At 38.5% G+C, this 144,179-nt stretch overlaps 4 protein-coding genes across 4 annotated transcripts in view; all 4 read right to left on the reverse strand.

The window, feature by feature from the left end:
* Positions 1–8,485: 8,485 nt before the first annotated feature.
* LOC135219740 (uncharacterized) lies at positions 8,486–10,120 on the reverse strand. The gene has a single exon (XM_064256762.1). It carries the CDS (start codon positions 10,118–10,120, stop codon positions 8,486–8,488), a length of 1,635 nt encoding a protein of 544 aa, XP_064112832.1.
* A 7,746-nt stretch (positions 10,121–17,866) lies between these two features.
* Positions 17,867–77,124, reverse strand: LOC135219744 (mucin-5AC-like). Its single transcript, XM_064256777.1, has 42 exons — positions 76,693–77,124; positions 76,327–76,382; positions 75,951–76,080; positions 75,514–75,645; positions 74,329–74,432; positions 70,906–71,041; positions 70,005–70,418; positions 69,647–69,702; positions 69,263–69,392; positions 68,826–68,957; positions 67,738–67,841; positions 67,131–67,266; positions 66,321–66,713; positions 65,874–65,929; positions 65,452–65,581; positions 62,751–62,882; positions 62,488–62,591; positions 61,916–62,051; positions 61,006–61,395; positions 60,125–60,180; positions 59,729–59,858; positions 56,726–56,829; positions 56,138–56,273; positions 55,070–55,540; positions 54,363–54,418; positions 53,991–54,120; positions 53,547–53,678; positions 53,281–53,384; positions 52,704–52,836; positions 43,639–44,109; positions 42,937–42,992; positions 34,942–35,071; positions 34,229–34,332; positions 33,634–33,769; positions 24,397–24,864; positions 23,559–23,614; positions 23,161–23,290; positions 22,721–22,852; positions 22,455–22,558; positions 21,864–21,999; positions 20,825–21,397; positions 17,867–20,256 (listed from the first exon to the last, which is right to left on the reverse strand). The coding sequence occupies exons 1-42, from the start codon at positions 77,122–77,124 to the stop codon at positions 20,164–20,166; spliced, it is 7,344 nt and encodes a 2,447-aa protein (XP_064112847.1). The 3' UTR covers positions 17,867–20,163.
* A 15,559-nt stretch (positions 77,125–92,683) lies between these two features.
* On the reverse strand, positions 92,684–114,947 carry LOC135219749 (uncharacterized). Its single transcript, XM_064256790.1, has 14 exons — positions 114,909–114,947; positions 112,455–113,036; positions 111,503–111,558; positions 111,187–111,310; positions 110,710–110,841; positions 110,401–110,519; positions 108,329–108,452; positions 107,218–107,254; positions 97,899–98,077; positions 95,397–95,452; positions 95,002–95,131; positions 94,570–94,701; positions 94,125–94,228; positions 92,684–92,696 (listed from the first exon to the last, which is right to left on the reverse strand). The coding sequence occupies exons 1-14, from the start codon at positions 114,945–114,947 to the stop codon at positions 92,684–92,686; spliced, it is 1,827 nt and encodes a 608-aa protein (XP_064112860.1).
* A 2,269-nt stretch (positions 114,948–117,216) lies between these two features.
* LOC135219754 (mucin-2-like) overlaps positions 117,217–144,179 on the reverse strand; it is a 31,882-nt gene continuing 4,919 nt past the window's right edge. The window contains exons 4-19 of the mRNA XM_064256804.1: positions 137,011–137,141; positions 135,244–135,312; positions 134,849–135,010; positions 133,373–134,125; positions 131,783–131,838; positions 129,157–129,283; positions 128,345–128,476; positions 127,994–128,109; positions 126,059–126,182; positions 123,951–124,742; positions 122,497–122,552; positions 121,525–121,651; positions 121,079–121,210; positions 120,564–120,688; positions 119,797–119,920; positions 117,217–117,261 (exon numbers count right to left, since the gene is read on the reverse strand). Coding sequence (XP_064112874.1) covers positions 117,217–117,261; positions 119,797–119,920; positions 120,564–120,688; positions 121,079–121,210; positions 121,525–121,651; positions 122,497–122,552; positions 123,951–124,742; positions 126,059–126,182; positions 127,994–128,109; positions 128,345–128,476; positions 129,157–129,283; positions 131,783–131,838; positions 133,373–134,125; positions 134,849–135,010; positions 135,244–135,312; positions 137,011–137,141 — 3,071 coding nt within the window. The remainder of the gene's footprint in view (positions 117,262–119,796; positions 119,921–120,563; positions 120,689–121,078; positions 121,211–121,524; positions 121,652–122,496; positions 122,553–123,950; positions 124,743–126,058; positions 126,183–127,993; positions 128,110–128,344; positions 128,477–129,156; positions 129,284–131,782; positions 131,839–133,372; positions 134,126–134,848; positions 135,011–135,243; positions 135,313–137,010; positions 137,142–144,179) is intronic.

Here is a 144,179-nt window from a genome sequence, read left to right on the forward strand (position 1 = left end):
TGGTGTGAGAAGATGATGGGTGACTAGTAGTTAGAGCAATAGTAGGCAGTATTGTTGAATTTATATTAGCACTGACAGTTGGGATTATTGGAAAGCTGGTGGTCTTTGATGTCAGTACACTAGACATGTTCAATGTAGATGAAGTTGTTGTTGAATTGGTAGTTGGTGAGAGTAAAGGAACTGTGCTAGTAGTTGCAGAAGTTTGTGGAACAGCAGTAGAGTTTAAAGTAGGTGGAACACTGGAGGAGGTAGACAGTGCAGGTTCATTAGTAGCTGAATTATGGACAAGTGGAGATACTGAATTTGAAGTTATCATTCTGCTTTGTGATGCTGCTGGAAGTGTGTTGGTTACTGAAACTGAGGATGCACTGATAATATTTGATTCAACTGATGCATTTGTAATACTTGATGTGGTCGAAACATTGGTAGGAATATTCATAGTTGACAGACTGAGAGTACCTGATGTGCTGGGCATATTAACATCTGTTAAGGTTGGTGGTACAGTGGTAGTTTTGATTACATTAATAGTTGTAGATGACTCTGGCACTACAGTGGTAGTAGGTACTACGGAAGCGTTTGAAATTACAGGAGCAATGGTAGAAGTTGATGGGGCTTGTGAAACTGTTGTCATAACTGAATTTGTGTTGAAATTCCTAGATGTGAAGGTTTCAGGTACATGGATAGGTGGTATGATTCCTTCACTTGTTATAATCTGTTGATGTGTAGTGGCTGGAGATATAGGAATAACAGAAGATACTGATATGGCAGTGACAGTGGAACTGCTGAGTTTTGTTGGATCTTCTTTAGGGAATAAAGTCACTGATAAACTTGTTAGTGAAGAAATGGTTGGTACAGAAGTAGAAGTTGAGGACTGGGTCATGGAACTTACAGGTGATGGAACAGTGTTGGTGGTGGTGTTTGAAACAGATGGTTGATTAGTGGTTGGAACAAAAGCCTGCGTGGTTGTTGAATTGATATTTGTAACACTGGAAGTTGGCATTTTTGGAAAACTGTTGTTCTGTGATGTTTGCACTTTGGAAGTATTTAATGCAGATGAAGTTAATGGCACACTGAAAGTTATGGTGGGTAAAGAAACTGGACTTGACAATGACACTGCCTCAGTAAGTACAGAAGTCAGTGGGACAGCTGTAGAGTTTGAAGTAGATGGAACACTGGTAGAAGTAGATGCTGAAGGTTCTGTTTTGGTTGAAAGAAGGACAGATGCAGATCCTAAATCTTTGGTTACAGTGCTGTTTACTGAATTTACTGGGAGTGTGCTGGTTACTGAAGCTGAGGATACATTTGTAGTACCTGATGTAATTTTTACATTCGTCATACTTGATGTACTGGAAGTATTGTTAGTAATCAATGTAGCTGAAAGAGTGGGAGTTACTGAAGCTTTGGGAATATTAGTAGTTGTTAGGTTTACTGATGCAGTGATTGCTTTGGTCACATTCCTAGTTGTAGTAGTCATAGATACAGGAGTAGTGCTTGAAATTAGTGGAGTGATGGTAAAGGTTGGTTTAGCTTTTGAAAGTGTAGTTGTGATGTTGCTGTTTGATACAGCTGGAGCAGTGGTGGTCAGTAAACCTGTGGATAAAGTGGCAGAAATTAATACATTTGAAACAGTGGAAGTGATTGGACTGGTGCTGATATTACTAGTTAAAGTTTCAGGAGGAGATGTAGGTGGTGTGATTCCTTCTCTGGTTAAAGTCTGTGGAAGAATAGTTGGAGATGTAGGAACAGTAGAAGATAAATTTATTGTAGGGACAGTGGAGATGCTCAGTGTTGTTAGAATCTTTGTAAAGGTTGAAGCCATAGCCACACCAGGTGCTGGAGAGGCTGCAGGAATAAGCTTAGAAGTTGAATGTTGGGTGGTGGAAAGTTCACTGAATGGAACAGTGATGTTTGCTAAGATAGCAGCAGACTGTGAATAAGTGGTTGGAGCAAGAGCAGGCAGGGTTGTTGAATTTATATTTGTAACTGGCAGTTGTGGAATACTGTTGGTCAGTGATGTTTGTATACTGGAATTATTTAATGTATATGAAGTCAGTGGGGTAGAGGAAGCTGTGACAGGTTTCAGAACTATGCTAGACATTGATACTTCATCTGTAGTTGAAGAAAGTAGTGGAACAGCAATAGTATTTGAAATAGATGGAACAGTGGCTGCAGGTTCATTTTTGCCTGAAGTAGGAGCAAGTGGAAATGCAGAATCTGGAGTTACAATGGTGCTTGCTGATGCTGGTGGTAGTGTCCTGGTAGTTGAGACTGAGGATACTTTGGAAGTGCTCAATGGAACTGATTCATATGTTAAACTTGATATAGTTGAAACATTAGTAGGAATAAATATAGTTGAATGCATGAGTATAGCTGATGTGCTGCTGGGTATATTAGTAGCTGTTAAGGTTGATGGTGCAATGGTAGTTTTGATCACATTAATGTCTGCAGATGACTTTGATGTTTTAGTGGTTGGAGGTAGTGTGGAAGTACTTGAAAATATTGGAGCAATGGTATGACTTAGCAAGGTTTTTGAAACAGTAGTAAAATTGCTGGTTTTTGATAATGGTGAAGTAGTGGTGGTCAATGAAACTGTAGGTAGAGTGACAGTGGGTAATGTGGTTGAAATTGTGGCAGCGACTGTACTTGAGTTTACATTAGGAGATGTGAAGGTTAAACTCAAAAGATGTGTTGTGGTTGGAGATGAGGGAATAGATGCTTTTATTTCTGATGAGGTGGTTAGTATAGAAGTTGAGGATTGGGTGTTGGAAAGTACAGTTGATGGAACAGCATTGGTAGCAGTGGGAAAAGCTGATGGATATCTAGTGGTTGTAGGAAGAGCAGACATGGTTGTTGAATTTATTCTTGTTGCACTGACAGTTGGCATTATTGGAAAAGTGTTGGTTTCTAATTTCTGTACACGGGAAGTAGTTGATGAAGATGATGTTATTGGTACACTGGTAGTTGGTAAGGGTGAATGAACTGTGCTAGATATTGATATTTGATCAGTAGTTATATAAGTCAGGGGGATAGCAGTAGGGTTTAACGCTGATGGAGCAATGGCAGAGGTAGATGCTGAAGACACTTTAGTGTTTGAATTAAGGACAAATGGTGATACTGAAGTTATTGGAATAGCAGCAGAGTTTGAAGTAGATGGAACACTGGCAGAAGTAGACCCTGCAGGTTCATAAGTGGTTGATGTAAAGACAGATGGGGATACTGAATATGAGGATATAAATGTGTTTGCTGTTGCTGCTGGAAGTGTGCTGGTAACAGAGGTTGAGGATAAACCAGTAGTAATCAATGTATTAGAAAGACTGGGAGTAGATGAAGTGCTGGGTATAGTAGCAGCTGTTAAGGTTGCTGGTGCAATGGTAGTTTCGATTACATTAGTAGTTGTATTTGGCTCTGGAGCTCTAATGGTTGTAGGTGCTATGTAAGTGCTTGAAATTACTGAAGCAATGGTAGAAGTTGACTGGTCTTTGGAAACTGTTGTTGAAATGCTCTTATTTGATAATGTTGGAGCACTGGTGGTCAATGAACCTGTAGGTTCAGTGATAGAGAATAATGTACTATTTGAAACTGAGGAAGTAACTGAACTGGTGTTATTATTACTATATGTTAATGCTGCAAGTACAGGGCTATGTGGCAAGATTCCTTTACTAGTTAAAATTGGGATAAGTGTTGTGGTTGGAAATGAAGGAAAAGATACACTGGTTTCTGAAGTGGTGGTTGGTATAGAAGCTGTGGCTTGGGTTGTAGAATGTACAGCTGATGGGACAGCGATGAATGTGGTTGTAGAAACTGGTGGCAAACTAGTGGTTGGAGGAAGATTAGGCATGGTTGTTGTATTAAGAATTGTAGCACTGACAGTTGGCATTATTGGAAAACTGTTGGTCTCTAATTTCTGTACAGGGGAAGTATTTAATGTAGATGAAGTTATTGGTACACTGGTAGTTGTTAAGGGTACAGGACCTGTGTTCGACACTAATACTGAATCAGTTGTCATAGAATGCAAGGGAATTGCTGCAGAGTTGGAGGGTGATAGAACACTGGCAGAGATAGATGATGAAGGATCTTCAGTAGTTAAATTAAGGACAAGTGGGGATGCAGAATCTGTGGTTATACTACTGATTGCTGATGATGCTGGAATTGTGCTGGTTGCAGAGTTTGTGGATACATTGGCAGTACTTAATGTATATGATACATTTGTAATGGTTAATATAGGTGAAACATCGGTATTAATTAATGTATTTGAAAGATTAGGGGCAGCTGAAATTCTGGATATATTAGGAGCTGTTAAGGTTGCTGGTGTAGTGTCAATTTTTATCACGTTAGTAATCGTAAATGGCTCTAGGGCTGTAGTGGCTGCATTTACTGTGGAAGTGTTTGAAATTACTGGAGAAATAGAAGTTAGCAGGGATTTTGAAACACTACTTAAGATGGAGCTGTTTGATAATGCTGGAACAGTGGTGGTCAATGAAATGGTAGGGTTAAGGTCATTAATTACTGTATTTGAAACAGAGGAACTAACAAAACTGGCATTTACATTAGTAGATATTAAAGTTTCAGGAAAATGGGTAGGTGATATGATTCCTCCATCAGCTATAGTCTGTGAAAGTTTAGTGGATGGATATGAAGGAAGAGAAGGTGCAGATATTTTAGGGACAAGTGAACTGCTCAATGTTGTTGGAACCTTTTCAAGGCTTGTTACTGAAGGGGTGGAGGGTATAGGTGTAGAAGTTGAGTATTTAGTCATGGAATTTATTATTCCTGGAACAGTGCTTGTAGAAGCAGATTTTTTACTAGTAGTTGGCGGAAGAGCTGGTATGGTGGATGAATTTATATGTCTATCACTAACATCTGACATAACTGGAAAACCGTTGCTTTGTGTTGTTTGTACATGGGAAGTATTAAATGTAGATGAGGTTACTGTTACACTGGAAGATGTTAGGGTTAAAGGAACTGGTCTATGCACTGATACTGTCTCAGTAATTACAGAAGTCAGTGGAACAGCAGTCGAATTTGAAGCTGATGGAACATTGGCAAAGGTAGATGCTGAAGGTCCACTTGCAGCTGAAGTAAGGACTGTTGGAGATGCTAAATCTGTAGTTATAATGCTGCTTCCTGAAGTTGGAAGTGTGTTGATTACTGAGTGTGAGGATACATTTGTAGTACTTATTGTGACTGAAACATTTGTAATACTTGAAATTGGAGCAATTGTAAAGGTTGATGTGGCTTTTGAAACTGCAGTTACGATGCTACCGTTTGATAATGCTGGAGCAGTAGTGGTCAATAAACCTGTGGGTAAAGTGACAGTCATTAATGCATTTGAAAAAGAGTAATTGACTGAACTGGAGTTTACATTACATGCAATAGTCATTACAGTTTCATGAACAGGGTTATGTGGTGTGATTCCTTCACTGGTTAGTCTGTGAGGGTACACTTCCAGTGCTATTACTTGACATTATTGGAAGAGTGGTAATGGTTGTTGCATGTAAACTGGCAACTGAGGTAGCAGCAAGTGAGAGTGTTTAAGTTGTGTTTAGCACAGAAACATTTATAACTATTAGAACAGGAGGTATTTTAGCAGATGATGCTTGACCAGCAGTAGTGGTTTGAGTAATGGTAGGAGTTGCTTTTAAGATATTTAAAAAAGAATGATCATTGATCATATAAGAATAGTTGCGGTACAAAGGTTGCAGGTGAAGTAAACACTAGTAGTAGTGTTGACATTGTGATAATAGTTGACATTGTGATAATATAGGCAAATGTTGAGGCTGCAGGGTATGTAGGGGTCATTAATGGAGTTGCAATTAATGTAGTAGTTGGAGGTGCTGTGGCTGTAGGAAGCATGTTTGTTGGGAAAGTTGGAACTGTAAGTGGAGCAATTTTGTTTTTTGAAAGTTTGATGGTTGACTCAGAAGTTGTGAAATCACATGTGGTTTCACATCCATGTTTTTAAGAGAATTGTGTGTATGTAGCCCTGCGTATATTGGTGATTAAACAGATGTAATTTGAAATAAAGACAAGACATTAGAATATACTGATTTGTTATTGGACAAAGGATTAATAGTGCAAAAAGGACTTTACAGCAATGTAAAAGATAGAAAACCTGATTGTATTGTACTACCATAGAGTGATAATTTCAAAGATTATATTCCCATGTAAAATGTAAATATGAATAATGTATAGATTTTAAAGAAGGTAGTGGCTTAACAGCAAAATTCTGCCCACATCTACATCCAAAAACAAAATACGTAGTAAATGGAGTGCTAATCTGTTTACTGCTCCTTTTCTCTAATCAACGTGTCAATATTTTTCCGGTCGTTTGTGCTATCACCCTAGCATATAGTACTACTGTGCGTATACTGTTAATGTCTGTCATGATGTAATATCTCAGTCCTTGTGAAAATGTCAGAGAAAAGTACATATGAAACCAGTTGGGATTTATAAAATATACGCACATCTACCTCCAACTATGAAAGCACATATGTGGGGTACCAGTTTAATCAGAAGACTTGAGGCTGATTAGGTGCAGGACTAACCAACCACCCTTTCCTTGAAGAAATATGATTTGACTCGCATGCAAAGGTAATGTGCAAAACATACAAAATTAATCTGAGCAGAACACCAAACCTACTTTCAGAAATATTGAAAAAATCATGAATCAGAAACTATATACATTTATCAGTTGGAAAAAATAACTAGGTTTACTTTAAAAGGAAAGACATCTTGGACAAAATCTACAATGGTCAACTTAAATTGGAAGATGGCATACCAAGGGCCGGATTTTTTTTTGTACAGAATGAGGAATCTCAACATGATGAGATTTTGTATGTTTCACCATATGAGCAAATACATGTACTTCTTCTAAAACATGAAATGGACACCAAATAGTACTCCTAACAGTAAAAAAATTAATAATTTTTAAAATATCAGGATGGCTACATCCAAAATAATAGTTAATATAATTTTTTAACTGTAATGGAAAAATAATGAAATCAATAAGTAATAATTAGTAATTAATATTAATATTCTATAAAAATGAGGATTACTTCTACATGCAAACTGAAAATTCTGAAACATATTTCTCTAGAATACAAACAGTAATAATGCCAGTAAACCAAACAGTTACTAAAGTATAATATTTTTCATTATATATGTACTTAAGGTCTCAACCTAGTTACATCTTGAAAAACGTTCGATCATCTACTGCTACACATAATAAACAAATATTTCTATAAATCTGTATACAATTACCTCTTGATAGGCTGGTGTTTGCAGATGTTGCTGCAACCTGCATGGTTTTAGAAGCTACTGATGAATAAGTGGTTGAAATGTCAGGTACAACGGTATATGTAGAAGTTGTCGGTACATTTGTGGTTGAAGAATTTCCTGGGACAGCGGTGGTTGAAAAAGCCGTTGGTACAATGATGGTTGATGAAATTGCTGATACAGTGGCTGTTCCTGGTACAGTGATGGTTGCAGGTGTTGCTGATACACTGGTGGTTGAAAAAGTTGCTGGTACAGCAGTTGTAGCCGAAGATTTTGGAACAGAACTTGCTGTTAAAGTTGTGAATGTAGAAGATGCTGGGACAATTGTACTTATTGGCAATGCAGTAGTTGAAATTGACAGTGCACTAGTGGTTAAAGACGGTGCAGCTAAAGGAGTGGTTGTAAAAGTTCCAGGTACAGTTATAAATGGAGAAGATTTAGGTACAGTATTTGCTGAAGAAGTTGTTGGTACAATTGTAGTTGTAGAAACTGAAGGTATAACTGTGGTTTTCGAAGTGTTTGGAATTGTGGTAGCTACTGAAGTAGATGATGTTTCAGAAGCAGTTGTAGATGCAGAAGTTACTGGAAGAGTATTGGTTGCAGATGTGGTTGAAGAAGCTTCTGATACAGTATTGGTTGCATAAGTTGTATAATTTGCTGGTGCAACTGTGGTTGTATAGTTTTCTGGTGCAGCTGTGGTTGCATAGTTTTCTGGCACAGCTGTGGATGTATAATTTGCTGGTGCAACTGTGGTTGTATAGTTTTCTGGTGCAGCTGTGGTTGTTAATTTGTAGTGCTAAGCTGTAAACGGTTGTATAGTTTCTGGCGCAGCTGTGGTTGTATAGTTTTCTGGCGCAGCGTGTTGGTTGTATAAGTGCTGGTGCAACTGTGGTTGTTGTAGTAGCTGGCTTTCTGGTTGCACAGTTGTGGTTGTTGATAGTTTCTGGCGCAGCTTGTGGTGTATAGTTTTCTGGTTTTTTGTGGCGCAGCTGTGGTTGTATAATTGCTGGTGCAACTGTAGTTGTAGTAGTTTTCTGGTCCACAGTTGTGGGTTGTATTAGTTTTTTCTGGCGCAGCGTGTGTATAATTTGTTGGTGGCAACTGTGTTGAGAGTTTTCTGGTGCAGCTGTGGTTGTATAGTTTTCTGGTGCAGCTGTGGTTGTATAACTTGCTGGTGCAACTGTGGTTGTAGAGTTTTGGTGCAGTGTGGTTAGTAAGTTTTCTGGGGTTCGCAGCTTTGGTTGTATAAACTTGCTTTTGGTGCATCGGGTGTTGTAGAGTTTTCTGTGCAGCGTGGTTGGTTATAGTTTTCTGGTGCAAAGCTTTGTGGTGTATAAACTTGGCTGGTGCAACTGTGGTTGTAAAGTTTCTGGCACAGTTGGTTGGTTGTATAGTTTTCTGGGGCAGCTGTGGTTGTATCATTGGCTGGGTGTAACTGTAAAGCTTGTATAGGTTTGTGGCCAACAGTCGTGGTTGTATCGTTTCTGGTACAGCTGTGGTTGTAAAGTTTTCTGGCCAAGCGTGGTTGTATAGTTTTCTGGTGCAGCTCGGGTTTATAAACTGGCTTGGGCAACTGTAGTGTAGAGTTTTTCTGGTGCAGCTGTGGTTGTATAAGTTTCTTGGTGCAGCTGGTTTGGTGTAAAAGTTTACTGGCACAGTGGGTTGGTTGTATAGTTTTGCTGGTGCAGCTTTTGGGTTGTATAAATGCTGGTGCAACTGTGGTTGTAGAGTTTTCTGGGGCAGCTTGGTTGTATAAGTTTCTGGTGAGCCGTGGGGCGTGTAAATAACTTGCTGGTGCAACTGTGGTTGTATAGTTTTCTGGCACAGCTGTGGTTGTATAATTTGCTGGTGCAACTGTGGTTGTATAGTTTTCTGGTGCAGCTGTGGTTGTAAAGTTTTCTAGCGCAGCTTTGGTGGTATAGTTTTCTGGCACAACTGTGGTTGTATAGTTTTCTGGCACAGCTGTGGTTGTAAAGTTTTCTGGTGCAGCTGTGGTTGTATAATTTGCTGGTGCAGCTGTGGTTGTATAGTTTTCTGGCACAGTTGTGGTTGTATAGTTTTTTGGTGCAGCTGTGGTTGTATAATTAGCAGATGCAACTGTGGTTGTATAATTTGTTGTAGCAATTGTGGATGAAGGAGTTGCTAACACAACAGTGGCTGATGTTGTTGCTTGAACAGTGGTGGTTAAACTTGTTGCTGCTAAAGTAGTGGCTACTGAATTTGTTGGTTCAATTGTAGTTGTAGATGTTCCAGATACAGTTGTTGGCCTAGCAGTGGTTGAATAAGTTGCGAGTGGAGAAGTGGTCAAAGGAGCTGCTGGTACAGTAATGGTTGTAAAAGTTGCTGATAAATTTGAAGTTGAAATCATGGAAGTTCCAGCAGTAGTTGTGGTAAATGCTGTTGCAGTGGTGTTCAAAAATGTTGGTAAAGTGGTGATTGTAGAAGTTTCTGGGACAGTAGTGGTTGAAGAAGTTGGTACAGTTGTGGCTGAAGTAGTTGATGACAGTATGGTTGTTGAAGTTGCAGTGACATTGGTTGTTGTAGAAGTTACTGGTATAGTTGTGGTTGTACTGGCTGTTTGTACATTAGTGATTGAAGAAGTAATTGGTAAGGTGGTGGTTGTGAAAGTTGTGGGTGAAGAATCTGTTAGGTTATTAGATGCTGACGTTAGAGTACTAATAGAAGAAAAAGGCAAACTATGAGTTGTAGAAGTAGAGCTTGCAGATATGGTGGGTGAGGTTGATGATGTTACTGATGATTCACTAGACGATCCTGCTGATGCTGTTGTTTTAATTTGTCCTTCTGATTCATCTTCAATCTGAATGGGTTTTGTAAACAATACCATTTTATACACAAGTTGAATATCAAAACGAGAGGCAAACATACAACAAAATCCTAGTATATTTCATTATAAACATGGAATATTAAGGGAATCTTTTTTATAATAAAATACAAATGTACATAGTATAACAATGCAATACGTAAAGGTTAATATGATTTTCTGAATGTTTCAATAAAGCCTTTGTCAGAAAAATCACAACAAACAGCTTTAATTATACATCAAATATCCATCCAGTCATAAACCATTACTAATATAGTGTTTAATTTTTAAGCATTTTTTAAGAGATGCATGTAAAGTTAATGAAATTTCAAGTAATGTACAATGCTGGAAAGTTTGAGATCCTGCGAAGACATGAAGATCCTAAAGTCTCACAATTCCTCAAGGTAATTAAAAAGTTTCAACACTTCAAATGGAAAAAAGGCGCCGAGTCCCAAACAGTGTTTGCACATTGGACAGCCAGTATATTTCATTAGTAAGTGTTAAGATCCAGTTACACTCTTTTTAGGCAAAAATTGACAACATAAAATTTCATAGAGCCTCATGATTACAAATGCTGGAAGTCTTTAAATCCCACCAAGAAACCAATAAAAGCTGACAATCTAGTATGTGATGGCCACCAAAAAGCCTCGTAACTGTTGAGAGAACCAAAATTAGCTGGATGTCTTCAGCCCTATCTGTCAAAAAGTAAGATGAGTTACTAACTATGGAGTTCCTCATTACAGAATCTAAGTGATACTAATTCTATCATATTCCCCCCATTTTCAAAAGTGTTATATTGAACATACAAATTATGCTGTGGCAAGATAAAAGAGGTTTGATGGACCCTGTAGCTATAAAGTACCAAATGTTAATTTTTTTTATTTACATTGGAATAAGGAAGCCCAGGCACCTTTCACAACTGCAATAGATGTTTCAAACTTTGACAATACATTGTAGCTCCAGAATCCTCAATATCTATGAGACCTGTTCTTCAGATAGGAAACCAGACCTAGGAAAACAATTTACTACATAGATTTACCTACAAGCCAATGCTGAATTGGGAACCAGTTTCAAATTAATCTGTGGCTTAACCATTGGACAAGAGGCTGAATGAGAATCTACATTGTGTCACGTCTTTGTTGGCACTGGGCACACTCAAGAACTGCTCAAGCATAACCATGGGCTGCATCTTGCTCTTTAAAACAAAAGCTGAAGGTTACACATGGTCTTCATAGCTACCTCTACCGAAAAACAAAGATGGTACTCGTGGGTATACTGCCTACCTTACTCCTTTCTTTGTTCAGAGGTAATAATAACCCTTCAAGTACATCAAGTCCTCTAAAAGGTGTTGGAATTTCACCAGATTCGTGCTGCATCTCAGCACACCACCAACAGTATCTGATCTTTAAGTAATCTGAGATACAAACTTTTATAGGTACTAGGTTTAGTCATAAACACACTGCAAGGCATCTTTTAAAAGCTCATGAGGGCCAGAAAGCAAAGTTTCAGATATTGATATGCAGAAAAGGCAAAGCATACAACTAGAACCATCATGGAAATAGTGAAGTTCACAGTACATCTCAGAAAGTACAAACTCATCTTTACCCACAAGTTAACATGGTTTGATGAAAACTTGTTAACCGGGAAACAAACACTTTTAGCATAAAAAAGTATGTAAGATTCCTTGCTGTCAGACAGTAAATTTGGAAGACCTTGACAATGGTTTTGGGAAAACTTCAGCTTGCTTCTACCATAAACAAAATATTATACTTCCAAAAAGATTCTGACTTGAGATAAACAATTTTCAACGGACAAAGCTAAGAGATAACCTAGGTTTTTGGCTAAAGGAAGATCCACTGATGGGGTCTGCTCCTTAGTATGACTCAAAGTCTAATAATTTACGGACAAGTCTACTGCCATACTTTGGGGCAGTTACATATACAGTTTCTTGTAAATGATGGCATAAAGGAACAGATTTTCATACCATTATTCTTCAGTCCATACTAAGATGGTCCAACAACTTCCTGTTTTGCAAGACATTTTTTTCACTGTCAGTCCATCAGCCTCAAACAAAATCCTCTTTCACCCTCTTTTAATGTACATAATGTCTCCAAGTCTTTAGAAGAGTAATGGTAAAATCATTTAAGGCTGGTCTAGTTCAAAGAAAACTAGCAGGTGGCATGCACAATACCAGTCACAGTTCCAATGCTCTGGGTAGCCTATGGACAGGTTTACCAGGCTGACAGTTAAGGGTGATTCTTTTTTTTAGTTTATGACACACATTAGAAAGGAAATATTATCTAAAGAATGCTTACCCCTTTGAGGCTGGCTGACTGCACCAAAATTGCCTACCTAATGGACCCTTTTTAATATAAAGGAAAAATCAATAGAATGAGCAACTATTTTGTGCATGCCTCAATATTTAACATGTTTTACAGTTAATAAATGAAACTGATTAATCACTTGAACTGAAAGATATAAGATTATATTAGTAATTTCATAAACTGGAAACTTACACAATCGCTTCCTTTCAAATCTTCAACAAGAGTGAAGTTCACATATTTCCTTTCGTATGGATGGACACTTGATAACATCGTAATATGCTCTGTGAAGGATGTAACACTACTCTCAAGATTCATTTCAGGTTGGCTGGAAAAAGCAGACAAGATAAAAAGTTTTAATAACTGAATTATACCTTAGGACTGGCATTTACTTCTGGTCAAAGAAAATCTTTACTGTTCCTTTTGGAAAGTAAAAAGGTTTAGTACTCACTTAAAAATTTAAAAGAAATAAGAAAACCACACAAAGCTTCTCATTCAATAACTTACTTCAGTATATTACAACGATAAAATAATTATGTTCGTCTTCCTTGCTAACACTAATCTGGACAATCGACAGATGAACGAATCTAATGATGTTTGATGACAACATGATAATGGCTGAAAAGTATCATAGTTGACTGAAAGCCAAGAAGTACCAGAGGCCTGACAACTCTATCAGCTGATAAAAGGTGATGAAGTTTCAAGACAAAAGACAACAATTCAAACAAAACAAAAATAACGAAAGTGCTTTCATCACCGATAAGCAGTTAACATACAATAATGTTTAGAAATTACATTAAGCATCATGTGTTGATGAAATGAAAAAGGCAAGCAAGATGGCAGGCAGGTGAAAATAATAATGAAAAGTGTAGCATCTGTTATTTTACTATGCAAATGGTAAATGAAAGACATTTTGTTGATAACTGGGTAATTCTTCAATAATGTTTCCCTTGTAACCCTTGCATTCTAATGCAGATGCAATGGAAAATATAAAGAAGTCAATATTTCCAGAAATGCTTCAGAAATTTTGATGTACTGTAATTTTTAGTATGTATTGTAAAGTGAACATTTGCAAATGGAATAATTCAGTAAGGCCAGTAAGTTTGCACAGCAAAGACGCAAAGACTTGGGTACAGGTCAAGGTTTAAGGACGTTGTTACATAGCTGCCAATCAGCAACTCAAAATATCAGCAAAGATCCTCACATCATCTTTGTAAAACAGCTGAAGTAAGTCAGTGCTGGGAACCACACAAATATCATAGTTTTCTCAAACTACTACAGCAAATAGTCTCACACGTACAATGATCAAGATATGAAGACAGCTTTCAGCATCATTTCAAAACAGTATTAGCAATAACAGCTTAAATCTAAATTTTGTAGACTATAAAATACTAAAATGGGTTTTAAAAAATCTTGATTAAATAGTTCGCAACACTAAAGAATGAAATATAGGCAAAATAACAAAAAGCTAAACATATTAAAGAGAAAACTTACAGTTCAGTGAACTTCTGTAGAACACTGGGCCAAGTAGAAGTAGTACTGTTAACCTCTTCCCCATTTTGAAATCCTTCACATATCTCGATGGTGTCTTGGATGATCTTTCAGATGTAAAAAATAGAAGTCACTGCCCCAAATAACTAAGGTGTTCAACGAAAAAAAGCCAGTTGTGGTGGTTGACTGAAACTAATATTTTCCTGTCAACTATAATCTGTTGCACAAAAAACTACTTGCTGCTCTTTTTACAACTGATCACTATATTTTTAATCATATTACGCAAACTGACTCTGAACTTTGACTGATTCAATGTTTTATCAAGGTATGTAGACATAATGATAAGTGGTTGACTAGCCTTTTTATTATTTATTTACTGATACTATGAGAGAGAGAGAGAGAGAGAGAGAGAGAGAGAGAGAGAGAGAGAGAGTGACCGAGAGAGATGAAGAGAGACTAGAGAGAGAGAGAGAGAGAGAGAGAGAATGCATGGAACTCCTAACAGGAGTGTAAAAGAGAGAAAGTGTGTTATGGTAGCTCCAATCATAGCAGCATTTCACTTTCTAATGGCTGTTCCCAACGATCAGTTACTAATGAAAAGTTCTCACATCTATTATCGACCAAAGATCCGGCTCCTTTTCATAACTATCATCAGTTCAGTCTTCCTATTTGACTTTTCAAAGCAATGACTGTGTTACAGAAAGCCTAATCCTTTAATTCCCCTATTATTTTCACCTATTTTTATGTTAGCTGGCACTTCATCATTCAAGGACTTATCTTTTCTTTGGTCTTTACTTAAATTCTCGTGTCTAAGTTGTGAACATTTAAAAAAAATTTGGGGTACATATAATAATAATACATTTCAGCTTTGTAAGTAGAAGATTTTTTTAGAACTTTTATAAGGCATGTTCCCAGTGGTTTTCATCTGACATCATTCTTATAAACAAGGATGCCCAACTCTTGGAAAGAATAATACAATTTCTACAAGTGTAGATCACAACCTAATGAGATACTTAACTTTATGCTTTTAACACCTCATTGTGAATATTTATTTTTTACTTTATATAGCAAAAACAAAGATAGTACAGCTTCACTGTCAAAAATCGAAGTTCATACCTGTATGATAGGGCTCCCTGGTGTAGCAGGATAAGTTTTCATAAGAATTAAAATATCTTTTGCCCCACTTTCTGACATCAAGAAAGGAAATATCAAAAATAAGCTGTTTCCAATGTGGACATCTGTGGGGTACCTCTGTAATAAAAATCAATTCGTTAACTGCAATAAGGGTATGTATATCAATGTTACATATGAAGATGGTATGACTAGAGAACATTCCATGTATATTGTGTAAACAGTTCAGAAATAGGAATCAACCATTTTTAATTCAAACTTGGGTAAGTATGCATCACAATAACATTAAAAAGTATTTAAGTATTACCTTTTCACCAACAGCCTTCAGTCCTCCCTTGCTATCAGTGTAGTACCACATAGTTTCACCATTTTCTACAGTTGAATCATTTTGGGAAACTAATGCTTCTATTAATGTGAAACCATGCTCACTCTCTTGCAGCCTTTAAACAGTAAAATGAACAACTTATTTCTTGCAGATTCTAATTGAAAATATAAGTAACTGATAAATCATACAACTCTCAATGTTAAGCGCCATGTGTCATGTAATACAAAATAATAAACTTTATTTTTAAAATGTTCTTAAGTCTAAGGTTCAGATAGAGACTGACCAAAAGGCATCTCAAAATAAACCCATAAAATACAAAGAAAGTTTGAAACATTTTGACTTTTGAAGAGCTACTGACAAATATTAAGGGAATACATAATCATAATGATTCTAGCTTACCTCATCAAAACCTTCCTTAAGTTATCTTCATGGAAAGTATTGTCAATGATAATTTCCTTTGAAAAGAAGATTAACAAAATATTACAAAATGCCATGAATGTTAGATCTTGCAATCACATTTTCTAAAGCCTTCTTTAACTATCTTTGTTCATCAGCTGTGAAATCACATGTTGTTCACTGGCTTTTTGGGATCCATAACAACCAATGCATCTCATAAAGTTAATGAAAATCCTGAAGCAACTATTCATGAAGGCAACAATAAGTTAATCAAATATGATAAATAAAAAACTAACATATTACATGAGCACAGCTGCATCATATCAACATAATTAGGCTAGTGCTGTTCAAATACTAACTGGTGCAATATAAAATATAATGCAAGGCACTGGGTCATGAAATGTAATTTGTTAGAGTTGTAGAGTGAAGAGCATGAATACCTGAGTTTCACTGATGTTCTGATGATCACAGTCAATAACCAACTCTTCTGCAACCTGAACAACAGAAGACTGATTCCCGTTACTTAGCGGTGGAATGGATGGCATAAATGAAGTTGGAAGGGTAGTTAAGAGAGATGAAGCAGTAACAGTGGTAGGTGGTGAAATGGGAACAGTGGTTGAAGATGACAGGGGAACAATAGTTGTTGTACTCAGGCTAGAAGTAGTCGTAGGGACAGAAATGGAAGGAACTGTGGTAGATGCTGATGTGGAGGGGACATTAGGAATGGTAGATGATGTTATAGAGGTGGTATCAACAGAAGATGCAGTGATATTAGTAGTAGATGTGGATGATGTAGGGGCTATAATACTAGTGGCTGAAGCAGATGGCACCACTGATGTGGAAAATGATGAAGGTGCAGATGTGCTAGATGAAGATGCAGTTGACGATGATGGTGTGATCTGTGGTTCATCATCTGTTTCATTTGGCTGAAAATATAAATAAAGATGTTTATTAAAAACTTTGGGTAATGACAGCACCAAAATATGTGATGATAATTACAAACGCATGACTAATACTATATTTAATATATATATATGTTATATATATATATATATATATATATTATATATATATACTATATATATATACATATATATAATATATATATATAGATATATATATATATAATATATATATATATATATATATATATATAAATACAGTGGTACCTCGAGATACGAAAGGCTCAACTTAAGGAAAACTTGAGATACGAAAGCCAATACGAAAAATTTAATGGCTCTACATACGAAAATTTTTCAAGATACGAAAGGTTTCTGAAAGTCTGAGATTCGCCCGGATAACAATTTTGAAAATTGCGCCGCGCGCCGCCATCTTAGTACTAGTAGACTCGCCACCATCCTCCTGCTCTCCCATTGGTTCCTGATGCTAGTCACAGCCATGAAATCCTTCTCTTCTATTGGCCAGCGTCCTTCCCATCATGCATCTACTATGTACACGTAGTGGCGTGGCTCGGCCACTCGGTACCAGCATTGTTATAGTACGCACGCGGTATTCGTTTTCGGGATCGTCAATGTGTACGTATTAAAAAAAAAAAGTGACCAAGATCTCTCACATGGGATAAGTGATCAAGGTCTCTCTCATAGGATAACTGGAAACTTTGCAAGGTTGGTAGAATCTCCACTCCCTGCTGAACAGAGGGTGTAGACCAATCATTTACAACATACATACCAGTAGTACGTATAATCAAGGCACTTCAGTTTATGTTGAAGGTCAGCAGCCGAACATTCAATACCCAAATCAGTTGTAGAGAGAGCATTTGGTTGAACAGGGTTTTGATGGACACCAGGGCTAACAGAGTCATGAGGTGCAAAAAAAGAACCAAGTGATAAAAAACAGAAAGTTGAAATTCTGTAAAAAAAAAAAAAAAAAAAAAAAAAAAAAAAAAAAAAAAAAAAACCTACGTAAAGTAAAAAAAAAAGTTAAAATCACAAAAAAAGAAGAAAAAAAAAAAACGGCAGGAATTAAAGCCGCTTTTCATAAAGTGCAATCATTTGTAGAAGACACCCCCCGAAAAGGCTCACACAGGAACATTGTGAAAAGTAGGCAGAAGCAATCTTCCTTGGATAGTTACGTAATATGTAGTACGTACGTATATTTTTTAAAGTGTACGTACGTACATATGTACAAAAGAAAAAAAAAAACGGCAGAAATTAAAGCCACTTTTCATAAAGTGCAATCATTTGTAGAAGACACCCCCCAAAAAGGCTCACACAGGAACATTGTGAAAAGTAGGCAGAAGCAATCTGCCTACTTTTTACGTACGTACAGTATATTTCTTGTTACCATGTACACTAATATACACTTTATTTACAGGATATATTTTGCATTTTTTTTTATTAATATAGGTATTGAATGGTCCAAATTGTTTTAGTATTTCATTGTTTATAGGTCAATTTAGCTTTATAATGAAATTTACTGGGGTGTTTTTGGAGGGCTTGGAACGGATTAGCCATTTTACATGTAAAATGTGGTCCAAGATACGAAAACCTCATGATACGAAGGGCCCCTCGGAATGGATTAATTTCGTAACTCGAGGTACTACTGTATGTATATATATATATATATATATATATATATATATATATATATATATATATATATATATACGTATATATATATATATATATATATATATATATATATATATATATATATATATATATATATGTTATTTCGATTAATCATTTTGGAAACTAGTTTTTATATTAAGTCGGTATTTAATGAACATATTACAGCATCTATACCTAAAAAAAAAAATTCTTTTACTCACACAATCTATGTCTTCTTCAATATCCTTAATGGAAGTAATGTTTACATATTTTCGTTCAAATGGCTGAACACCGGATAACATTTGAATGTGCTCAGTCAATGAGGATGTACTTGTGTTCAAATCTAAATCATTAACACTGAAAGGACACAATCAACAGCACACAATCAACATTAAAATAATTTTCCAGGATTATTATAAATAAAATGAGTTACTTTGCATTTCACTTTTTAGTTTTAATCTAAGAATTCTAAATCATAAAACTAAGATACAGGCATTTATAGCTAATAAAGCTTCACACTGCATTTTACCATAAAACTTAAAAATACTAAAGAGCAACTGGTAGAGATATGATTTTTAAAAAAAATTTAATTTGACCATATGAACTATGAAGTATAAATATCATAAAATGTTAGCTCCAGGAGAAAGATATGATATAAAAGTCACAACTTGCATGTCTCAAGTGTTTTCCAAATGTTGTAAAATTTATTTTCTTCAACTACATGCAACATTTCTTTGGTGTAAATCTTATATAAATAAACCTACCTTTCATTAAATTTCTGCATTATCTTGGGCAATGAGTAATTAGTGGAGCAATCTGCACTTCCATCGTGGCATCCTTCACTAAGTACAACTGTGTCCAGCATGATCTTTAAAAGCGAGTAAAATGGACATATCAGTGTTTAAAGATTAAATTGTCAAAAGAAGCTTAGTTCAAAAAAATAAAGAAACAAAAAAAAAAATTCTTATGGTAATACCAAGAATCATTCCATAACATATTTGAGGAAAACTGATTAAATAATAAAAATTTCTACCTGAATGATTGGGTTGCTGGGTTTTGCAGGATATGTGATAAGGAAAATGATCATATCTTCGTCTCCATTTTGGGATGCTGATGGAAGCACAACCATTAAACTTAACCCAATGTGGATGTCATGGCTATAGCTCTGAAATGATAAGTGCCCCCAATAAAATCATTAGATGTGAAGACTGACAACTTCTAAAATGATTATAAAATACAAGAACTGGATAGTACAACTTTATAACTTATGTTGTAACAGCAAAACTATTATGATATTTAATAAAACAGATTCCTATATAACTTTTCAATATTTTTATATCAAATACATACCAGAATAACCTCAAAATTTTTCAGCTCCAACTAAGGCTTCACGAAGGCAATTAGAAAATCATATGTACTTTATTATTTTCACAATAAACTGTCAATTTTTTACAGAATCTAAAAATCATTACCTTATTGGGGGCTACTTCCAATGTGCCAGAATTACTTGTATAGTACCAAAATGAATCATTATTCAGTGAAGAAATATTTTGGGTAATTATAGTTTCTGCCACAGAAAATCCATTCTCACTCTCTTGTAACCTGTTCAGTAAAAAATAAAAATAATCAACAAAAGTATGATGCATTAAATAAGTATCTACATATAACAAGTTGTTCAAAATGTAAATTTGCGAGGACAATGCGTTTGAAACTTTAGGTCAACAAACATAATACAACAATAAGTTTCTAAAACATTAACATCAATTACAAAAGGAAAGTTAAGTTTTTCTAGGCCTCAAAATGAAAGGTAAGTTTTTGTAGGCCTAATTAATTTTACAATGAAAGAACCAGAATCTTAGATCTACTTAACCTTTTAAGAACCCTGCTGAGATCATCCTCATGAAATGTATTCTCAAGAACAACTTCCTGCAAAAGAAATGAGAAAGCCAATCAGAATATTTTCATTGAATACTCAGAGGGAATAGAAAACAGACTGCATTAGAGTAGCTATATAAACTATCAAAATAGTAAGTCAATATAACCTAAGGAATCTCTTACGTGTCATTCAGGAACTAAAAATTATGGTAAAGATATATCTCAAATATTCAGATAATTTGTTGCTGATCATAAGGGATGCTTGTAACTTCTAATCTTATCACACTCAAAAGATGCCTGATTATGTATGTTCCTCTCTTTGCTGCCATTCTCTTAACTTAGTAACTGGCTATTTTTCTGTTGAATTAGCATGGACCATCTGTTAGGATGTATTAAAATTCTGCATTATAATCAGCAGTAGTGTATAATGGTCATGATAAAGCTTTCTGTAATAAATAAAATTAATCATTATAAAACCATTTAGCTGTGCTTATTGAGAGGCATGTTAGTCCATAATCAGTGAAAAAAGGAGCATATATAGTACACCGTTTATTGATGTTTCACACTGTCTCTACAATAAAAATTTTACTTGACATATTTGAGTATTATTTAAACTTACCTGTGTCTTATTCATACTTTCCTCATCACAGTCAGCATCAACTTGCTCGTGAATTTGCACAATAACATCGACATGTTCATCGAGGAGTGGAACGACAGTGGTCGTTGTTGTTTGTGCTTCAGTGGTTGTTGTTGCTACTGAGGATGTAGTGCTTTGTGAGGCTATTGTGGCAACTGCAGTTGTTGAGGTTGTAGGGACTGTAGTTGTTGAGGTTGCTGTGGGAACAGTAGGTGATGAGGTTGTTGTGGAGATAGTGGTTGATGAGGATGTTTTGGGGACAGTAAATGTGGATGTTGTGGAACCTGTAGTTGTTGAGGTTGCTGTGGGAACAGTAGGTGATGAGGTTGTTGTGGAGATAGTGGTTGATGAGGATGTTTTGGGGACAGTAAATGTGGATGTTGTGGAACCTGTAGTTGTTGAGGTTGTTGGGACAGAGATTGATGATGTTGGCCTTATGGAGGTAGTTGTAGATGTCACAGGCACAGCAGAGGTTGTTGAGGAAGTTGATGATTCACTAGTGCTTGGCAAATATGTTGTTGAAGTTGTTGATGTTTCTTCAGTCGTGTCTGGAGGCTGTATTAAAAAATGTATTAGAAATAAAAGTCTTGTCTGTAGTAATTACATAAACTAATACACAGTTCAATATAACTGATCATATCTATACACACAAAATAATCTAGTTTCATATAAACAAAGACAGAAAATAGTCATAGAAAAATGAAAACATTTAGAGAAAATTTCTCAAATGTCAAAATCTGTATATATAACATAATTAATCTCTTCTTTTGCTACTGTCAAATCATTTATGTTTTTACAACACATTTTTCTTGTTACACAAGAAATCTTTTGATAAAATACCATTTATAAAATCTGGACCTTCACATGAATCAGTTAACCAGACTATGATTATGTAACATTAGTATATATATGTATATTATTTTGATTAATATTATTGGAGACTAGCTTTTATAATTTCGTCTTTATTTAATGAACATATTAATGCATCTACATCTAAAAAAGTATAATTTCTTTTACTCACACAATCTATTTCTTCTTCAATATCCCTAATGGAAGTAATGTTTACATATTTTCTTTCAAATGGCTGAACACTTGATAACATTTGAATGTGCTCAGTCAATGAAGATGTACTTGTGTTCAAATCTAAATCAGGAACACTGAAAGGAAAAATTGTAAAACTTAAATAGTGAAATTATTGCACAATTATATTATATAATAACACATTACACATCAGCACACAATCAACATTAACACAATTTTCAAGGATTCTTATGAGTAAAATGAGTTACTATGCATATAACTTTTCAGTTTTACTTGAAATATTCTCTAGCATAAAAATACGATACAGGCACCTATAACTAATAAAGCTTCACAATGCATTTTACCATAAAACTTGAAAATACTAAAGAACAACTGATAGAGTAATGCTTTTTTCAAAATTTAATTTGACCATATAAACTATGTATACATATCATAAAATGTTAGCTACTGGAGAAAGATATGATATAAAAGTCACAACATGTTGTCAAGTATTTTCTAAATTTTGTAAAATTTATTTTCTTCAACTACTTGCAACATTTCTTTGGTGTAAATCTTATATAAATAAACCTACCTTTCATTGAATTTCTGCAATATCTTGGGCAATGAGTAATTAGTGGAGCAATCTGCACTTCCATTGTGGCATCCTTCACTAAGTACAACTGTGTCTAGCATGATCTTCAAAAGCGAGTAAAATGGACATATCAGTGTTAAAAGATCAAGTTGTCAAAAGAAGCTTAGTTCAAAAAAATAAAGAAACAAAATGAATTCTTAGGGTAATACCAAGAATCATTCCATAACATATTTGAGGAAAACTGATTAAATAATAAAAATTTCTACCTGAATGATTGGGTTGCTGGGTTTTGCAGGATATGTGAGAAGGAAAATGATCATATCTTCGTCCCCATTTTGGGATACTGATGGAAGCACAACCATTAAACTTAACCCAATGTGGATGTCATGGCTATAGCTCTGAAATGATAAGTGCCCCCAATAAAATCATTAGATGTGAAGACTGACAACTTCCAAAATTACTATAAAATAAGAGAACTGGATAGTACAACTTTATAACTTATGTTGTAACAGCAAAACTATTAGGATATTTAATAAAACAGATTCCTATATAACTTATCAATATTTTTATATCAAATACATACCAGAATAACCTCAAAAATTTTTCAGCTCCAACAAAGGCTTCACGAAGGCAAATAGAAAATTATATGTACTTTATTATTTTCATAATAAACTGTCAATTTTTTACAGAATCTAAAAATCATTACCTTATTGGGGGCTACTTCCAATGTGCCAGAATAACTTGTAAAGTACCAAAATGAATCATTATTCAGTGAAGAAATATTTTGGGTAATTATAGTTTCTGCCACAGAAAATCCATTCTCACTCTCTTGTAACCTGTTCAGTAAAATTTAAAAATAATCAACAAAACTATGATGCATTAAATAAGTATCTAAATATAACAAGTTATTCAAAATGTAAATTTGTGAGGACAATGCGTTTGAAACTTTAGGTCAACAAACATAATACAACAATAAGTTTCTAAAACATTAACATCAATTACAAAAGGAAAGTTAAGTTTTTGTAGGCCTCAAAATGAAAGGTAAGTTTTTGTAGTCCTAATTAATTTTACAATGAAAGAACCAGAATCTTAGATCTACTTAACCTTTTAAGAACCCTGCTGAGATCATCCTCATGAAATGTATTCTCAAGAACAACTTCCTGTAAAAGAAATGAGAAAGCCAATCAGAATATTTTCATTGAATACTCAGAGGGAATAGAAAACAGACTGGATTAGAGTAGCTATATAAACTATCAAAATAGTAAGTCAATACAACCTAAGGAAGCTCTTACGTGTCATTCAGGATCTAAAAATTATGGTAAAGATATATCTCAAATATTCTGATAATTTGTTGCTGATCATATGGGATGCTTGTAACTTCTAATCTTATCACACTCAAAAGATGCCTGATTATGTATGTTCCTCTCTTTGCTGACATTCTCTTAACTTTGTAACTGGCTATTTTTCTGTTGAATTAGCATGGACCATCTGTTAGGATGTATTAAAATTCTGCATTATGATCAGTAGTAGTGTATAATGGTCATGTTAAAGCTTTCTGTAATAAATAAGGGATTTTGACGAAGGAAAAATCTATTTCTGGGTGATTGGCTCGTGTCGCCCTGTGAAATAATCCTTAAGTTCATTATTTCTTGGTAAATAACCTAATAATTACCAGAGAAAAAATAAAATCAAGAAAATGTCAGTAAAACTGACTCGCTCACTCTATAAAAGAAGTGTTGGTATGGTAACAGGGGCGAGTGAGATCACTACCACGAACCATTTGCCATTTAGACATTCCACCTCAAAATCCCCACCTGAGAGAGCCGAGTCCATAATCAGTGAGAAAAGGAGCATATACATATAGTACACTGTTTATTGATGTTTCACACTGTCTCTACAATAAAAATTTTACTCGACATATTTAAGTATTATTTAAACTTACCTGTGTCTTATTCATACTTTCCTCATCACAGTCAGCATCAACTTGCTCGTGAATTTGCACAATAACATCAACATGTTCATCAAGGAGTGGAACAACAGTGGTCGTTGTTGTTTGTGCTTCAGTGGTTGTTGTTGCTACTGAGGATGTAGTGCTTTGTGAGGGTATTGTGGCAACTGCAGTTGTTGAGGTTGTAGGGACTGTAGTTGTTGAGGTTGCTGTGGGAACAGTAGTTGATGAGGTTGTTGTGGAGATAGTGGTTGATGAGGATGTTTTGGGGACAGTAGATGAGGATGTTGTGGAACCTGTAGTTGTTGAGGTTGTTGGGACAGAGATTGATGATGTTGGCCTTATGGAGGTAGTTGTAGATGTCACAGGCACAGCAGAGGTTGTTGAGGAAGATGATGATTCACTAGTGCTTGGCAAATATGTTGTTGAAGTTGTTGATGTTTCTTCAGTCGTGTCTGGAGGCTGTATTAAAAAATGTATTAGAAATAAAAGTCTTGTCTGTAGTAATTACATAAACTAATACACAGTTCAATATAACTGATCATATCTATACATACAAAATAATCTAGTTTCATATAAACAAAGACAGAAAATAGTCATAGAAAAATGAAAACATTTAGAGAAAATTTCTCAAATGTCAAAATCTGTATATATAACATAATTAATCTCTTCATTTGCTACTGTCAAATCATTTATGTTTTCACAACACATTTTTCTTGTTACACAAGAAATCTTTTGATGAAATACCATTTATAAAATCTGGACCTTCACATGAATCAGTTAACCAGACTATGATTATGTAACATTAGTATTTCTGGGCTCAGTTCGTGTCGTTTCATGAAATAATCCTTAAGTTCATTATTTCTAGGTAAATGATACTAACATTATACCAGAGAAAAAATAAAATCAGGAGGATGTCAGAATAACTGACTCGCTCACCCTAAATAAAAGAGTGTCGGTATGTAGCTGGGGCGAGTGAGACCACTACCACGAACCTCTTGTCATTTAGAATTCTCCTTCATCAAAATCCCCCTCATGAGAGAGCTGATACACAGTCGGAGTCAGCAACTACTACTACTACGCATGTACCACGCCGACTGCAACGCCTCTGGTGGCCATCCTTTTTCGTTAGCGAACTTGGAGAACACGTGATTTTGAATCCTGTATTTTGTGCTCTTTCCTCTGGATTTTTATGCACCATGGAAGTAGCAGCTATCGCCACAGCTAAGTTAAGTACCCTGAAAGGTTTAAATCAAGTTTTTTGTCAGCCAGGAACTATTTTTACCGTTTTTTAGGTCCGATAATAGTCACCTGGTCTGGCGCATGGCGACCTAGCCGGCTCGCCTCATGTTCGGTTAGATTCCTCGGTTTTTTACCTTTATTGTGGGTTCTATCACGTGATACACAAGTTCCCGATATATATATATATATATATATATATATATATATATTATATATATATATATAGGTATATATATATTTTACATCGTTTTATTCGGAAATCCTTTGCCTATTCCTTAGATTAGTGTTCATGCATGCATGTCTCTTTGTCTAGGTGTTTAGGCTTATGAGTGATTCTTTTTATGTCTTCTAGTCCAGCATCCTGGCTATTGCCCTCCATCTTACGTGTCGGCTAAGGCTAGCTTTTGGGCAGTCGCCCTGTTTTTCTTCGGGAAACTAGCCTACTTCTCCTGGACATCCTCTTTCTCTCTCACTCGTGATTTCCCTCTCTCTCTTTTTACGATGTAAGATGTAATTTTATTTAGGGGTTTGCATGTTAGGGCGATCAGCTAGCCTAGGCGTTTTTGTTGCATTATCACCTTTTGGTCCACCTGCGATCAGTTAGTTGCATTATCGCCTTTTGGTCCTTTCGAGCTCACGTGGTCGCTCGACCTAGGCAGTTTTGTTGCATTCTCACCAGCTGGTCCACATGCGATCGCGTTGAGCCACTGGTCACCCTAGTCCCAGTCCCCTTCCCCTCCTCCCTTACGGAGGGGGGGTCTGTCCTTGCTTGCTTACGGTCGCTATAGCAACCATCCGAGCTCCACTCCCCCCTCCCCCCTGTTAGGGGGGTCACGGGAGTTTTGGGACAGCAGGGAGTACTGCTGGATCGCACATGTTCTCTTTGAGCTTCAGAGGGGCTCAGGTGTGATCAGGGAGGGGTTGGCCACCCCCTCTGTTTGCATCAGTTCTTCTCCGGCATTCTTATGCTATGATTCCTCTTCCCCCCCCCTCCTTACTTCTAGTTATAAATCCCTTCGTCTGCTGATGGAGCGCCTGCTTGTTATCCGGGCGCCCTGGCGGTTGACGGTGGGGTAGCTGGCTCCACCAGCTATAGTAAGGGAAGAGGTATTGGTCGATCTTACATGCTTTCCCCGTTATGTACTATGTCCCTTTGTCTGCTGACGGAGCGCCCGCTTGCTATCCGAGTGCTCTGGCGGTTGGCGTAAAGGTTCTTACAGCGGAGCTACATGCTCCAACCTATTTAATTTAATTTATTTAGTTTTAAATTATGGGTAATCCTCTCTCGTTCTCCGGCGTGGTGTACTACTCTTTGAAACTCATTGATGGGTGTATAAAAGTATCTGGTTTACCTACTCCTCTCCGGTGTACTCCGGGGTATTCAACCAGTTACCAGGTCCCATGGACCTTCTTCCACTCGGATTACAGGGGGGAATTATGCCCAAAAATTTTACTACTCCGGCATGCAACGGAGCATTATAAGTGGTCCTGTTAGTGTATAACGTTGATACTTATGTATCTATCCACTTACAGGCTACCAACTGTCAGGAGGCCGGATGTAATGCCGTCCTCCAGGACCCCTGCGGACACGAGGTCTGCAGGTCTCATGCTCCCTGCACTGTCCGCCACAACGAGCTGATCGTCTGGCACCACGAATCCTGCTCCATCTGCTATGAGCTGGTGGAACAGTTTTCGGACGGAGTAAGTATATACCGGCGTAGCGTTTTCCTCTTACTGGTATATACTTTCACATAAATTTGGAGTATAGTGTTATATGGTTATACGCGTCAAATGTTAATGATTCGTCCTCGGGGATTCGTTGTAAGGATTACAATGACCCTCTCTTACAGGCTGCCGCCGTAAACGATGCCGCGTCGACTACCCTCAGAGCCTGGGTAGGTGGCTTCGGTAAGAACGCGCCGAAGGGGCAGCCTTATATCTTAGACAAGAAGATGGCTGTCCAAATCTTCCCAGGCGGCAAGTCGACTGGGTATGTGCACCCCACCGCGGCAGCTCCGATGATCGCCACCATCCAGCAACAGGTGGAGCAGGCCCTGATGGAAGGCGGAGGCCAGGATATCTCAGCGGACGTCGCGACTCTAGACCTCAACGTAGAGCCAATGGCGGTAGGTGGGAGTGAACTATTGGTTGAGGTAGGATTGTTGGGCGCCCAAGGGGTTCCCTTGGACGCTTCTGGATCTTCTTCTCCTGTCCCTTCATCTTCATCTTTCCAAGGCTTCACGGGATCAGAGATCCCTGCTAGGACGCCTACTGCCTCAGTAGTCCCCAAAGTCAAGGGACAAAGAGAGCATAAGACCCTGCAGAGAACGTCGTCTAAGAAGACGTCGTCTTCTTCATCTTCCCATAAGTCCACGGTTCACCATCCCGGGGCAGAGAAGGCGAAGACCTCTTCTTCGCACTCAAAAGGGTCAAGAGGTAAATCCTCTAAGGAGAAGGCCCGCGCTCCCGCCGAGCCAGTACCTTCTCCCTCTGCTGGAGCTCCTCCGGTGACCCCTGTCGGGGCCAGTCCTGTTGGTCCCTTCGACCCTGTTGCTTTTACGGCAGGGGTCATGCAGCAGGTAGGAGACATGGTCGGATCTATGATGAACACAAGATTCGACCAAATGTTTTCGCAGATCTCTACCACTTTGACTCAGTCCGGCCAGTCGATTCAGAATATTTCTGATCGTCTGGTGGACCAGGAGAATCGGTTGGCAGGGCTGAGCCAAGCACCTTAAGCCATTCTCCCTATAGCAGGCGCCGGAGTTGCTCGTTGCCTGACTATAACACCCTTCCCACCTTCTCTATGAGCAATCCTTGGAGGGTAGCAGCCTTTGCTCCCTTCAAGGATGGCATGATCTCCATCCCGGACTATGGAACTTGTCGTATCGAGGACTTCGAGTTCCATCCCACCGGCCTACAACCTCCTTTTATGGGGTACGCTAGGCTAATGGAGGCAGCCTTGAATAGAGAAGACAAGAACCCTAAGGAGACTGTTTTGTACAGTCGGAATCAGGCTCAAAGGGAATGGGTACGTTGCCTGGAGGATTGGGACTGTACTAACACCAAACTCCAGGCATTTCAAAGTCCTTTTACGATCTTTGCTACGGAGGAGGAGGCACCACTCCCCTTCACAATTAAGATAGCAGAGATCACAATACAAGCTGCTATGAAGGATGAACCCCTTCCTCAGCTTAAGGAATCAGACCCAACGTCCCCTCTCTTTCCAGCTTTTGGGGAACTCTGGGAAGACCTGCCAGCTACTTTCACGGTAGGAAAACTCAAACCGGACTGTGCCATGGATCAGTTTGGTGAGAGACTCCCTAGGCTACCGGATAACCTTATCCAAGCCGAATTCGAGGCGAGGACAAGGTTAGGCAGGACTCTGAATTCGCTAGTGATGACAGAGGTTGCTGCACAGACTTACGGTACGGAGCCTCTATTTAAGCTCCTAGCAAAGTCACAAACACAAACGGTACAGTTGGACCTGTACGCGTTTGTGGTAGCCAGAAGAAATTGTAGGAAACATGTCCTGCAAGAAGCTACAATTCGGCATGAGCCGAACAAGCTGCTTTCCTCCACCATCTGGGGGGCTGACCTCTTCCCAGAATCAGCTGTGAACGAGGTACAGCATGAAGCAACTAGACTTAACCAAAGTCTAAGAGCTCGCTGGGGTCTTTCCAGCAAGAGGAAACCAGAGAATCCTCCTGCTAGCACTAAGAAGTTAAAGAAGACCAAGAGGTTCCAGCCATATCAAAAGCAGCAGCAGCAACACTTTGTACAAGCAGTTCCAGTCTCTCAGCCCGCACAACCGGCAACTGCAAAAGGGCAAAACCAGCCCATCCTCCTGTTGGCTCCACAAAACCAACCCTCGACCTCCTATGCGGTTTCCCCGGCTTTCAACCCTCTTTTTGAAAGTCAAGCCTTCCAAACCATTAACAGGTTTGCAAGGGGAAGCAGAGCTAGGGGTTCCTTTCGTCAGAGGGGTGGCGGAAGGGCAACCAACAGGGGGAAGCACTTCCGTGGAGGGCGCGGAGCACGCCCTGCACAACAGCAGTGAGAACCCTCAGGTAGGAGGGAGGCTGTTCCTCTTCCGTCACAGGTGGGGGTTCAGCAATTGGGCACAGAGCATTGTGTCCAAAGGGCTGGGATGGAGTTGGTTCAAAGGTCCCCCTCCATCCAAATCATTCCTTCAACTACCAACAAAGGAATTGACAGATTATGCGCAAGAGCTCCTTCAGAAAGGGGTAGTGTCAAGAGTCAAGCATTTAAAGTTTCAAGGACGCTTATTCAGCGTGCCAAAGAAAGGCTCATCAAAAAGAAGAATAATCTTAGACTTGTCCCGGCTAAACTTATTAATTCGTTGCGACAAGTTCAAAATGCTGACCATCTCGCAGGTGCGGACCTTACTTCCCCGTGGGGCCGTCACCACCTCTATCGATCTTACAGACGCATACTATCATATCCCAATAGCGAGAGACTTCCGGCCATACCTAGGCTTCAAGTTGGGAGACCAGGCATTCTCTTTCAAAGTGATGCCCTTTGGGCTGAACGTAGCCCCCAGGGTATTCACGAAAATAGCGGAAGTAGTAGTCCAACAACTGAGATCACAAGGGATAATGGTAGTAGAGTACCTCGACGATTGGCTGATTTGGGCAACAACTGTCGAGGAATGCCTCAGAGCCACAAACAAAGTAATCCAGTTTCTGGAACATCTGGGGTTCCAAATAAACAGGACGAAGTCCAGACTCACTCCGGAGTCTCGTTTTCAATGGCTCGGCATTCAATGGGACTTGACCTCCCACACTCTGTCAATTCCGTCGGTCAAAAGGAAGGAAATAGCCAAGTCAGTAAGGCAATTCCTCAAATGCAAACGAACGTCAAGGAGAAACCAGGAAAGGATCCTAGGTTCACTCCAGTTTGCATCAGTAACAGACGTTCTTTTGAAAGCAAAACTGAAGGACATAAATTGAGTTTGGCGCTCAAGAGCAAATGTCAAATCTCGAGACAAGTTGTCAGTAATCCCGCAGATTCTTCGCAATCATCTCCGGCCATGGGCGGAGACAAGGAACCTGTCCAAATCAGTTCCTCTCCAGTTTCCCACTCCGGCGCTGGTTATTCACACAGACGCCTCTCTAAGTGGGTGGGGAGGATATTCCCAATTCAAGAAGGTTCAAGGAACTTGGTCATCTCAGTTCCGCTGGCTTCACATAAATGTACTGGAAGCCATGGCAGTATTCCTCACTCTGAAGAGGCTTCTACCAGCAAAGAACTCTCATATAAAGCTGGTTTTGGAGAGCGCAGTAGTAGTACACTGCATCAACAGGGGAGGATCCAAGTCAAAGCATGTGAACCATGTCATGATAGCCATTTTCTCTCTAGCAACCAAGTACAAATGGCATCTATCCTCCACCCATCTAGCGGGAGTAAGGGACGTGATAGCGGACGCCCTGTCTCGGTCAGTTCCTCTAGAATCAGAGTGGTCCCTGGACAAGAGCTCATTCCAGTGGATACGCTGGAGCGTTCCAGTGGATACGCTGGAGCGTTCCAGGTCTCCAAGTAGATCTCTTCGCATCTCAAGCGAACCACAAGCTCCCTTGCTATGTGGCCCCCAACCTGGACCCTCTGGCCTATGCCACAGACGCCATGTCCATAGATTGGAATCAGTGGAAGAAGATATACATCTTTCCTCCAGTGAATCTTCTATTGAAAGTCCTGAACAAACTCAGGACATTCAAGGGACAAGTAGCTCTAGTAGCCCCGGACTGGCCCAAGAGCAACTGGTATCCTCTGCTTCTGGAATTGGGTCTCCGACCTCGACGGATACCCAATCCCAAATTATCTCAGTCAGTACAAATGAGGACTGTGTTCGCTTCCTCGGGAATTCTCCAAACCCTAGCTTTATGGATTTCATGAAGTTTGCAGCTAAGAGAGATGCTAATATTGATCCTCAAAATATTCTTTTCTTAGAATCAGATAAGAGAGAATCAACTTTGAGGCAGTATGATGCTGCTGTTAAGAAGTTAGCAACTTTCCTGAAGGAAACGAACACCAGAACCATGACAGTCAACCTGGCTATATCCTTTTTCAGATCTTTATTCGAAAAAGGATTAGCAGCATTAATATTACAACTAATAAGTCAGCTTTAAAGAAAATCTTTCAGTTTGGTTTTAAAATAGACTTAACAGACTCCTACTTTACATCTATTCCCAAAGCCTGTGCGAGGCTTAGACCTTCTGAAAGACCTACTTCAGTTTCATGGTTCTTGAATGACGTTCTCAAGCTGGCTTCAGACACTGACAACGTTTCTTGTACATATATAATGCTACTGAGGAAAACTCTATTCTTACTAAGTTTGGCCTCAGGAGCCAGAATATCAGAACTGTCGGCGCTTTCCAGAGATGTTGGACATGTAGAATTCCTCCCCTCAGGAGAAGTTTTACTATCTCCAGATCGTGGTTTTCTGGCAAAGAATGAGGATCCTTTGATGAGGTGGGCCCCTTGGAAGGTCATCCCTCTTCCACAAGACACTTCTCTCTGTCCGGTGATGACCTTACGAGCCTTCATGTCCAGGACATCCTCTACATCCTCAGGCCCCTTTTCATGAGGGAAAAAGGTGGTACTATTTCAATAAAGGGAATTAGGCAACAAATTCTCTACTTTATTAAACAAGCAAATCCTGAATCATTCCCCAAAGCCCATGACATCAGGGCAGTAGCCACCTCCATTAATTATTTCCAGCATATGAACTTTGATGACTTAAAGAAGTATACAGGCTGGAAATCGCCGACAGTTTTTAAGCGTCATTACTTAAAGTCCTTGGAATCTTTAAAATTTCCGGCAGTGGCAGCGGGAAACATAGTTTCCCCTGACACTGTTCAGTAGTTGTAGTTGAAGATCCAGATCTCCTTTCTACCTGCCTCAACTAATAATGCACCTAACCTACCGTTATGCTCTTTGGGTCCTTCAGCCTTAGCTGCTTAGGAGGATACTTATAGTGGTGTGTCCCTTATTTTTTTGCTAGGGGCACCCACAACTATATTGTATATATTAACTGTAACCATCCTTGTTACTCCCCTTATTTTTATGCTAGGGAAGAACACCAATATTTTTGAGACACTTAACATAGTTTTCATTCACTTTTATGTAACTTTCAGTGAGTGTTCTTCTTGATGCATTAAATTTTGAACCTCACTTGTATTATATAAGTTATCATAAGTTAAAGTGTAGTTTTAAGGTTAACTGTATATATTTATTTCATTAGTTCAAGTTAACTTTACTTTATGATAACTTGTAAGTCTCAATCAAATTATATTTACTCCTTTTTACTTTCTTTGTTTTATTGAGACCTTTCTCTCTTTTATTTTCCCAATCTTGAGCTAATTCTCTGGTACTATTTCACGAAGCGACATGAACTGAGCCCAGAAAAGGGATTTTGACGAAGGAAAAATCTATTTCTGGGCAAGGGTTCGTGTCGCCCAGTGAAATCCCCCCCTGTTCCCCGCCCTGCAGCCCAAGATTGGCATCTAACGACAAGGATGGCCACCAGAGGTGTTGCAGTCGGCGTGGTACATGCGTAGTAGTAGTAGTTGCTGACTCCGACTGTGTATCAGCTCTCTCAGGAGGGGGATTTTGATGAAGGAGAATTCTAAATGACAAGAGGTTCGTGGTAGTGGTCTCACTCGCCCCAGCTACATACCGACACTCTTTTATTTAGGGTGAGCGAGTCAGTTATTCTGACATCCTCCTGATTTTATTTTTTCTCTGGTATAATGTTAGTATCATTTACCTAGAAATAATGAACTTAAGGATTATTTCACTGGGCGACACGAACCGTTGCCCAGAAATAGATTTTTCCTTCGTCAAAATCCCTTATATGTATATTATTTTGAATAATATTATTGGAAACTAGCTTTTTATAATTTCGTCTTTATTTAATGAACATATTAATGCATCTACATCTAAAAAAGTATAATTTCTTTTACTCACACAATCTATTTCTTCTTCAATATCCTTAATAGAAGTAATGTTTACATATTTTCTTTCAAATGGTTGAACACTTGATAACATTTGAATGTGCTCAGTCAATGAAGATGTACTTGTGTTCAAATCTAAATCATTAACACTGAAAGGAAAAATTGTAAAACATAAATAGTGAAATTATTGCACAATTATATTATATAATAATACATTACACATCAGCACACAATCAACATTAACACAATTTTCAAGAATTCTTATGAGTAAAATGAGTTACTTTGCATGTAACTTTTCAGTTTTACTTGAAAGATTCTCTAGCGTAAAAATATGATACAGGCACCTATAACTAATAAAGCTTCACAATGCATTTTACCATAAAACGTAAAAATACTAAAGAACAAATGATAGAGTAATGCTTTTTTCAAAATTTAATTTGACCATATAAACTATGTAGGTATACATATCATAAAATGTTAGCTCCTGGAGAAAGATATGATATAAAAGTCACAACATGTTGTCAAGTATTTTCTAAATTTTGTAAAATTTATTTTCTTCAACTACTTGCAACATTTCTTTGGTGTAAATCTTATATAAATAAACCTACCTTTCATTGAATTTCTGCAATATCTTGGGCAATGAGTAATTAGTGGAGCAATCTGCACTTCCATTGTGGCATCCTTCACTAAGTACAACTGTGTCTAGCATGATCTTTAAAAGTGAGTAAAATGGACATATCAGTGTTAAAAGATCAAGTTGTCAAAAGAAGCTAAGTTCAAAAAATAAAGAAACAAAAAATGAATTCTTAGGGTAATACCAATGAATCATTCCATAACATATTTGAGGAAAACTGATTAAATAATCAAAATTCCTACCTGAATAATTGCGTTGCTGGGTTTTGCAGGATATGTGTGAGAAGAAAAATGATCATATCTTCTTCCCCATTTTGTGTTGCTGATGGAAGTACAACCATTAAACTTAACCCAATGTGGATGTCATGGCTATAGCTCTGAAAAGATAAGTACCCCCAATAAAATCATTAGATGTGAAGACTGACAACTTCTAAAATGATTATAAAATACAAGAACTAGATAGTACAACTTTATAACTAATGCAAGTAACAGTAAAACTATTATGATATTTAATAAAACAGATTCCTAAAAAATTTATCAATGTTTTTATATTAAATACTGGAATAACCTCAAAAAAAATTTTTTTTAGCTCCAATTAAGGCTTTACAAAGACAATTAGAAAACTATATGTATAATATTATTTGCATAATCAACTGCCAGTTTTTTTAGAGAATCTAAAAAACATTACCTTATTGGGGGCTACTTCCAATGTGCCAGAATTACTTGTATAGTACCAAAATGAATCATTATTCTTTGGAGAAATATTTTGGGTAATTATAGTTTCTGCCACAGAAAATCCATTCTCACTCTTTTGTAACCTGTTCAATAAAAAATAAAAGTAATTAACAAAAATATGCTGCATTAAATAAGTATGTACAAATAACAAGTTGTTCAAAATGTAAATTTGTGATGACAATGCATTTGAAACTTTAGGTTAACAAACATAATTCAACAATACAGGCAGTCCCCAAGTTATGACGGGGGTTCCGTTCTTGAGATGCGTTGTAAGCCAAAAATCGTCGTAAGCAGGAACATTGTCAAAAATCCTAAGAAAACCTTACTTTTAATACTTTAGGTGCATTCAAAACTATGTAAACTTCATTCTTATTGCATTTTTCATAAAAAAAACCCTTTAAATATTGATTATTTTGCATTTATGGTATCATATTTCATCTGCCAGAGCAGCGTTTGTAGGCGTCGTAACTCTGGAACATGCGTCGTAACCCTGGAACATGCATCGTGACCCTGGAAATAATTTCTGATGAATATAATTGAAAAGCGTTGTAACCTCAGAACGTCATAAGCCGAGACCGTCATAACCTGGGGACTGCCTGTATAACAATTTGTCGAAAATTCTATTTTTCCTAACTATACAAACCTGAGGTCCTTTAACAATAGGAAGGTACTTAGCGGCAGCTGAACCGGTCGTAAGCTTCGAACAAGGGGGTTCGGTAGTTAACTACTTGTCCGGCAGTTAGCGGTATGCTCGACTGTGAGGCGAGGAGTCACTTTGCTTGAGGCCCAGGAAACGCAGATTGAGTGGTGGCATGAGGTGGGACTATATGTAAAGGACCACAGGTTTGTATAGTTAGGAAAAATACAATTTTCAACAAATTGTTATTTGTTCCGATACGGAATACAAACCTTCGGTCCTTTAACAATAGGAAGACTCACTTATTGGTGGGTGGAATCTGAGTCTTATGATCAGACTGGTGTTCGTCCTACCTTGGATTCCCTCCCTGGTCGTAAGAGCAGAGGGGGGGATCCTACCCTCTGCCCAGCTGATCGGGGTGTGCACCGCAGGATCAGTGGTCAGACTTCTGAACCAAATTATAAGAGGGAGGCAAGCGTACCTCTTATAGATAGCAAAAAGCAAAAACTAGTTCCTACTTCAAGAGCCAAGGTAAAGTTATGGGTTTGTCTCTTGTTGGCTTCCACTCGCCCCCTTGTTGGGGAGTGGTGGATAAACACTTCTTCCCCTACTGAAAGGGATAGAAAGGGGCTTGGTTGTGTAGCTTACCTGCATCGACCTCCTGTTCAGCGTAGTGACGACAGCGGCCCTCTGCCCACAGGTAGAGGAGAAGAATGAAGGATGAAGAGAAGCCAGTCACACTCTCTTTCACTCGTCCATTCATACAGTCACACAAGGATGCGATGCTGTTCTGTCTGCTCGGGTGCTTGGTAGACTACACAACTTGTTGAGCAGCCACCACGGGTCCCAAGGAAAAAGTGTCCAAGGACCTGTGGGTGATATCCCGAAGGTAGAATGAAGTGAAGTTGGTCTGGTTGGCCCAAACCCCTGCCTTCAGAACCTGTGCCAGGGAGAAGTTCTTGCGGAATGCAAAGGTTGGACCAATACCTCTGACTTCGTGGGCTCTCGGACGAAGGGTACGGATGTTGTCACTGCCAGCTGTCTCGTACGCCCTCCTGATCACCTCACGCAGCCAGAAAGAAAGAGAGTTCTTGGAAACTTCCTTCTTGGTAACCCCGGTGCTAACGAAGAGTTGTCGACACTCAGGCCTGAGTTGCTGAGTTCTCTTCAGATAGCACCATAGCGCTCTCACTGGACAAAGCAGCATCTCATCCACATCATTATCGGTGAAATCCTTCGGGAGGGGATCGTGAATGACTCGAACCGGTCGTCAGGGACTGAAGGATTCTGAGTCTTCGCTACGAAGTCTGGGACGAAATCGAGCGTCACAGATCCCCATCCCCTCGTATGTTTTACATCGAAAGAAAGACCATGAAGTTCCCCTACTCTCTTCGCCGATGCCAGGGCCAGCAAGAAGAGGGTCTTGAGGGTGAGATCCCTGTCTGACGACTCTCGGAGTGGCTCGAAGGGTCTGCGAGTCAAACTCCTAAGGACGAGAGTCACATCCCATCCCAGGGGCCTGAGTTCCCTGGGTGGGCAAGACCTCTCGAAACTCTTCATCAGGAGGGAGATCTCAAAAGAAGAGGAGATATCCTCACCTTGCAGTTTAAGGACTAAGGCCAGGGCTGCTCTGTAGCCCTTAACTGCAGAGACGGAGAGGAGCTTCTCTCGGCGAAGGAAGATGAGGAAATCCGCTACCTGCTGAAGAGAGGCTCTGAGAGGAGAGAGACCCTGTCCACGACACCAACCACAGACGACGGACCACTTCCCCTGGTAGACAGCTGCAGAGGACTGTCTGAGATATCTGGCCATCTCTGTCGCTGAGCTGTGAGAAAAGCCTCTCGCTCGCAAGAGATGGTGGATAGAAGCCAGGCATGAATACACAGGGACTCGACAGACTGGTGGTACCGTTCTACGTGTGGCTGGCACAGGAGGTTGTGCCAGGGGGGAATTTCTCTTGGCGCTTCGGCAAGCAGAGCCAGCAGGTCCGGATACCAAACGGCTTGGGGTCCTTTGGGTGCCAGGATCATCCGAAGGTTCGCAGTGATCAGCGCCCTGCTGATCACTTTGGGAATCAGACAGAACAGGGGAAAGGCGTAGAAAAAGAGGTTGTCCCATGGATGCTGAAGAGCGTCCTCTGTGGCTGCCCATGGGTCCAGCACAATCGAGTAGAAAACCTGGAGTTTTCTGTTGTGCTGGGTGGCGAACAGATCCGTGACTGGGCACCCCCACAGGTTGAAGAGCCTTTCCGCCACATCTGGATGAAGGGACCATTCGGTTCCTATCACCTGATCCCGACGACTGAGCTTGTTGGCTACCACATCCCTCTTGCCTGGAATGTAGCGAGCCAACAACTCTATTGAGTGTGTCACGGCCCACTCTTGCACCTGCAACGTCAACTGGTGCAGCGGGAGGGACACTAGGCCCCCTGCTTGTTGACGTATGCCACTACTGTGGTGGTGTTGTCGCACATCAGCACCACTGAGTGTCCCACCAGACGGTCCCGGAACTCTTGGAGAGCGAGGAACGCTGCCTTGAGCTCCAGGACGTTGATGTGAAGGTGCTTGTCGCAATGGTCCCACACACCTGCAGTCAGTAACTCCTCTAGGTGTGCGCCCCATCCCTCGGTCGATGTGTCTGAGAAGAGCAGAATCTCCAGGGGGGGGAGTGCAAAGAGGCACTCCTCTTACGAGGTTCCCGTCGTCCAGCCACCAGGCTAGGTCCTGCCTCACCTCCTCCGTGAGGGACATGGGGAAGAAGGGAGGGTCCCTTGCCTGTGACCAACACTCCTTTAGTCTCCACTGAAGAGACCGCAGGTGAAGACGCCCATGAGGGACTAGCTTCTCGACAGACGACAGGTGGCCGATCACGACTTGCCACTGCTGAGCTGGTTGCTCCTGTAGAGACAGGAACTGTCTTACTGCCTCCCTGAACCTGCTGATCCGCAAATCTGCTGGGAAAACTCGCCCTGCTGCCGTGTCGATCAGCATGCCCAGGTACTTCATCCTCTGCTAGGGTTCGAGCTCTGACTTCTCGTAATTCACAACGATTCCCAGATTGCGGCAGAATTCGAGGAGTCGATCTCTGTCCTGCAGCAACTGCGAGCGAGAGCTCACCAGGACTAACCAATCGTCGAGATACCTCAAGAGACGTATCCCTACCGAGTGGGCCCAAGCTGACACCAGTGTGAACACTCGCGTGAACACCTGTGGGGCTGTTGAGAGACCGAAACAAAGTGCCCTGAATTGGTACACCGTCCCGTCGAGGATGAAGCGGAGGTACTTCCTGGAGGATTGATGGACTAGTATCTGGAAATATGTGTCCTTCAAATCCACAGAAAGCATGAAGTCGTTCTCCCTGATGGAATCGAGCACCGAACGTGCTGTTTCCATCGTGAACCGAGTCTGGCGAACGAATCGGTTCAAGGGAGAGAGATCTATCACCGGGCAACAGCCCCCCCGAAGACTTCTCCACAAGGAAGAGGCGGCTGTAGAAGCTCGTTTGCTCAGCATGGCTTCTACTTCCTGCTGAAGCATCACATCCTTGGTTGAGCCAAGAACGTAGGTTTGCAGATGGACCGGGTTGGAGGTGAGGGGTGGCCGAGACTTGAAGGGTAGTAGATACCCCTCTCGAAGGACGTTTACTATCCAGGTCTCCGCACTGTAGCACTGCCATGTTGCCCAATGGCTCGCCAGGCAACCCCCACTTCCGGCAGCAGGTGAGGGGGAACGCCGTCTCTAGCGTTTCCCACCTCTCTTCGACTTCTTCTTCCCCGCCCCCCTTCGTGAGAAGGAGGGCTGGGAGGAGGGCTGGTGATGGTTGCTCCTTGAAGAAGTTGAAGGCAGAGTCTTTCCTTTGGGCTTCGACGATGCGACCATCTTGGCCGCAGAGGAATCGCTAACCAAACTCTAAGGCTTGGCCGCAGTAGCTTGAGGCTGACGCCTTCGAGACTGCCTGGTGTACTAAACGGTCACTGTCGTCAGTGCGCCGTCTTTCCACTGCAGCGTCCACCATCTCTCCTGGGAAGAGAGAGGAGGAACTCTGCACCGGTCCATTGCAAAGACCCAGAGCCACCTCACGCCCGGCCGCACTCTTCACTCGGGTAAGAACAGTGTCTCTACGCCGGAGAACCAGGTTGGCCATCTGGTGGGCCAGGTAGGCGATAGCCCTACCCCCAGATTGGCAGTCTCACGAAAGCCGGGTCCCTTTGAGGAGTGATGTTCCCTAAGGAGGCCACGGTTTTCGACACTGTGAGGGACCACAGGTCGAGCCATGAGACTGCTTGGATTGCTGTCATTGCGGTAGACTCCAAGGCAAGTGCCACCTGCTGCAAGAACCGACAGGAGCTGCGGCAGAGACACCCCCGGAGTTAGCCTGGCTAGCTCCGGGTTAACCTGTTTGGGCGGCAGAGGGTTCTCTGAAGGCACATAAAAGCGCCTCTGTTGCGGTAGAGGTGGAGGAAGGAGCTTAGCAGACCTACCGGACCGAAGCGAACACTTCTGTCCGGAGACGAGAGCGTCTACTTGGCCTAGTACGCTGTTAGCCAAGGCTGATTGCGGCAGACCCACTGCCGTCCTGGGTTCCTTCTTAGGTCTGCAGAATGCCTCCAAGCCCGATGTGGGTTCGATAGGTGGGAACGGCGATCCTTCTCCGAGGTCGTTGTGCTGACGAATCAGCGCAATTACCTCCGCGAACGACCTCTGGCTCTCGGGAGTGACTGCATCCTGTGGAGACGGACTATCAAGCCCTTCCAACAAGAATGCCTCCCGAGACCCTCCTCCTTCCATGGGAGGAACCACGACAGACCCCTCCTGGTCTCCTCCTACCACTTGCGTATACGATCTGGTTGGTCCGAGGACCGTGCCAGGTTCGTAGGGCATCGTGGCAGGATCGTGAGGGGCGCTCCCCTCGTGGTCGCTCCTGATCGCCTCGCTCTCCCCGGTAAAGCCTGAGGAAGTTGAAGGGATCGAATAGGCAGACCTGACACTCCCCCCGCACACACCGGCTCTGTAGGCCTGATCGAGCAGCTCTCCTGGGGAGAGTGGCTGGACCGAGAACAGCGGCAACGGTCCCGAGTGTCAGAAGAGCTGCTGCTGGTCCCCCTCTCTGCCCGGTCCCGGTAGGAGCAGCGGTCAGGGGACCTGCAGAGTCCGCTGTCGTGGTGGGAGTGAGGCCTATTCTCATGGCGTGTCACGCGGCTTGGACCAGCTGAGGCTGGTTCAGGTGGCCGAGGGGACCACTTCCTTGCCTCAGCCCACGAGCGGTCTGGGACTGTCGCGTCAACCCTGGGTACCAGTGCGCCGCCACGAGAGCGATCACTGGTCTGATGAGGGTCACCTGAGCGACCCCAGGCAGTCTTCCGCCCCGTGCCTGGATCCTGGCGCCAAGAGAACTCGGATGCCTGGGTCTTGGCTGTCCGATCACCCGCAGGTGACCGAACACTTGGTGACTCGCGAACGAGAGTCCAAGACGGTACCTGGCGCTGAGACAGAACCTCTGGCGATAGGTGAGGAGGTGCCGGTGTTAGCCGACACTCCTCGGGTCCCCGTCATCTTCTTCCTTGCGGAAGGAGAGACGGGCCCCATTCCCGAAGGAACAGGAGGACCGACGGAAGTCCCAACCGTCCTACCGGAGTGGGACGGGCCCTTAGAAGTCTTGGCACGAGACTTCTTAGGGGAGGAGGAGGCAGCCTTCTTCTTCGGCTTTGGGGCCTTAGAAGTTGAAGGGGAAGCAGTGGCAGGCGATGACGACGAAGAAGACGATGAAGACGAAAACGACACCTTCCTCCTCTTCCTCTTCCTCTTCGTCAGCTTCCTCAGCACCACTGTCAGGTCTTCCATCCAGGACAGAGCAGGGGCAGTTGCCGAAGCAACAGGGCCCGACTGCACTTGTCCGGAAGGAGCTGGGGTGGGAGCAGCAACACCACAGGCAGGAACGACGGTGGCAGGAACTGGTACCAGGGCTGGAGTGGCAACAAAGTCAGGAGCAGGAGGCGGGGCAGGAACCGGCAGCATCCTCTGGACAGGAGGCAGGTCTAGCGGAGTGCTCTTGCGACACCGGAAGTCCGGGGCTGCAGCAGGAGCGATGAATCCAGGTGGCAGCGTAGCAGTAGGCAAGGAAACCTCTGGCAGTGGAGCCTGCACAGCGGCTGTTGGGGTCACCGTGGCTACGTGCTGCGTGTATACCAGGTGAGGCGGAGCTGTAGCCTGGCATGGACACCGTCGTGGTAGTCATGGTGGTTGGCCCGTGCGTTACCGGCATGGCCCCTCTCGCCAGATGACTCAGCAGCCCCTGGACCGTCGGTGTCCCTTGTAGCCCCAGCGAGTACCAGGCCCTACCGAGATCGTCGCTCGTGGTCAGCAAGTCTGAGGAAAGAAAAGTCGGGTAGATTAGTGGGGGGGTCACCCCTCGCCCGGTGGGGGGGACAGTTCCCAGCCCGAGCGAACGGAGGACCCCGAGTACAACTGGATGTCGGGGTATCTCGTCCCCTCCTCTACACTTGACTGATCGAGGGAGGAGAGGGAGCGAGAAACCTCCCCTGAAAGGGAAGGAGCCATACGAGGGAGCTGAGATGGAGGGAGAAAGGAGGAAGACATGTCAGTAATCAAGGGCGTAGCCGGAGTCCTCCTCCGACTCCTTAGCCGGCATCCGCAGCTTCCTCCTCCCCCAATAGCGCTCCCACTGTGCCTCCAACCAAAAAATACATGTATCACATCTCGGTGCGAGAGCATTCACGCCTTCTACACCGAGTGCAAAAATCATGAGGATCAACCTCCACAGAAGAGCGGAAAGCCCCACACTTACGGCCCCCAATACCCGGGCATAATCTACAGTTGATGGGGGGGCGAGGGGGTTTCTCCGGCTCTTGTTGTACTATTTCCATTACAAATGAAAACAAAAGCAGACACGTACTTACTTTTATACTTGTAAATACACACAAGTAAAAGAAAAAGCGAAAAAGTCTTCACGCAGTGAAGCAAACCAAGCATACGACAGAAGCGGGCAGAGAGACGAAGAGCAGCACGTCCATCCACTAGCGCGGCCGAAAGCAAAGTGACTCCTTGCCTCGCAGTCGAGCGTACTGCTAACTGCCGGACAAGTAGTTAACTACCGAACCCCCTTGTTCGAAGCTTACGACCGGTTCAGCTGCCGCTAAGTACCTTCCTATTGTTAAAGGACCGAAGGTTTGTATTCCGTATCGGAACAACAAATGTTTCTGAAACATTAACATTAATGAAAAATGGAAATGTAAGTTTTTGTAAGCCTAATTAATTTTACAATGAAAGAGCCAGAATCTTAGATCTACTTAACCTTTTGAGAACCCTGCTGAGATCATCCTCATGGAATGTATTCTCAAGAACAACTTCCTGCAAATGAAATGAGAAAACCAATCAGAAAATTTTAATTAAAAACTCAAGAGGGAATAGAAAACAGACTGGATTAGAGTGCGTAAATGTACTGTCAAAATAGTATGTGAATACAACCTAGGGAAGCTCTTACATTTCATTAGGGAATTGAAAATTGTGGTACATAAATATATAGCTCAAATATCCATGAATTTGTTGCTGATCATAATGGATGCTTGTAACTTCTATTCTTAAGGCTCTCAAAAGATGCCTGCCAATGTATGCTTCTATTGGGAAAGTTAGTCATAGGACACAGATACACATGTTTAGTATCTTGTCTTTCAAATGTTTTTTTTGTTTTTTCTTTTACTGACATTCTCCTAACTTAGTAACTGGCTATTTTTCTGATGAATTAGCATGGACCATCTGTTAGGATGTATTCAAATTCTGGATTATAATTAGTAGTAGTGTATAATGTTCCTGATAAAACTTTCAGTAAAAAATAAAAATAATAATTATAAAACCATTTAGCTATGCTTATTGAGGGACAATAGTCCATAATCAGTGAAAAAAGGAACATATCATACACTGTTATTGTGACTGATGTTTCACACTGTTTCTACAATAAAAATTTTACTTGACTCATTTGAGTATTATTTATGCTTACCTGTGTCTTATTCATGCTTTTCTCATCACAGTCAGCATCAACTTGCTCGTGAATTTGTACAATAACATCAACGTGTTCATCGAAGAGTGGAACAACGGTGGTTGTTGTTGGTGCTTGTGCTTTGGTGGTTGTTGTTGCTGCTGAGGATGTAGAGCTTTCTGAGGGTACTGTGGTGCCTGCAGTTGTTGAGGATGTAGGAACTGTGGTTGTTGAGGTTGTTGTGGGGACTGTAGTTGTTGAGGTTGTTGTGGAGATAGTGGTTGATGAGGATGTTTTGGGGACAGTAGATGTGGATGTTGTGGAACCTGTAGTTGTTGAGGTTGTTGGGACAGAGGTTGATGATGTTGGTATTATGGAGGTAGTTGTAGATGACACAGGCACAGCAGAGGTTGTTGAGGAAGATGATGATTCACTAGTGCTTGGCAAATATGTTGTTGAAGTTGTTGATGTTTCTTCAGTCGTGTCTGGAGGCTGTATTAAAAAATGTATTAGAAATAAAAGTCTTGTCTGTAGTAATTACATAAAATAATACACAGTTCAATATAACTGATCATATCTATATTTCCAAAATAATCTGGTTTCATATGAACATAGACACAAAACAGTGTCATAGAAAAAATTAAAACAGAGAAAATTTCTCAAATGTCGAAATCTGTATATATAACATAGTTAATATCTTCTTTTGCTACTGTCCAATTATTTATGTTTTTACAACACATTTTTCTTGTTACACATGAAATCTTTTGATAAAATACCATTTCTGGGCTCAGCCTGTGTCGCTCCGTGAAATATTTCCTTTAGTGTTCATTTCTAAGGTAAAATATTGCTATAATTACCAGAGAAAAACTAAAATAGTAATACCAGAGTACAACTGGCTCCCTCACCTTTAATAAAGGTGTCGGTATGGTATCTGGGGTGAGTGGAAACCACTACCAGAGGTCCCTTGCCATTTAGACTCTCCCTTCCTCAATATCCCTCGTCTACAGAGGAGCCGATCCAAGGCCCTGCTACCCGCTACTACTACAACTAGCGCCTTTGTTTTCATTCCTTTCCTTTCGATAGCATCGTTCACACCACACGCGTTCTTTCCTTGTGCTGTGTTTTCCGTCTGGATTTATTCACTTTTGTTCATCATCATGGATCGTCAAGCTTCTGCATCCAAGTTAAGTACTGCGTTTAATGTTTGAGATAATTTTGAGACGGTTTTTGGCATATTAAGCCAAGTTATCTTAGGTTATATGTGAGAGCGGTAGCACGTGCATTGCCGTTCCCACGCCGCCTTCTCTTGGCTCGCCAGCCGCGTGATGATTCCCTGCTTTCTTGCACCAATTGGTCTCCCATACTAAATGGTCTCGATTGCACTTGAGCAGTACCCTATTTAAATTTATTTTAAGATGCATTTGCCATTGATGTGTTTATTTTATTAGTCCGTTCACGGGGGATATCCTACTTCCGAACTGCATGCTTTTGGTCGTGGCGTACGCTTTCCTTTCTTGCATGGAAGTTGTCATATCACCCTTGTTTACCAGTAAGATAGCATCTTTAGACTCGATTGCTTTTAGAAAGGACCCTAGTTCCTTTGTAGCCCATTCCGTCCTTGAGCCACCCTGGCCGTTTGCTCCTCGATCATTCGTTACGTCATCTAGGCTAAGACGCTCTGAGTTTCTAGGCTAGCATTTCCATCGTTGGATTTCGCTTAACCTAGTTTCTCAAGGACCATTCCTTTCTCTCTCGCTCCATATTTATTTCGCTCCCATCCCCCGTGTTAGGACAGGATATTTATGTTATGTGTTACTTTCTTGTAGCCGGCACCTAGTTGGCCTATAGGCCTTCTTGGATTGACTGGCCTCTCACACCGCATGACTGTTCACCCGGCTGAGAGTGTTTCCAGTCGATCGCGTACGAGCCACCCTGCTACCGACCCCTCTCAGTTCCCCCCAACACCCCCTCGCTCACTCACTTCGGTGGAGTGACGACTCGCTCACGCTACCTCAGATAGCCATCTGAGTCATCCATGGGGGAGAAGGGGGTTCACTGGGGGGTACACTCGGTGAGCAGGCCTGCCGTACTCTGCGCGCTGCTAGTGGTGTAGAGGGGGAACCCTGCTCGACCGAGCCATTGTTGGCCACCAGGCGTGGGGGAGTGGGACACACCCCGACCCACTAGGTAGTGTATCCCTCTCACTATCTATGAAGCCCACCCTTCCCCACCTTGCTCCGGCGGCCTCAGGGCTCTGGCGCAAGCCGGACCTGACCTCGAGATAGCTATGCTTCTTTGGATATGTGAAGGCTCCGGCCTGTCTATGGGATTACATTTTGCATGCATGGTTTATTACACATAATATAACATCCGCATTCTGTTGTAAGTGTTTATCTTACTATATCCAGTTATTTACCCGGCGGAGTCTCCAACTCCGCCAGGTATTTAACCATCCCACCCTGTTACGTCCCGCTCTTCACCCTGTATCTGATTTTGGGTTATATCCCTCACTCTGGCACATGGAGGACAGCTTGAATCCACTTAATCGGTCAGATTTTGTAACCCCAGCCTTGCCGGAGCTGCAGTGGAGTCACTCTTAGTTCCCATTATCTGCCTAGGATGTGCTTATGAGTATACATGGGGCGCCGGAGCTAGTAGTAACAGGGTGATATGTTATCGTCCTTGATATATGCTGATGCCGGAGTTACACCGGCAGCATTAGTATACCGCACACAACCACGGACCTGCTCCGGAAGGTTGTTGATTATACTCATGTATCATTTGACTTACAGGTTACCTGTTGTCTGGAGGAGGGGTGTAACGCCGTTCTCCAGGAACCCTGTGGGCACGTGGTCAGCCGGGCACATGCCGGCTGTGCAGTTCGCATGGAGGATTACGTGGTCTGGCACCACGAGAACTGCATTATCTGCTATGCTTTGGTTAACGAAGCCACCTCCGAGGTATGTAACACTCCGGTCTCTTCATAATGATGCAATGAGAATCAATATACTGTAATATACACTATGATACTAGGTTAAGTCTATCTCTAGTGTTAAGTATTAATAATAACCCTTCTTACAGGGAGCGCAGGCAGTCTGAGAAGCTGCCTTATCCACCCTGAAGGCATGGGTTGGCGGTTTTGGACGGAACTCCGCCAAGGGTCAACCCTACATCCTGTCCCAGGACATGGCCACCCTTATCTTTCCAGGGGTGAAGAAGGGATCCGTGGTGGACCCTGAAGTGGCCGCTCCTCTGATCGCCAGGATTCAGGAAGCAGTCGCACTCCCGACGGAGGAAGACATCGCAGAGGAAGTCGTGGGGAACGTGGCAACCCTCGACTTGGACCGCAAGCCCATGGCTATCGACGACATGGGCAATGGTAAGGGTGGTAGCGAGGCAGGTTTGGTAGGGGCTCAAGGGTTGTCCTTGATTCCATCTTTGGCTTCTTCTCCTTCCACTTCTACTTCCTTCCAGAGGTTCGCCGATAGACTTCAGTCGGTCAAACCGAAGTCTTCATCGGCAGTCCCTAAAGTTAAAAGCAAAACGGACTTCAAGTCTAAGCAAAAGTCCCTGCCGAAGAGGTCAGGAACCAAGCTTGTCACTATGCCACCGGCTCATAACCCCGGGGCTGTCAAGCCAAAGGTCACTCCCCCACCAAAGGGGTCAAGGACCAAGGTTCCTAAGAGAAGGCTCAGCCTTCCTCCTTTGACCCTGATGCATTCTCGGATAGCATCATGCAGCGGATGGGCAACATGGTTGGGGACTTGGTCCAGTCCAAGTTCCAAGAAATGTTTGCCCAGCTGTCAAACACACTGGAAGTATTGGGACAAACTATCCAATCCTTGTCGGAGAGGATAGTAGCCCAGGAAAACATGATGTCTGGTCTCCGAGACAGTATGGCAGCAGGACAGGCACAGTCTGGCCAAGCAACTCATGCATTGCTGATGCCGGACTCGTCAATCTCCCTCCATTTAAACCAAACAACCCATGGAGGGTAGCAGCACACGCTCCGTTCGCAGAGGGTATGCTGACTATTGAGGGTTGTGGAACTCAAAGGCTAGAGGACTTCAAGTTCTATCCTGAGGAACTCCAGCCCCCTTTCATTGGCTATGTCCGTCTTAACGGATGCCGCCATGAGCAGGGAGGATAAAGTCCCGAAGGAAACAGTAATCCTCCCCCGGGACCAAGCCCAACAAGTTTGGCGCCGAAACCTAGATGAATGGGAATGCGTAAACACAAAAGTCACTGCATTCAACAGCCCGTTTACAATCTTCACTGTAAACGAGGACACCCCGTTGCCATTCATCTCCAAAGTGACAGAGTCCAGGCAGTCCTGAAAGACGAGCCTATGCCTCAGCTCCGGGAGACGGATCCGACTTCCCTTCTGCTCCCCGGATCAGCTGAGTACTACTCGAATGCTCCTGCCACCTTCTCAGTGGGCAAACTCAAGCTGGACTGCAGTAACACGCTGTTCAGCGAGAGGTTGCCTAGACTATCAGAAGCCCTGATTCAAGCTGAATATGACACTAGGATGAGGCTCAGCAGGTCCCTCAGTTCGCTGACTATGACTGAGAGGCGTCTCTTATCTACAGACAAGAGACGCTATTTAAAATCATGGCTAAGTCACTACTGCATACAATGCAATGTGACTTGTATGATTTCATGGTAGCTCGGCGTAACTGTCGGAAGCATGTTCTGGCGGAAGCCACTATCCGCCATGAACCGAACAAGCTGATCACCTCATCCATATGAGGCACGGACCTCTTCCCCGCCTCCGCTGTGAACGAGGATCTGTTCAAAGCATCTAGGGTTAACCAGAGCCTGAAGATTCAATGGGGACTCGTGTCCAAACGCAAACCCGAGTCCACTGGATCGAATCCCAAATCAAAGAAGAGACCTAGGAAGTTCCAGCCCTTCCAGGCTCCCCAACAGACTTTGATGCAGGCGGTTCCGGTACCTCAAGTACCACAACCGTCGACATCCAAAGCACAGCCGCAACAGCAGTTTGTGCTTTTAACCCAGCCGGCACAATCTCAGGCTTTGACCTCCTTTGCAGTTTCTCCAGCCTATAATGTGACCTAAGAATCACGGTCATTTCAGGCATTCAATAGGTTCGCTAGAGGCAACCGAGCTAGGGGTCCCTCCCGTCAGCGGGGCACCAGAAGAGCCACCAACCAGGGCAAAGGTTTCCGGGGAGCACGAGGTGGCCGCCCATCAGCAAATCAGTGAGACTCCCCAGGTAGGAGGGAGGCTGTACCTCTACCGACATCGGTGGGGGTTCAGCAACTGGGCACAGAGCATTGTGACCAAAGGTCTGGGGTGGAGTTGGCTTCAAGGTCCTCCTCCATCCAACACCTTTTACCTAAAACCGACAGCGGAATTGGTAGAGTATACCCAAGAACTTCTTCAAAAGAGGGTAGTATCAAGAGTCAGAAACTTAAAGTTTCAAGGGCGCTTGTTCAGCGTGCCAAAGAAAGACTCAAACAAATTAAGAATAATTCTAGATTTGTCCCATCTGAACTCATTCATTCATTGCGACAAGTTTCGAATGCTGACCGTTTCACAGGTGTGGACCTTACTTCCCCTTGGGGCCGTCACCACCTCTATAGATCTTACAGATTCCTACTATCATTTCCCAATAGCAAGACACTTCCGCCCATTCCTAGGCTTCAAACTAGGAAAGAAGGCTTACTCCTTCAGAGTAATGCCATTCGGGTTCAACATAGCGCCCAGAATATTCACAAAGTTGGCGGAAACAGTAGTCCAGGAGTTGAGAACTCAGGGAATAATGTTAGTAGCCTATCTGGACGATTGGCTCGTATGGGCCACAAGTATCAAGGAATGTCACAAGGCGACAGTCAAGGTAATTCAGTTTCTGGAACATTTAGGGTTCCAGATAAAGAGAACCAAGTCCCAGCTAACGCCGGAGTCAGGTTTCCAGTGGCTAGGAATCCAATGGGACTTAAACTCTCATACTCTATCAATTCCGCCATTAAAGAGAAGAGAAATAGCCAAGGCCACAAGGAAATTTCTCAAAAACAAACAGAAGTCCCGGAGGAACCAGGAAAGAATCCTAGGTTCACTCCAATTTGCATCAGTGACGGACGTTCTATTGAAAGCCAAACTAAAGGATATAAACCGGGTTTGGCGCTCGAAAGCAAACCGAAGATCCCAGGACAAGATGGCTCCCATTCCGGCGATCTTACGCAAGAGGCTCCGCCCTTGGACGGAAATCAAGAATCTGTCAAAGACAATACCCTTGCAATTTCCTCCACCGGCCCTAGTGGTCCACACAGACGCCTCACTAAACGGCTCGGGCGGTTACTCACAATACAAAAAGGTACAGGGAACCTGGTCTCTAACATTCCGCCAGCTACATATCAATGTACTGGAAGCTATGGCAGTGTTTCTTACCCTGATAAGGCTACGACCAGCCAAGAAGTCTCATATCAAGTTGGTATTGGACAGTGCGGTAGTAGTCCACTCCATAAACAGGGGTGGCTCCAAATCGAGCCACGTGAACCATGTCATGATAGCCATATTTGCCTTGGTAGACAAGAACAAATGGCACCTGTCAGCCACTCACCTAGCAGGAGTGAGGAACGTGGTGGTGGACACCCTATCACGATCCGTCCCGCTAGAATCGGAGTGGACATTGGACAAGGAGTCATTCAGATGGATCTGTCAACAGGTACCAGGGCTTCAGGTGGATCTCTTTGCCACAGAGTCAAACCACAGACTTCCTTGTTATGTGGCTCCCAACCTGGACCCTCTGGCTTACGCCACGGACGCTATGGCTATAGATTGGAATGTATGGAAGAGAATTTACCTCTTTCCTCCATGAATCTACTCCTGAAAGTCCTGAACAAGCTCAGGACGTTCAAGGGTCACATTGCACTAGTAGCCCCCAATTGTCCCAAGAGCAATTGGTTCCCTCTACTATTGGAATTAGGACTCTGGCCTCAACGGATTCCCAATCCCAAACTGACGCAGTTGGTTCAAACGCGGACTGTGTCCGCTTCCTCAGGAATTCAGAAAGCCCTAACTTTATGGACTTCACAAAGTTTGCATCTCAGAAAGATGCCAACATCGATCCTCAGAACATCTGGTTCTTAGAATCTGACAAACGGGAATCGACTTTGCGTCAATATGACTCAGTAGTGAAGAAACTAGCTATATTTTTAAAGGACTCAAATGCACAAACCATGTCCACGAATCTGGCCATAACCTTTTTCAGAACCTTGTTCGAAAAAGGTTTAGCAGCTAGTGCAATTACTACTACCAAATCAGCACTTAAGAAGATCTTCCAATTTGGTTTCAATATAGATCTAACAGATTCGTACTTTTCATCCATTCCAAGAGCTTGTGCAAGACTTAGATCAACTGAGAGACCCAGGACGGTCTCATGGTTTTTAAAAGATGTCCTTAAATTGGCTTCTGACACTAATAATGACTCATGTAATTATATAACCCTCTTAAGGAAAACATTATTCCTAATAAGTTTAGCCTCAGGTGCCAGAATTTCTGAACTCTCGGCCCTATCTAGGGAATCAGATCATATCGAATTTCTCCCTACAGGAGAACTACTACTCTCACCAGATCGTCAATTTCTAGCTAAAAATGAGGACCTACAAGATAGATGGGCTCCATGGAAGATTGTCCCACTTCCCCAGGACTCATCTCTATGCCCAGTTAATTCCCTAAGAGCATATTTAAGCAGGACTGCCCTGATATCTTCAGGCCCCTTGTTCATTAGGGAAAAAGGTGGCACTATTTCCCTAAAAGGGATTAGACAACAAATTTTGTATTTTATAAAACAAGCTAACCCGGAATCTTTTCCAAGGGCACATGATGTTAAGGCAGTAGCCACCTCCATTAATTATTTTCAACATATGAATTTTGATGATCTTAAGAAGTACACAGGCTGGAAATCTCCGACAGTATTTAAGCACCACTACTTGAAATCTTTAGAGGGCCTTAAATTCCCAGCAGTGGCAGGCGGAAACACAGTTTCCCCTGACACTGCATAATCAGTAATAAGTAGTTATATAGCCTATGTCTCTCTTACATCTCTCTCTCGCCTACCTGCCTCGCTAGCATTTTTGCCGTAACTCGGTCGTTACCGGGTTCATACTTTACCTTGGATGGCACTTTCTGCATATATTGATGATTTGTACTGTATATAGTTGTATCTGGGTCTATTTTCCCTATGTGGTAATTTTGTTAACTGGTGTGTGTTATTTGAACCATTAAGGGTTTTCTAACCCGTCTGTGTAGATAAGTTAGTTTTAAGTATCACTGAAACTTTCAATTGCTTGTGTTTTATTGTTTATTGTAATAATTAATTACCTACATTACAGTATTTAACTCTAATCGAGTTTTAATTTACCTGTAATTATTGATTATCTACACTTTTCTTCCAAGCTGGTGGGGCCAATTCTCTGGCACTATTTCACGGAGCGACACAGGCTGAGCCCAGAAAAGGGATTTTGACGAAGGAAAAATCTATTTCTGCAAGGACCTGTGTTGCCCAGTGAAATCCCACCCCTCTTTTTCTTCCACACCCTATTTGGCCCAGCTTGGGTACTATTTACAGGAATGAAAACAAAGGCGCTAGTTGAAGTAGTAGCGGGTAGCGGGGCCTTGGATCGGCTCCTCTGTAGACGAGGGATATCGAGGAAGGGAGTCTAAATGGCAAGGGACCTCTGGTAGTGGTTTCCACTCGCCCCAAATACCATATCGACACCTTTATGAAAGGTGAGCGAGCCAGTTGTACTCTGGCATTACTATTTTAGTTTTTCTCTGGTAATTTTAGCAATATTTTACCTTAGAAATGAACACTAAAGGAAGCATTTCACTGGGCGACACAGGTCCTTGCCCAGAAATAGATTTTTCCTTCGTCAAAATCCCTTTTATAAAATCTGGACCTTCACATAAATTAGTTAACCAGACTATGATTTTGTAACACTAGTATATATGTATGTCATTTTGATCAATAATTTTGGAAACTAGTTTTTATAATTGTCTTTATTTAATGAACATATTACTGCATCTACACCTAAGAAAAAACAATTTCTTTTACTCACACAATCTATTTCTTCTCCAATATCCTTAATGGAAGTAATGTTTACATATTTTCTTTCAAATGGCTGAACACTTGATAACATTTGAATGTGCTGGGTCAATGATGTACTTGTGTTCAAATCTAAATCATTAACACTGAAAGGAAAAATTGTAAAACTTAAATAGTGAAATTATTGTGCAATTATATTATATAATAATACATTACACATCAGCACACAATCAACATTAACACAATTTTCAAGGATTATTATGAGTAAAATGAGTTACTTTGCATATAACTTTTCAGTTTACTTAAAAGATTCTCTAGCGTAAAAATATGATACAGGCACTTATATATAATAAAGCTTCACAATGCATTTTATCATAAAACTTAAAAATACTAAAGGCAACTGGTAGAGCAATGATTATTTCAAAATTTAATTTGACCATATGAACTATGTATACATATAAAATGTTAGCTCATGGAGAAAGATATGATACAAAAGTCACAACATTTCAATTATTCTCTAAATTTTGTAAAATTTATTTCTTCAACTACTTGCAACATTTCTTTGGTGTAAATCTTATATAAAAACCCACCTTTCATTGAATTTCTGCATTATCTTGGGCAATGAGTAATTAGTGGAGCAATCTGCACTTCCATTGTGGAAACCTTCACTAAGTACAACTGTGTCTAGCATGATCTTTAAAAGCGAGTAAAATGGACATGTCAGTGTTAAAAGATCAAGTTGTCAAAAGAAGCTTAGTTAAAAAAATAAAGAAACAAAATGAATTCTTAGGGTAATACCAATGAATCATTCCATAACATATTTGAGGAAAACTGATTAAATAATCAAAATTCCTACCTGAATAATTGGGTTGCTGGGTTTTGCAGGATATGTGAGAAGAAAAACTATCATATCTTCTTCCCCATTTTGGGATGCTGATGGAAGCACAACCATTAAACTTAATCCAATGTGGATGTCATGGCTATAGCTCTGAAAAGATAAGTAACCCCAATAAAATCATTAGATGTGAAGACTGATAACTTCTAAAATGATTATAAAATACAAGAACTAGATAGTACAACTTTATAACTAATGGAAGTAACAGTAAAACTATTATGATATTTAATAAAACAGATTCCTAAATAACTTATCAATGTTTTTATATCAAATACTGGAATAACCTCAAACTTTTTTTTTTTAGCTCCAACTAAGGCTTCACAAAGACAACTAGAAAACTATATATGTACTTTATTATTTGCATAATAAACTGTCAGTTTTTTTAAAGAATCTAAAAAACATTACCTTATTGGGGGCTACTTCCAATGTGCCAGAATTACTTGTATAGTACCAAAATGAATCATTATGCAGTGACGAAATATTTTGGGTAATTATAGATTCTGCCACAGAAAATCCATTCTCACTCTCTTGTAACCTGTTTAGTAGAAAATAAAAGTAATTAACAAAAATATGCTGCATTAAATAAGTACATACATATAACAAGTTATTCAAAATGTATATTTGGTATGACAAAGCTTTTGAAACTTTAGGTCAACAAACATAATTCAACCATCAAAAGTTTCTGAAACATTAACATTAATTAAAAATGGAAATGTAAGATTTTGCAAGCCTAATTAATTTTACAATGAAAGTGCCAGAAGCTTAGATCTACTCAACCTTTCGAGAACCCTGCTAAGATCATCCTCATGGAATGTATTCTCCAGAACAACTTCCTGCAAATGAAATGAGAAAACCAATCAGAAAATGGTCATTAAATACTCAAGAGGGAATAGAACACAAACTGAATTAGAGTGCGTAAATGTATGTACTGTCAAAATAGTACGTGAATACAACCTAAGGAAGCTCTTACATTTCATTTGGGAATTGAAAATTATGGTACGTAAATATATAGCTCAAATATCCAGGAATATGTTGCTGATCATAATGGATACTTGTAACTTCTATTCTTAATACACTTAAAAGATGCCTACCAATGTATGCTTTTATTGGGAAAGTTAGTCGTAAAACAAGGATACATATATTTAGTATCTTGTCTTTCAAATGTTTCATTTGTTTTCCGTTTTACTGACATTCTCCTAACTTAGTAACTGGCTATTTTTCTGATGAATTAGCATGGACCATCTGTTAGGATGTATTCAAATTCTGGATCATAATTAGTAGTAGTATATAATGGTCCTGATAAAACTTTCTGTAAAAAATAAAAATAATAATTGTAAAACCATTTAGCTATGCATATTGAGGGAAGTTAGTGCATAATCAGTGATAAAAGGAACATATCGTACATTGTTATTATTATTCATGTTTCACACTGTTTCTACAATAAAAATTTCACTTGACTTTATTAGAGTATTATTTACGCTTACCTGTGTCTTATTCATGCTTTCCTCATCACAGTCAGCATCAACTTGCTCATGAATTTGCACAATAACATCAATGTGTTCATCGAGGAGTGGAACAACGGTGGTTGTTGTTGGTGCTTGTGCTTTGGTGGTTGTTGTTGCTGCTAAGGATGTAGTGTTTTCTGAGGGTACTGTGGTACCTGCAGTTGTTGAGGATGTAGGAACTGTGGTTGTTGAGGTTGTTGTGAGGACTGTAGTTGTTGAGGTTGTTGTGGAGATAGTGGTTGATGAGGATGTTTTGGGGACAGTAGATGTGGATGTTGTGGGACCTGTAGTTGTTGAGGTTGTAAGGACAGAGGTTGATGATGTTGGTATTATGGAGGTAGTTGTAGATGTCACAGGCACAGCAGAGGTTGTTGAGGAAGATGATGATTCACTAGTGCTTGGCAAATATGTTGTTGAAGTTGTTGATGTTTCTTCAGTCGTGTCTGGAGGCTGTATTAAAAAATGTATTAGAGATAAAATTCTTGTCTTTAGTAATTACATAAAATAATACACAGTTCAATATAACTGACTATATCTATATTTACAAAATAATCTAGTTTCATATGAACACAGATACAAAACAGTGTCGTATAAAAAATGAAAACACTTAAGAGAAAATTTCTCATATGTTAAAATCTATATATATATATATATATATTATATATATATATATATATTATTATATATATATATAATAGTGTTTTTTTTTTTATAATATATATATATAAAATAATATATATAGATATATATATATAATATAACATATATATATTTATAATTAATTAATCTCTTATTTTGCTACTGTCCAATTATTTATGTTTTTACAACACATTTTTCTTGTTACACAAGAAATCTTTTGATAAAATACCATTTATAAAATCTGGACCTTCACATGAATCAGTTAACCAGACTATGATTATGTAACATTAGTATATATGTATATTATTTTGATTAATAATATTGGAAACTAGCTTTTACGTATATGTCTTTATTCAATGAATATATTACTGCATCTACATCTAAAAATGTAGAATTTCTTTTACTCACACAATCTATTTCTTCTTCAATATCCTTAATGGAAGTAATGTTTACATATTTTCTTTCAAATGGCTGAACACTTGATAACATTTCAATGTGCTCAGTCAATGAAGATGTACTTGTGTTCAAATCTAAATCAGGAACACTGAAAGGAAAAATTGTAAAACTTAAAGAGTCAAATACCTGCATAATTACATTGTGCATTAATACACTACACATCAGCACGATGAACATTAAAACAATTTTCAAGTACTATTATTAGTAAAATGAGTTACCTTGCTTATATATTTACAGTTTTACTTTAAGGATTCTCAAGCATAAAATAAGATACAGGCATCTCAAGCTAATAAGCTTCACAATGCATTTTACCATAAAACTTAAAAATACTAAAGAGCAACTGGGAGAGCAATGATTATTTCAAAATTTAATTTGACCATATGAACTACATATACCATAAAATGTTAACTCCTGGAGAAAGATATGATATAAAAGTCACAACTTACATATCTCAAATATTTTCAGAATTTTATAAATTCAGTTTTTTACACTACATGCTTGCAACATTCCTTTGGTGTAAATCTGATATAGGAGACTTACCTTTCATTGAATTTTTGCATCATCTTGGGCCATGCATAATTAGTGGAGCAGTCAGCACTTCCATTGTGGCATCCTTCACTAAGTACAACTGTGTCTAGCATGATCTTTAAAAGCGAGTAAAATGGACATATCAGTGTTTAAAGATTAAGTTGTCAAAAGAAGCTTAGTTCAAAAAAATAAAGAAACAAAAAGAATTCTTATGGTAATACCAAGAATCATTCCATAACATATTTGAGGAAAACTGATTAAATAATAAAAATTTCTACCTGAATGATTGGGTAGCTGGGTTTTGCAGGATATGTGAGAAGGAAAATGATCATATCTTCGTCCCCATTTTGGGATACTGATGGAAGCACAACCATTAAACTTAACCCAATGTGGATGTCATGGCTATAGCTCTGAAATGATAAGAGCCCCCAATAAAATCATTAGATGTGAAGTCTGACAACTTCTAAAATGAGTAAAAATTAAAAGAACTAGATAGTACAACTTTATAAGTAATGCAAGTAACAGTAAAACTACATATTATGATATTTAATAAAACAGATTCCTATATAACTTATCAGTGTTTTTATATCAAATACTAGAATAACCTCAAAAATTTGTCAGTTCCAACTAAGGCTCAACGTTTTACGTTACGTCATCCTTGCGCAATACTATTGGCCATTACATAATCTGACTTAAGACGATGGCAGAGAAGCGGCCGTCCTCTCCTGGCTCCCAGCAAGGGGAACCGCCCCTCCTCGACGATCAGGGCTTCCAGAAAGTCCAGAAGAAACGAAAAAAAGCCCTAAATAGTGTCATTGACCTTCCTAACCCTTCGACGCCTCCAGCACCTACCATGACGACTCAGGCACTCCCTAGATTCAAAGCAACAGCCCAAGAACACCAGACATCGTATGCGGCCGTCCTAGCACTTGAAAAAAAATACCCTAATGCACAACTCCAAGCCCGACCGAATCTGAAAGGGGAATTTATTATTACCCCGAAGGACAAACAGTCGGCAGACCTCCTGAAGAACGATCCTTTATGCCTCCTTTTGGACCCAGCTGAGAAGACATCGAAAGCAATGATTTGCAAAGTCCCTAAATATGTGACTATTGAACGGATTCTTGAAGTACCAGGCGCATTGACTGCTTCACGTTGCAAAGTGAAAAACAGAGATGGAACTGAAGAAGAAACCCAAAAAGTCGAAGCTACGTTTAGAGGCAAAATTCCAGACTTCATCAGCCTTGGGATCCTTGGAAACTATAAGACCGAAGCCTTTATCCCCGAACCTCTCAGGTGTTTCAAGTGCCAGAGGTTTGGGCATCACAGGAGGGAGTGCACGGCCCAGCATGTCTGTGGAATCTGCAGCCAGAAGCATGAGACCGACGTTTCCCTCAACAAATTCAAAGCAAAAGGCCACACCGTTGCCCGATGCCCAAATTGCCATCAGTCTCATCATGCATGGTTCAAGGGGTGCCCTGTCAGACTGGAAAAAATCTGGAGGTTGAAGGGCATTTCCCCACCGCCAGCAAGACCTCGAGAACGACAACCATCGCCCTCAAGACGACCACCATTTGAACCTCGTATTGATCCACGAACTAATCGACCACCTCCACCACAAGCTCTTCAACCTTCCCCTGCAGAACACCCCAAACCTCGTCACTATATCCCAAACCCCTCATCCTTTCCTTCCCTCCAACCTCCAATTCCCAAACCCCTTCCAACACCCCCGACCCCTAAGGTTATTCCCTCAACCCCTCAGTCAATTCCCCCAACCCCTCAGGTTACCCCCCCAGCCTTCGCATCGCCGACGACGTCGACTCCTGCTCGTGTTGAAGCAGGAACTCAGACGGAAGAAGAAGCTACGATCGAAGAAATGGAAATCCAGACACCTGCTGTAGCTCCCATTTTGCACAAGGAAATGGGAACACAAACGGAGGAGTTCCCAGTTAAAAAAGACATGGATGTCCAGACCGGCAAAGCAAAACTCAAATCAGTCGCCTCTGGAAGTGAATTCCGCTTCGTAGGAGAACAAGGGATAAACAAGCTCCTGATGACCTATGACGAATTCAATGCCTTCGTTCATCGAGCTCTATCCGACAAGCATTACACTTTTAACGACCGACTGTTTACAGAGATCTTCCAGGAAGCCCTCAACTTAGAGATCTCCCTCCCAGATGATTTCCTCCAATCTGAATTTCGATTCAGAACTCCTCAAAGGCAATTACCAATTCTGCAATAGAACGATCATCAACTGTTCTCTGAGCTCGTCCACGTTCTGTTGGACCTAGAGATCAGTTCCAGATGACCTCCTTCGTGAAAAGTGCTGTTTATAGCATTAACTGCGTTTTCTTTTACTAAACAATCCTCCTTTCCCCTCCGTTTTTCGGCCGCCTAACGTCTAACGACCGAATATTTCAACTGTCACTCTAACTACCGCTTAAGCTGTTGTTTACTTTTGTTTTGCTTTCTCTAAAACTTATAATATTTCGTTTTTCTCTCGCCGAATCTCTATTACTAACGATCGGCGTTTTTTATTCTATTGTCGTTAAGTGAAATATGGTACTTGAACTCCATAGATTAATGTGCTTTTTTTTCCGTTTTTCTACGACTATAAATTTTTCGTTTTCCTTACTGGCTATCTCTGACTCGCCAGGACTCGCTACTATCGATCTTTATCTCCTACTAATGGGTACCTTAGGGTTTAAAGGGGTTTGTAACCTTGCCTGTTCACCTTTCCTTTCCTTTTTCAAATCATACCATCTCACTTGCATAACCCATAGAATCATAAATAAAGGCTCACCTCATATCCTTAAAAATCACCTTTCCACATCCAAAAAATTCAAATGACCTACGGGCTGCTCTATGAGCAAGAGCTCGTGCTGGCATAAAGCCAGCTTAATCTTCAACAACAACAACAACTAAGGCTTCACAAAGACAGTTAAAAAACTAATGTACTTTATTATATGCATAATGAACTGTCAGTTTTTTCTTACAGAATCTAAAAAACATTACCTTATTGGGGACTACTTCCAATGAGCCAGAATAACTTGTATAGTACCAAAATGAATCATTATTAAGTGAAGAAATATTTTGGGTAATTATAGTTTCTGCCACAGAAAATCCATTCTCACTCTCTTGTAACCTGTTCAGTAAAAAATAAAAATAATCAACGAAACTATACAGCATTAAATAAGTATCTACATACAACAAGTTATTCAAAATGTAAATTTGTGATGACAAAGCATTTGAAACTTTAGGTCAACAAACATAATACAACCAGAAGTTTCTAAAACATTAACATCAATTACAAAAGAAAAGGTGTTTTTGTAGACCTAAAAACGAAAGGTAAGTTTTTGTAGGCCTAATTAATTTTACAATGAAAGAGACAGAATCTTAGATCTACTTAACCTTTTAAGAACCCTGCTGAGATCATCCTCATGAAATGTATTCTCAAGAACAACTTCCTGTAAAAGAAATGAGAAAGCCAATCAGAATATTTTCATTGAATACTCAGAGGGAATAGAAAACAGGCTGGATTAGAGTACCTATATAAACTATCAAAATAGTACGTGAATACAGTGGACCCCCTGTATTCACGTTCCCCGGATTTGCGGACTCACATTCGCGGATATCTCTCGGGAACATTCCCGGCATTATTCGTGGAAATTTGCCTATTCACGGTATTTTTCTATGAGAAATATCCACAAATTCCAGTTTTTTTTTATCAATTTCATCATAAAATGCACTTTTTGTGATAAAAATATTAAAAAAACCCAGTATAAGAATTTTTAGGGAGTTTTTCTTGAGTTTCAACTAACAAAATAGGAGGTTTTAAGCATTTTTATAGGGGTTCAAACTATTCGCGGGTTCTAACTATTCCTGGGGGTCTGGTACGCATCCTCCGCAAATACAGGGAGACCACTGTACACCCTAGTGAAGCTCTGAAGTAATCATTCAGGTACTAAATAATATGGTAAATATATATCTCAAATATTTGGATATTTATTGCTGATCATAACGGAGGCTTGTAACTTCTATTTTTAACACACTCAGAATGCCTGCCAATGTATGCTTCTCTATTTACTTGGTAACTGGCTATTTTTCTGTTGAATTAGCAGGGACCATCTGTTAGGTTGTATTCAAATTCTGCATTAATGTAATCAGTAGTAGTGTATAATGGTCCTGATAAAACTTTCTGTAATAAATAAAAATGATCATTGTAAAACCACTTAGCTGTGCTTATTGAGGGATGTTAGTTCATAATCAGTGAAAAAAAGAGTTACGCTTACCTGAGTCTTATTCATGCTTTCCTCATCACAGTCAGCATCAACTTGCTCATGAATTTGCACAATAACATCCACGTGTTCATCGAGGAATGGAACATCGGTGGTAGTTGTTGGTGTTTGTGTTTCCGTGGTTGTTGCAGCTGAGGATGTAGTGCTTTCTGAGGGTACTGTGGTACCTGCAGTTGTTGAGGATGTAGGGACTGTGGTTGTTGAGATTGTTGTGGGGATGGTAGTTGTTGAGGTTGTTGGGACAGAGGTTGATGATGTTGGTATTATGGAGGTAGTTTTAGATGTCACAGGCACAGCAGAGGTTGTTGAGGAAGATGATGATTCACTAGTGCTTGGCAAATATGTTGTTGAAGTTGTTGATGTTTCTTCAGTCGTGTCTGGAGGCTGTATTAAAAAATGTATTAGAAATAAAATTCTTGTCTGTAGTAATTACATAAAATAATATGCATACTAATTCTATATAACTGATCATATCTATAGTTATGAAATAATCTAGTTTCTATGAACACAGACACAAATCAATGTCTTGGAAGAAATGAAAGCATTTCGAAAAAATGTCTCAACTGCTGAAATCCTTATATGTAACATAATTAATCTCTTCATTTATGTTTGTACAACACATTTTTCTTGTTACAAATGAAATCTTTTGATAAAATACTATCATTATAAAATCTGGACCTTCACATGAACCAGTTAATCAGACTATGATTATGTAATACTAGTATATACTAGTATACACACACACACACATATATTATATATATATATATATATATATATATATATATATATATATATATATATATAATATATATATATATATATATATTATATTTAAGTCTGTATTTAATAAACATATTACTGGATCTACACCTAACAAAATACTACTATTTCTTTTACTCACACAATCTATTTCTTCTTCAACATCCTTAATGGAAGTAATGTTTACATATTTTCGTTCAAATGGCTGAACACTTGATAACATTTGAATGTGCTCAGTCAATGAAGATGTACTTGTGTTTAAATCTAAATCAAGAACACTGAAAGGACAAAATGTTAAATTTCAACAGTGTAATTATTACACAATTACATTATATATTAATTTACTACACATCAGCACACAATCAACATTAAAACAATTTTCTAGGATTATTACGAGTAAAATGAGTTACTTTTCAGTTTTACTTTAAGGATTCTCAAGCATAAAATAAGATACAGGCATCTCAAGCTAATAAGCTTCACAATGCATTTTACCATAAAACTTAAAAATACTAAAGAGCAACTGGGAGAGCAACAATTAATATTTGAAAATTTAATTTGACCATATGAACTATATCATAAAATGTTAGCTCCTGGAGAAAGTTATAAAAATTAAAAATTTCATAAGTATTTTCTAAATTTTATAACATTTGTTTTCTTCATCTATTTGTAACATTTCCTTGGTGTAAATCTGATATTAAAATATTAAAAACTTACGTTTCATTGAATCTCTGCATTATCCTGGGCCATGAGTAATTAGTGGAACAATTGGCACTTTCATTGTGGCATCCTTCGCTAAATATAAGTGTGTCTAGCATAACCTTTAACAATAAATAAAATGGCCATATCAGTCTTAAAAGTTCAATAGGTTCTTTAAAAAATTATGGTTCAAAATAACTAAAAGAATTCTTATGGCAATCCAACTAAACATTCTATGAAAATCGTGGAGGTAAAACTGATTAAACAATCAAAAATTCTACCTGAATAATTGGGTTGCTGGGTTTTGGAGGATATGTGAGAAGTAAAATGATCATATCTCCTTCCCCATTTTGGGACACGGATGGAAGCACAACCATTAAACTTAATCCCATGTGGATGTCAGGGCTATAGCTCTGAAATGATAAGCACAAACAAAAATAATGAGAAGTAAAATTTTTAATATCCCATTAAAAAGATAATGAAATACAAGAACTAAGTACAACAATAACTAAAACAAACAGAAGTACAAAACTTATAGGTAACAAAACAGAGGTTGAGATTCCTATTTAGGTGTTCAGTGTTTTTTATGTAAAAAAAAATTGTTTTGCTCCAGGCATCATGTACCTAAAGAATCTTTTCAGATCACCTACGGGCCGAACAAGGGAAAGGCCCGTGCCAACAAGAAGTGTTGGCTTAATACAACAACAACAACAACAACTCCAGGTAAGTCTTCTCGAATACATTAACTACATGACCCCATATACATATATATATATACAGTGGACCCTCCCTATTCACGTTCTCAGCATTAGCAGACTTGCATATATGTGGATTTCTCTATGGAACATATCTATCCATTATTCGCTGGAAATTCGCATATTCGCAGTATTTTTCTATGGGAAAATCCACAAACTACTGTATTTTCATATCAATTTCATGATTACATGCATTTTTAGTGGGGATTTCTTGAGTCTGAACTAAGAAAATAGGCAGTTTTAAGCATTTGTGGATTAGAGCTTTTTGTGGGGGGTCTGGAATGCATCCCCCATGAATACGGGGGTTCACTGTTATATATAAATATAAATATAAATATATGAATATATATCTATATATATATATATATTTCTTACCCATATATATATATATATATTACTATTATATTATACTATATGCAGTATATATATATATATATATAGTACTATCTATATATATTAATATATATATAATATTATATATTACATATATACTATATATATATATATATATATATAATATATACTATATATATATATATATATGATATATATATATATATATATATATATAATATATATATATATTATATATATATATATACAGTGGTACCTCGAGATACGAAAGGCTCAACTTACGAAAAACTCGATATAGAAAAGCAAATAAGAAGATTTTTGTGGGTCTACATACGAAAATTGTTCAAGATACAAAAGGTTGTTGCTGTAAAGTCCAAGATTCGCCCAGACCACCGATAACAATTTTAAAACTAGCGCCGCCAACTGAGTAGACTCGCCACCATCCTCCCGCTCTCCCATTGGTTCCTGATGCTAGTCACCGCCATAAGATCTTGCTCTCCTATTGGTCAGCATCTCTCCCATGATCTCATCATGCATTGTACGTAGCACCGTTCTTCTTCAGCCATTGCTTCTCACCAGCGTTATCGTACGCACGCGGAATTCGTTCGTTCACATATATGATTTTGTTTGTTAACGTAAATTTGTGTTAGTGATTTCGTTGTACTACTTTATCGTGTTGTGTGAGAACTTAATTAGAATACTACATAACTTAGTTACGTACAGTATAGTCATGGGTTCCAAGAAAGTTGCTGAAGTTCACGGAAAGAAGAGAATGCTTTCTATGCAGACAAAAATGGAGATGATAGAAAAGTATGAAGCTGGCATGTGGTTGAGTGTGATCGCTAAGGAATACGGCTGAAATCCATCGACGATAGGCACCCTCCTTAAGCAAAAGGAAGCCATCAAAGCAGCTACGCCTTCCAAGGGCGTGACTATTTTGTCCAACAAGAGGAGCCATGTGCATGATGAAATGGAGAGGGTGCTTCTTCTATGGATTGAGGACAAAGAAATCGCTGGCGATACGATAACCGAGACGGCAATCTGCCAGAAGACCAGCGCTATTTTCGGCGATTTGATTGCCCAAGCCGAAGACGATGGAGGAGAGGGGACATCGACGGCAACCCCAGAGTTCAAGGCTTCTCATGGGTGGTTCGAAAAATTCCATAAACGGACTGGCATCCATTTGGTGGTGAAGAAATCGAAATTTTGTAAAATATGTAAAATATAAAAAAGTAACAAAAAATGTAAAAATAAAAAAAGACAACTTTTTTATTTTTTTTATTTAAGTTTTTTGTAAAGTTAAGTGTTACAGTTTTGGTAATGTGTTTCGTAAAGTTTAGTTTATGTTTTCCTGACATTTTATTATGCGTTTTGTAAAGTTAAGTGTACGTATCTGCCGTTTGTCCTCCTCCTCTGCCGCCACTTCGGAGATAGCCTCACTCGAAAGGTAAGCTTCCACATTTTACTACATACATACGTATGTACGTACAGTATTTCTTGTATACCATGTACACTAATAAACTTTATTTACAGGTACTATGTAGTACATATTAGCAGTATGTATTAAGTTAGGTACTGAATGGTCCAAATTGTTGTAGTACGTATTTCATTGTTTGTAGGTCAATTTAGCTTTATGGTATTATGAAATTTACTGGGGTGTTTTTGGAGGGCTTGGAACAGATTAGCCATTTTACATGGAAAATGCGGTTCAAGATACGAAAAACTCATGATACGAAGGCCGCCTCCGAACGGATTAATTTCGTATCTCGAGGTACCACTGTATATATATATATATATATATATATATATATATATATATATAATATATCTATATAACAAATTTTATCTGTAACTACAAAGATAAAAACATTACCTTATTGGGGGTTACTTCAAATGTGCCAGTACTACTTGTATAGTACCAAAATGAATCATTATTCAAGGCAGAAATATTTTGTGTAATTATACTTTCAGCTACAGCAAATCCATTCTCACTCTCATGTAACCTGTCAATAACAAATATACATTGTTTTCTACATACAGCTGCATTAAATAACTATATATATATATATATATATATATATATATATATATATATATATATATATATATATTGATATTTGCAGTAATTTATTCAAAATGTAAATTAAAAATTACTTGAAATTTTAGGTGAACAAACATAATTCAACAATAATATGGTTCTGAATCACAAACATTACTTATAAAAGGCAAGCTAAGTTATAAACTTAATATTTGAAATTCATAACAAAAAATACCAGAATCTTAGATCTACTCTACCTTTTTAAAACTCTGCTGAAATCCTCCTCATGCAAAGTACTGTCAAGAACAACCTCCTTTAAAAGAAATAAGAAAAAGTCAGAACAGTTGAATTAAATATACAAAGGCAATAAAAAAAAGACTGCAATAGAGTGTATAGGTATTTTTTCTATGACGTCACAGCAGACGAGCACCTGATAAGCCGCCACCGAGGGCAAGCATTGTAAACAAAGGAAATATAATTCTGGATTGAAAACTACCATATCTATATTATTGAAATATGTAAACACAACTTCAAAAGACCTTTAACATTTCATTCAGGAACTGAAAATTATGGTACATCTATACAGAAGTTAAAATATTCAGCTACCAGTTGTTGAAGATAACAGAAGCCTCTCACTTCTATTCTTCAACAGCTCAAAAGATAGCATTATTGATGCATACCATTTGAAATTTGCTCAAGCTTACCTGTGTCTTATTGATGTTTTCATCATCACAGTCATCACCAACTTGCTCGTGAATCTGCACAATAACATCAACATCAACATCTTCATCAAGGAATGGAACAATGTTGGCAGTTGTTGATGTTTGTGTTTCAGTAGATGTTGTTGCTGCAGATGTTGTACCTTCTGTTGATGTAGTGGGGACAATAGTTGATGTGGATGTTGTAAGGACAGTAGCTGATGAGGATGTTGTGGGAACAGTAGATGTGGATGTTGTGGGACCAGTAGTTGTTGAGGTTGTAGGGACAGAGGTTGATGATGATGGAGTTACAGAGGTAGTTGTAGATATTGAGGAAGATGATGACTCACTTGTGCTTGGTAAATACGTTGTTGATGTTGCCGATGTTTCCTCTGGAGGCTGTATTAAAGATTTCACTGGTAATAAAAGCTCTGCAGTATTAATATACAAAACACGATATTCAACGTAATCGAGCATATCAATATGAAATAAAATACTAATTTGTTTTGATACAAACACGTAATCTAAAAACATATGTAGTATAAACGAAAACATAGTAAAGAATATTATTTTATAATACAGTAAAAAGTATAACATTAAATTTATTAATAATTATGTAGCATACCTTTCCCAGTTACATAAATAAAATCTTTTGATAAAATATTATTATAACATTTTAACCTTCAAAGAAAAAAGCCAATGATGCTAGGATTATGTAATAATTTTGGGGATGGTTTAAAATCTAGCCTGCATTTAATAAACATAAAATTGTTTCATTATCTAATAAAAAATTAAAATTAAAATTTCTTTACTCACGCAATCTATTTTTTCTTCAATATCTTCGACATTAGTTATGTTAACATATTTTCGTTTGAATGGCTGAACACCTGATAACATTTGAATGTGTTCAGTTAATGAAGATGTACTTGTTTTCATATCTAAATCTGGAACACTGCAAGGAAAAATGATAAAACTTGCACAGTGAAAATATTGTACATATATTTATTATATAATGTGTTATGTAACTGCTGGCAAATTAAAAGTAAAACTGTGTGTAAGGTTTATTATGTATATAATATTATATATATATATATATATATATAGATATATATATTATATAATAAATATATATATATAATATATATAAAATGAGATTACTTTGAATAATAACTCTTCTAAAGCTTCTCAAACATAAATTAGCACGACTCAGACATCTAAATCTAACAACTGGGAGACCAACACTTCTTTCAATATTTAATTAGACCGCATGAAATATTTAATGGAAGTGTTAATCCTAAAAAAAGACAAATTACAAAATTTACCTCATACACATCTCAAGATCTTCGTATAAGTTTGTAATATTTATTCTCTTCCACTGTTTATGACATTCTTATGGGTAAATTCTGATATTAAAAAAACTTACCTTTCATTGACTCTCTGGATTATCTCAGGCCAAGAGTAGTTACCGAAACAGTCTACACTTCCATCATGGCATCCCTCATTAAGTACGATTGTATCTAGCATAATCTTTTAAAAAGAAAGAAATATAAAATATCAGATTAGGCATATTAAGCATGGTTTTAATAGAAACTAAAAGAAGTCTTATGGCAATTCCAATAAAAAATTCATAAAATACTGGAGGTAAAGCAGCCATAGCTTTCAAACATGGAAAGTAAGGCATTTGTGTGCTGCCAAGCATCTGTGCGTTATGATTAAGTGTTGACTTGTAAATGCATGTTCAAATGAATTCTTTAAAAAATATATTCATTAAATGATAATGTTGACAAAATATCTGACTTCACGTTCTTCAGTATAAACCTAATTAATGTCATAAAAATAAAGAGATACAGCATAATTTTTGGCTGCCCCTGCCAAACCTCAGTCTCCCTGACAGTGAGTGTTTAAAGGGTCAGCTTGATCAAAAATGATAACAGTGATCACATCAAGCAGCCAGTGTCACTGGACAATATGGATAGTCAAAGCAGAGACAGATCTCCCCACTGTCAAGATCTTCACTCTCAGGCCAAATAACTAATAACAGTAAATTTTTTCTCCTAAATGCTGAATGGTTTATTTAACCTGTAGAGGAGCTGAAGCAATGCAGTTACATAAACAATAAATAACTGCTAAAATGGGATATGGGCAATGGTCGAATAGCTTAAAAAGCTATTCCTGTAAAACTGCCCACACAAATTTCAAGAGTACAAGAGTATTAATGCCTTAAACAAATTATGGAATTAATATAAGAACCACCATTATTACATCCAAAAAGCACAGCAAAATAAGAAAGAATCGGCAATAACAATCAAAATGTAGTCAATGCTGTTTTTTTAGAAATTAAAATACAGGGTACAGTAAATGACAGATCTTGGGCAATGCTATAAAAGAGGGATTACCCTGAAGGGTGAGACGTAAAACGATAGATAGATTTGGCAGTGTTGTATTCTTTTTGTGGCCACACCTTAGCAATCCTAGAATGTTTGACAGGTTATAAAGACTCAAAATTTCTACCTGAATAATTGGGTTGCTGGGTTTTGGAGGATATGTGAAGAGTAAAATCATCATATCTTCTTCACCATTTTGGGATGCTGTTGGAAGCACAACCATCAGACTTAATCCAACGTGGATATCCGGACTATAACTCTGAAATGATATGCCAGAAAAAAAATCATTAGAAGTTCAGTTTAAAACTTTCTTGTAAGAACACAAAATACTAGAGAAATATACAATATTTGTAACTATAACATATAAAAGCTCTATCTTATTATATATTCAATAGATTTAGTTCATAATAGACTTCCCAGTGTGTTTTATATCAAATACTGGAATGGTAACATCAAACATCATTCAGCTCCTCATAAGGTTTCATCAATACATTGTATACTGCGACACTATGTAACTAACATACAAAATTTTCTGTTATTTCAGAAAACTTAAGAAACAATTACCTTATTGGGGGTTACTTCAAATGTGCCAGAACTACTTGTATAGTACCAAAGTGAATCATCAGTCAAGGCAGAAATATTTTGGGTAATTATTGTTTCTGCCACAGCAAATCCATTCTCACTCTCTTGTAACCTGTTTAGTAACAAATGTAATTATCTTAACCATCTACTGCAATAAATAACTACAGATAAATACAATAAGTTGTTCAAAATGTAAATTTGTAATAGTAATGCATTTGAGATTTTAGGTCAACAAACATAATTCAACTTTAATATGTTTCTGAAACATGAACATCAATTATTGTATAACAGGAAAGCTAAGGTATCATAAGCTTCACTAACTTCAATTTTACAACAAAAGTACCAGAAACTTAAGAGCTACTCCACCTATTTAAAACACTGCTGAGCTCATCCTCATGGAAAGTATTGTCAAGAACAACCTCCTAGGAAAGAAATTAAAAACAACAGTCAGAATATTTGAATTGAATATAGTAAAAGGAAATAAGCAAAACGCATAAGAGTATATATATTATCAAAATACGTTAAAAAAAACTTGAAAGACCTTTAACATTTCATTCAGGAACTGAAAGTTATGATAAGTGTTTATCTACATTTCCTAAAGGACTTTGGTTCATTTGGGCACTAAAATGAAAATATATCCTCTTTTAAGTAGTGGTTCAAATTGCCTCTGATAAAAATGGTATTCAATAATAAGTATATGAATATAGATATTAGTTAAGTTTACCTGAGTCTTATTCATGTTTTCATCAGCACAGTCCTCATCAACTTGCTCGTGAATCTGTACAATAACATCAACATCAACACCTTCATCAAGGAATGGAACAATGCTGGTAGTTGTTGGTGTCTGTGTTTCAGTAGATGTTGCTGAGGATGTAGTGCTTTCTGTTGATGTAGTGGGGATAGTAGTTGATGTCGATGTTGTGGGGATAATAGTTGATGAGGATGATGTGGGGACAGTAGATGTAGATGTGGTGGGACCTGTAGTTGTTGAGGTTGCAGGGACAGAGGTTGATGATGTTGGTATTACAGAGGTAGCTGTAGATGTCACTGGCACAGTAGAGGTTGTTGAGGAAGATGATGATGACTCACTTGTGCTTGACAAATACGTTGTTGATGTTGTCGATGTTTCTTCTGGAGGCTGTATTAAGAACGTTATAGTAATAAAAAATTTCAAGTATTAATAGTGTATAAAAGACTAAAGATAGTTTAACATATTCGATCATATCAACATAAAATAAAGTAATCTATTTTATATAAATACAAAGACTAAAAAATCTGTAGTATAGGTGAAAACATTGTAAAGTATATTATTTTCTAAGAAAGTAAAAACATATTAAAATTAATACCTATTTATAATCATACAGCATACTTTTCCCAATTAGATAAAACTTTTTGATAAAATATTATTATAAAATTTGGACCTTCAAAAAAGTTAGCCAATCAAGTTAGGATTATTTAACACTTGGGATTAAGCTTGTATAAAACTATTCACGTACATATATGTATTACATATATTCTAAATTATAATTTTGAGAACTGGTTTAAAAATTAACCAGAAGTTAATGAACATAAAATTCTTTCATTATCTAAAAAAAAAAAATTAAAATTACAACTTCAGTACTTACGCAATCTATTATTTCTTCAATATCCGTAACGTCAGTTATGTTTACATATTTTCGTTCAAATGGCTGAACACCGGATAACATTTGAATGTGCTCAGTTAATGAAGATGTACTTGTGTTCAGATCTAAATCAGGAACACTGAAAGGAAAAATGATAAAACTTGAACAGTGAATTATTGAATATTTATTCTATAATATATTAGACAGTATCTGATTGCAAATTAATATTAAAACTGTGAAAGGCTTATTATATATAAAATGAGCTTATTTTGTATAATAACTGTTCTAAAGCTTCTCAAACATAAATTATGTACTGCAACTCAGACATCTAAAGCTAGTAAAACTTCACATTTCAGTTAATTTAAGAGATAACTTCAAAATACTAAGGAACAACTGGGAGACCAACACTTCTTTCATTATGTAATTAAACCGCACAAAATATTTAATGGAAGTGTTATTTCTAAAGAAAGACAAATTACAAAATTTACCTCTTACATAGCTCAAGATCTTCGTATAATTTTGTAATACAGTGGTACCTCGAGATACGAAAGGCTAAACTTACGAAAAACTCGAGATACGAAAGCTAATACAAACATTTTTATGGCTCTACATACGAAAATTGCTCAATATACGAAAGGTCGTTGCTGTAAAGTCCGAGATTCGCCTTGACCACCGATAGCAATTTTGAAACTCGCACGCCGCCAACTGAGTAGACTCGCCACCATCCTCCTGCTCTCCCATTGGTTCCTGATGCTAGTCACCGCTATGAGATCCTTCTCTCCTATTGGTCAGCATCCTTTCCATCATGTATCTACTACGTAGCAGTGTGCCTCCACCACTTGTCCCAGCATCATTATCGTACGCACACGGTATTCGTTCGTTCTAACGATTTCGTTTATTAACGTAAATTCCTTAGTGTTTTCGTTGCAGTATACGTACTTTATTGTGTTGTGTGAGAACTTTACTCTTCTTGTACGTAAATTACGTACAGTATATGGGTCCCAAGAAAGTTGAAATTCACGGAAAGAAGAGGATGCTCTCGTTGGAGACTAAGATGGAGATTATCAAGAAGTATGAAGCTGGTATGCGATTGAGTGTGATCGCCAAGGAATACAGCTGAAATCCGTCGACAATAGGCACCATCCTTAAGCAGAAGGATGTCATCAAAGCAGCTACACCTTCCAAGGGCGTCACTATTTTGTCCAGCAAGAGGAGCCACGTGCATGACGAGATGGAAAGGCTTCTTCTAGTCTGGATAAAAGACAAAGAAATCGCCGGCGACACGATAACGGAGATGGCAATCTCCCACAAGGCCAGCGCTATTTTCGGCAATTTGATTGCCCAGGCCAAAGACGACGGAGGAGAAGGGACATCATCGCCAACCCCAGAGTTCAAGGCTTCGCATAGGTGGTTCGAGAAATTCCGCAAACGGACTGGCATCCATTCGGTGGTGCGGCATGGGAAGGCTGCCAGCTCGGACACGAAAGCGGCCGAAGCCTTTAAAAAGACGTTTGACAAGATGATTACCAAGGAAGGCTACAGTTCTCAGCAAGTCTTCAACTGTGATGAGACTGGCCTTTTTTGGAAAAAAATGTCTCGTCGGACGTAGATCACGGAGGAAGAGAAGAAGCTACCCAAGCATAAGCCTATGAAAGACAGGCTTGCGCTCGCACTTTGTTCAAACACCAGTGGGGATTTCAAGGTAAAACCCCTACTGGTCTATCATTCCGAGACTCCTCGAGCCTTCAAGGCCCACAAAGGGCTTAAGGAGAAGCTTCCAGTGATGTGGAGGGCTAATGCAAAAGCCTGGGTAACGAAGCTTTTGTTCACGGAGTGGGTAAATCTGTGTTTCGGCCCGACAGTGAAGAAATTCTTGGAAGAGAAGCGCCTCCCTCTGAAATGTCTGCTGGTGTTGGACAATGCCCCTGCCCACCCTCCTGGCCTCGAGGAAGATATCCTAGCGGAGTATTCCTTCATCAAGGTTCTTCATCTTCCGCCTAACACCACCCCTCTCCTCCAGCCCATGGACCAGCAAGTGATATCGAACTTTAAGAAGCTGTATACGAAACATCTTTTCAAGAGATGTTTCGACATCACCGATACCACACACAAACCTCACCTTGCGTGAATTTTGGAAGGAGCATTTCGATGTTGTGATATGCATCCGACTCATCGATCAAGCTTGGCAGGAGGTTTTGAGGCAAACCTTGAATTCTTCGTGGAGGAAACTCTGGCCTGATGCCGTATCCGCCCAAGACTTTGAGGGATTCGATGTGGGCGAAGCTGGTGCTGCAGATTCAGAAACAGTTGACGATCCTGAAACTGTTTTGCAACCAGATCTTGACGAGATCGTTGCACTCGGCAAGTCCATGGGGCTGGTTGTCGACGAGGACGACATCAACGACCTTCTCGAGGAGCACCAAGAGGAGCTTACAACGGATGACCTGAAGGAGTTGGAGGCCATGCAACATAACGTCATTCAAGAGGAGTTCTCTAGCAGCGGCGAGGAGGAGGAGGACGACCCTATGACAACGGCAGAAATTAAGGATGTTCTAGCTGCTTTTCATAAAGTGCAATCGTTTGTTGAAAAAAGACACCCCGAAAAGGCTTACACAGGTCGTATGCTTGCGCAGTTCGATGAGGCTTGCCTGAGTCGTTTCAGGAACATTGTGAAAAGTAGGCAGAAGCAATCTTCCTTGGATAGTTATTTTTTAAAGAGGCTTTTAGTATTAGCAGGAGTAAGCAAAAAGGAAGAACCAAGTGATACTAAAAAACAGAAAGTTGAAAGTGCTGATGAAGTTGAAAAAAAAAAAAAAAAAAAAAAAAAAAAAAAGTACGTTAAGTATAAAAAGTAAAAAAAAAAATGTAAAAATAAAAATTTTTTTTTTTTTTAAATTTTAGTTTATTGTAAAGTTGTGTTATAGTTTTGTTAATGTGTTTCGTAAAGTTTAGTTTATGTATGTTTTCCTTACATTTTTTTATGTGTTATGTAAAGTTAAGTGTACGTACGTACGTACGTATCTGCCGTTTGTCCTCCTCCTCTGTCGCCACTTTTGGAGACAGCCTCACTCGAAAGGTAAGCTTCCACATTTTACTACATACGTACAGTATTTCTTGTATAGTACCATGTACACTAATACACTTTATTTACAGGTAATTAGCAGTACGTATTAAGTTAGGTATTGAATGGTCCAAATGGTGTTAGTATTTCATTGTTTATAGGTCAATTTAGCTTTATTATGAAATTTACTGGGGTGTTTTTGGAGGGCTTGGAACGGATTAGCCATTTTACATGTAAAATGCGGTCCAAGATACGAAGGGCGCCTCGGAATGGATTAATTTTGTATCTCGAGGTACCACTATGTATATATTCTCTTCCACTGTTTATGACATTCTTATGGGGAAATTCTGATATTAAAAACTTACCTTTCATTGACTCTCTGGATTATCTCAGGCCATGAGTAGTTACCGAAACAGTCTACACTTCCATCGTGGCATCCTTCATTAAGTACAATTGTATCTAGCATAATCTTTTAAAAAGAAAGAAAATGGACATACTATCAATGTTGTTAAATAGATTAGGCATATTAAGCATACTTTTAACAGGAACTAAAAGAAGTGCTATGGCAATACCAATAGAAAAACCATAAAATACTGTAGGTAAAACAGCTCGTAGGTTTCAAGCTCTTCAAGTAAGGCATTTGTGTGTTGTCGAACATCTGCGTTATGATTAAAAGTTATGAACTGTACTAAACGTCTGCTCAAATGAATTCTTTAAAAAATATATTCATTAAATGATAATGTTGAAAACATACCTAACTTTAGATTTTTCAGTATAAACCTAATCAATGTTATAAAAATAAAGAGATATGGCATAATTTTTTGGCTACCCCTGCTAAACCTCAGCTTTGCTGATACATGGTCAGTGAGGGTGTTTAAAATGTCAGCTTGATTCAAAATAATAACAGTGGTCACCTCAAGCAGCCAGTGTCACTGGACAATATGGATAGTCAAAGAAGAAGCAGATCTCCCCACTTCCAAGAACTTTACTCTCAGGTCAAACAAACTGTTTATAACTTATTAAAACTCTTCATTTCGGAGAAACAACAATGGTGAATATTCATAACTATAATATATTATATTGTTTTTTCTCCTAAATGCCGAATGGTTTATCTAACCAGAAAAGGTACTAAAAAATGTAATTAAATAAACAATAAATACGTAACTGCTAAAGAGGGATTTGGTCAATGATCAAATCACTTGAAAATCTCTTCCTGCCAAAATATCCACACAAATTTCAAGAGTACAATAGTATTAATACATTAAACAAATTATCGTATTGATATAAGAACCTTGATTATTATATCCAAAAAGAACAACAAAAATAGAAATCAGTAAGAAAAATCAAAATGTACTCAATGATGTTTCTTTAGAAAACAAAATCCACAGGACAGTATGTAAATGACATATCTTGGCTAAAGCCAGATAAGGACTACCTTCAACAGCTGAGATTTAAAAGAATAAATAGATTTGGCCGTGTTGTATTATTTTGTGGCCACACCCTATCAATACTCGAGTCTTTGAAAGACTTTAAAGACTCGAAATTTCTACCTGAATGATCGGATTGCTGGGTTTTGGAGGATATGTGAAGAGTAAAATCATCATATCTTCTTCACCATTTTGGGATGCTGATGGAAGCACAACCATTAAACTTAATCCAACGTGGATATCCGGATTATAACTCTGAAATGATATGCCAGGAAAAAAGTCAAGTTTGAAACTTTTTTTTTATAAGATTATAAAATACTAGAGCAGGATACAATATTTGTAACTATAGCATATAAATGCACATATCTTATTATATATTTAAGAGATCGAGGTTCCTAATAGACGTTCCAGTGTGTTTTATATCAATACTGGAATGGTAACTTCAAACAATATTTAGTTCTTCATAAGGTTTCATGAAGACATCGTATACAGTGACACTACATATAATACTTAAATAATAAATTTTCTCAGTTATTTCTTAAAAATTAATAAAACATTACCTTATTGGGGGTTACTTCAAATGTGCCAGAACTACTTGTATAGTACCAAAAAGAATCATCAGTCAAGGCAGAAATATTTTGGGTAATTATTGTTTCTGCCACAGCAAATCCATTCTCACTCTCTTGTAACCTGTTCAGTAACAAATATAATTATCTTAACCATCTACTGCAATAAATAACTACTATTAATAAATACAATAAGTTGTACAAAAGTATATTTGTAATAGTAATGCACTTGAGATTTTAGGTCTACAAACATAATTCAACATTATGTTTCTGAACATGAACATCAGGTATAACAAGAAAGCTAAAGTATCATAAGCTTAATCAACTTCAATTTTACAACAAAATACCAGAAACTTAAGAGCTACTCCACCTATTTAAAACACTGCTGAGGTCATCCTCATGAAAAGTATTGTCAAGAACAACTTCCTATGAAAGAAATTAAAAATACCAGTCAGAATATTTGAATTAAATATAGTACAAAGGAAATAAACAAAATGCATAAAAGTATATATGTTATCAAAATATGTTAACAAAACTTGAAAGACCTTTAACATTTCATTCAGGAACTGAAAGTTATGATAAGTGTTTATCCGCATTTCCTAAAGGACTTTGGTTCATTTGTACACGGGCACTAAAATGAAAATATATCCTCTTTTAAGTAGTGGTTCAAACTGCCTCTCTGATAAAAATGGTATTCAATAATAAGTATATGAATATAGATATTAGTTAAGTTTACCTGAGTCTTATTCATGTTTTCATCAGCACAGTCCTCATCAACTTGCTCGTGAATCTGTACAATAATATCTACATCAACACCTTCATCAAGGAATGGAACAATGCTGGCAGTTGTTGGTGTCTGTGTTTCAGTAGATGTTGCTGAGGATGTAGTGATTTCTGTTGATGTAGTGGGGATAGTAGTTGATGTCGATGTTGTGGGGATAATAGTTGATGAGGATGATGTGGGGACAGTAGATGTAGATGTGGTGGGACCTGTAGTTGTTGAGGTTGTAGGGACAGAGGTTGATGATGTTGGTATTACAGAGGTAGCTGTAGATGTCACTGGCACAGTAGAGGTTGTTGAGGAAGATGATGATGACTCACTTGTGCTTGACAAATACGTTGTCGATGTTGTCGATGTTTCTTCTGGAGGCTGTGTTGAGAACTTCATTAGTAATAAATCTTTCAATTATTACTATATGAAACACTCATGATAGTTTAACATAATCGAGCATATTAACATAAAATAAAGTAATTTGTTTTGATATGAATACAAAATAGAAAAAAATCTGTAGTATAAACAAAAACATTGTAAAAAATATTATTTTCTAATATAGTAAAATAGTTAAAAATTAATATTTATTTTCTGGGTCGACCTATGTTCGCCGGTGAAAAGGATCCTGCTATCCACTTTTCTAGTATAAATAGATTCTAAATATACCAGAGAAAAAAGCTAGCAAAGGTATGCAGAGGTTACTACCATCGCGCGAGCACCCAAAGGGCGTCAGGTATAAGGTTCAGGGCGTATGAAAGCCACTATTCACAGGTTTCCTGCCATTTAGTTTTCCCTCTCAGAAAACCCCCATATGGGGTGAGCCAAGTCAACGGTCACACCTACATCGCCCCGTACTACTACTGTTAATACCCGACTCGAGCGACATCTTCAATCCTGTTTAGAAACCTTTTCATAAGTGACGCGTTTTTTCCTACTTGCTTTATTTACCGCTTGGTGTGATTTTTGCAATGGCCTCCTCCGAGATGTCTCCTACACCGAAGTTGAGTACCCCAGTTTATGTTTTTCCATATACAGGCGGTCCCCGGGTTACGACGGGTCCGGCTTACGACGTTCCGAGGTTACGACGCTTTTTCTTAAATATTCATTGAAAAATCTGCCCTGGGTTACGACGCTTGTTCCGAGGTTACAACGCTGACGCTTCCGACGCTCCGAGTTTACGACACTTTTAAAAAAACACATACTATGATAAGATAAGAATCCTTTATAGTTTAGCACAGTTTCTCTCTCTCTCTCTCTCTCTTTGTATTTTCCAACAAAAATAATCACTATAATTCTCTCTTCTCTCTCTCTCTCTCTCTCTCTCTATATATATATATAGTATATATATATACTACAAAGATGTATGTTTTTTAGTATGATAAATAAATGATTTACTATTTTCAAATATTGATATTAATTTATACAGCAATAATATCAATTCATTAATGAAAATACCATAGTGAATTAGTAAGATTTTAGCTTATATTTAAAAAATTATGGAAGAATGAAGGAAATCCCAGTCTTCTTGAAGTAACTTCCAGTAACCTTTTTCGAGATCCAGGTACTAAAACTGTCAGCTATATATCAAGTTCTGTGACAGCCAAGAGGGGGAAGAGCTGGGGGAGAGCTGCAGTGTTGCAATCACGTAGTCTGAACCTTCCCCCCCCCCCCCTCTATCATCTCTCTCTCTCCTCTCCTCTCTCCTCCTCGTCTCTCTCTCTCTCTCTCTTCTTTCCTCTCTCTCTCCTCTCTCTCATTTACTGAGACTCGAGATTTTTTATGTACTTGTACTATTTGTTTTTAATACTTTCAAATAATAATAATAATAATAATAATAATAATAATAATAATAATAATAATAATAATAATAATAATAACTGTAATTACAAAATTCATATGTGATAGTATTTTAAAGAAATACAATACGTACTAATCTATCCATGTCACTTTTAATTAAGGTTAACTCTCTCTCTCTCTCTCTCTCTCTCTCTCTCTCTCTCTCTCTCTTTTGCCACACAAGTAATAATGAGTCATACATAGTGGTAACTCCCTCCCTCTCTTTCGCTGGAAGCGTTATAAACAGAGAGAGATAAACTCTCTCTCTCTCTCTCTCTCTTTACCGAGATGAAAGAATTTTTATGGTACAAGTATGTAAAATGTTTATTGATAATTTCAGTTATTTAATAATAATAATAATAATAATAATAATAATAATAATAATAATAATAATAATAATAATAAAACTGTAATTACAAAATTCATAATGGTCGTATTTTAGAGATGAAAATGACCTTTCTATTTCACTGGTAAGGATAATTCCTCTTTCTTACTGAGATGAGAGAATTTTTATGGTAGATGCACGTGTTTATTATATTTTTCAAATAATAATAATAATAATAATAATAATAATATAATAATAGAAGTAGTAATAATACGATAACTAATTTCAAAAGAAAATTCTTCCCTTTGTCTTTTTCTGTATCAATTTCCCCACCTCAACTTGAGTGACACTCAAGCTTAACAATGCCATACAATGGTCAACGAATTTTAATGGTTTTATGTAATCTCTCTCTCTCTCTGCTCTCCTCTCTCTCTCTCTCTCTCTCTCTCTCTCTTCTTACTGAGATGAGATCATTTTCATGGACGTGTATGTAATAAGTTTATCATTAATATTTTCCAATAATAATACTATAAGTACAAAATTCATATCTGAGTATTTTAAATACAATAATCATTCCATTTCTCTCTTTTAAATACTGTAAGGACAACTCTCTCTCTCTCTCCACAAGATACTTGTCATACATTTGGTGTTTCTATATCTTCCTTTTATCTCTCTCGCTCTCAGCAAAAGAACTGATAGACAGACAAACATAATTGCACAGTCCTCTCTTTCTCTCTTCTCTGGAGAAATATATGTATTTATGGGATGGGGAAAAAGTTGCCTACAGACGTTCATTTCAATCTATTGAAACCTAAGGAGTTATTTCTCTCTCTCTCTCTCGTCCTCGCCTCTCTTCTCTTCCTCTCATCCTTCTCTCTCTCTCTCTCTTGTATTTTAATGATAATATACAGTAATTTGTGAATACACAGTGTTGCACATGAAAAAAAGTAAATTAGTGATAATTTTAGAGATACAGCCCTAAGAAAAATTGCAAATTAGTAGTGAAATTTTCCCTGTGGACATGTTTTCAAGAACATCGTTCCAGCTTACGACGATTTTCGGGTTACGACGCGTCTTAAGAACGGAACCCCGTCGTAACCCGGGGACCGCCTGTATTATGAAGTTGCGGGACCTTTTATGGCCCACGGTCCCATAGAAAGTATTGTGGGAACGCGGCGTCACCCCGCCATCTTGGGTACTGCGAGCGGGAACGCGTGGGTTTGGGTACTAATGTTTTGTTTAAATACATAAATTCCAACTATCATGGCATTAAAAGTACCCAATTCCCGTGTTTCCTATTATATATACATTACACTGTAGAATATGTCACAAGGATAACGTTCACGCTCATGTCTCATTCGGGAGTTACTATGGCCCCTAAGCTAAGACGTAAATCAGAGAAAGAGCTGTTGGCTCTTTCTTCCCTTCTTTAACTAGTGGGTGTGCGTGGGATCTTGACATGTTCTTATAGTGTTAGCATTATTACCATCATTACATAGCCGCAGGCCGTGTTGCCTTGCAAAGTGTGAGAGAGAGAGAGTTTTGCTTTTATGGTAGTAATATTGTTATTATAATTATATAAACGTAGTCTGTGGGACTTGACGAGGGAGAGAGAGAGCTGGTAGCTCCTTTTCTCCCCCTCTCTCTCCCTTTTCCTTTTGGTCCCCTCTCCCTCTCTCTCTCTCTCTCTGATGAAAGTTTTTCATAATTGCATATACTAGTATTTTACGTGAATAGAGCTTGTAAATACACTAGTGGTTAATTCACAAAGAGGTTGAAGAGTTGCCACCAAAACAGTATAGTCCAGATATTTTAATTAGAAAGGCTAACTGTACATAACCGTCACTCCCATATGATTTCCGAAATGTAGTAAAGCTCCTTAATTCAAGGATCTATCCTCCTGACCACTCTGAAACGAATAAATTCGGTTTTTGTAGGTTTAGTTGAGGTCTTGGTTCTGATATTGAGCTTAGAGAGAAAGTTATTCTGGGAGACCGTGTCCCTAACGATCTCAGTCAATCAGTCAATCCCGTACCAGTTACTTCACTTTTGCAACTCTCCTATATTGCCTCATTATTACTATATGTTTGTTAGTCCATTGTGTAAAATGTATCCCTGTACCATAAAAGGTCTGGTTAACATTAGTCTTGGCCTAGCCTCCTTCGGTAGGCTATTCCTCTGGTCGAGATCCTACCACGATGAACCATGGACCCAGTCACTACCACCCTATAGTGGTTGCCTAGGTCTCTGATAGGTGACCACCCTAACCGATGTTTATACCAACGACGGGCCATAGGCCAGGTTGTATTACCACTCTTAAAAGTGGTAGCCTACACATCGACTATTGGGTGGCCACTCTAATCGGTGGCGATACCAACCATGACGGGCCATGGTTCCATTCACTCTACTACCACTACTGGGGTAGCCTACACGACCAGTTGGGTGGCCACCTATGATCGGGCAGGTAGCCAGACATACATGTCCGACCACCACCAACACCCCCTACCCCACCCCCCCTCCCCCCCCCCCCAAATCCACTTATAGGCTCGGCTCAGCCGATCCATTATAACTCGTGGTACTAGTTCTCTTCCTAAGAGACGGCCGCTTGAGTTACACATAAGTGCGGGGGGGGGGGGGAGGGGGGGGGGGGAGGACAGGGACGGAGGGGGAGGAACAGGGGTGCCGAGTAAGGTGTGAGAGGTGGACAAAGAGGCAGGTAGAAGTGTACTGATTTTTATTACAGTCAAGGAAAAAAAAAATATAAATATACAGCATGCGGACGGAAATGTGGTCACCGACCCGCGAGAGAGTAAAAGTGGGTCGGCGAGACCCGATTTGTGTTTCTTGAGAGACATAAAATACAAAATATAAAAGTACACAATATGTGGTTATACAAGCTTTATACACTAACGGAAAGCCCGCTGAATGCTCTCTCAGGGGGAAGTAAGAACAACGCGAATGATGAATTATATACAGAGAAAATTATGAATAAGCGTTGTCCTTACAAATACTCCCCCCCTAAGACAATAATTAGGTATGATTGTTGGCTGACTTCTTTGTACTTCGGTAGTCACTCGCGGAAGCGAGCTGGACGGCGGAGGCGCCCTCGGGTGCGTGATATTAGTTGCTGTGGTAGATCCTCGGGGGTTTCCGGGGACGGGATGCCTCCCCTGAGGTGATCCTCGGGGGGTTTCGACCCGTCTTTTCGAGGGCGGCCGCGGGCTACGGCTAGGAGGTTTGGCGATCGAAGGAGTCGCTTTTTTCCGAGGAAGATTGAGGCGCCCTGTGGAATCCGCGTCTGCGAGGTCCTCGTCCATGATGAAGGCTGGTTTTCAGCGATCGATTGTGACCCAGTCCTCGCGACCGTTGATGGATAAGAGATATGCCTTGTCAGTGCGTCGTAGGACGCGGAAGGGACCGCGGTAGGGTCTCGTTAGAGGCGGGCGGCGGGCGTCGTCCCTGACGAAGACGTGCTTGCACGATGATAGGGCCTTCGGGAGGAAACGTTTGGTTCTGTCGGAGAAGGTTTTGACGCAGGGCGTGAACTTCCCGGCGGATTCCCGAAGCCTGGTGGCGATGGAGACGTCAGCGTCGTCGGCATTGGTCGGGAAGAACTCGCCAGGGACTGTTAATGGCTCCCCGTATACCTTCTCCGCGGGTGATGCCTCGCCGTTTGCCCGCGGGGCAGTCCTGAGACCGAGGAGGACCCACGGTAGTTGGCTCTTCCAATTTTCGTCGGTGCAGCGCGCCATCAGGGAAGCCTTGATCGAACGGTGGACTCTCTCCACCATGCCGTTAGCTGCTGGGTTGTAGGCGGTGGTGGCATGTAGCGACGTTCCCATTAGGCGGGCCAGGGCAGTCCACAACTCCGACAGGAAAACTGGTCCGCGGTCTGTCGTGATTTCGTCTGGCACTCCGAATCGACTGATCCAGCTGGCGAGGAGTGCTTCGGCACATGCTTTCGTGGTCGCCTCCGACATCGGCGTTGCCTCGGGCCATCTGGTGGAGCGATCGATTACCGTCAGGAGGTACCTGGTGCCTTCCGACGGGGGCAGGGGGCCAACGACGTCTATGTGGATGTGGCCGAATCTTCGTTTCGCTGCCGGAAATTTCCCCACGCCTGATTCCGTGTGCCGACTGATTTTGCTAGTTTGGCAAGGCACGCAGGTCCTGGCCCACTCGAGGGAGTCCTTCCGAATTCCATGCCAGACGAAACTTCTCCGTCAGGAGGCGCACCGTCGTCCGGCCCGAGGGGTGCGATAGTCCGTGTATGACGTCGAACACGGCTTTCTTCGGGAGGCTGGGATCAGCGGGCGCGGGCGGCCCCGTGCTGATGTCGCAGAGGAGCGTCATGCTGCGGGTCCGAAGGGCACGTCTTCCCACTTGAGGGCGGTGATAGCAGTGCGGTATGCGGCAGTCTCCGGGTCGGCAGCCTGTTCCCGGGCGAGGTCTTCGTAGTCGACCCCGAGACGCACGGCGTTGATTTCTATCCTCGATAGGGCGTCTGCCACGGGGTTTCTTCTTCGAACCAGGCACGTACTGGATGGTGCAACCGAACTCTGCGATGGCTGCTAGGTGCCTCTGTTGTCTCGCTGACCAAGCGTCGCCCGCCTTGGTGAGGCGTGTACCAAAGGGAGGTGGTCCGTCCTGATCGTAAAGGGGGAGCCCTCGAGGAGGTAGCGGAAATGTCGCACTGCTTGGTACACTGCCAGGAGTTCGCGGTCGAACGTGCTGTACCTCGTCTCGGCGGCTGATAGTTTTTTGCTGTAGAAGGCGGCGAGTGGGCTGGGGCCTCGCCCTGGACCATCTGCTCGAGGACAGCCCCGCAGGCGACGTTGCTGGCGTCGGTGGTGAGGCGTAAAGGTGCGGCAGGGTCTTGGTGGCATAATGTCGCCGCTCTGGCGAGGGCCCTTTTCGTCTCGTTGAAAGCCTTCTCTTGTTCGGCCTCCCACGTTAGGGCCTTTGGTTTCCCTTTCAGGACCTGTGTTAGAGGAGACATGGTGCGGGCGGCGGCGGGGATGAATCGGCGGTAGTAATTGACCATTCCGATGAACTCCTGCAGGGACTTGACCGTGGTTGGTGTTGGGAACTTCTGCACCACGCCTACCTTCGAGGCCATGGGGCGCACGCCCGTCGCGGAGATCTCGTGTCCGAGGAAGTCCACCTTCTCGGCGCCGAAGGTGCATTTGTCGAAACGGACGACCAGCCGTTTTCCTGCAGGCGCTTCAGGACCGCTCGGACGTGATGTAGGTGCTCCTCCAAGGACCTGGAAAAAATCAAGATATCGTCGACGTAGCAGACGCAGAAGGGCAGGTCCCCAGGATGCTGTCCATCAGGCGCTGGAAGGTGCCCTTGCATTCCTCAGGCCGAAGGTTGAGTAATGGAAAACGAAGGAGCCAAAAGGCGTGATGATGGCAGTCTTGGGGACATCCTCGGGGTGCACTGGAACCTGGAAATAGGATTTTAATAAGAGGTCCATTTTTGTGAAGACCTTCGCCCCATGAAGGGCCCCTGTCAAATCCTGCATGTTTGGCAAGGGTATTGGTCGGGGATTGTAGCGAGGTTGAGTCTTCTGTAGTCTCCGCAGGGCCTCCAGGTGCCGTCAGGTTTCTGTATCATGTGCAGGGGGTGACGCCCAAGGGCTCGATGCTTTCTTGCAGATGCCCATTCGTTCCATCTCCGAGAACGCCTGCTTCGCCTCCTGGAGGCGGCCTGAGGGAGTCGTCGGAACTTCGAGTGTGTCGGGGGGCCTGTGGTGGTTATGTGGTGGAATATCCCGTGCTTGGGCGGAGTCCCTGCCGCCTGACGAAGTTCCGGCTTGAAGACTTCGGGGAACTCCTGCAGGAGGTTGCCGTATTTGTGGGGGGCGATGGTACAAATTGTAGGGGCGCCCGGGCCTGCTGCCAGTGGAAGGGAAAGGCATGTCCCCGTGTCGAGGAGGCGTTTGCGGCCCACGTCCACCAGGAGGCCGTTCTGCGCCAGGAAGTCTGCCCCCAGTAGCGGGATCCTGACGTCCGCGATTGTGAATTCCCAGACGTAGTTTCGCCCCAAGATGGATATCTCGAGGGGCTTCGTGCCGTAGAACGGATGGGGTCCCGTTTGTGGCGACGAGGGAGGTTGTTTTGTCGGGCTCGCGGCTACGGTCTTTTCCTGACGGCGGGAATATCGAGTGCATTGCCCCCGTATCCACCAACATCCTCCGGCCGGAGATCGCGTCGCGGACGTAGAACCCTACGGTGTGTGGTTCCGACGCGGCCGTTGCCACGGGCGGCCTTGGTTTTGTTTGCCGTCGCCGTTTTTTGACTGTTGGAAGGTGCAAGGGCTTTCGCACCTCCTGGCGAATCTCCCGAACCTCCGGTGGAAGCGGCACCAGGAGTTTTCACCTCGCTGCGTGTGGGAGGACTTCCCTTGGGATACGGCGCCGATCTCTTGCGTTGGGTCGTCGTCGTCTTCTTCCTTCTCTGCGGCCAGGCACACAGAGGATCGGGGGGGGGGGGGGGGGCGGGCGAGCTTCGCGGGCATTGTTCGACAACGTCAGCTTCTTGCCTTCTCTAGTAGTTCGTCGTCCTCTAGGGTGTACGCGCTCGGTCAGCTGCTTTCGGACGTCCGGCTCGAGTTGCCGCAGGAATATTTCGCGGCTCAGGCTGATCTCTACCTTTTTTCCGTCGGGGCCTATTTCGGGCAGACGGACGAGGCCCATCACAGTGTCCAGGCATCTTGGGTGTCGGCGCCGCGCATGGGGTTCGCGACTAGGTCGAGGGCGCGGGCGTGGGGGGGGCCCTTTCACAAAGCGATGGGCACGGAATAGGCTGTCAAGAGCCTTTCTTTTATCTCGTCGAGCGTGACAAGTCCGATTCGTGCTCGACCGGTCAGCCAGTTAGATATTCGGTCGAACACCTCTGTCGGGAGAGCCGCTGCGACGAGGTCAGCCTGCAGCACTTTGTTGTGAGCCCCGCGCGATCCGGAATTGCCCTTCGGCTCGGAAGAACCAGGAAGACGGGTCAGCCGTTGTGAAGGGGGGCAATTTGACAGCTTGAGCGGCCGCTGTGTCAGAGTCCGTCGCTGGGGCGGGGGAGGCCCGGGTTTCCCGCGAGGTTTCCCGCGAGGTACTGTTTGCGCCCATTGTCCTCTCTCACCAAAAAAACACGGTTCGACAGAGTCGTGAATGGCGGGCCAAACCGTTTGAGGAAACGCCTGAACACACCTTGGGCAGGTATGCCGTATTTAGTCCGTTAGAGGCGTTGGTTATTTCCACGGTAGGAGCTTTCAGAGATCTATACTGAGGCGCCGTATGAGTCCGTTAAAGATCTCTGAAGGTGAGCGGCGGTAGTGAGTCCCTTAATGGCTGAGCCAAAACCGCTTGGGTCACCGTCCAAACCGGGAGGTCACCAGTTGTGAGAGGTGGACAAAGAGGCAGGTAGAAGTGTACTGATTTTTATTACAGTCAAGGGAAATATAAATATACAGCATGCGTGGACGGAAAATGTGGTCACCGACCCGCGAGAGAGTAAAAGTGGGTCGGCGAGACCCGATTTGTGTTTCTTGAGAGACATAAAATACAAAATATAAAAGTACACAATATGTGGTTATACAAGCTTTATACACTAACGGAAAGCCCGCTGAATGCTCTCTCAGGGGGAAGTAAGAACAAACGCGAATGATGAATTATATACAGAGAAAATTATGAATAAGCGTTGTCCTTACAAAGGAATACTTAGTCCTGTGCTAGACTGCCGGAGCTCAGCCAATGGTGTACATACCTCCGGCGGCTCGTATTTACTTACACACTCCGTGGTCTCCCCTTACGTCCCCGTTAACAGTGGAATAGCGGTAGGCGGCTTGTCCCCAACCCCTCCCGCCCCCTTTTTAAACGGAGACTAGCATCGTCAGACATGGAAATTCCTTCTCCTGACTCGCCATCTTCGGCGGTTCCACGGCTAACGGCTAGGACAACAGCCAACGAGACCTTAGTGTAGCCAAGGTTGGGAAAGTTGTACAGGTATTAACTCCGAACCCTTGGCTACCGACAGAGAGTGACACCCTCACATCCGCCGCCAGATTGCCCGATAAACCTACGGTTGATCGGTTTCCGTTCTCGGGGTCTTAGTAGGCACTTACACTTATATGTAGCCCTTCGGTCCAGCCGGGACTACAGAGTTGAGGTCCGTCCTCCTCATAGTCAGGCGGATATCGGAAGGTAAGTATCTGCGCCTGCCTAGAACCCACGAACGCGACCTACTACGGACAAGAAACTGTTAGACAAATTATTCAGTGAATTGCATGCCTATTGTTGTGGATTATGCATGCTCTTATCATTAAGACTGTGCATGCACTGGAATAATTATTAATGGGTATTTGTGAACTTACCTAGTTTTAAGTTCCATTTCCTCCTTAGGGGATGTTGCTCATTAATAATCTCCCTTACAGAAGGTGCGTTGCCTGGCACAGGGGTGCTCCGCCTCCCTCAGTGAACCCGTGGGACACGAAGTGTGCCGGTCCCACGCCAACTGCTCCATCTCCTTCATAGCGGAGGAGGGGGAGTTACCCTACATGGTCTGGCACCCAGAAGCCTGCACCATTTGCTATGACATGGTGCTGATTCTCGTCAATGATCAGGTAAGCACTAAACAACCCCCCCCCCCTTTTTTTCTAAAGTTTCAAGAGAAAAATTGTATTATACCATGCAACTTATACATTTAAAAATAAGTTGTCTATGGCAGGAGTGTTAATTTCCCTTCCTTCCCGCAGACGGACGATGTCAGCCACCAGAGGGCCAAGACAGACCTGAGACACTGGGTCTCCGGGTATGGAAGGAACGCTCTGTCAGGACGCCCCTACATCCTGGATGCCAGCCTGGGGACCCTTCTCTTCAAAGGTTTGCCGTCGGCTTCAGTCAAGCCTAGTCTGGTGGCCCCGATCATCAATGCCATCCGTGCGGCGACGGGAACCCTTTCGGATGATCAAGAGCTGGTGGGGGATGTGGCTGCCATCAGCATCCACACTGAACCCATGGTCCTGGGAGAGCAGGTAAGTGGTGAGGTAAGTGAGGCAGGTAGCCCCTCACTCCCACTCCTTCCTCTACCTCTTCCTTACTAAGTCCACCCCTACTACTTGGGATAGTTCTAGGTCAGTCCGTCCCAAGGAAAAAACAGTTAAACCAAAATCCCTACCCAAGGGATCAAAGCCGACCTCGCCAGCGGCGTCAGAGTTATCTCCGGCCCCTAGGCCGTCGACCCTTTTGATAAGTCGCCAGCTGCCAAGGATTCTCTCCCTTCAAAGGGATCGAGATCTAAGTCCGCGAAATCCAAGGCAGCGGAGTCCGGCGTTAACCATGACCTGCTCGCTAACCTTCTGTTGTCGAAGGTTAGGGAAGCAGTCGATGAGAGATTCGAGTCCTTGCGGCGCTCCTCCGGACCTGAGATCTCCGGCCAGTCAGTGTCTGACATTGTGGCCGAACAAATAAAACCCATAAAGGAGATGATGTCGGGTTTCCTCCACTCCGGATCTCCGGCGCTGGCTATAGGAGTACCAGATGCCTCAAAACTTCCACCCTTTCATAAGAGCAACTCATGGCGGTTTGCCATGCACGCCCCATATGTGGATGGCAAACTGACCATTGAAGGGTGCGGCACCCGACCACTGGAGGACTTCGAGTTTTACCCATAAGGTCTCCAGTTTCCCTTCATGGGATTTGCCAGACTAGCCGAGCACGCGCTAGTCAGAGTAGACAAAGTTCCTAAGGAGACGGTGATCTATCCGAAGGAACAAGCCCAAGCTGTCTGGGCTCGTACTATGGCCGATTGGGAGTGCGTTAACACCAGGTTGATGCCTCACAAAGGCTCGTACACCATGTTTGTGATGCCGGACCAAGTCCCGTCACCCTGCACCAACAAAGTGACGGAGTTGACTCTCCAAGCCATCAGAGAAGAAAAGCCTCTCCCAGTCTTAAAGGAGACAGAGGCTACTTCCCTCCTCCTTCCTGCCAGCAGGGATTTTTGGCAAGATGCTCCGGCCACTTTCACCGTTGGCAAGTTGGATCCAGACTGTGCCTCAACACTGTTCTCTGACAGGCTCCCCAAGCTTCCGGAGAACATGATAAAGTCCGAATTTGAGGCCAGGTCTAGACTGGCTAGATCTATCAACTCCGTTACCTCAATGGAGCTGGTAGCTTCTACATACAAGGACGAGCAAATCTTCCAGGTTTTGACAAAAAGTCTGTTACAGACTTATCAGTCGGACCTGTTTGATTTTGGCGCTGCAAGAAGGGCTTGCAGAAAGTACGTTTTAGCAGAGGCTACTATTAGGCATGAGCCTAATAGGTTAATCAAATCATTGATCTGGGGAGATAAACTGTTCCCTCAAGAAGTGAATAATGTCTTGAGGGAAGCATCCAGAGCTAACCAAAGCCTCCGAGTCCATTGCATTTGACGCAACCGGACAGCAAGCCAGGGCAAAGAAGAGGCAAAGGAAGTTCATGCCCTATAAACCCGCTTGCCCTCAGCCAATGGTCCAGGCAGTCCCATTTGCTCAAATGGCAAAGCCTTCGACATCAAAGGCCCAGCCACAGCAACAATTTATGCTGCTTCAGGCTCCACAAAGCCAACAGCCCTCGACCTCAACGGCCATAATGACCTCCCCCACCTTCAACCCCGTCTACGAAGCCAGTGGTTCTTTTCGCGGCTACAACAGGCATGCTGGTAGCAGTAGAGCCAGAGGCCACTCCCGGCTACGAAGCGGTTCAAGGGGCAGAGGGTTCCGAGGAGGCAGGGGATACAAACCTGCAACCAACCAGTGAAAGACAGCAGGTAGGAGGGAGGCTATACTTTTTTTGAGACCATTGGACCTTCAGTCCTTGGGCACGCAGCATAATCTCCAAGGGCCTGGGATGCAAATGGAGGAAAGGTCCTCTGCCACTGCCAGTAAACTTCTTCCAGATCCCAACAACGGACCTGGAAGAATACACCAAAGATCTCCTACAAAAGAAGGCCATAAAGAGAGTAAGGAGCTTAAAGTTTCAGGGACGTCTGTTCACTGTCCCAAAGAAGCACTCGCCAAAAGAAGAGTCATTCTGGACTTGTCCAAACTCAATTCATACATTCTTTGCGACAAGTTCTGCATGCTGACAGTCTTGCAGGTGCGGACCTTACTTCCCCGTGGGGCCGTCATCATCTCTATAGATCTTACAGACGCTTACTATCATGTTCCGATAGAAGGAACTTCTCTCCATACCTAGGCTTCAGACTAGGCAACAGGGCTTATTCATTCAGTCATGCCATTCGGGCTCAACATTGCGCCCAGAATATTTACCAAGCTAGGAGAGACAGTAGTCCAAGAACTAGGAACCGGAGGAGTAATGTTAGTAGCCTACCTAGACGACTGGCTCATTTGGGCAGCCACCGTCGAGGAATGCCGCAGGTCAATGGCCAAAGTAATAGGACTCTTGGAGTTTCTAGGCTTTCAAATAAACAAAGAGAAATCTCGGCTGAAACCAGCTTCCCACTTTCAATGGTTGGGAATCCAATGGGACCTGGAGAAACACAAGCTATCCCTTCCATCCAAGAAGGTCAAGGAGATAGCTGTGGCTACAAAACGTTTTCTCATGAACAAAAAGGCCTCTCGCCGTACCCAAGAGAGGATCCTTGGTTTGCTACAATTTGCGTCGGTAACAGACATCCTACTAAAAGCCAGATTGAAAGATATCAATCGTGTCTGGAGGAAGAGAGCCAACAACAATCTCAGAGACAAACTCTCAGTGATTCCACCCATACTAGCAAAGAGACTTCGCCCATGGTCGAAACACAAGAATCTAGCCAGGTCAGTGCCATTGCACTTTCCTCCCCCATCTCTGACGATTCACACAGTCGCGTCACTGAGTGGTTGGGGGGGATACTCTTAGCACAAGAGGTTCAAGGGATATGGTCGAATACGTTCCGCCAGTTCCATATCAAAATGTTGGAAGCCATGGCAGTTTTCCTAACCCTAAAGAAACTAACTCCGGCCAGGAACAGCCATGTGAGGATAGTCTTAGACAGCCTAGTGGTGGTCCATTACATAAACAGAGGAGGCTCCAGGGCAAGCAAGCTGAATCACGTGCTCATCGCAATATTTGCTTTAGCAGCGAAGAAACATTGGCACCTGTCAGCAACTCATCTGGCAGGAGTCAGGAATGTGATCGCGGACGCTCTTTCCAGGACTGCTCCACTAGAATCAGAATGGTCCCTGAACAAGAATTCATTCCTATGGATTTGCAATCAAATTCCAGGCTTGCAAGTAGACTTATTCGCAACAGAATCCAACCACAAGCTACCATGCTACGTGGCTCCCAATCTGGACTCTCTAGCCAACGCCACAGATGCGATGGCCATAAATTGGAACAACTGGCAGAAGATTTACGTGTTCCCTCTGGTGAATCTTCTGATGAAGGTGTTGCACAAACTACGTTCCTTCACAGGACAAGTAGCTCTAGTGGCTCCCAACTGGCCCAAAAGCAACTGGTTTCCGCTCCTCCTAGAGCTGAAGCTCCAACCCAGACGGATCCCTCGCCCGGAACTGACGCAAGTTGTACAAACTCGAACTGTGTCAGCTTCCTCAAGAATTCTACAAACCCTAACTTTATGGACTTCATGAACTTTGCGGCCCAAGAAGATGCGAGTATTGATCCATGTAACATCATGTTCATAGAATCAGACAAAAGAGATTCAACACTTAGACAATATGATTCAGCTGTTAAAAAGTTAGCTGAATTTCTAAAGCATTCAGATACTCATAAAATGACCCCAAATCTGGCAATCTCGTTCTTCAGAACTCTATTTGAGAAGGACCTAGCTGCCAGTACTATTACAACAATAAAATCAGCCTTGAAGAAGATCTTTCAAGTTGGTTTCAATATAAATTTGTCAGACACATATTTTTCTTCCATTCCAAGAGCATGTGCACGCCTGAGACCAACTGCTCGCCCACAAAAGGTCACTTGGTTCTTAAATGATGTACTTAAATTGGCGTCAGATACCATTAATGAATCATGCTCATATATAACTCTTCTAAGGAAAACTTTATTCCTAACGGCTATGGCCTCGGGTGCCAGAATATCTGAACTTTCGGCTCTCTCACGTAACCCAGATCACATAGATTTCCTCCCATCAGGGGAAGTGCTACTATCCCCAGACCAGAGCTTCCTGGCAAAAAATGAGGACCCTCAAAGTAGGTGGTCTCCTTGGAAAATCATTCCCCTGACACAGGACACATCTCTATGCCCTGTCACTACTCTTAAGTCCTTTTTAGCCAGGACCTCCACAAGGTCGTCAGGTCCTCTCTTTATTAGAGAACATGGTGGCACAATCTCTATCAAAGGTATTAGACAGCAAATACTTTACTTTATAAAACATGCCAACCTGGATTCATTCCCACATGTTCATGACATCTGGGCGGTGGCTACATCAATTAACTATTTCCAAAATATTGCTGAAGGGAGCATAGTCTCCCCCGAATAACATTTCCAAACCTTCTTCTGCCCCACCTTCCCCCCCCCCCCCCCCTCTCCTTTCTACCTTGCCTCACTCGTACTCTCCACGATACCTCTCTCCTCGGTGTTGGAGGACTTGGGCGTCATCCTGCCACCTATTCTTGTACATAAATTATTTGTTCCGGATAGGCTTTTATAGACTGATTTGTACATACCCTGAATTTGTATCAAATTCCTTACATGACACCTTATTATTTTGTATTACCTTTAAGTATAATTAATTCTAAGTCATAGGTTAAGTCTTAGGATAATTAGTAATAATAAGTTTAAGCTTAACTATTGTTACTAAAATATTTTTGCAGTGAGTAAACTTATATTTAAATGAATCTCAGTTTTCATTACTGATCTGAAGTTTACTTATTATTCAGTAGGCTTGGATAGTATTCTCTGGTAAATTTTCACCGGCGAACACAGGTCGACCCAGAAAAGGGATTTTGAAGAAGGAAAAATCTATTTCTGAGGAGAAACCTGTGTCGCCCGGTGAACCCGACCCCCCTGGTAGTCTTCCCTTCCCTACACCTATCCAAGCCATAAAAGATATCTAAAACATCAAGGATTGCAGATGTCGCTCGAGTCGGGTATTAACAGTAGTAGTACGGGGGCGAAGTAGGTGTGACCATTGACTCGGCTCACCCCATATGGGGGTTTTTTGAGAGGGAAAACTCTAAATGGCAGGAGACCTGTGAATAGTGGCTTTCATACGCCCTGAACTTTATACCCGACGCCCTTTGGGTGCACGCGCGAGGGTAGTAACCTCTGCATACCAATGCTAGCTTTTTTCTCTGGTATATTTAGAAACTATTTATACTAGAAAAGTGGATAGCAGGATCCTTTTCACCGGGCGACACAGGTCTCTCCCCAGAAATAGATTTTTCCTTCGTCAAAATCCCTTAATTATCCATACTGCATACTTTCCCCGGTAGATAAAGCCTTTTGATAAAATATTATGATAAAATTTAAACCTTCAAAAAAATTTGTCAATCAAGCTAGGATTATTAACACTTAAAATATATGTATTACATATATTTCAAATTATAATTTTGGGAATTGGTTTACTAATTAGCCTGCATTTAATGACATAAACAAAAATCTTTCACTATCTAAAAAAAATAAAAGTACAACTTCATTACTCACGCAATCTATTATTTCTTCAATATCCTTAACGTCAGTTATGTTTATATATTTCCGTTCAAATGGCTGAACACCGGATAACATTTGAATGTGTTCAGTTAATGAAGATGCACTTGTGTTCATATCTAAATCAGGAACACTGAAAGGAAAAATGATAAAACTTGAACAGTGAAATTATTGTATGTATATTTATTATATAATGTATTGATATCTGCTGGCAAATTAAGATTAAAACTGTGTGTAAGGCTTATTATATATAAAATGAGCTTAATTTGTATAATAACTGTTCTAAAGTTTCTCACACATAAATTAGTATGAATCAGGCATCTAAATCTAGTAAAAACTTCACTTCTCTGTTAATTTCTGAAAAACTTGAAAATACTAAGTACTACTGGTAGACCTATACTTCTTTCAATATTCATAGACCACATGAAATATTTAGGGAAGTGCTATTCCCAAAGAAAGACAATACAAAATTTACCTTATACATATCTCAACATTTTTCTAGAATTTTGTAATATATATTCTCTTCCATTATTCATGACAATCTTTTGAGTAAATTCTATTATAAAAAAATCTTACCTTTCATTGACTCTCTGGATTATCTCAGGCCATGAGTAGTTACCGAAACAGTCTACACTTCCATTGTGGCATCCTTCATTAATTACAACTGTATCTTGCATAATCTTTTAAAAACCAAGAAAATGGACATATCAATTTTGTTAAACAGACTAAGCATGGTTTTAATAGAAACTAAACAAATTCTTACGGCAAAACCAATGGCAAATCCATAAAATACTGGAGGTAAAACAGATCATAGCTTTCAAGCACTCTAAGAGCACTAGGATGAGGCAAGTAAGGCATCTGTGCATTGCTGAACATCTCTGTGTTATGATCAAAAGTTCTGACTTGTAAACGCCTACTCAAGTGAATTCTTTAAATAGATTTGGCAGTACCTACTGTATTCTTTTCCTGGCGCCACAACAATCCTAGATTTTAAAAGGCTATAAAGAATTAAAATTTCTACCTGAATGATCGGGTTGCTGGGTTTTGGAGGATATATGAAGAGTAAAATCATCATATCTTCTTCACCATTTTGGGATGCTGATGGAAGCACAACCATTAAACTTAATCCCATGTGGATATCCGGACTATAACTCTGAAATGATATGCCAGAAAAAATCATGAGAAGTGAAGTTTGAAACTTCTATAAAAAGATTGTAAAATATTAAAACACGATACAATATTTAGAACTACAGAACATATAAAAGCACAAATCTTATGATATTTAATAGATCAAGGTTTCTAATAGAATTTCCAGTGTTTTTTTTTTTACATCAAATACTGAAATGGTAAATTCAAACATTATTCAGCTCCTCATGAAGACATTGTATACTGACACTATAACAATTAAATACTAAATTTTCTCAGTTATTTCACAAAATTAAGAAAACATTACCTTATTGGGGGCTACTTCAAATGTACCAGAACTACTTGTATAATACCAAAATGAATCATCATTCAAGGCAGAAATATTTTGGGTAATTATAGTTTCAGCCACAGCAAATCCATTCTCACTCTCTTGTAACCTGTTCATTAACAAATATGAATTATCTTCAATATACTACAGCTGAACTGCAATAAATAACTACTGATACATATAATAAGATATTCAAAATGTGAAATTGTAATAGTACTGTATTGCATATGAGGTTTTAGGTAAAACAATTTAACATTAATATGTTTCTGAAACATAAACATCAATTAATTTATTACAGGATAGCTAAGTTATTATAGGCTTTATCAATCTCAATATTACAATGAAAGTGCATCAGAATCTCAGATCTACTCCACCTATTTAAAACCCTGCTGAGATCATCCTCATGGAAAGTATTGTCAAGAACAACCTCCTGTAAAAGAATTTTTAAAAAAGTCAGAATATTTGAATTAAATATACAAAGGAACTAAAAAATTGCATAGGAGTATATTATTGAGATATATGTGAATACAACTTGAAAGAACTTTAACATTTCATTCAGGTATTGAAAGATATGGTAAGTCTATAGATCAGTGAAAATAATCAGCTACTGGTTGGTGAACATAGAGGCCTCTCTCTTCTGTTCTTATACATCTCTAATTTTACCTACCCATTGTATGCATACACTGATGAATGCCATTTGTATCTTATTTCATGTGCATTTTATTTTTTGTTTCTCCTGGTATATTTTTTCTAAGATTTTTTGGGAATAACATTAACATATATTTTACACTTCCGTTTTAATTAGTAATGGAACAAAATATTACTCACAAAACTTTTTTAAATAATGACAAAAACCAGTTTTTCCTCATCCATTTATTGCCATTTACTGAGGGAATTTGGTTAATTTGTACATGAGTATTGAAATGAAGATATCTTCTTTTAAGCAGGGGTACAGACTTTCTCTGATAAAAATAGTATTTAGTAATAATATATTTAGATACTACTTTATAAGTAAAAATCTTAAATATACTGTACAGTACATATCTATGTTTTTATATGGTTACCAATTGACATGAATAAGTTTATGAAACAATCCATCTACAGCTACTAGAATAGTGTTTATTGCTGGACATGACCATTATTATCTGATGTTTCTCACTCTCATAATACTTCAAAAAAATATTTTGGCATCTGATGATACAGAATTTGTAAGAAGGAATATCTTCAAGGTTGACATATCAAAAGCTATAACAGAACCTATAACCAGGCCATCGAAGTATGTTAGGAACCTAAGAATTATTGTTGACAGCTGTTTGGCTGTGGCCTTTACTCTTGTTACACCTAGGCATACTTAGGTGTACATACACAATCTCTTGCCAATCATTTACCTTTTGATTTTTTTTTTATTGTCAACTAGCTGACCAACCCGGCGCTGCCTGGGAAAACTGATTGACAACGATAACCTCTCTCTCCTCCTGAACCCCCTCTACTCTTTCTCTCTCACTTCCTCTCCTCTAACTCTCTCTCTCTCCCTTTCCTGTTAAGATAATTGCTTCAGTTACATTGTCCAGCATTTTTGACATTTCATATTTCACCAATTAGGGTTGAACTTGGACTTGAAGGGTATTGGGAGTGTTTCTATTCATCCCAACAACCTCAAAAACTTCTCAATCCTCCTTCCTTTCAGGGTCTGAACTTAAGACTTAAAGGACATCGGGAGTGTCACTATTCATCTCAGTGACCTTGTAAACTATGAACTGAATCCAATATTTGTTGTTTTCAGTTATTTTTACGCCATCCCATTCTGACCCCTTATCACCCTCCCTTTTCTATTAGGGCTGAACTTGGACTTGAAAGCCACTGGGAATGTTATTATTCATCTCAGCAATCTCAAAAACTAAGGATTAGACATGAATATCTGGTTATTTTTACATGTCACCCCTCCCCACTCCCCCCTTCCTATCGGGGCTGAACTTGGACTTAAAGGGTATCAGGAACATCATTATTCATTTCAGTGGCCTTGAAAAATATAGATTAGACACCAATACCTGTCATTTTTGGTTATTTTTATATCACCTTCCCACTCCGATTTTTACACCTTGTGCATTTGTATATCTTCCTCTTTCCATTGATGTGTTTTTTCCTTAAATTGGCCGACCTCAAAGTTTACCCAGCCTGGCTCTTAAGGGCTAAAAGACCTGCATTTAGTCTCTGAATATCTACAATATTGGAAATCTTCTATTTACCAAGCCAGAAAAGTCCAGAAGTTGGGGATAATATGAGCTATTAGTACTACTTCAAAGTGTCACATACAATAATATACTTCAATCCCACAGGGTGGTTGTACAAGGGTATAAGTGGAAAACATGGCAAATATACCTAATAAAAACCATTAAGCTATGAGGTGATATTCACACAATTTCAACTCACAGATTAACAGTGTTCTCTAAGGAATATAATCTGAGATGATTACCAAAGTGTAGACAGTTGGTATCAAACAAGAGTGAGCACAGAAATGACAGGACAATTCATAATGTAACATCAATACTACTGTAATGATGCACTAATGCAGACAGGTAGCATATTACCTAATCCCATATGAAATTCCTGGGCAAGATTTTAATAAACATGAGTGGTATAAGAAATGCCAACTGAACTAACTGCTCCTTCTTTCTCTATAAATACTGCATTTCTTCTAGTGTAGTCTTTATTTCAAAGTTTAGCATTGTCAGATCAATACCGTAATCACTCGTTTCATGCATTTGGTACACACACTCATAGAAGAAATTAATCCTTTATATTTCATTATAAGTTCTTATTACGAGTTGAAGGACTTTCTACATTTCCAATACAAACCAGAACAGTGAAGATATTACCTGTGCCAAATTATCCAGTGTTGAATTGCAGTCTTCATCAGCTAACTGCATAATTTCCACAACTACATCAATGCACCTAGGGTCATCTGGTGAGGTGCATTCAAATGGCAGTGCTGGCACTGGTTCAGTTGTTGTTGTCTCTGTTGCCTCTGTAGATGTCTCCATCATTGAAGAGGAACCTAATTTTGCAAATTAAAAGAACATTTTGATACCCACTGTTCAAGTTCATGAAGATATATAGGTCCTTAACATGACATTGAAGTTTATGCATTGCAAGTCTTAATTTTCTAGTAAAAAGGTAAAGGTGATGTAGCCTAAAGTGTAGCCACTGAGGTTGATTGTAAAATTGGTGTAGCTACTGAAGTTCCCAAGAAAATTTTCACGTTGATACATCTCATGTTGTAATAATAAGGTACATCTACATTATTACCTCTCCTGCAGCCTCTAAGATTAATGTTAAAAGTGGTACAGTGGCTTTTTCTCACTATCCAAACACATGTTTAAGGGTAGGCTCCACTTTGGAGGGGTGCCGATCGTAAGAGATCGTAAAAATATTTGCCAAAAATACACTAATCAAGACAGGCTAATGAATTTATCAGGCATTATTTGCACTATAATAACGCATATTCTCTGTGAGTTTTATCATCCTACAGGGAAAATAAATGATTTTATAAAAAAAATGTGAAATTCAGGGCCCCTTGTATTGAAGGTTATTTGATGATCGGTGAGAAACTACAGTCTTGAATAGAAATTCGGTCTGACAGAATGTTTGTATATCCCCCTAGAACATGCACATAAAGTATTATCAAAATAGAACAGTAAGTAAGCACGTAATAACAAAAAAAAGAGCAACAACTTCAGGTAAGTTCAGCGAAAGCCCCGCCGAAAAATAAGGCTATAGCTAGGAAGAAATATTCAGAAAAAATTAAAACCTCGATTTGGGGACAAAACCTTCGGAGAGATTGTAGTTATTATGTCACTTGATAGCCTAAAACATCTAAAAATTATATTATGTAGGACAATCAAAGAAATACCCCCCCCCCACCCCCTTCCCGAAAAAACCAAACCAGAGAAAAAGCGAAAAAGCGATTTTTTCTGAGGACAAGAAACTTGAAAAATTTGTTTAGATACCCCTAAAATGGTTTTCAGAGATGAAACTACTCGTAGAAAACGTAGAAAAGACATCGACCAATTTAGAGGGATACTATAATATTTGTTTTTATATTTGCGATTTCCATATTTATCGGCTGCGCTTTCGCTTCAGTTGTTGCTCTCTTTTTTGTTGTTGTTACGTGCTTATTTACTGTTATATTTTGATAATGATTTATGTGCATGTTCCAAGGGAATATACCAACATTCTGTCAGACCGAATTTCTATTCAAGGCTGTAGTTTCTCACCGATCACCAAATGACCTTCAGTACATTTTTTTTCTTAAAATCATTTTTTTTTCTTAAAATCATTTATTTTCCCTGTAGGATGATAAAACTCACAGAGAATATGCGTTATTATAGTGCTAATAATGCCTGATAAATTCATTAGCCTGTCTTGATTAGTGTATTTTTGGCAAATATTTTTACGATCGGCACCCTTCCAAAGTGGAGCCTACCCGAATATTGTTGTTGTTCCTGATGGCAATGGAGTCCAGCAAATTTGCACTGGTAGTATGAGATGAATTGGAACTCTGTGAAGCTCATTTTACTATTTTGATCGCAGCAGATATTGATGAATTTTGGGTACTTTTTGTTGGACACTGTGATGGGAAATACTAGATTTACTTTAATTTCAAGCACACTGCTGAAGCTGGTGAGTTCTTGTGAGTCCCAAATCGTACAGATCAAGCTGATAAAAGTTTATTTCTGACATTGTTACTTTTGCATTTCCTCCAAGATTTTATACTACAAGATTTTAAGTGAATGATCCCGCTTTTACTTAACTTATAGTAATTTCATTCTAAGACGTAGTTTTTTCAATAGCACCAATTAATTAAAACATAAACAAGAAATACATAAGTACAAACATATTTTTCAAATCAGTTATCAAGAAAATGCACTTAAGATATCAAATATACATGAAGTATCCAAAACATCAAGTATAAAAGTACACACTCTTATGTTACACTGTAGAATTAGAATAAAAATTTAACCATTGGAATTACTTACTTTTAACTGAAGATAAAGATGACAACTTTAAACGTGGGATCAAAGGCCGTAAAGACCAGCCCACTCAGTCTATGACTTTGTTTCCTTTTTATGTTAGCTGCAGCAGTCTTTCAACTGCTTATCTTTCTAGTAAGTCAGTCTCAATGGATAGATTATTTATATCATCCACAGACTATCTTTGATTGGCCTTTAAAGGTTCAGGGAAATTTGTAATTACTTTGTATACTGAAACATACAAAGAATATTAATGTGTAAATACAGTATGCAGGAAAAGCGGGCATGCAAACAGAAGCTTTCAACTGCAACATACAGAAAACATTATTATTGCAACTAAATAAAACAGTAGTGAGTCATAATAAATACTTACATCATAAATGTCTTTTCATGTTTTGTAGAAAATAAAAGACAGGATGAAGAAATTTTGAGGCAATAATTTCTTACATGAAATTTCATGTATGCAATGATTACACACACTTGACCAGAAGACAAATTCACCGATTAATTTATCCAAAACATTCTTCTGAGTTTCTACATTCCATCTTCTATTGCCAAAAGGTGGACAATGTAGCTTTCTACAGAATACACTGACACCCAAAAGATAAGATGCAGTGGAGAAGTATAAGGGAATGAAGAAATTGAATGATAGGTTTCAATGCGGTCACTGAATTGCCAATGAAAGCATCCTCATCCTTTCACAGTCATTATTTTAGTATTGAAAAAAATTTTCCTAATAGTACTGAAATACTTATTCACTAAGCATGGAAATGCTTCAAAATAGAAATTCTTTCATTTTTGTTCAGAGTCATTTCCCTGGAAACTCGAGCTTGTAATCATAAATTAATGTGGAAATGAATAAAACTAAGGATAAAATCAGTTAAGTAAGGTTAAATAAGGTGCTGTTCTGCAGAGTATCAGTTTTGCATCCATTTTTCCCTACTGAGGACAACAGCTATGGGAACAATGGGTGCACTTCAACTAGTATCCAGGTCAACACTTATGAAGGTCAATTCATACCAAGGGTATTGTAAATTAGTATGGCAGCAAATATGAAATTGGGATTTCAAAGCAAAAACTAGCTAATAGAAAAGTTTCAGGAAATGCCTATACGTATATGCATAAATGGTAAGCAACCCAACACCATGTAGCATGCAATAAACAAGTATGTAAATTACAAAGCAAGCATGTGCAACTGCTAAAGAAAAAAAGCATATTGGTCCCATGAACCAATGAACACCATGCAAAAAAACCACGCACCAACACACACACCTAAACGTCATGCATGATCAAAGCCAACGCATAGGATGTAAGAACCTTAACAAAAATATGAACAAGCTATTTTTATTTTATTTTGTGGGTTAAGTCTGAACAGGTAATACTACACTAAAAGGTGTAATAACCTCCTATAGAAAAAAAGGGGTCTGTATTTTTGACAGGGAATTAATTAGAAATTCCCTCTCAAAATGCAAGACCACAATTATCATGAATGCTAACGTTTAAGGTTCTTACTAGTATTTTGCATGAATTATACAAATAATATGATCACTCATGGCAATGAAGCCACTAGGATTTATTTTCTCTATATGATTAGAATTTTTAACTGACTAATAAAGCAGATTGTGGAAATGTTGTCAATGCTGTTCGCCATATTATGGGTTGCCAGAAAAGTACCAAGTTTTGTTTTTAAGAATAGTACAGTGATTACAGTGGTGAAGCCAGGTTTAAGTTAAACATTTGCCCAACGCTAAAGTTGTGTCAACAAATTACAGATTGCAATTTCATGAAAACATGAAAGGAAATGTCATCATTATTACAGAACTACTTTCCTCATGAAGTTAATGTGATCTATATTCAACACAAGGTTAAAGATATAAGTCAGTGTTATCATCTTCACAGTACAATGGCTAAATGGAATCCAGTAACACAATAATGGTGATGTGGCAGATTCTGTCACCGTTTTCAAAGAGGAGCTTTCTTCATCTAGTCATTGTGATTAATGAGAAACTTACATTATAAGGTATGGAGCTTTCAGTCCAAACTGTCTCTCATTGTTACAGTTTACAGTATCTGCCATTCATCAAACAGCTAACCTTCCTATACTACAAGTCAGGAATAAAGATCCCATGAATGAGTGATCTGACAATAATAACCACCCTTGTAGGTATAAAATTGATGTATTAGTATATCAATACAAATATATGCTTAAAATCTTTAATCATTACTTTTTCTTAGCATGGGTACATTTCTACTAGGATCAGCAGGAAGCCTATATGAGGCCACTAGCTCCATTGTCCAGCTCCTAAAGGATGACCACAAGAGACTACGTATATAGTCGACCCCCGCTATTCGCAGATTCACCTATTTGCACATTTTTCCTATGGACTGTATAACTATTATTCATGGAAAATTTGTATATTCGCTGTATTTTTCACCAAGAAATATTCACAAATTACTATATTATCATATAATTTTTGTAACTAAACGTATTAAAATACAGTGGCCCCCAGTATTTGCAGACTTACAGATTTCTCTCTGGACCATATCTATGCATTATTTGTGGGAAATTTGCCTATTCGCGGTATTTTTCTATGATAAATAACCAGACTAGGTATACAAATTTTTAGTGGGGTTTTCTTCAGTTTTACCTACCAAAATAGGCCATTTTCAGCGTTTTTATAGATATTCGCGGATTCTGACTATTCGCAGGGGGTGGGGTGGGGGTCTGGTACGCATCCCCGCGAATACAAGGGGACCATTGTACTCAGGTATAAGCATTTTATGGATTTTTGTGTTTTAACTATCAAAGTGGGCAGTTCTAAGCATTTTTATGGGGGTTCTAATTATTTGTGGATTTAGCTATTCACGGGGGGATCTGGTACCCATCCCCCGTTAATACAGGGGTCTACTGTATGCCAACAGTCTAAAGTATCTAAGGATTCCCATAAACCATTAACGATGAGAATAATCCATGTATATTGAAATTAAAGATTTTAATGACAAATTTAATTTTAAAAAATCCACATCTTACTTAACTCCACTGATCAGAATATCATAAGTGTAAGGAATGTTTTATTATTGGCAATATTATCAATATACATCTGAATTTTTTTTTGCTACAAAATGTATGGTGAACAATATTCATTACTTCTTCTGACGGCAAAATATCATTATACACAAATAAAAAGCATGGGCTACTTTTGGGACTGATGCTTCTCAAGAAGCAGGATCTAAAAAGAATATTACTTGACCTATCATCGTCTAAAGTTGTCCCTGATCTGTGCTCTGGCAGCGAATGCAAAGATTCATTAATACCGCTGGATGAAATTCTACCAGCATTTTGTTTTTACATGGGTATGATCGAAAGGAGATCTTTGAAACAAAGGTTTCCATTGATGGGGTTGGATATGAAGTAGCTAGTCTCTACTTTTTATGCCTTGTACAATTTTTGCCTGAATTTCCATCTGGCCTATGCTTTCTCTTCAGACCTTCCTAAACTCCCTATCTAATATTTTTTCCCCTTCCCATCACATTACCTAATCATTCAAGCTTTAAATATCCCAGTCTAATATCCAGCCTCTAAACACCTAATTTCTCAGCAACTTAATTAACACACTACTACAGTACCATCTAAATAAGTACAAGCCATTAATCTCGAATTTTGCAGTAATTATATCTTCAAAACTTGTGTAAAAGCCCATGACTGACATAAAAAAGTGCAAGCCCTCTACATACATTATCTGTTACTAGTATAGTCCTCGCATTAATTTCATCACTAAGAAGAGTTAGAACCAAGTTCACTTATCAATTGCAATATGTAAAATTTGTTGACCATAGTGACTTCAGAAGTGTCAGCCACATAATTTACAAAAGAGGTCCAGTTTTTACACTGAGAGCAATTTACCACTAAAGAATTACAATGCACATATTTCTCTAATACTTATACATAATGACTTTCAGAAAAAATTCTAAACATGACATTTCTGGTTTTCTGGGTTTTCACATTAAGAAGTTCTCATAGTTATAAAAAAAAACACTCAAAACCAGACTCCAAAATGTCAACACTTTCCAAAACCAATACTTCACAAACTAATTTCAGGCAAATATACAAACGGGATACTGTAAATGCAGTGGGGGTGTGGGGGCATCCAAAGAACTAGCTCAAATTTTCCAGAAATCCCAATGACAAAGAACATGTGATTGAAATAAATAAATCACTGCAAAGTAGTAACTTAGGCATTCAATGTGTGCACAATCAACTCAATTATCCTAATGTGAAAACCCTCTGCTCTCAATTACTAGTAAACTTTACAATTTTTTGCCGTCTGAAACAGTACTAGTACTTAAAAGTTTGGTTCTCTGGCATTAGGAATTAACTTGATGTTTTGATAAGGCAAAAGCAAGAATATAATAATTTCCAATACAGTTCATATAGTAGTGTTCATTAATATTTGGTTACATTGTATTGAGTGTCATTTTCAACATAATGTTTTCACTGTCAGGACTTAGGCTGTAATCGCACAGTGACAACATAACACAATCTGACGAAAATAGTACGTACAGTACAAGTTTTTACAAGCTCAATTCATTTTCCTAAATTCCCTTCCAATGTCCAAATACAAATAAAAATGCCTCTAATGAAATATAATGAAATTTTAAAAACAAAAGAAATTAAAAGCATGCATACTTAGGAAATACCTATTTTTAGAGAAATGTCAATGCTAGAGGCTCAAGCATAATCTAGTGATACAATTTTGTTTGTGGTCATTAAGGCAAAGTAAGAGGGTCTAATTTATGAGCATGTTAAAACTAAAAAACATTACTTCATGCGAATACCATCTTGACTGCACTCTGTATAACCTAATTAACTGCTAGTAAGTATAAGTCCAGTACAATGAGTTTTACAACAGAAAACTACGGTATTTGTTAATCTATGGAGAAATGAGCACATTATCACAATGAAAGACCTGAAATCACCTTGTGCATTCCTTGACTACTAAAGCTTTGCTGGAAAAACGACTTTTCTCAAATAAATTGACTGCACTGATTAAGTGTAAATACTATGATAATTGTATGATAACATTTTAACTGTTTATGATCTGTAAAACATTATGCTTACCTTGCATGATAAACTGTACTTAGTGACAAGCAAAGCTCCACCTTGGGGGATCTGAACCATTGAGCTGAGAGTTACCAGGCCTACATTGTATCCATTCAATCCCATAAAGCATAGAAAGAGTAGGGGCCAATTTGTATTCCATTTAGTACTGAAATCAAAGTGGGCTTAAAGCACTCATATCTGTGGTTTTACTCACTCCCTGCTCATCAATGAGTGATCAAACATAGACAGTAAAATTCTTTTTCCAAAGAATCCATGGATACAGGTGCTGTAGGCCAACTATGATATATACCAAATGCATGGAGTAGCATATCTTGTTTCACTTCTTTTACATCCTTTATGATGGTATGGTTAGTGTTGGCCTAGTATCTCACAGGTCATTTTGTTAAAATTCCCCTTGTTACATTCAATTTTGACATTATGGAAAGACAGTTCTGTATTTCATAGGAAACTTACTTACAGATACACACAAATATTGACTATGCTCTCCTATGCAGTATCTGGAATGACATGTTCTTAACCAATAGTTTGAACCTGCTAAGGTGAGATAAGTGTTACACAGCACCATGAGGCATCTTATCTATGAGGTAATGCTTCAGCTCAATACCCTATATAACCTCACTCACAGAATCATGAATAATACAAAGTTTTGGATAAGCTGTTGTTGAATAGTATAAAGCCATTAAAGAAAATCCACAGCACACCTGAACTGAATTCAGACAGTTTCTGAAAAAAAAAGACCAAAGAATTCAAAATATTTTCAGATTATAAAGTGCTTACTAGAGAAGTTTATTCCAGAATTAATCAAGGTGCTAAGATAAAGAAATGGTCCCCTAAAGAAAATGGGCTATGAAGAATTGAAGGGACTCTGCTTTCCCTGATGTCCTTCCACATTGCCCTGTCAGAGACGATAGTCTATGAGATCTGAATCAAGGCACCCCACCCTGAGACAGCTTTCTTACACCAAGTACTACTATATCTGGGATCTAGATATCAAAGTAACATTCTTGCACATTCTAGGGTCTTGGAGCTAAAATCATTACTCAACTATCTTGGAATATCATCCTATAACTTCAGTGGTGAATTCTCAAATATCCAAACAAGAAACCAAGACACTAATCCTCTGATCCTCTGTACATATCTGTTTTTTTTATGTACAGGATAGTAGCTAGAGCTACATTCCCTCTAGAAGCTATACCATATAGAAATTTTGATATACAGAACACTAAGAATTCTACACACTTCCTTTGTATAATTGTACTGTGAAGAGATATTTATACCGGTTATAATAATAAAATAATGCTTAATAATTTGTATAGAAGTTAACAGTATGCATTTCAATTCATGAGGAAATGAAACCATATGAACAGCATCTAAAAAGCAGTACCAAGACTAAAACAATCCGCATAAGGATATCACCAAATATTCTTGACAGTTGCTGAAAATTATAGAAAAATATTATGCATAGTACAGCACTTCCAGTGACATAAGAAAAAAACTATAGTTAAAGCATTACAAAATGAAGTGCAGTATAATTTTTCTTAAATTTTTCTTAGCGAGTAATTTATGACTTCAAGTAAAGTTAAACAGTGGCAAGTTAATAATCCACTAGAGAAACAAAAACTTGAGATAATTTGTATTCTAAGATGAGAAATTGAGTTCTTGTTACTGGACCAAAGTAGAATTACAAAAAATACAGATTTACCTTAAAATTAATTGTTAAACTCTGAAAGAATGTAAAAGATTAAGTTATATAACATTCACTGTAAATGAAGCTCTACTGTCAGTTAATAAATCCTTTATATGATCATATTTATTAGTTAATCAAGTATGCACACATATATTTACAATTAACTCAGTGAACCTCTATTTTCAATGGCCGGGTTTTCATGTATGTAAGATTAATCTTAGTGATAATATTTTACAACAAATAATTATCATAAGACAATCATTACATACTTTTTCACCTATATTTCCTTAAACTAATTTTCTATTTCATAATGGTTAAATCAGCAAGAAAAAAATACAGGCAAGAAAGAAACATACTTCCTGTTGTTGACGTTGGTGTGGTTGTGGGGACCTCCTGTTAAAGAAATGATTTCATTCTAAGTACTAATCCTTTCAGTGCTTCTCTTGTCGGCAGCATTCCAACCAGCCATCCCTCGGGCTGGTCGGAATACACTAGCATATACTTGAAAAATCTTAGCCTACAAGGTTTTGTGGATGGTGTACGAGGGATTTGGAGGCCTTGTGTGGTTCTCTGGACTGCCCAACCAACAAAGATAGTCATTTTTCCAGTGTGATGGCCCCTTTCTAGCACAGCACACTAACTGCGGGCATCAGTACCTACAGTTGCTCAGACAAGTCAGCTATCAATTACTTTAATTTATACAAGCCTTATTTTCCTTTACAAATGAATATTTTATTTTTTATTCCATACTCCAAGAAAACTGAAATAAGTAAAATCTCAAATCTGGTTTGGCCTTCTATTAGAAGTTTTCAATAAACTTACTTGTTTTGGGAGACAACAAACTTTAGTTTGGAAATACAAAAATGATAAAACTCTGGGAATACTAGAGGAAGAAAATGAGTTACTATTGCAAAAGGAGATATTGAAAAGATGAAAATAATTAAAACTGAACACTCGGTGTAACTAATAAAATGCAACCAATTTAAATAACAAAGAAAGACCACAAAAATCATCCAATCAACCGTGATTTTTCAAAAGAAATATAAAGCTCTATTCTTAAAAAAGAAATTTCATAGGAACAAAAGTGAGTAGAAAGAAATAATTAGTGTATACCTAGTAAAGTACTAAGCAACAAATGCATTTATTCAAGATTTATAGGCAAATTCAAAAAAATTTGCAAAAAGCAACAGCAAAGGCTAAGTGCTCAAAAGTTTAGAGTTTCTCTTTCTTACAGGCTATAAAATCTAAGATTAATTTAGGTACCTTTATCCAAAACTGCAATTCCCAATTAGACCACTCAATACTCTTCAGTAATTAATGGAAAGAAAATTTTTTTTACTTCTCATTTGTGTAAAATAAGGCAAGGTTTTCTGTTCAATACAGTATATAAATAGAAAATCTAATTTGAAAACAAATATCACTGCCTCCCTCATTCTGTGGAACAAATAAACTGAAAGCAATAATTACACAAGGCTCTTCGATATCCAATTCCAAAGAAAAGTTTCTAGTGTCCCTGACAAATTCAGGAACAGCGGCTAACATCTGCATGTAGTCAGTAAGAGAAGATGTGTCCAATTCCTCCTCCTCAGACCTGAAAGTAAAATGGATAAATTTAACAATGCAAAATATTCTTAAGATTACGTAAATAAATATCTATTTTTCAAAAACAAAAAGCTCAACACTTGACGAGTACCAACAAGTCTTTGAAATTTTATTCTTTTTAACTCTTTGCCAAATAGAACAGTAAACTGCTTGATGCTTATAGGCTGACTCAAGTTCACAAGCAATGGAAACAGAAAAATACAGTACATCTATGAAAAATAAGTTTTTTTAAAAAATAAATTTTGCTTAGCCTATTCAATGCCTGAGTCAGTGTTCAGGAGCATTTCTTTCTTTACTTAATAAGGTATAAAAAAAATGTAATTACTGGGCAAAACTGAAAATGTTTAACATTTTGGCAAAGTTTTTAATGGGATTTGATTCCAAGGTGATATGCATTGTTGGCTGAAAACTGAATTACGTAATGTGAATTATTTGCCCAAAGTCTGTTATGAAATTTTTTTAACAAAGGCAAATGACTTAGAATAATGTTGTTCTACGTTGTCTGTAAAAGTATGTCCTTTCAAAATATTAAGTATCATATACCTTTTTGCTGTCAAAAAAGTATGTATTAATATCAAAATGGTATGTAATATGTACGTATGTAGTTACTTATCTATGTTCAAATTATTCAAGAATATGTACTATAGTTTTCTAATCACGTATTACTGGGATAACCGTATGTCTTATTTTTCTTTGATCTGGTCTTGGTTAGGGAGATTATATTACATGGTGTCACCCCAAGTTATGGCAGCACCGACTTACAGCGTCCCCGTCTTACAGCGTTTTTTCAAATATACATTTATCAAGAATAGATATCTAGTTATGCGCTTACAACAAAAATAGGTATCTAGTACGGTGCTGTAATCAAGTTACGGTACAGTAAGAGCCATTAAAGTGCCATTAAAGGCACCTATTACAATGAGCACCGACTTATGGCGGAAATCAACTCAAGGGGCGCAGCTGGAAAGGAACCCCTGCCGTAAATCAGGGACTGTCTGAGTACTTCTTCTCAAGTACTACTACCAGAGTAATCTTGATTTTACAATTTTTTCATCACTATGCATAGACAGAAATACTGGACTACAATTTGATGGTTCTTATGAACCTCTGAAACAGGTGTTTCTATCATATGTCCTCTACATCAAAGACGCCTTTACCTTTAGTTGGCAATTGGAAAGTCTGTCCTTTGCAGCTGCCTTTGTAACAAAGGTACTAAAGCTAAAGCTAAGTAGCCAGAACTCCATACACGGTTTAGTACTACATACTACAGTAAAATGTCTGATGTGACTGGATAAGAAAGGAATAACAGTTGGACAAGAAGAAAAAAAGCCCATGCTAATTTAATTATGACTCAGAGCTAGGTTGTTGTTTCTCCAAAGGCCCAGCCAACAATAAGGGGGAAGGATTCTTCGGAAAATAAGGCACAAAACCTAAGAATTGTATAAATAAAACATAATGTGCTATACATTCATATTTCATGGTTGATGTTACGAACAGCCCTTGACTACGCAGTTATAACAATCTGATTTACAAACGACCAGCTTTCTTTACAGGTAACATGCGAGCAGGAATGACACTATCAAACCATTTTACTTTAAAAGAAATCCACATCTTTTGTCGTGAAACTCAAAGTGTGGAAAATATTGTCAAAAGACTGTCTGGAGAATTCAGAATATTCTTTCAAACAACATGAAACCACAATGAAACAGCGTACTCTATATATTTGCTTTTCTATACAAAGTAGAAACAAAATGCATTCTGATCTGTATATTTTACTGTTATGGAGCAGCTTCAAGAAATGTGGGGGAAAAGGGAACATAAAAGCAGAAGGGATGCCTAACTTGGAGTTATTATTATTATCATTATTAATAGGGCTTAGTTTTTCCAGACCTCTGAGTCTCAAGTAAATCCTAACTTGGAGGCTATTATGTACTTACACATATGACAGGTGCTGGAAAATTCTGTCAGTGATCTGATCATTGCTAAATGTCTCGTTGGTGGACGAACTATTATTATCACAGCCACATTCTTCATGGTGTAAAACAAGCTGTCTGATCTGTGTAAATAATACATCACAGATTTCAAAAGTATGAATTTGGCTATACTGTACAGAAAATATTTATCAACACTAATGCAAAAAGGTTTTATTTCATACAACTCTAATAAAGTTATTGTAATCTCTATTACAAGAATATTTCTAATTCCACAGATATTAGAGAGAGAAATTAAAATGTTTTGCAACCTACCTGCACAATGGGATTGGCAACTTTAAGTGCTTGGCCACGAACCATAATGAGGAAAGTAAGAGTGCCTTCCTCATCCAAAAATGGGAGGACAATGGTTAAACCATGCCCTATGTGGACATCATTAATGAATGTCTGCAAGAAAAAAAAAGTGCATAGCTTTGTGAGGCTGCGGGAAATTAATGGTATGGTATGTAAGATATGAAATTAATTAAACCTTTTATATGAACAATATCTGTGAAAGTTGAGTTCAGGGAAATTAAAATAACAGAGTAACAGTGATATATAATCAATGATATAATATAAAAAATATTTGTTATTCAAAATGGTCTGATTCTATCCATAAATAAGGCCAAAGTGCTTAATTGCTGTTAGTGAGGTAGTTAATATCATGGGTAACAAAACACTAAGAACCTCTGCAATATTTACAAATGAGATGACAAAGTTACCTAAAAACCATCACCATAAAATATACATTACCCCATTTTCATAAAGGACAATATCATGAGCCACCATCTGAAACCACGATGAATTTGTCGTGGAGGACATATTTTGAGAGAGAACAGCCTCTATCACAGAGAAACCTCTTTCACCTTGCTTCAACCTACACAAATGAAACAGGCATGGTCTAAGTATAAAGCCAATGATTGAAACAAGAATAATATTTACGGAATGTTTATATAATTTAAAGAACTCAGTCTCTGTCTCAAATTCTCACTGATATTAAAGTACATAACTTTCATTTATAACAAATGGCATTAATCTCAATACATTTAATAACAGTTTTAACACTAACTGTTGCATAGCACCAGCCAAGTCGTCATCAGTAAAGGTATTGTTAATGACCACCATCTGAAATAGGAAATAATTTGTTACAACCTAAAGCAAAAAATGGGTGACATGCAACTGAAGACTGGTGCAAAGCATTTATAATTCTTCAAAGATTATCAAAAGTAAGCACTACTAATAAGTTTAAATGACATGAGTTAAACTACTAATGTTAACATGATTATCGGCTTCACATGCAAGAACAGTTCTTGAATCCTACGCACTCTTAAATGAATAAGAAAATATTTCAATAATTAACGAATTTAAATATGGATACATAAAGCTCTTGTCTTCCTTAACTACCTTCCGACTGTTGAACCCTTATTGTTTAATCATTTGAAACTTAATCATTCCTCAGCATTCTTAAACACGTAATCTAACTATAACTTATTTTATAACAACAGGAGAGTTCACAAGGCAAGATTAACTGTGAGCCTTCTTCCTTGTCTCAATGACCGGCTCATATTCTTCAAGGGATTTTGAAATCATTAGTCTTACAGGAGAATTACATATCAAAATATTCAGTCATGATATGTATAGTACGCAGGTCACATGTTTTCCTATTATAGTAATTATGTAAGTAATACATACATATTAATTACAGGGTATTAATACTTTAATTTGCAAACTAGTAAATTTACTTAACATAGAAAAAGTCCACGACAATGTACTGCACTGGAACTTAAATTCAACAAAACTTTTAAAAAGTTTCAAATAAACACAAATCATACTTGAAGATACATAATCACAATTATGTAATCTTAAATGATGTATATTAGATCAAGGTGGACAAATACATATTCAGCTATGCCTCAGCCTTAATCTATCGCCTCAGCTGATACTAAAAAGAAAGACAATCCTAAGAAAGGATAACTAAGTATTTAGAATATTTGCTTTCAAAACAAACCAAGTCTCCATACCTGATTGAAGCTCTGATCATCTGAGAATGAATCGTCAGAGCTGCCATCTTGATCCACATTAGCATTGATCTGAACAATGACATCTGGTGGAGGTGTGGATTTGAGTGCTGGAAGTTCTGGAGCTTTTGTTGTTGATAGAGTAGTAGCAGGTGTTCCAGTAGATGCTGTTGGAGTAGCAGTAGATGGCTTGGGTGATGTTGTAGAAGTAGCTGTAGTTGTCTCAGTTGACACTGTGGAAGTAGCAGTAGATGGCTTGGGTGACGTTGTAGAAGTAGCAGTAGATGTCTCAGTTGACACTGTGGAAGTAGTGGTGGATGTACTGGTAGATTTCCCAGTTGATGCTGTAGAAGTACTGGTAGATGTCCCAGTTGATGTTGTAGAAGTACTGGTAGATGTCCCAGTTGATGTTGTGGAAGTACTGGTAGATGTCCCAGTTAATGTTGTAGAAGTACTGGTAGATGTCCCAGTTGATGCTGTGGAAGTACTGGTAGATGTCTCAGTTGATGCTGTAGATGTAGCAGATGATGTTGAAATTTCTGTTGTTGTTGATGTTGTCTCCAGAGTAGTAGTAGTAGGTTCATCCTTGAATATTGAGGATATCAATTAGAAAACAAAACATTTTATGACTTAAAAGATCATTCTCACTTTGATAGGAAAAAAACGTATATGAGCTGCTGTAGAATGCACACACATCAACTAGAGAGGGACATTTAAAAATCAAAGGAAAGGCATATTATACCTACATATGTTCTGACTCACTTTATGTAATTATTATCATTATAAATAAGTTTAACCAGACCAGTGAGCAAATTTACTTAGCTATCACAGAAATAGCCCAAAGGATCAGGGTTCATTAAAAATGATGGAGACAGTTAACTTAAGGGTAAAGTTCCCTAATCATTCTGCTTTTCTCCTAATCAGTACAGTATACTTACAGTATACTGACAAAAATACACTAGTTCAAAACTATTTGACAAACTTCAGCATTATTCTTTAATATTACAGAGTTCAATATGCTTCTGTTGTTTCAAAAATACAAACTTATTATTTCTGCTTATGTTCCACTACTCACAGTGGACCAGGGTTATCTGAAAATAAGGCCATACACTAAAGAATTACACCTTGAGGCTTCTTTCTACTGGATGCCCATAACATATTTTTGGTTGGTTATCTCGTTTTTGGCAAGCACTGAACACCATTGGAGAAATTAGCAAGGATATTAGGTAAGAATTCCCAGTACAAGAGAAAGTTTGTATTTTAGGGGCACTGATATTGTTTAAAACTTTAAATACCCCTGAAATGTGAAAACCTCTTAATTTTCTTGAACTCTATGAGAGGGGATTGGTGACAAGAGAAACGGGAACCTGGAGCTGTTGGGTACAGCAGGAGTATCCTGTGTACTGCAAGCCTGAATATTGAGATCAAAATGTGAAAATTAAATAACCAGTGAAACTAGATACTGGGTCAGAACTGACTTAAGAGGGGACTTACAGGCTTTTAGTAGGCTATTGTAGCCCAAATGGGATCAATAAAACAGTTACCAGGTAATGAGGAACTTGATACAGATCTCCCACATTAAAAATTAATGTGCTATTATAGCTTCATCTTCATCCTGACCTCACTGTACTGGATGAAGAATATTGTCATAACAATTGTTTGGTATGATGATATAACAGTTGACTGATATTTTTACCAATGAGCAGAGAAAAACTAATTAGTGAATAAGATTGATAATGTCTTGGCTGCCCAAGCTTTTCTTGTTAATCGACTGGTTCTCCATCAGTTTTCTCTCTCTTACTACCAGGTTTGAACCACGAAGTAAGTCATTGTTCTAAATGAAATCTAAGATAAGTCTGGAAGGTGAGGTTAAGTAAGAATAGTAACTGAAATATATCAGAGAGAAGGGATAAGCTGTGTACGTATATTAATATGTACGTACTGAATATCTAAAAATCTACTACATAGCTTGCACCACCTAATATCATTATGTACTTCACTTACTGTTACCACATATTTTGTAAAAACAAAGGAAAGAACCTTCCCACCTGCCAAAGCTATTAGAAATCCTAAATATAAAGGATCAGTGTTTAAAGAGATTGGTAGAATCTCATGAAGGCAAGACACCAGATACAGCAATTGTTAGTGCCTGTATATTACTAGGAAAATATAACTTTTAATTCAGATAAACCCTTATCGGTTATATGCAATAGGTTGTACTTGTAAGAATTCATCAGTCTCATAAGCATTCAACACCAAACTATGGCACTAACCTAAGTCTATGTGATCTGTCTAAACATGCTTGACACTACTGTTTTGAAACATCTGTTCTGCGGTCTTAGTAAAAACTGGCCTATTACATAAAAATATACTTCATTGATTACTTTGCATGGTCAAAGTTTACTGTAGGGACGTAAATGTCACTCAGACTACCCCTAACCCTCCTTGCCAACCTACCTTTACTGGGTCAATATGAAAAACTAATGCTATCTGCATAGTACGATTAATGGTTAGAATATCTGGTTCTTCTATTAGCCTAGGGCTGCAGCATTCTATGGCTTTTTTTTCTAACCATCCCAGCAACAGTTGATATGCATGATTTTAAGGTCCATGGACTGGGCTAAAGAAAAAGTTATCACTGGTTACTATTCTTCCTTTGAAGCCTTTTAGGCCTATATGTTGCAACACCACATTTTTCCCTTGTTAACGTTCCATTCATTCATCTTTAGAACCTGTGTAGGTTATACTTCCGCAATAGGCCGATATACATCATTAACTGTCCATGTGGATCTCCTTGAAGTTTAAAGGCTAAACAACTGCTAGAATATATATATAAAATGCCTTTACTTCATCTATGCTAATGATGATTCCTGCTAGAGTAGTAGCTTCTTTGAGGTAATGAACAATTCAAATGCAAAAATGTAATGATACCTACTACCTACCTACTCTAGGCTATAATAGGGTAAAATATCACTGACTACCAACCCTTATCACGCTGGATGGGTCTTATTCACTCGATATTTAATTGGTGATACAAGAATACAATTACAACTCTAAGCATACCATTCAAAAGATTGAAGTTTCGTCAACATAATGTGATATATGAAAGCTCCATACGAACTAAAATAAGCATGTGACGCTCTTCGTAAAATATGTTTTCAAGGCTGTTTTGAAATCCAATATGGCGGCTACCATGTGGATGGCAGGGCCTGGTCAGTGATGGACACCATCTTTCCCAGCCTTCCCAGCACTCATTTGAACAATATTAGCATATATATGTAACGTTTATTGATCTTACTCAAGATTGCAGTGGTAATCAGCACAATAAAACAACATTTTGTTACCTATATTAGTGAAAGTATGAAACTTGTTATTCCCGTGGTCATGGTTTGAACTGAATTCATTTTTACCTTGTAATCGGTGATTTTTATCCTTACTGCCATCACAACTGAAACTCCACAGTGATTATTTGATTGTTATTATACACATTTTGGTCTCAATTCACTCCACATTGCACTTTAAACAAGTTGCTGTTCCTGGTTCTTAAGCGCGCGTGCCACAAACACAGTTACGAACAGCAGACGACGACACTGCAAAGTTTTATTCCCTAAATTGTTTACTTTACTCATTATTTAGTTCAACTTTACTTTGTTATTTAAAAATTTTGATTTAATTCATTTATATTATCCATTTTTTGCAACCAAATTACCCCAAAAAATTACAGATATTTCTAAAGTAGATACAATCCAATGTTTCTAACCTTGTCATACATCTGGCTGCCGAAAACCATAGAGGAACAGACTACGGATTTAAGTCTATATTAGTATTTTTATTTTTTTAAATAACTGTAAGCCAGAAATAAATGTAACCTTTAATGTTTGCATGCTAAGAATGGCAAAATCATCGTTGCCACATTAATGGAGCTTAACACATACGCCGATGCATTATTATAAACTGTTTCCATGAATTCTAGTTGTCATAGTAATGCAATAATGATAAAATTGCTTTAATATTTATGTATATATACTTTCAATACATAGGCTGATTTCACCAATTTCCATGTTTTGTGTAAGTCTTATACCCAGTTTGGAGGGTGAAAACATACCAATTGGCAAGAGAGAGAGAGAGAGAGAGAGAGAGAGAGAGAGAGAGAGAGAGAGAGAGAGAGGAGAGAGAGAAAGGAAGGCGAAGGAAGGTAGGTCAGGGGTGGCGGTGTAGTGAGGGGGGGGAGAGGGTAGGTGGAGCTTTTAATGCGTGTTCGTATCCATTTCTGGATAATGGAGTTTTTATCTTTTGGTACAAGGACAAGTGTCGTTATTCTTAACGATTAGTGATTCATGATACCCTTATAAATTACGGCACTGGTTGTAATGCACTATAGCAAAATCTCGTTCTGATACGAGTGTTCGTTACAGAAATATTGCCAAAAAACGTGCTTGCACTGTCTCTGAAACACATAGTAGGTATGCTGCTTAGTTGTCAATCAAGTTTTTTGTAATAAAGTATTTTTTACAAGCTAGCTATTGTATAAATTTGTATTTTTCTCAATCAAAACATATGCCCCTCAATGCCAACTTTCCTCTTTTAACGACTTTCTGGTCATTGCAAATTCGGCCCCATTAATTTCTTATGGTGCGAAAACAGACAGAGGCCCAGGGACCGAAAGCGATTGCGTCACACTACGGCGGTAATCTGGCAGTAAAACATCTTCATATATCCAAAAAGTAAATAATAAAGATATATAAGCGCATTACGATTATAACAATTACATGCATAGCTGATAATCTGCATGAATAACTGGTAAACTTTTCTGTTAAGAAAGTTGAGTATAGCAATTATTTACAATAGGTACGAAAGTCAAGATGTCGTGACGTCATAATACAGGACTTAAAAGAACGTTCTAATTCCGAAAAATAATTACTTAAATTTGAGTCAGAATCGAGTTACTTTTTCAATAACGAATATTTTCAAATTAATCATCATAAATATGTAAAATATTGATGTTTTACTATTTATTTAAAAAATTATCTAGTGCACGCTTCGTCGTCGTCTTCTACCAAAACAGTTGTTTACTTAAAAACATCCTGGTAAGGGACCGTGTTCCGATTGTTGTGATGAAAGTGCCCCAGCGTCTGTGGGTACAAGTGGTGTGCGGATTTATCACAGGAAATGGGAAGTTTGTTGACACAAGCGACTCCGTAAACATCAAGATGGCGTCAATCTTCTAAAATATTGAAGCGTAAGTAAAAATTTCGAAAGCGTTTTGGTAAGATTTACACTGCCGTAGCCACCCTTTTCACTACCCTCTGTTTAAATCTTAAATTTTGGCCTTAATTTCTAACTTTGGAGAAAATATTTACTTCGAAAGGAGAGTAGAGGTCTTTAGCTTCGTTTCTCACCAACAACAAGTCGCGACTAATGCCCATCTCCGGTGTCAGGACGCGTTATAATGTACTTTTTCGGAGGATGGCATGCATTGATCGTACATGGCCTGCTGAAGGCCATGCGGTGTTTTACCTAGGTAGGTACTAGGCCTAGCTTATCTGAAATTCTCTGTGTTGTCTTTACCATACAATAATCACTTTTATCTTTTGGAAGAAACATTTTTATTGGAAAAGGTCTGATCTTAGTTTTCACAAGACTACCTAGCCTAGCCTAGTAGTACCCTAAGTATCACTGCCCTTGTGTTCATCATCCATGAAGCTTTCACCATCATTATCCAAAATGGTAGCTTACTATATAATTAATTTCTTTACCTGTACACGATCCAGGACCCCCAAAAAATTTGATTACAGTAAGAAGTGAGGAATTTCCTAAAAGTGAAAGAAATATTCTTCCCGTGTGTTAAAAAAAGGTAGAACTGTAACCCACCAGAAAGGGTACCTAGTGCCTTACAATAGCTAGGTAGTAAGTGCTCAGAAGTTTCCCCACTAAATTCTGCCGGCTAATAGTTTAAATTCTACAAAGCTTTATCAATCAAAGAAAGCAATATTACCATAAATGAAAGACTTAATCACCATTAGTTGCTGGAATTCCTTAAAAAATACATTTACTAAAACTTCATTCCCGGAGACCCCCACCATTGTAAACAAATACAAGCAATTTTCCATGAATGTAATTAGCGAAGAAAATGAACATAGAAAACCAGAAAATGAGTGACTCTAGCAATCATAAAACTTTTTAATACAGCTAATCAATACTTGTAAACAATAATAAGTCTCTGCAAATATTCTACAGGAGCAGTCCGCACGGACTGCAAGGAACGTAACCGCGGATAAGACATCCACTAGGGATTGGGGCGTCCAATGTATTTCGCCGTGTTTAGTACTGGACCCTGGGGGGTTAATTACAGTCGTCCGAATAAATATTACTTAAAATTCTTGTTCAGTAGGTAAAACTGCATAGAAAAGCTGCAACTGCCATAGCCTAGGCCGCCGTGGGTAAGTACCCTAGATCTACCCAAATATTATAGTGGAAATAAAAAGAAGGGCAAAGTTTAACAATTAGGAAAATTCAAGGAGCATGAATCTGCAGTATTATAAAATACGAGAAACAGAAGGCAAAATTGCTTGAAAAGAAAAAAAAAGGCTGGCTCAATAGACCTAAACCGTTGCATGGATGAACATTAGGCCTAACAGGGGCATGTACTTAGACCTCTGAACAAAAAACAATTTTTTCCTTTAAGGATCTTAAAATAAGTGAAGTTGAAAATAAGACATCTAGCCTCTAGGTAATATTCGCTTTAATACCACTACTCAATATTGGAGTTTATATATTGAGCTCTTTGTGTCTTCTTAATATGCCTAATGAAAATAATATACTGAAATCTATCGCACATTTACAGTTACAGAACTATTCACTGTCTTCTGTTCATGCAACATTCGTTCCCTTGGGGTTAGTAGTACTAGGCACAAAATTCTTGGGAATGGTTATGGTAATAAAGTAATTATAATATTCATTCTCATACAACCACATAGACCTGATTTTTTTTTTACTAACAAGCAGGCCATAACTAAATATTTCTTTTAAACTCTTACCATTAGAAATATGACAAACAATGCTCACTGGATATTTTTAATATGTTCCATACAATGGCCATTTACGTTTCAGGCATCAAGTGAATCTTTCTGTTCAAAATCATGATATCCAATTCTGATTTCTGATAGGGCTATCAAATTACTAGTAAAAACAAACATTCTGGAAATGTCATTATCTCAAAAAGAATAACCCAATACTCTATGAGAAGCCAGTGAGAGAGGACTTGCTTTCCCAGGTGTCTGATGTCGAAAAGCAAAAAGCTATAAACTATACAGTTCATTATTTACTGCATAATTATAATACATACACATGGAATATCAACATCTTCCAACATGGAGAAATTCTTGGTTTCTCTGGTATATTCTGGAACTGCAGCCAACATCTTCATGTACTCTGTCAGCAAAGTGGTGTTCATATTTTCTGTGCCAGGGCTGAAAAGGTTTCACAAGCAATTACACAGGTTCTTGCAATTTTTCACACCGTTATACCTTTAGAGCCAATTTCCAACGTGTATCAAATCGCGTCCTATTCTTAATAACCATTGTTGCATACTTTGTTTACTTTTAATAAACAGTAATGGCAAATAAAGTTAAATGAGAATATGGTTTTTGCAAAAGACAGACAACTCTGCACTAAACCCCCGATTTCAAACCAAAATAGTACACTAAAATAAGTTTGGAAGATAGATATAAATTTCTTAAGGTATTAACACTCATAAGAATACAAAATACCCTGGGTATAAAGCGCTTACATCTCATGTAATTTCTGTATCTATATCTTTATGAGAACAATAAAACTGCAGAAAACTTTTAAAATAATTATTCATTAGGTAATGGAATGACCTAGAAAGCTATTGTCTTTCATCAAAATTAAGAATTTCGCTGAAAAAATCTTATTTGTGGTATAATGTCTCCAAAAGTAATTCCTCTCAAGATCTGCAATCACTATCCAATACTACTACAATTTACCGGAACTTTCAGCTTCATCTACTTCTGAGAAACAACAACTAAACACTTTCTAGGTACACATAGGAGGGAAATAATGATACAATATAAAAAAATGATTGTGACTCACCTATTTTCGTATTGCTGAACGAAATGGCTGATCAGAAGGTTGTCATCCAAAAAGTCATTTCCAATAGTTTCATTACTGGTCAATCCACAAGCACAATCTTCATGTTGCAGTACTGTCTGACGAATCTGTAAGAGATTTCAAAGCAGAGTGTCTTTATTTCTAAATAACATTAGCTTTCCGCAACACTTGTTTCTACTGTTTTATTTTTTTCAACGTGTAAGAAAATGTGAATAATTTCTCTATAATATTTTAACATATGAAGTTAATGTCCAAAGCATTACTGCTACAATGTTCCACAATTAAGACCATACTTCATGTTATAGTTTTTAGGTAATATGAATCTTATCACGAATTATTATCTGCTTCAGGCGCAAGGGTCTGTGCTGGGTCAAGTCTACAACTCGAAGTATTGACCTGTCTCTCGCCTTTGCTGTTGAAACCTCTGAAAGGCAGACAGCAAATGCAACTAGGAATCTTCCTTCCTTAGTGTGAGCAGTGGTCAGAACAGACTTTACCTGAACAATAGGTTTTGCCTCTACCAAGACAGAGCCAATGATGAGCACAATTACATTCAACACTCCATTCTCATCCAGCGTCGGAAGAAGAATGCTTAATCCGTGGCCAATATGGACATCTGCTCTATAATCCTGCGAATGAATGAGCAGAACTGTATATTAGAAATCTACGAAACAATTTCAGTACTGTGTTACCTTTATTATCATCATCACCACTTCTTTGGTTGATGTTTTGCTAATTCGTCAGTATCATTATTATTTTTTTTTTCAAAATTATTGTAGCTATTATTTACTGCCTCGGAGAAATAAAAATTTGTATCTGAATTTAGGCCAATCATTCTTCTATCTAACACTGTAAAAAAAAAAAAAAAAAAAAAAAAAACGAAAATCAGCAAAATCAAGCTGCAGTATTTTGCATTCATAGGCCAATTAAGAGTTACACTTACCTTGTCTTCCATGACAACTAGATCCTTTCCTTCCATGAAGAACCATGAAGGATTTTCTCCCATATCCGAATTGTTCTGGAAGAAGAGAGTTTCCAAGATGGAGAATGCCTTTTCCGCAGTCTGTAAACTGAAAAGATGAAATAATGTAAATAATGCTTCTTGAATTCCAACACATCTAAGCGCACCTGGAAAGCAATATGTACAGAACGTGACAAACATTAAAAGATTACTCTAATTGGCATTAGCATGGAACTCATTACCACAAGGGGTTTGCATCGTAAATTTTCAGGGAATGGATAAAAACTATGCTGGATTGCAAAATGTAAAGGTAATGATGTGTAAGTGTTCTCTTAGTGCATCTTCAACCTTTATCATTTCTATTTAGCTGAAATAACATTATTAAGCATTTTTTTTTTTTTTTTTTTTTTTTTTTTTTTTTTGAGATTTCTTGATCAAGGACGTGAAATGTGATCTGTATTTTTAGGATGCTGTATTTAAAATTAATGCTTCAATATTTACTGCTATCACAAAAAGTATACTATATAATTATTATATTTCTAGCAAATGTAAAAAAAAACTATACTAAAGCGTAGACGAAACTTCAAATGAAACCTAAATAAATGCAGATGGAAAGCTTTAGACAGGATAATAGATGACCACCTTATGACCCACTAACACCCTTCACCCAACGAAAAAAGGTCGGGAATCGCAGTTCTAAGCATGAACACCAAAGAGTAAGAGATTCTAAGGGACATGTTAATACATGACGAGAACATTCTCTATCAGGTCTTCCTTGAGAAGATTGCCAACGACAGCGACACGTGGAATCTTTTGATCGTTTAGTGTATTCTGAAAAGAGTTTCCTTAAAATAATTACCCAAAATCTGAGAATAATAACTCTCCCAAAAGAAGCTATATAACAAGGGTACCAAAAACTCATCCACAATAAGCTGTAAGCACTTTTCTCCATACCTCTGAAGCGTTTGATTGAGATCTTCGTTGGTGAAAGTGTTATTGATGACAACAGTCTGAAAGAAAGACAAGGTTAATACTACTAGGCTGTCATTAAATATCTTTAAAAAAGTTATGAAAAAAACTCGGTTTGTATTTCCTATTTTATCTCCTTAAGATCCCATAAAGACCTTACCAGCTGATCTTACGAGCAATAGCCGGTGCTGACAAAAGGACATCTTAATTTGATGATAAAACCTACACTTACGAACCTGTCCATTTCAATGACAGCTCTGAATTCAATTTCACCTAGGCTTAAGATGCAGTAAAACTGATGGATTTGTCCAGGCCCCCTGCGATAGGCAAGCCTATTGCCACTGTTATCTTATGGGAAAATATATGTCAAAGTCTGAGGGTATATAATGCTGAAGAGCTCTCAAGACTACGATTAGTTGTCGTAGCACAGACTTGGGATGTATCTTTGAAATGAATTCACAGGTCGATGCAAGTTACCTGCGATCATACCCATTTACATTCTCTTGTCTTTAGCATTATAATTCTTTGATGAAGAATATTTCATTCTCATTTTCTATTCATAACTTCTTGATGAAGCAGATGCCATTCTCATTTGCTGTTTTATTATATACTTTGGTTAAGCATTATGATTAACTATTCCCCCATCACATCCAGTAGAGTTACATATGAAGTTGATCACGAAACCATGCTGAGTAAGCCATAGCCACTGCGATGTTCCCTTTTATAGTCTTCATTGCAAGTTCCCAGTGTGCTTACCCTTTATTATACATTCAAACATGATTTCTATGTCGTTGCTTATCAATTACTTATTTACGCACTTATTTTAGCCCTACAATCACTAACTGTATTTATGAAGTAAATGCTTACATTTGCTTTTATCTTTTAATTGCCCTAGTGACTAACTAAAAGTTTTGTTTCTATATATAAAAATAACGAATTAAAAAACAAAAATGCTACAAGAGACAACAAACAATTAGCTTGGCAGGGTAAATCAGTCAACACCAATGATTACCACGCTATAGATTCCTGTACTCAGAAACAAAGTTTGATTTTTTCGTTAGGTATATTTGAAAGTGTTTTCTTATTTTCTATTCATACAACTAACTCTGGATCTAAGAAATGATTAATTTGCCTTAAAATGAAACCTATCTTTCCATTTAATAACAATCTAAGTTAAGTTATTTTTATCCTGCAATGTATATAGATAATCTCACACTTTAAATTGTCGTAGTACAGGTAATATAACAAAAAGAAGAAAAAAGTGAAAACACCAGTGGTATAGAAGAGTACTAATTAAATCTTTAACTGCCCACAGTGAGGGCCATAGATGAAATCGACGTGGAAGCACACTCTTTTGAAAACTGTTTTCATTCTTAAAATGTCATTCATGCATTTATAGCCTGAGGAAAATGTCCATACAGAATTCAGAACACTCTTACCTGGCTGAAGTTCAGATCGTCTGGCGGAGATTCAACCACATTGGATCCCATGTTAATTTGAACAATGACGTCTTCTTGTTTTGGTGGCAAAGGCTGGAGTAGTGGCTGATCTTCAGGTTCAGAAGTCGTTCCAGTTGTTGTTGTTGAAGTTTGTGGCGATGTTGTTGATTGTGTCGAAGTTGAGGTTGACGATGTTGGAGACAATGTTGTGGTCGTTGCCGTTGTAGTCGTTGGAGACTTGCTTGTAGTTGTTGAAGTTTCCGTTGTGGTTGTTGAAGTCTCCATTGTAGTAGTTGGAGCTTCTGTTGTGGTCATTGCTGTTGTAGTTGTTGAAGTCCCTGTTGTAGTTGTTGGAGCTTCTGTTGTGGTCGTTGCTGTTGTCGTTGTTGAAGTTCTTGTTGTAGTTGATGGAGTTTCCGTTGTTGTCGTTGCTGTTGTAGTTGTTGAAGTTGTTGGAGTTTCCATTGTGGTTGTTGCTGTTGTAGTTTCTGTTGTGGTTGTTGCTGTTGTAGTTGTTGAAGTCCCCGTTGTAGTTTCCATTGTGGTTGTTGCTGTTGTAGTTGTTGAAGTCTCCGTTGTAGTTGTTGGAGTTTCTGTTGTAGTTTCTATTGTGGTTGTTGCTGTTGTAGTTGTTGAAGTTGTTGGTGTTTCCGTTGTGGTCATTACTGTTGTAGTTGTTGAAGTCTCTGTTGTGGTTGTTGGAGTTTCCGTTGTGGTTGTAGTTGATGATGTTGGAATCTCAGTTGTAGTTGTGGTTGAAGTGGTAATAACGGTCGTAGTCGTATTTTCCTCCTAATAAAGGTGGGAAGTTAAAAAAAAGGAAGTAAAAAAAAAAGATACTTTAAACGAAGTAATATTAATTAAGATTGAATAAATTGATGTGAATTTCATTTACTTTTATACAAGAGTTTTTTGCAGGGATTTCACCTTAGTAGACTTTCGGTAATAAATCGAATATAAACTGTGCTATTAAGTGCAAAGGTAAATACATAACTCTTTCGTAATCCTGAGAGAGAGAGAGAGAGAGAGAGAGAGAGAGAGAGAGAGAGAGAGAGAGAGAGAGAGAGAGAGAGAGAGAGAGAGAGAGAGAGAGAGAGAGAGCTGTATTATGTGGTATATACCATCCTGATATTAAATATTTGGGCATATTTCTTGGAATTATCGAAGTTAAGAGCAGCAAAACTAGAAGAATGCATCTAATCACGATCATATCAACTTCAAATAAGTTTCATTTAATAAGTTTAATATATTTCTTTTTAATACTAAGCGACGTTTGACTACAGTTTGCAGTAATAATGTTACGCACAACCTGTCGAATACAGAATGAACTTTTTGTGAATAAAGACAAGTGACACACGTTATACGTACTTTGTCTCATGTGTAATATTAGCATATTATGATGCCATCAGTTTTTATGTCAGGATGTCTGCCTAATTTATTGCTGCTGGCCAGAGGCAGAGTAGAATATCAGTAAATTAATTTCTGTAGATTGGAGGTACATTCACTATGGTTGTTGATAACTCAAGGGTGATTGAAAAGCCTCTTTATATCAATATCTAAAGTATATATATATAATATATATATATATATATATATCTATATATATATATATTATTATATATATATATATATATATATATATATATATATATATATATATAGATATACTATATATATATATATATATATATCATATATATATATATATATATATAACAAGCAAATTCTCAAGTAGACCAATTCAGTGTTACTTGGCACTACAAAAATATAAAGTACATAATGAATGGAAAGGTGATAAAGAAGACAATAAAAAATGGAGGGTTCAGCATAGTTACAATAATGTTTTGACTTCAGTGCCCATCCTATAATCATATTACCTATGATTCTACGAGGGAGTAGCAATTAAGTTATTACCTAAACCAAATTTATTTACTAATGTAGGATCTTAGGATCTGTTAGAAAACATTGTGAATTGAACATGAAATAGCGTTACCAGTTTATGAACGAATAATGCTATTTTGGCCATAAGCCTCTATCTTGGAGTTAACATCATGAAAGGCTCGATTAAGTAGTCAAGGAAATATAACAAAGGAGAGAAGAAAACTTACACAAGGAATATCAGCGTCTAATAGCATGGAGAAGTTACGTGTCTCTCTGACGAATTCAGGAACGGCAGCCAACATCTTCATATAATCAGTAAGGGAGGATGTATCCATTTCATCAGCTCCAGAACTGTGACAGAAAGTACATTAACAACATTAACGTCAGAAGTCGATGATTCTTGAACTTAAAATCACAGAAAAGGACATGGGAGTTTTGATGAATATTTCCATCTTCTTCTTCTTCTTCTTTCGACCTTATTAGAGTCACTGTATAGCAGGGTCGGCCGCTCGAGTCCTCTTTCTCCATCTACTTCTATTCCTTGCATCTTCTTCCCCAAGTCACACCTCACCCATATCCCTCCTCGCCACATCCATCCATCTGATCCACTGATGGCTCACACTCCTCCCCATCGCTGGCATATTCTTAGCTCTCTTGATTGGTTCCACTTCCTCTCTTCTCATTACGAGGCCATAGCCTAGTTGCCCTAGCTAGTATTTCTGACGAGCTTCCGTAGCCTACTCCTTTACATTACATAAATTTGCATGCCTGCTTTTAAATATCAATTTGTAAGTGTTTTTATTTTAGTGCCCAACAATTCACGATTGTAAAGAAATCTAATATTAAGTAACGACAATACGTTAGCCTAACTGTTGAGGTTCGATAAATGCATGAATTCCATGTTTTCTTTCTGTTTCATCCACTTCTCTTAATAATCTTAGGCGTTTATTCAATAATCATGCTTTTTAACTTATAAACAGTGTAGGCAAGTATTTAATGTTTCAATTCTGTGGTAATTTAAGATATTTAGAGATTATTATGTAATGGGTGAATTTTATAAGACATCTAAAAAATTTTCAGAGAATTTAGATATATAATATATACTCTGTTTTTTTCCATCTGTCCATCCGCCTGTGGTGTTTTCGCGTGGTAACACTGCGTCCTGGGCTTTAAATAGTTACAATATGTGTAAGTTTTAGGTAAATAAAAGGATATCTGGGTGCACATTTACAGATGAAAAGTGTTTTAATAATTTACTGTATGCGAATTACACCGTTAATATTCGCAATAGGATATTATTTAAAGCCCGGGACGCAGTGTTACCATACGCAAACACCACAGGGGGATGGAGAGGTGGAAAAAAACAGAGTATAGTTATGCATATAAGTTATACGTTTTCTCTTCTTCTGATTATGCGCTACAAAAGAAAACGAATATAATTTTATAGTAAACTTTACTAATAATAATTCTACCATTGTTATGCGAGTACGAGAGGGGTAGAGTACCATGTCAAGCCCAAAATACACGGCAAAGAAAAAAAAGGTGATAAAGAATACAAATTTTGAAGACTTAGGTATAGCTTAAATCTTTTGGAGAGGGATAAAAGCGGCCACAAATCATAAAAAGATATTGACGGGGAAAGTAGGTAAGAAAAACCTTGTTATAAAAAAAGTTGTTTGGTTATATCAGTAAAAATTCTTTGGTCATGTGCAGAATAGACAGTCCTAAGTTAACATACTTAAGAGTTTTATTCAAAAGATGTGTCAGGATTGCGGATGAAATTGAATAGATAACCATATGATATGGAAATCACCAAGAAAATATTTTGAAATATGACGTATAACTACGTAGACACACGTGATGTAAAACTAAAGGCTTTGCACCCCCTAACCATTTTCATTACAGTAAATTAAAAAAATCTTGATTAACCATACTTTAAATACTCCAAGAAAACTATAAACTACTATGAATTTTGGTTCTTAAGTAGAACACTGACATTGACTAAACAAAACATACATAAATAATGTTAGAATTCCGTTTTACTAAAGTCTTTGTGTATGACTATATTAGGAAAAAAAAAAAAAAAAAAACAGATACGTTCAGCACATGATCGATCAAGAAACATGATGAATAATTGAATCAGCAATAAAAAGATGACTTACGAATTTGCATAGTGCTGAACGAAATGGTTGATCATAAGATTGTCGTCCAAGAATCCGTCCTCTGTTGCTTCGCCCAAACCGCATCCGCTTTCATGTTGTATTATCGTTTGACGGATCTCGAGAAGGTAAGAAAAAGAAAAAAAAAGTTCTCACCTGATTATACTATCAGTGAATAGAATGAGGGCAATCTAGACCATCACCTGGGCACCAAATAATGGACTAAAGGTCATCATAGTTCATCAATTTGATATATCAGAGAACTGACTGCTGTTGTAGCCTATCACTACCACATCACTGAACGAAGTAAGGCCAGTTTTGGTCCGTCACTGGGAAATCAGTGAATCAACTCACCTGGACTATGGGCGAAGCCTCCTCCAAGACAAAGCCCATGGCGAATATGATTGCAGTCAGCTCTCCGTTCTCGTTGAGAGTAGGGAGAGTGATACTCAACCCATGCCCTATGTGGATGTCAGGAGTGAATTCCTGGAAAACGGTATTTAATGTGGTTAATCCTTTTGTGAAAGATTACGGGACAGTGAACGTAATTGCACTGCCTAGTTCAAGGTCCCTAGAGAAGACTAGATTAGGGCTATAATGGGGAAAAGGAGAAGCAGTGGACGGGAGGAGAGAAGAGATGGGTAGGCCAAAAGGAACCCTTTCAGCTACCTTGGAACTAGAATATAACATTTACGACAAAGGCAAAGAGCTGGGACCAATGAGATGTACACGAAAGGATTGAAAGGGGTTGCAGCTAGGGGCCGAAGGGACGCTGCAAAGAAGCTTACGTAATGCTTACAGTGTACCTCATGAGGTACACTGGACAGCACTACCCCCACCCCCTACGGGGCATAGTTAGCTGAAATTCAAGGACAGTCTTTAGAAATCAAATAGGAAAAACTAGTCAGAGATTGAACGACATATTGCCCATTTTTTCAAAATTAAAAATATAAAATTATTCACTGCAAAGAGATTAAGATGTAATATTATTACTCAAAGTATTCGTGTTTCATAAGTCAACATTAACAAAGTAACAACTTAGTGGTGTAGAACAACTACGGAGAGAGAGAGAGAGAGAGAGAGAGAGAGAGAGAGAGAGAGAGAGAGAGAGAGAGAGAGAGAGAGAGAGAGAGAGAGAGAGAGAGAATTGTTCTGCCAATATTCACCTTCGATTCCAAGGGTACCACATCCATCTCGTCCATGAAATACCACAGGGACTCGTTCGCCAGATCAGAGTTGTTTTGAGCGAAAATTGCTTCGATGACGCTGTAGCCATTCTCGCTAGTCTTCAGGCTTTGCAGTGATAGGGAAGGTTAATAATAATAATAATAATAATAATAATAATAATAATAATAATAATAATAATAATAATAATAATAATAATAATAATAATAATATAATAGCAGAACAACTCCAGCATTGTATCTCAAATCACCATGCACCCAAATGGATGACCACAGGAAGAAACATCCTTAATACAAAAAGACAAGAGTAAGGGAAATATAGCCAGTAACTACAGGCTTATCACCTGCTACCAATATGTGGAAGTTACTAACGGGTATCATCAGTGAAAGGCTATACAATTACCTAGAGGAGACAAACACCATCCCCCACCAACAGAAAGGCTGCAGAAGGAAGTGTAGGGGCACAAAAGACCAGCTCCTGATAGACAAAATGGTAATGAAGAACAGTAGGAGAGGAAAACCAACCTAAGCATGGCTTGGATAGACTATAAGAAAGCCTTCGACATGATACCACACACATGGCTAATAGAATGCCTGAAAATATATGGGGCAGAGGAAAACACCATCAGCTTCCTCAAAAATACAATGCGCAACTGGAATACAATACTTACAAGCTCTGGAATAAGACTAGCAGAGGTTAATATCAGGAGAGGGATCTTCCAGGGTGACTCACTGTTCCCACTACTCTTCGTAGTAGCCATGATTCCCATGACAAAAGTACTACAGAAGATGGATGCCGGGTACCAACTCAAGAAAAGAGGCAACAGAATCAACCATCTGATGTTCATGGACGACATCAAGCTGTATGGTAAGAGCATCAAGGAAATAGATACCCTAATCCAGACTGTAAGGATTGTATCTGGGACATCAGGATGGAGTTTGGAATAGAAAAATGCGCCTTGGTCAACATACAAAAAGGCAAAGTAACGAGAACTGAAGGGATAAAGCTACCAGACGGGAGCAACATCAAACACATAGATGAGACAGGATACAAATACCTGGGAATAATGGAAGGAGGGGATATAAAACACCAAGAGATGAAAGGACATCGATCAGGAAAGAATATATGCAGAGACTCAAGGCGATACTCAAGTCAAAACTCAACGCCGGAAATATGATAAAAGCCATAAACACATGGGCAGCGCCAGTAATCAGATACAGCGCAGGAATAGTGGAATGGACGAAAGCAGAACTCCGCAGCATAGAATTCATAAAAACCAGGAAACATATGACAATACACAAAGCACTACACCCAAGAGCAAATACAGACAGACTATACATAACACGAAAGGAAGGAGGGAGAGAACTACTAAGTATAGAGGACTGCGTCAACATCGAGAACAGAGCACTGGGGCAATATCTGAAAACCAGTGAAGACGAGTGGCTAAAGAGTGCATGGGAAGCAAGGACTAATAAAAGTAGACGAAGACCCAGAAAATATACAGAGACAGGAGAATGACAGACAGAAAAGAGGAACTGCCACAACAAACCAATGCACGGACAATACATGAGACAGACTAAAGAACTAGCCAGCGATGACACATGGCAATGGCTACAGAGGGGAGAGCTAAAGAAGGAAACTGAAGGAATGATAACAGCGGCACAAGATCAGGCCCTAAGAACCAGATATGTTCAAAGAACGATAGACGGAAATAACATCTCTCCCATATGTAGGAAGTGCAATACGAAAAATGAAACCATAAACCACATAGCAAGCGAATGCCCGGCACTTGCACAGAACCAGTACAAAAAGAGGCATGATTCAGTGGCAAAAGCCCTCCACTGGAGCCTGTGCAAGAAACATCAGCTACCTTGCAGTAATAATTGGTACGAGCACCAAACCTGAGGGAGTGATAGAAAACGATCAGGTAAAGTTCCTCTGGGACTATGGTATCAGAACAGATAGGGTGATACGTGCAAATAGACCAGACGTGACGTTGATTGACAAAGTCAAGAAGAAAGTATCACTCACTGATGTCGCAATACCATGGGACACCAGAGTTGAAGAGAAGAGAGAGAAAAAAATGGATAAGTATCAAGATCTGAAAATAGAAATAAGAAGGATATGGGATATGCCAGTGGAAATCGTACCCATAATCATAGGAGCACTAGGCACGAATCCCAAGATCCCTGAAAAGGAATCTAGAAAAACTAGAGGGCTGAAGTAGCTCCAGGACTCATGCAGAAGAGTGTGATCCTAGAAACGGCGCACATAGTAAGAAGAGTGATGGACTCCTAAGGAGGCAGGATGCAACCCGGAACCCTACACTATAAATACCACCCAGTCGAATTGGAGGACCGTGATAGAGCAAAAAAAAAAAAAAAAAAAAAAAAATAATAATAATAATCATAATTGTAATCAAGTTTAAGCAAATGGTAAAAATGAATTGCTAACATTTTTCTTTGCTTAAAAAAATGAATCTGTATATCACCATATCAACAAATATATCTAACAGTGCAAAGAACGTGGTACGGAAAAGGTAAGAACTGTCTATGTATAAGTGAATACGCACTAACATTGATAAATGAGATATTTTTTCTCGATTACCTGTGTAGCGCCTCCTCCAAATCAGCTTCTGTGAAGTTGTTGCTGATCACAACACTCTGCAAAGTCCAAAAAAGATCTTGTTAAATTTCATTATATTCTAGGAAAAAATACAAGGAATTCTACAGACATTTCACTAAGAATAGAATTGATTTTTAGAATTCAGGCCAAAGGCCAAGTGCTGGGATTTATGAGGTCATTCAGCGCTGGAACGGAAACTGACAGTAAAAAAAAGTTTGAAAGGTGTAACAGGAGGGAAACCTCAAAGCAGTTGCACTATGAATCAAGTGTTAGGAGAGGGTGGAAACTAAGGTGGAAGAAAGGGCTTGCAGCTAGGGGCCGAAGGGACGCTGCAAAGAACCTGAAGTAACGCCTACAGTGCACTGCACTACGGGGCCATTTCACTAAGAGAGAAGTTCTAAAGAAATTTCGTAAAGATCTGAAGGTGAACTAACCATGTGTAGCTGGTGTGGAATAAAACCATTTACGCATGGAACACAGAAGGATGGACATGAGCCTCAAGGGAGGGGGGGCGCGGGGTGGGGTGGAAGGAAATGAAGCAGAGCAAAAAATATAAGCAGGGAAGACCCACTTGCCATTTTTTTTGTGTCTGCAATTGTTGATCTCTTTAAAGTCACAATCTAAATAGATTCTTCCTTCAAGTTTACTGGTTAATGAAAGATTACTATATCTGAAATCCAGATGAAATACCCCTCAAGAATATCAATGACAGTTCAGACAATCCTAATGAGAAACAACACTCAAAAGACAAATGCTTCTTCGATGCTGAGAAACAACAATCAAAAGACAATCGCTTCTGAGAATACTGAGCAACAGCACTAAAAAGACAAATGCTTCTGTGATGTTGAGAAACAACACTCAGAAGACAATCGTTTCTGAATTCCGGGGTAGGACATATAATCTTTATTTGATGCAGATACATGTTTCTGTGATAAAGCAAACTTCACAAAGCTACGTGGGAAGAAAAGTGACAGATTTGGTTTAAGTATTGGTATGGCTGTAACATAACTAGATCATAGCACATGAAAGAGAACAAGGGCATTCTCCACCATTTATGATATTTTGAGTTAAGGGTTCTTCTTTTTTAATTGAAACCGCACACAAATAAAAGTTTTGCAGGTACACAAGTATAAGCATCAACGAAACGTAAGGAGAAAGGACGAAAATAAGCTGATATATATATGATATATAATCCAGGAGAGCGAATTTAGATATTAAAGGACAGACTCGAATATGTTATGAATCACCGGGAAATGATATGACTTATATATATATATATATATATATATTATATATATATATATATATATATATATATATTATATATATATATTATATATTATATATATATATTTCATATGGCAACGATTAAGAGCTCAGGTTTAATGTAACTGATACCTAACGAATCTGTTGTTGTAAATTAGATTGGCCTTATGCAAAAAAGGGCTCTTCTTTCTGAAGCAGTACGTAAAATATAATTATTTTACACCCGTGAATAAGTAGAGATATTTGACCAATAAAATCCATCTTTTAGAAAATTGGGGAGCAGTTTATTAAAAGGTTAATTCCTACCTGGTTGAAATTCAGATCGTCTGGCAAGGACTCCACTTTTTGACCCGACATAGAGATTTGGACAATGGTTTCCTCCTCTGGTGGCAACATCGGCTCCAATGCTGGGACGTCCACAATTTCCGTTGTGGATTCGGTTGTTGTAGATGCTGGGGTTTCTGTTGGAGTTGTTGTAGTGGTGGTAGTGGTTTCTGTTGGAGTTGTTGTAGTGTATGTTGAGGTTGCTGTTGGAGTTGTAGTAATGGTTGTTGGGGTTTCTGTTGGAGTTGCTGTAGTGGATGGTAGGGTTTCTGTTGGAGTTATCGTAGTGGTTGTTGTGGTTTCTGTTGGAGTTGTTGTAGTGGTTTCTGTTGGAGTTGTTGTAGTGGTTGTTGGGGTTTCTGTTGGAGTTGTTGTAGTGGTTTCTGTTGGAGTTATCGTAGTGGTTGTTGGGGTTTCTGTTGGAGTTGTTGTAGTGGTTGTTGTGGTTTCTGTTGGAGTTGTTGTAGTGGATGGTAGGGTTTCTGTTGGAGTTGTTGTAGTGGTTGTTGGGGTTTCAGTTGGAGTTGTTGCAGTGGTTGTTGGAGTTTCTGTTGGAGTTGTTGTTGTGGATGTTGGGGTTTCAGTTGGAGTTGTTGCAGTGGTTGTTGGAGTTTCTGTTGTTGTTGTTGTTGTGGATGTTGGGGTATTTGTTGGTGTTGTAGACGATAACGCAGTTGAAGTAGTTGACATGATAGTTGTAGTTGTTGGTTCCTCTGTTGTTGTGCATGTAACATTCTGTGAAAGAAAAAAATCTTTATTTATTTATTTTGACATTTAACCATTTCCCAGAGAAACAGAACAAGGCGAATGTTACTGCTATATTCATGCATTAATTGCTGAATCATGGATGAAACCCCCGTGCAGGAAACTTCTATGACACTGGCCACTTCGAACACCTTAACAGCGGGATCATCTGCTGATCGTCAAACCCTCTCACACATTGAGTCACTCATCTCTATTACAATGAGCTCTCACTTCTTGGTGAGAATCCTACTGTATCAGTATCTCTTCCCATCGCTCTGTCCAGCACATTCTAGGTCTTAAACAGCAATTTCGAATTATACATTCTTTCACCAGCCTATCGTTATTCATTCTTTCCATATTACCGGACAGTCTTTCATCTGTCATTTTCCAAGTTCTGCATGTCTCTACATCACTCAAAATTTCATGCCTTACACCGCATACATTATGCAAACAAATTTATCTCAACAATTTCAGCTCTCTTTTATCATTCAACGCCTATTTCACTCCCATGAGGAAGAGTCTGCTCAGCATTCCTTTCATCCATTCACACTTCCTCTTCTAAAGACACTGCAACTCTTCCAGATTTTTTTGTACATTCCATGGTACCCTTATGTTTCACCTATCTTTGGCTCAACTCTGTTGTTATTACAGAAGTAATAAGAAAAAGAATGATTTGAGGCAATATTTTCAAGTAGAAAAGCTGCGAAAAACTACCTCTGTCTGTGTCAAATACAGCTCTTGCTCCAGTTGCACGACAGCCGAACGTTTGTCGATCCTGCTGGCGAGCAGCAGAGAGAGATAAGAGTTCGACGTCACGTTGAAGTCTTCTGGGTTCAGGGCCTCCGATAATTCGCCCAATTCACCCACGGTGGCTTCCTGTTTCCGACGAAAAAACATTACAACCTCGTCAGAGTACAACGAAGAGAGAAAAGTGTCTCGTTAAACTTTTGATTTAATTCAAGCAGCAATATGATGAATAAATATCACAAAAATGTGTCTTTGGTGTGATGTGTGTTGTACGTATTTCAGATTGAACCTGTGGTTAACTTATAGCTATTTACTGTACGGTGATAAATCTTCGGACCAAGAATTTTTCGGGTTCCTCTTACCTGCTTGTTTTCCTTCATGGACTCATCACATTCACATGGACCGTCTGCGCATGAGCATAATGCTTGCAGCTGTCACAGAGTAAAACACGTATAAGCATAAATGCTTGCAACTGTCACAGGGTAAAACACATATAAGTATAAATGCTTGAAGCTGTCACAGAGTAAAACACGTATAAGCATAAATGCTTGCAGCTGTCACAGTGTAAAACACGTATAAGTATAAATGCCATTATTATCGATGTGGACAAGTTAACAGAAGTAGCATCACAAGAGCCTAAGCCTACCCTAATTTTGTATACTTATAATCAATGCGATAGTTAGATATTAAATGAAACACACTGGTAACGTAACGTGTTATATCTCATTTCATATTCTGAGGAGGCCGAGTTAATTCCCGCAGTTGTTCCACTGGAATTTATTCTTATGACGAACACTTGTAAAGAGGAAGATGAAGAGATACATGTGTTCGCTCTATATGAACATGCTCATCTAAATGAATAGCTCTCTCTATTCACGTCATCAATGTCATCAGCGTAAGGCGAAGATGACGCACCAAAGTATCAGGAACACACGGGAATATACAGATGTGACTGACTAATGGTTTTCCTTTTTCTGGGCGAGGAGATTCTATGAGTGGGGAAGTTCGGATGGAAAGTTTTTGAAAATATTTCCCTTTTTCTGGGTGAGGAGATATAATCTATGAGTGGAAGTTCGGGTCAAAGTTTTTGACAATATTACCCTTTTCCTGTGCGAAGAGATATAATATAGTATATGAGTGGAACGTTCGGGTCAAAGATTATAAAACACTGGAATAAGAACTAAAAGCTTATTTGGATCGTGAATCGAGATATGCCATCGCGTCAACAATATACACCAACAACTATAAATAGGTTGCAGTTCCTAATCCATTTCGATGAACTTAAATGTCATTCTTTTAATGTTGCCTTCTTTCATTTTCTTGACGTTTCCCTGCACTTCCTGGAGATGCTTCGACTTTTGGATTAATTTGTACTTAAAATTTTACTCATATTCAGTACTTCGATAGTTTTGTTTCATCTCCCCGATAATTTTAAACTCTTAGCATGGCTCTGTTTACGTGTTTGTGTTTATAAGTTTGTTTACACCCGACCGCGCTTGTATATATGTACGCAAATTTACAGAACGCATGACCCGATTGTAAATTAAATATATTATCAACTAAAAGGGAGATTTAGGCAAAAAGATAAAAAAGAAATATATTATAAACTTGAAGCGAGAATTAGGCAAAAAAAAAAAAAAGAAATATATTATAAACCTGAAGTGAGATTTTGGCAAAAAGATAAATAAGAAATATGTTATAGACTAGAAGTGAGATTTAGGCAAAAGGATAAAAAAAGAAATATACTAGACACTAGAAGTGATATTTAGGCAAAAACATAAAAAAATATACTATAAACTAGAAGCGAGAATTAGGCAAAAAGATTAAAAAGAAATATATTATAAACTAGAAGCGAGAATTAGGCAAAAAAATAAAAAAATAAATATATTATAAACTAGAAGCGAGAATTGGGCAAAAAGATAAAAAAGAAATATATTATAAACTTGAAGCGAGAATTGGGCAAAATGATAAAAAAGAAATATATTATAAACTAGCAGTGAGATTTATGTAAAAAGATGAAAAAAAATATATACTCTAGAAGTGATATTTAGGCAACAATATACATATAAAAAAAGAATAAAACATTAGCAATAAGCAGCCAGGAGTAACAGAATTGATCTCAAACAAACCTTCTGGTCAATCTGAATCACTGGAGAGGGGAGATCAGGCAGAGCTAACATAACGGCGGGTAGGTGGCCATATTTGCTCAGAGTGACGCAGGGCTGACCTACGACCAAGATCCCGACGCTTTGTACGGTATCTGAAAGAAAAGGAAAAAGAAGAAGAAGAAAGGTTAGCTAATGTATTTAAGAATAAGCCAGAGAAGTTAGCTACTGTATTTGAGAATAACTCGGAAAAGTTACTTACTGTATTTAAGAATAAGCCGGAAAAGTTACCTACTGCATTCAAGAATAAGCCAGAAAAGTTACATACTGTATTTAGGAATAAGCCGGAAAAGTTACCTACTGTATTTAAGAATAAGACTGAAAAAAGTTACTGTACTGTATTTCTGAATAAGCTGGAAAAGTTAACCCTACTGTATTTAAGAATAAGCTGGAAAAGTTACCTACTGTATTTAAGAATAAGCTGGAAAAGTTACCTATTGTATTTAAGAATAAGCTGGAAAAGATACCTACTGTATTTAAGAATAAGCCAGAAAAGTTACCTACTGTATTTAAGAATAAGACTGAAAAGTTAGCTACTGCATCTAAGAATAAGACTGAAAAGTTACCTACTGTATTTAAGAATAAGCTGGAAAAGTTAGTTACCCTGACTGTACATTAAATTTAAGAATAAACCTAACTGAAATTTAAGAATAACCCGGAAAAGTTACCTACTGTATTTAAGAATAAGGACTGAAAAGTTACCCTTACTGTATTTTAAGAATAAGACTGAAAAGTTTACCTTACTGTATTTAAGAAATAAGATGAAAAAGTTACCCCTACTGTATTTAAGAATAAGACTGAAAATTGTTTGGTACCTACTGTTTTATTTAAGAATAAGACTGAAAAGGTTACCTTACTGTAATTAAGAATAAGACTGAAAAAGTTTTACCTACTGTATTTAAGAGAAAAATAAGACTGAAAAGTTTACCTTTAACTGTCTTTATTTTAAGAAATTTAAGGTGGACTGAAAAGTTACCTACTGTAAATTTTTAGAAAAATGAAGACTTGAAAAGTTTTACTTTACTGTATTTAAAGAATAAGCGGAAAAAGTTACCGTACTAATTTAAAGAAAATAAACGGGTGGGAAAAAGTTTTACCTAAAAACTGTATTTAAGAATAAGAACTGAAAAGTTACTTACTGTAGTTTACGAATACACCTGAAAAGTAAAAACCTTACTGTATTTTAAGAATAAGAACTGAAAAAGTTTTTTTACCTACTGTATTTTAAGAATAAGACGAAAAGTTACCTACTGTATTAAGAATAAGCAGAAAAGTTTACTTTAGATTTAAGAATAAGACTGAACAAGTTACCTACTGTATTTAAGAATAGAAAAAACTGAAAAAAGTTACTTACCTGTTTATAAGATTAAAGACTGAAAAGTTTACTTATGTATTTTAAGAATAAGACTGAAAAGTTACTTACTGTATTTCTTAAGAATAAGACTGAAAGTTGACTTACTGTATTTAGTTTTTTAATAAGACTGAAAATTTAGCTACTGTATTTAAGAATAAGACTAAAAAGTTACCTACTGTATTTAAGAATAACACTGAAAAGTTACCTACTGTATTTAAGAATAAGACTGAAAAGTTACCTACCGTATTTAAGAATAAGAATGAAATGTTACCTACCGTATTTAAGAATAGGACTGAAAAGTTACCTACTGTATTTAAGAATAAGCCGGAAAAATCACTTACTGTATTTAAGAATAAGCCAGAAAAGTTACCTACTGTATTTAAGAATAAGCCGGAAAAGTTACTTACTGTATTTAAGAATAAGCCAGAAAAGTTACCTACTGTATTTAAGAATAAGACTGAAAAGTTACCTACTGTATTTAAGAATAAGGGGGAAAAGTTACTTACTGTATTTAAGAATAAGCCAGAAAAGTTACCTACTGTATTTAAGAATAAGACTGAAAAGTTAGCTACTGCATTCAAGAATAAGCCGGGAAAGTTAAACACTATATTTAAGAATAAGCCAGAAAAGTTACTTACTGTATTTAAGAATAAGCCAGAAAAGTTACCTACTGTATTTAAGAATAAGACTGAAAAGTTAGCTACTGCATTCAAGAATAAGCCGGAAAAGGTACCTACTGCATTTAAGAATAAGCCAGAAAAGTTACCTACTGTATTTAAGAATAAGCTAGAAAAGTTACATACTGTATTTAAGAATAAGACTCAAAAGTTAGCTACTGCATTCAAGAATAAGCCGGAAAAGTTACCTACTGCATTTAAGAATAAGCCGGAAAAGTTACCTACTGTATTTAAGAATAAGCCAGAAAAGTTACATACTGTATTTAAGAATAAGACTGAAAAGTTTATTACTGCATTCAAGAATAAGCCGGAAAAGTTACCTACTGTATTTAAGGATAAGACTGAAAAGTTACCTACTCTATTTAAGAATAAGACTGAAAATTTAGCTACTGTATTTAAGAATAAGCTGGAAAAGTTACCTACTGTATTTAAGAATAAGACTAAAAAGTTACCTACTGCATTTAAGAATAAGACTGAAAAGTTACTTACTGTATTTAAGAATAAGTCAGAAAAGTTACTTACTGTATTTAAGAATAAGCCGGAAAAGTTACCTACTGTATTTAAGAATAAGACTGAAAAGTTAGCTACTGCATTCAAGAATAAGCCGGAAAAGTTACACACTTTATTTAAGAATAAGCCAGAAAAGTTACCTACTGTATTTAAGAATAAGCCAAGAAAAGTTACTACTGTATTTAAGATAAGACTGAAAAAGTTAGCTACTGCATTCAAGAATAGTCGGAAAAGTTACCTACTCTTTAGAAATAAGAGCCAGAAAAGTTACTTACTGTATTTAGAATAAGACTGAAAAGTTAGCTACTGCATTCAAGATAGCCGAAAAGGTACTACCGCATTTAAGATACGCCAGAAAAGTTCCTACTGTATTTAAAGAAATAAGACTGAAAAGTTTAGCTACTGCATTTAAGAATAAGCCGGAAAAGTTAGCTACTGCATTCAAGAATAAGCCAGAAAAGTTACACACCGTATTGAAGAATAAGACTGAAAAGTTAGCTACTGCATTCAAGAATAAGCCAGAAAAGTTACCTACTGCATTTAAGAATAAGCCAGAAAAGTTACCTACTGTATTTAAGAATAAGACTGAAAATCTAGCTACTGCATTCAAGAATAAGCTGGAAAAGTTACCTACTGCATTTAAGAATAAGTCAGAATAGTTACCTACTGTATTTAAGAATAAACCGGAAAAGTTACCTACTGTATTTAAGAATAAGCTGGAAAAGTTACCTACTGTATTTAAGAATAAGACTGAAAAGTTACCTACTGCATTTAAGAATAAGACTGAAAAGTTACTTACTGTATTTAAAAATAAGCTGGAAAAGTTACTTACTGTATTTAAGAATAAGCTGGAAAAGTTACCTACTGTATTTAGGAATAAGACTGAAAAGTTACCTACTGTATTTAAGAATAAGACTGAAAATTTAGCTACTGCATTCAAGAATAGGCCGGAAAAGTTACCTACTGTATTAAAGAATAAGACTGAAAAGTTACCTACTGCATTTAAGAATAAGACTGAAAAGTTACTTACTGTATTTAAGAATACGTTGGAAAAGTTCCTTACTGTATTTAAGAATAAGCCGGAAAACTTACCTACTGTATTTAAGAATAAACTGGAAAAGTTATCTACTGTATTTAAGAATAAGCCGGAAAAGTTACCTACTGTATTTAAGAATAAGACTGAAAAGTTACCTACTGCATTCAAGAACAAGCCGGAAAAGTTACCTACTGTATTTAAGAATAAGACTGATAATTTAGCTGCTGTATTTAAGAGTAAGTTGGAAAAGTTACCTACTGTATTTAAGAATAAGACTGAAAAGTTTTAGCTACTGTATTTAAGAATAAGACTGAAAAGTTAGCTACTGCATTCAAGAATAAGACTGAAAAGTTAGCTACTGCATTCAAGAATAAGCCAGAAAAGTTACACACCGTATTTAAGAATAAGCCAGAAAAGTTACCTACTGTATTTAAGAATAAGACTGAAAAGTTACCTACTGCATTCAAGAATAAGCCGGAAAAGTTACCTACTGCATTTAAGAATAAGACTGAAAAGTTACTTACTGCATTCAAGATAAAGCCGAAAGTTACTTACTGTATTTAAGAATAAAGACTTGAAAAGTTAGCTACTGCATTTAAGATAAGCCGGCCTGGAAAAGTTAGGCTACTGCATTCAAGAATAAGCCAGAAAAGTTACACACCGTATTGAAGAATAAGACTGAAAATTTACCTACTGCATTCAGAATAAGCCAGAAAAGTTACTACTCATTTAGATAAGCCAGAAAAAGTTACCTACTGTATTTAAGATAAGACTGAAAATCTAGCTACTGCATTTCAAGAATAAGCTTGGAAAAGTTACCTACTGCATTTAGAAATAAGTCCGGAATAGTTACCTACTGTAATTTAAGATAAACCGTAAAAGTTACCTACTGTATTTAAGAATAACGCTTGGAAAGTTTACCTACTGTATTTTAAGAATAACGACTGGAAAATGTTTACCTACTGCATTTGTTAAGAATAAGAACTGAAAAGTTACTTACTGTATTTTAAAAACTAAGCTGGAAAGTTTTACTTACTGTTATTTAAGAATCAAGTCAGGAAAAGTTAACCTTACCTGTATTTAAAAGAATAAGACTGAAAAGTTTACCTACTGTAATTTAAGAATAATAGACTGCAAAAATTTAGCTACTGCATTCAAAAGAATAGGCCGGAAAAGTTACCTATTGTATTAAAGAATAAAAGACTGACAGTTACCTTACTGTATTAATAGCTGAAAAAAGTTACTTACGATTTAAGAATAGCCTGGAAAAGTTACCTAGTATTTAAGAATAGACTGAAAAGTTACCTACTGTATTTAAGAATAAGACTGAAAATTTAGCTACTGCAAAAATTCAAGAATAGTGGCCGGAAAGTTACCTTTATTGTATTAAGAATAAGACTGAAAAGTTTACCTACTGCATTTTAAGAATAAGACTGAAAGTTACTGTCTTTTAAGAATACGTTTGAAAAGGTTCCTTACTGTATTTAAGTAATAAGCCGGGAAAAGGCTTACCTACTGTATTTAAGAATAAACTGAAAGTTTATTTCTACTGTATTTAAGATAAGCCCGGAAAAAGTTACCTACTGTATTTAAGAATAAGACTGAAAAGTTACCTACTGCATTCAAGAAATAAGCGGGAAAAGTTACCTACTGTATTTTAAGAATAAATACTGATTAATTTAGCTACTGTTTTATTTAAAGTAAGTTGGAAAAAGTTACCCTACCTGGTATTTTAAGAATAAGACTGAAAATTTAGCTACTGTATTTAAGAATAAGACTGAAAAGTTAGCTACTGCATTCAAGAATAAGACTGAAAAGTTAGCTACTGCATTCAAGAATAAGCCAGAAAAGATACACACCGTATTTAAGAATAAGCCAGAAAAGTTACCTACTGTATTTAAGAATAAGACTGAAAAGTTATTACTGCATTCAAAGAATAAGCGAAAAGTTACTTACTGATTTAAAGAAATAAGCCGGAAAAGTTCACTGTATTAAGAATAAGCCGGAAAATTTACCTACTGATTTAAGAATAAGACCTGGAAAAGTTAAGTTACCTGCATTCAGATAAGCCGGAAAAAGTTACTTACTGGTTAATTGTAAAGAAATAAGCCGGAAAGTTAAAAGTTTTACCTTGCATTCTGAATAGCCAGAAAAGTTTTCTTAATTACTTATTTAAGAATAAGCCGGAAAAGTTACACACTGTATTTAAGAATAAGCCGGAAAAGTTACCTACTGTATTTAAGAATAAGCCGGAAAAGTTACTTACTGTATTTAAGAATAAGCTGGAAAAGTTACTTACTGTATTTAAGAATAAGACTGAAAAGTTACCTACTGCATTCAAGAATAAGCCGGAAAAGTTACCTACTGCATTTAAGAATAAGACTGAAAAGTTACCTACTGCATTCAAGAATAAGCCGGAAAAGTTACCTACAGTATTTAAGAATAAGACTGAAAAGTTACCTACTGCATTCAAGAATAAGCCGGAGAAGTTACTTACTGTATTTAAGAATAAACTGGAAAGTTACTTACTGTATTTAAGAATAAGCCGGAAAAGTTACTTACTGTATTTAAGAATAAGCCGGAAAAGTTACCTACTGTATTTAAGAATAAGCCGGAAAAGTTACTTACTGTTTTTAAGAATAAGCCAGAAAAGTTACTTACTGTATTTAAGAATAAGCTGGAAAAGTTACTTACTGTATTTAAGAATAAGCCGGAAAAGTTACTTACTGTATTTAAGAATAAGCTGGAAAAGTTACTTACTGTATTTAAGAATAAGCCGGAAAAGTTACTTACTGTATTTAAGAATAAGAGTGAAAAGTTACTCACTGTATTTAAGAATAAGCCGGAAAAGTTACTCACTGTATTTAAGAATAAACCGGAAAAGTTACTTACTGTATTTAAGAATACGACTGAAAAGTTACCTACTGCATTCAAGAATAAGCCGGAAAAGTTACCTACTGCATTCAAGAATAAGCCGGAAAAGTTACCTACTGCATTTAAGAATAAGACTGAAAAGTTACCTACTGCATTCAAGAATAAGCCGGAAAAGTTACCTACTGCATTTAAGAATAAGACTGAAAAGTTACATACTGCATTCAAGAATAAGCCGGAAAAGTTACTTACTGTATTTAAGAATAAGCCTGAAAAGTTACACACTGTATTTAAGAATAAGCCGGAAAAGTTACCTACTGTATTTAACAATAAGCCGGAAAAGTTACTTACTGTATTTAAGAATAAGCTGGAAAAGTTACTTACTGTATTAAAGAATAAGCTGGAAAAGTTACTTACTGTATTTAAGAATAAGCTGGAAAAGTTACTTACTGTATTAAAGAATAAGCTGGAAAAGTTACTTACTGTATTTAAGAATAAGACTGAAAAGTTACTTACTGTATTCAAGAATAAGCCGGAAAAGTTACTTACTGTATTTAAGAATAAGCCGGAAAAGTTACTTACTGTATTTAAGAATAAGCCAGAAAAGTTACTCACTGTATTTAAGAATAAGCCAGAAAAGTTACTCACTGTATTTAAGAATAAACTGGAAAAGTTACCTACTGTA

The sequence above is a fragment of the Macrobrachium nipponense genome, chromosome 20 (genome assembly GCF_015104395.2).
Source record: "Macrobrachium nipponense isolate FS-2020 chromosome 20, ASM1510439v2, whole genome shotgun sequence".
Lineage (NCBI taxonomy): Eukaryota > Metazoa > Arthropoda > Malacostraca > Decapoda > Palaemonidae > Macrobrachium > Macrobrachium nipponense.

Excerpts from the sequence above, each read along its gene's own strand:
- LOC135219740 (XM_064256762.1), bottom strand. The coding sequence starts at position 10,120 with ATGGTATTGTTTACAAAACCCATTCAGATTGAAGATGAATCAGAAGGA.
- LOC135219744 (XM_064256777.1), bottom strand. The coding sequence starts at position 77,124 with ATGAAGTTCTCAACACAGCCTCCAGAAGAAACATCGACAACATCGACA. Across the intron at positions 67,842-68,825 it reads CCAGCAACCCAATTATTCAG|ATTATGCTAGATACAATCGT; the intron begins GTAGAAATTTTG and ends TCTTTTTAAAAG. Across the intron at positions 44,110-52,703 it reads TTGGAGAAGAAATAGATTGT|CCTCCAGACACGACTGAAGA; the intron begins GTGAGTAAAAGA and ends TTTTTAATACAG.
- LOC135219749 (XM_064256790.1), bottom strand. The coding sequence starts at position 114,947 with ATGCAGATAGCATTAGTTTTTCATATTGACCCAGTAAAG. Across the intron at positions 111,559-112,454 it reads ATGATCAGAGCTTCAATCAG|ATGGTGGTCATTAACAATAC; the intron begins GTATGGAGACTT and ends TTCCTATTTCAG. Across the intron at positions 98,078-107,217 it reads ACCAACGTCAACAACAGGAA|GTTCCTCTTCAATGATGGAG; the intron begins GTATGTTTCTTT and ends TTGCAAAATTAG.